This window comes from Carassius auratus, chromosome 1 (assembly GCF_003368295.1).
Source record: "Carassius auratus strain Wakin chromosome 1, ASM336829v1, whole genome shotgun sequence".
In the NCBI taxonomy this organism is placed as follows: Eukaryota; Metazoa; Chordata; class Actinopteri; order Cypriniformes; family Cyprinidae; genus Carassius; species Carassius auratus.
In genome coordinates, this window is record NC_039243.1 from 19,102,138 (window position 1) to 19,246,316 (window position 144,179).

General features: G+C 36.0%; 3 protein-coding genes and 2 long non-coding RNA genes across 18 annotated transcripts; 1 reads left to right on the top strand and 4 right to left on the bottom strand.

Annotated features, from left to right (window-relative positions):
* Window positions 1–5,091: 5,091 nt before the first annotated feature.
* On the bottom strand, window positions 5,092–7,226 carry LOC113097432 (uncharacterized). 2 transcript variants are annotated; one of them, XR_003288887.1, is made up of 3 exons: window positions 7,046–7,226; window positions 5,491–5,618; window positions 5,092–5,424 (listed from the first exon to the last, which is right to left on the bottom strand). It is a non-coding gene; the product is annotated as an uncharacterized LOC113097432 (long non-coding RNA). The 2 variants fall into 2 exon arrangements; XR_003288872.1 differs by lacking the exon at window positions 7,046–7,226 and adding an exon at window positions 6,286–6,714.
* Window positions 5,535–25,475, top strand: LOC113096933 (protein SON-like). 9 transcript variants are annotated; one of them, XM_026262177.1, is made up of 13 exons: window positions 5,535–5,709; window positions 11,449–11,546; window positions 11,626–11,797; window positions 12,123–13,714; window positions 14,609–14,991; window positions 15,069–15,200; window positions 15,580–15,798; window positions 15,883–15,993; window positions 17,298–17,414; window positions 20,566–20,713; window positions 20,794–20,859; window positions 21,091–21,206; window positions 24,929–25,475. In XM_026262177.1, the coding sequence occupies exons 1-13, from the start codon at window positions 5,627–5,629 to the stop codon at window positions 25,085–25,087; spliced, it is 3,396 nt and encodes a 1,131-aa protein (XP_026117962.1). In that variant the 5' UTR covers window positions 5,535–5,626; the 3' UTR covers window positions 25,088–25,475. The 9 variants fall into 9 exon arrangements, 7 of the variants coding, with proteins under 7 accessions (XP_026117962.1, XP_026118034.1, XP_026118211.1 ...); XM_026262249.1 differs by having other exon boundaries at window positions 11,464–11,546; window positions 24,929–25,165; XM_026262426.1 differs by lacking the exons at window positions 20,794–20,859; window positions 21,091–21,206; window positions 24,929–25,475 and adding exons at window positions 18,931–19,043; window positions 19,131–19,218 and having other exon boundaries at window positions 20,566–20,702.
* A 9,200-nt stretch (window positions 25,476–34,675) lies between these two features.
* On the bottom strand, window positions 34,676–42,040 carry LOC113049345 (uncharacterized). Its single transcript, XR_003276620.1, has 3 exons — window positions 41,840–42,040; window positions 40,652–40,713; window positions 34,676–35,133 (listed from the first exon to the last, which is right to left on the bottom strand). It is a non-coding gene; the product is annotated as an uncharacterized LOC113049345 (long non-coding RNA).
* A 1,361-nt stretch (window positions 42,041–43,401) lies between these two features.
* donson (DNA replication fork stabilization factor DONSON) lies at window positions 43,402–51,753 on the bottom strand. The gene is made up of 10 exons (XM_026262789.1): window positions 51,226–51,753; window positions 50,285–50,347; window positions 49,994–50,191; window positions 47,964–48,142; window positions 47,630–47,808; window positions 45,926–46,046; window positions 45,715–45,840; window positions 45,116–45,314; window positions 44,456–44,671; window positions 43,402–43,994 (listed from the first exon to the last, which is right to left on the bottom strand). The coding sequence occupies exons 1-10, from the start codon at window positions 51,631–51,633 to the stop codon at window positions 43,857–43,859; spliced, it is 1,827 nt and encodes a 608-aa protein (XP_026118574.1). The 5' UTR covers window positions 51,634–51,753; the 3' UTR covers window positions 43,402–43,856.
* An 11,297-nt stretch (window positions 51,754–63,050) lies between these two features.
* Window positions 63,051–114,387, bottom strand: LOC113097601 (runt-related transcription factor 1-like). 5 transcript variants are annotated; one of them, XM_026262895.1, is made up of 8 exons: window positions 114,079–114,236; window positions 113,838–113,984; window positions 80,997–81,253; window positions 79,718–79,874; window positions 75,349–75,453; window positions 73,656–73,823; window positions 65,988–66,113; window positions 63,051–65,367 (listed from the first exon to the last, which is right to left on the bottom strand). In XM_026262895.1, the coding sequence occupies exons 1-8, from the start codon at window positions 114,140–114,142 to the stop codon at window positions 64,856–64,858; spliced, it is 1,536 nt and encodes a 511-aa protein (XP_026118680.1). In that variant the 5' UTR covers window positions 114,143–114,236; the 3' UTR covers window positions 63,051–64,855. The 5 variants fall into 5 exon arrangements, with proteins under 5 accessions (XP_026118680.1, XP_026118733.1, XP_026118774.1 ...); XM_026262948.1 differs by lacking the exon at window positions 73,656–73,823 and having other exon boundaries at window positions 114,079–114,238; XM_026262989.1 differs by lacking the exons at window positions 113,838–113,984; window positions 114,079–114,236 and adding an exon at window positions 83,266–83,735.
* Between the last annotated feature and the right edge of the window lie 29,792 nt (window positions 114,388–144,179).

Below are 144,179 nucleotides of genomic sequence, written 5' to 3' on the forward strand. Positions count from 1 at the left end.
AGCTTAACCCTACTGAAAGTCTTTAGGATGCGCTGGAGTCACCTTTACAGAGTGAAGATCTCCGCTAAATATTAATACACTGGATGGAAATAAATGTTATGATGTTGCATAATGTTGTTGAAACATTGCCACTGCCAGTGCACAAACAATCCAAACTAAACATGTTCCCAAAAAAAAGAAAAAAGTGTGAAGTCTAATCCAGCACATTCCAAATAATTTGATGGGGTTTGAGGTAATGACTCTTGTGGCCAATCTTCCACAGTTTGAGCCTGATTAATCTCGTCATTGTCATGGGTACATTATGGTTGTTTAAGAAATGAAAAGCTACACACTGCATCGTTAAAAGTATTGTTGCCAATCATTTGGAAATGTTGTGTTTTTACAAGTTAAAGGAAAACATTGAATGGACAAATGATTTTAGTGTTGCAGCAATTACTGAAGCACTAGTAAAAGCAGCTGATTGCATGTGTTGGTGGCAAAGGCAAGCATATGCTCTTTCTCTCTAACTAAATCTCTAGTAATGTCAAAGTCTGTTGTTCACATTATTCAAACACATCTGTCTCTCCATATTTGTCTGTTTGTGCGAGTGAAGGCATGTGACACTTAAGCACATCACTACACTCGAAAACAAATGCACATGAAAGGACTTACAATGTACTAATACATCACTGAGAACTCATACTTTCATCTTTCATTGACATCTGTTCCTGCACATCAAACACTTCATGTGTTTATGCCTCTTTCAGGATGTTTGTAGATGTGGGAAATCATTTCCTCGCTAAACTAAGCTTTTTTTTATTTTTATTTTTTTATGGAATTTGTTTTTTAGTATTTTTGAACACAGGTTCAAAATACTAATCTCAATTAATCTCTTAGATATATTTTGTGATATCTCTTGGATTTTAGCCAGCATAAAACAACCCTATGAACAACATGGCAGTAAAATCTGAATAGGAAAACACAACATTTTCTTATTGCTTATCTCCTTACTACTGCCTGAATCTAACTCTATTAAATGTTTTCTAAAATCACAGAATAGACTTGACTTCATTCAAAATGAGACTTCCTTCAAAACGAGTGGCCCAGAACTGGATTAAAGACTCGGGCCACAAATGGGCCATAACCGGCCCGAATCTCATCCAGTTAATCAGCCTTAGGTGTCCCTGATCTGGGCCAAAGCTGGTTTTATTATTGGTGCCAATTCTCAGCCTTAAGTAAACCAGAATCCCCAAATCTGAGCCACATCTGAGCCTTATATAGCCCAGACCCAACCCAGACAGCAAGCAGTGTCGGCCCAGATCTGGTCCAACACTATATTGATGTCTGGGAATTTGAATATTTCATAGTATTACCTTGTATATTACTATGATCGCAATTATTAATTTTTGACATGCTTTAATTTAGACACAAACTATGCCAATAAAGTACATTAAACTGAATTAAAAAATCTGACTTAAAACCCACACATCATGTAACTGTGAAATAAAAAAAACATATTGCATTGGTTTTTCTATTCATTTTTATAAAGATAAAATCAACCAATAAAGAGTGAGTGTATAAAGTATACAGTCTATAAGAGAAATGTAATAGATAGACACATGCAACTTAATCATAAGAATTTACAGATGTGACAAAGAGCAGTACCACAGTAGTCCAAATGGCGATGCATTGCAGTTGCAGTCCACTCTCGCAGAATATAATAGTAGTGTGAGGAGCAGGGCACAATTTAATTTTGTTAGATGCTGAAAATACTATCCCGATCCACTGCCTCAAGACGCGCACTTCTCATTCAAAACACGCATCACCGGAAACACGGCATGTCGCAATCTCTGACGAAACTGACATGAGCCAATGAGCGTTTGATATCGCTGCCATAAAACTTCTTAACAGCACATTTTTAAACAGTTACTATAGCTACAGAGTGATGTGACTTACAGCCAAGTATGGTAACCCATACTCAGAATTTGTGCTCTGCATTTAACCTTTCCAAAGTGCACACACACACGCACTGTGAACACACATCTGGAGCAGTGGGCAGCCATTTATGCTGCGGCACTCGGGGAGCAGTTGGGGGTTCTGTGCCTTGCTAAATGGCACCTAAGTCATGGTATTGCCAGCCCAAGACTCGAACCAACAACCTAAGGGTTAGGAGTCAAACTCTCTAACCACTAGGCCACGACTTCCCCGTAAAAAGGAAGGAGATACATATTGCCAATGAATGCGAGAATTTGGATCTGTTCCTCACACCAAGCATCAAATGGATACAGGATTTAAATAAAAATAAAATACTTTCATGATCATTTATGCTTGTGCATGACAGCATACTAATAAAAATTATGTGCCCCCATTCTCTATTATAGATCAGTGTCCCATAGTAAACCAAATAAATATTACATGATAACAGTTGAAAACTCTCTTTCTAGCTTTTCATGTAAGGATTCCAAGATTATTTGTACCAAGAATAACAATATACATTTTAATAAAATTATAATTAAGTGCGGTTTAATGCACTTGACAGATTTACTTAATTTTTAAATGATATGTTTTATTCTGTTTTGACTTGCCATTTCAATACTACACTTCATTAAAATGTATGTGACCATTTAACCATTATCATGCAATATTGTATTTATCTTGTTTATCGGCCCTCATGTTGTTTGCCAGATCCAAACCAGATCCTACATGCCGTCATTGCCACACATGGCCCAGCTCTGGCTGAAAGGGTACATGCCATTGCCGACAGGAGGCAAGCAGTGCCACCTTGAGGCCACATGTGGGCCAAGTCCATTTGCTTTGTGGGAGGTTTGGAACAGCTTTAATTAAATTATGATAGAATTTTCATCTCAAACTATTCATTTAATTGTGAATTGTACTAGCAATTTCTGAGTGAAAATTGTTTTCTACACCAATTTAATTTTCTTTTTTTTTCAGTGTAGAAGAGCAAATTTAATATTTTGCTAAATTAATACTAATATTCAGATTTTTCTTGTGAGAAAAAGACTCCAGTAGTCTCATATGTGACTCCTCTGAAGTTTCGGAGCTCAGTGGCATCACTATATACCCTCAGATTTTGTACATGCTAATGGCAATTACCGTAATTTTACTGTAGTAACAATTGGCTAAATATAGTATGGCATTTTGATGGAAACTGATTTCTATTGTAAAGGTTTGTGTTTTCCTCATTAGTTCAAGTTTCGTGAGCAAGTGTTCTTCTGAATTGTAACCTTTGTTAGTGTTCCCGCTGAGTTGCAGGCAGGGAACAGAACCTTCCAGATGCTCCCTGATTGACATGAACACTGGGATGCTCAAGGAGGAAAAGAGTTTCTGGCTGTAAGTTTGCAAAATAATTAGCATTATTGATTTAAGTAGTGCTTTGCTTTTCCAAACCTCTTAGTATTAAGGACAACATGAAATCAAAACTGCAGGGGAACTTTTGCATGGACAAACATTGCTCACGCTGTTCTTAAGAGAAATCTAGTTTAGCAATGACACTGAATAAATTCTGGGTATTTTATTTTCTTCAGAGTCTACAATCCAGCACCTATTGAGAAGAGGCAGGGAACAGAACCTTCCAGACGCTTCCTGATAGACTTGAACACTGGCATGCTCAAACATGAAGTTTTAACAAGAGTTTCAGGCTGTATGTCTGCTAAGTTATTATTATTAATAATAATAATAATAATAATAATAATAATAATAATAATAATTTAACAAGGTTTTTTTTTTTTTCTGTCTACAATCCTGCAGCTTATGAGGTGAGGATGGGAACTCCTCTGGTGAATCCCAGAACCAGACAACTGCTGCCATCACTAACAGAGCTGCAGAGGAACACGGCTCCATCTGAGTTTTTCAAAACATGATATCAACAAAGTTTTAAGACCTGGAAGTTATTAAAAACATCTACCCTACTTGCTCTTTAGTAGGGTTTTTCCTAAAAATGTTTAATTCTGTCATAATTTCTTAATACACTTAGAAATAAAGGTAGAAAAAGGTAGTTTTCACAGCAGTGCCATAGAACCAATTTGAGTTTCCCAAAACTTTTCAGTGAACAGTACTGAAATAAATCATGTTAATTTATTATTATTATTTATTATTTTTTTATATAATGCAGTGGAAAGATTCCGTGAATGCAAGTACAGTTGATTGCGGTTTCATGCAATAAAAGTGTCATGCAATATTTGGACTGGCCTCACGCTTTATATCTATATTTACACACACACACACACACACACACACACACACACACATATATATATATATATATATATATATATATATATATATATATATATATATATATATATATATATTTACACACACACACACATATATTTATATATATATATATCATTAGTGACATATGGGACATATCACTTCTTGTTATTTGGAGTTTTATGAGAGTTGCTATATGCAACCTGCAGATAAGATGTCAGTGATCAATGACTGTTCAGTTAAATTATATGATAATTTACTGCTGACCTAATCTCAGTCCACAGCTTATTTTTGCACTACTTATGATGTGATAAACAATCCCATTATAATCAACGAAGAGACATAACATTTTAAGTATAATGCCTACTGCATCACATTTGATAAATGAATTTCCAAAGCTCTAAGTTGTGAAAAACCTGTTCAACATGCCTTCTGTTGCCTGACACTCCATAGATTTTAGCAAGTATAAGCCTTTTAGGACAATTGTAAAAACCTTCACTTTCCGACTGTGATTTATGTGCTTTATGAAGTAAAATCTTTACTGATTTTTATCAATTACACAAAATAACTTTTAGTTTGTTAGTAGTAATATTACAAGATGAAGTCCTAGTGGACTGAATCAAAATTAATTTCATCTTACTCACAATATCTGCTTTAGTGGATGAATCGGCAACATCAAAATTAATGTTACTTGGTACAACATTTTATATATGTATATATATATATATATATATATATATATATATATATATATATATATATATATATATATATATACACACACACACAAACACAAACACACACACACAATCCTTATTTTTTTACTTAAAACTTTACAATCTAGTAACATTAAACTTTTTTTTTTCATGTGTCCTCTAAACCATGTTTAGACTTTAGAATAAATGGCCAGATTAAGGCCTAAAAAAAAAAAAAAAAAAAAACAAGACAAATCTTACAGTTTTAAATAAACACAATGTCACTTCTTATTAAGTGGTACAGTATAGTATTATTAGTACAGTATTATTTATAGATAATATTAATAGATTACACTTTGTACAAACATTTGCAAATTAGTTCATAAAAGTTTAATTTAAACAATATATTCCGCTAGAATACTAAAACACAATCAGGGAGAATAGAGTATGGCTCAGAGATGGCACGTGATGGTCTGATGTGATCTCGTTGTTACTTATAACAATGACAATAAAGAACCTGAAATGAAATACAGTATAAGCGAGAGGGATCTTTTGTTAACTATTCAATGCAATAGATTTTTACATTTTGAACGTGCTGCCAGTGGCTTCCCCCGTCGCTGTCATTCGCTGCGGTGCCCGGAGGAAGTAGACGTCACTGAGGCTTTCTGGGATAGGCTACTTGCGGACTCGGAGTCAGACCCAGCAACAATCCTAGTGTGATGGAGACCGAAATAGAGCACATTTTCAGAGATTTTTTAATGAACAAGATTAAAGAAATAGAAGATGAAACTCAAGAAACCAGGTAAAATGTCAGATATTTTACTTGTGCCTTACTAGATCGCTTTTTATCATTATATCAGCTGTAGTTGTATTTGTCTTAGCCGGCTAGCTAAACATTAGCTGTAATAAATATATAGCACCTCTACGTCACCGCACAGAAACACAGTGTTGAAACGTTTTACGATTGTGCTGACACGAGGTAAACACGTATAATCTTACAAAAGTTACCATGGTAAAGTAGGGTTCGACTATACGTTAATCTACGTTAATCGTTTTTATAAGGATTTATGACGTCGTGACTTTTACAGCTCAAAATGGTTCATTCGTCTTTGTGTTCAGACATGCTAACACTACTGCTGTCAAGCAGTGCCAGAAATGTTTGTATTTATGTTATAGACCGTTTCAAAGACGCTGGAACGCTACTGCGCACGTCTGATCCTGAAGCATTTCCGGTAGCGCCATTTTTAAATCTCCGAGCTGTCGAAACAATCGCGTACATTTTAATTCTAACGAAAAGGCAACATTTGCGGTATTTGAAATAATAACACTAATCGGTGATCGGAATTACCCATTTAATGTGACTGAGGCGGAAACTTACAAAGAACAATACAAAGTAGTCTTTCGTACGGCTCTGATTGCTGCTGCGTGCGTGTGCACGAGAGACGGTGTTCTGTCGATGTAACATATTTTTCAGAATATACCGGAAGTTGAGTTTTATAGCGTAGTCTGTCAATTTAGCCTACTTTGTCTGTATTAAAAATAGTTATACAGGGGTATGCTTTTTTGATAGGCCCTGGTTTAATAAAAATACAGTTTATAAAGGGGTATGCTGTTTTGATAGCTCCTGGTTTAATAAAAATACAGTTTATTTATACAGGGGTATGCTTTTTCTGATAGGCCCTGGTTTTATACAAATAAAGTTTATGCAGGGCTATGCAGTTTACCCAGGGGGGCAGGGTTTCATTTTTTTTTGAAGCACCCCTGGGCGCCGCCATTGGCTAGCGGACCGCCACCTGCTGTTAGCATTCCATTGACTCCCATTCATGTTGTCGTCACTTTGACAGCGAATACCTTTACATCTGAGGCATTTAAAGACTCCATTTGTCCAATAATTATGTCTAAAGAAACACGAAAATGTGTAAAAGGCTCCATTACCTTGTATCTTACGTTATGTTCCCATAGAAGCAGTTTTTGTAAAAAATAGGCTAATGATTGCGTCATAACCAGCGACTCTCTGTCGCACAGTAGAGAAATTACTGTATGGACAGGAGGAGAAGCTCGCAGGCAATCTTTTACTGTCTATGAGGCTTTTGGGGGGACATGGAGGTGTAAAGTCAAGGGAGATAATTAATACTTACCAAAATTTGCTCCTGTTCACGCTTGCCTTTTCTTACAAGATTTGGTGGGTGATTCAGATTTCCTTTGGCACAGCGATTAGAAGACTTACAGGTTGCTCACGTGACATCTAAGTCATCAAGCTCAGTTTGAGTCTGCGCATTATGCCCGAATCCCAGGAAGTGCATGCTTCTAATTGACTTCATTTTTCTGATTTGAATCAGAGACAGTTTATAAGAGACATGTCACTTCCTCAATCCTCAACACACACACACACACACACACACACACACACACACACACACACACACACACACACACACACACACACACACACACACACACACACACACACACATATATATATATATATGTATGTAAGGAAAACCCGTAACGGCAAAGATGGCGGTTGTGTGCACATGTCCCGCCCCTCCCGCTGGAAAGCCAATCATCTGCTTTTAACAGTCAAGCCGGCAAACATTTAAGCCTATCGTCTGGGTCCACTGATGTGTGTGCACAGTTGAGGAACCCTTGCGCATGCGTAGTAAAGGTATAACCTGTGGGGAAAAAGGCATTTTAAACCTTATTTTGGGGCAAAGTCATCAAATTTTTTCAGCGATGTTTATCATATTTCACTGCTGTTTCTATACATGCTGTTTTTATGTCCCGGTGACCTGTGAAAGTGCAGTTCTGACTCTCTGCCCATTCATTTAGATAGGAGCTGGTCTTGTTAGTCTGAAATAGCTGCCCGGAGGCGTTGCCAAGATGGCGGCCGAGTGGTACGACTTGCCTGAAAGGACTTTGGTTGAATCCAAAGTCCTGTGTCCATTTCTTTTACTGTCTATGGGTTTACCGCTTGTACTCTTAGGTATGCTGAAATGTTTAAAATATAACGCATGCGCATTAACCAAAGGTATCCCATTCTGATGGAAATAATTTTCCCATGCTCATCAAGGCTGCATTTAATTGATCAAAAATTCACTGTCTGATGTTTTAGTGCACTTCCTGCAAATATGGAAGAATAAATGGCCACTTAAATAAATTTGTCACATGATCAAAGCAGTTTATTTCTTGTTTGCACCATGAAAGGATGATTGCATCAAACATCCAAAATTAAGAAAAGTATGTAAACATAAATATATGATCAAGATTTTTGGTACACATTCTTTTGGGTGTCTAGTATTAATATATGAATTCACATATTCAGTTTTGTTGAGTGTGGTCCTTGAAGGAGTAAACATTTTTTAATTTAAGTTTTTTCAAAAAATAATTATTGATATTTCAAAGGATTCCTAATGACACATAATTTGGATATTTTGGTGTATGAGCAAAAAATTGGGATTAAACAGGTTAATATGCATTAAAATATAATTTATTTCTGTGGTCAAAGCTGAATTTTCAGCATCATTACTCCAGTCTTCAGTGTCACATGATCCTTCAGAAATCATTCTGAAATGCCGATTTATTATCAGTGCTGGAAACTGTTGTGCTGCTTAATATTTCTGATATAATTTTAGGATTTTTGAAGAATAAAAGAACAGCATCTATTTAAAATAGAAATGTTTTGTAACAACATGCATTTCTGTTTAAAAGTCTGGGGTCATTTTTTATTATATATATATATATATATATATGTATGTATATATATATATATATATATATATATATATACACACACACATTTAAATTAATTTAAAAAGAGTGATAATAAAGACATACTGTTAGAAAAGATTTCTATTTTCTGAAAAACCCTGCAGGATTCAGTCAGTCAATCCTGTATAAAGTTACCTATCACAGGTTCCAGAAAAAATATTAAGCAGCACAATTGTTTCCAATACGGACAATAACAAAGTATCAAATCAGCATATTAAAATGATCAATGAAGGATCATGTGACACTTAAGACTGGACTAAAAGCTGATGAAAATTCAGCTTTGAATCACAGAAATCAATATAAAGAATATTAAAACAGAAAACCATTATTTTAAATTGTAATAATATTTCACAAAATAACTGATTTTGTCTGTATTTTTAATCAAATTAATGGAGGCTTGATGAGCATAAGAGACTCCTTTCAAAAACATTAAAAATAGTAATGTGTCCAGAAATTTGACCAGTGCTGCATATACACAAAAGACATCATCTCGCTGTTTCCAGCAAATTTATTAACATGTGATTAATATCAAATGCAGCAGGCTGGCCATGAGCAGCTATAAGTATTACATTGCCATTCATCCTCAGGTTCTCAGACATATCTGTGTGTTCATATAGTCACATGTGGTTTGGCACAGCAGGACAACCAGTTGTCCTTCTTGTCTTCCTGTAGCACTTCCTAAAGTCTCTCCGGTGCTTTCCTAAAAACAAACGTAGAAAAACAGTTATTTAATGCACAATATTTATAAACAATACTATAATTTTTGAATTCATCAGTACATGTTGGAATTAACATTAGTCAAGCATAATGAATGATGAAAAATGTAAACTACTGCAGTTAATGGTTTAACTATTCAACATTCAAGTTTACAGTAACGTATATATTTCTATAACATGTTACCCATATGAATTTATGATTATTAGGATTGCTAGACAACTAATGTGAACTCATATTTAATTCTAGCCCACATTAACGCTTGGCAATAAAACAGAAATAAAAACTTGGCCTTTTTCACACACACACACACACACACAAAAAAGAATCAAACCTATACGCACATGTGTAAACAATGATGAAAGCACAATTTTGCATTATACTTGAGGAGATAACGTAAATAAATATAAAGAATCAAATGGAAAACAAAACAACAACTACATTTCCTTACCTGAATCGAAATGTGCGCTGTAGATTTAAATGCCCTGATATACTTCGAACGAAATTGAAGAACGAACTGATGTCATCTCGAAACAAAATCAGGTTCGAAACAACATCTGACTGCAGCAAAATTTCTGGGGGAGTTTTTCTGGCTCTTAAACACCTTTGAGTTTTTGGGTCTGTGGCGGTTCTGCAGTCGGTGAGTGTGTTCTGAATTTCTTTGACGTGCATTTTTTTATTTTTTTTTTCAAATCCTTTCTCATTCAACGTAGGTCAGACAAGAGAGAACAATATCTCCAGCCTAGTCAATAGCAACATAAATACACTGGAGTGTACAAATATATCCGCACCTGTACGATCGCCTAGCAGAGAGATTTTAAAGATTCAGAGAAAGCATTTAATTCCTAGAAAGTAATTGCAACGAAGCTTGGTGTCGACGACCATGAGTTATGCAAAAAGTGATGCAGAGAAACATCCTAGACAAGTTTTCAAAAGCCATGAAAGGAAAGAGTAAAGATTAAAGGTAGCAAGTACCAAATACATGTGTTTTAAATAAATGTTAAACCATACTGATGCTGTTGTTCTTTCAATAAGCGAATTTAAAGGGTATATATATAAATGAAATGCCAAACTGGCATTTCACTGCTGGAATCCATGTGTGTTTTTTTTTTTTTTTCCGGAAATCTAAACCCTTTATGGTCCGATTATTTATAAATTAATGTTAGTTCCAGGTCAGAGAGAGCACCCATCCACCATGTAATGATGATCTAATTTTAGAAATTTTAAACAGCAGGATTAAATACATTTTCGTAATCCCACTCTGCATCAAGCGCCTGCCACTATTGTTTTGAATACGCTCAAACACTAACCGGAAACATCCAAGGAACAAAGACGTCACTTCTTTGAATCGCCGAATATCCGTTGAAATGGTCTGTATTTAATTTGGAACTATTTTAAAACAACTGTGTCTATTTAAACATTCTTAAATGAGCCCATATTAATTAAAAGACTACTAATATACTATAGATCTTGATGTACTCCTAGTTATTTGTCATCACAACAACATGACATGAAGGCAAACATTTCTGTAAATCTGCCTTAAAGGGATAGTTCACCCAAAATTGAAAATGTTGTCAGTTGTCATCGTTTACACTCAACCCCTAATGACGTTCCAGATCTGTATGAGTTTCTTTCTTCTGTTGACCACAAAACAAGACATTCTGAAGAATTTGGGTAACCAAAAAGTTGGCGGTAGCCACTGACTTCAATAGTATAAAAAAATAAAATAAAATAAAAACCTGGAAGTGAATGGCTAACATCAAATTATTTGTATAAGTTTATTCAAATAAAAATTACTTGACTTGGTTAGTACTTACCATTGTCATTTTGGTTAAGTGTCTGTACATAAAATAAATAATCTATATAAAGAAAAACAATGGTTTAAGTGTGTTAAATTAAAGATTACTTAAAAACACTTTTTTAGTAAACATCGGATCTGCTTTGGTTTCCTAGTATTCCTGAGAGTAAAAGATTACTTTGAATTCTGTTGTACATTGTGGATGACGGACACATGATTGGAACTTCACTCGTGAAATTTTATTTTTAATGAATGATGCAGTGTTTTTCCATTCAGTGTGAAAGATGAGCCACAGTCTGATCCTGTAAAGGAGACCAGAGAAGATGGACACAAGGAAGAACAAATGAACACATTAACAGGTTAGTCAACAATACATCTACATTCTTTATATTTTCTGATATATAATCTGTCGTTAATATGTGTTTGTCTTCATGGCAGATAATGTCGTGCACACTGACCTCCAAGATAATCATGGTCAAGAGGACACCAGCACTAAACACAGAAAAAGTAAAAAGCACAAAAAACACAAAAGTAAAAAGAAGAGAAAGAAACGCAAAGAAGGAAAAGACAGCAGCTCAGACACGGAGTCTGACAAAGAGATTCAAGAAAGGTGCAACACAGTTCTTTGTACTTAACTAAAAAACAAATAATGTTTGTATTAATTACCTTGAATTGAGGATACATTCTGTTTTAAAAGTTTATTTACAAAATGTTAAAACTTAAAATTTGTGTTAGTTTATCGGGTAAAAGTCTTTATTCTTAAATTTTGATCATGTATATCTTCGAGTCAAGCACCACTAAAATGTTTGGGACTATTCAAATGAATTAAAAATGAAAGTAATGAATGTAAGTGGGTTTGATTTTAATTTCATTTTGTCGTTTTTGCTAATCTGCTGTTGTTGTTGTTTTTTTTCTTTAATGGCTTTTGTCTAAAGTGGAAAGAAAAAGAAGAGCAAGAAAAAGAAAAGAAGCAAAGATGCAGACAAACCAAAGAGGTCTGGCTCACGGTCCGAAAGCTCTTCAGCATCTGGTTCTGAATCTGAGTCTGAATCGAAACCTTCTAAAGAAAATACAAAGTCCTCTTCAGCAGATAAGACTTCAAAGTCTGAGCTCAGAGACACATCTGGTGTTGGTAAACCTCAGGAGTTGCCTGACATTATTCCCAAGGTGGAGAATTCGGTCCACAAAAGCACAGAGATGGAAAGGACAGAGGAAAAGAAAAGAAGTTCCTGTAGGACATCTAAAAGTAAAGAGAGATCTAGAGGAAGACGAACCAGATCAAGATCACCCAGACGAAAGTCAGAGCGCAGGTCAAGATCCCCAAAACGAAAACCGTCGACCTCTCGCTCTAGAAATAGCTCAAAAAAGAGGTCTCCTCAACAGAGAGAGAAAAGCAGATCGAGGTCAAAGAGACACAACAATCGGTCCAGATCTCATTCTGTCAGAAGAGGCAGACATTCAAGATCTAGGTCACGCTCCAGATCAAGGTCTGTTGTTATCTCAAGGAAGAACAGAAGGTCCACATCAAAATCTAGGTCTCGCTCACCACAGCATAGACACCATTCAAGGAGTAAGTCTCAGTCCAGAACAAAACCTTCAGAATCAAGGTCCATTTCGAACTCAAGGTCTGATCTAAAACTGGAAACCGAATTGATTACGAAGGATATAGATCCAGCAGTTGACAATAGTAAGAGTTGTGAAACGCAAACAAATGTGTCTCTAAACACAACTGAGAATGGAAAAGATCCAACAGTGACTGTGATATCTGACACCAAGTTATCTGAAACTGCATCGAACGTCTCAAGTTCTGGTTTCAGTCCAGTTGTTGTCAAAGGATCTTGGCGACCAATTCCCTTCTTGGCACAGCCATCTGAGACCACATCTTCACAAAAATGTGTTAAACCTGAGGTGCCTTTGGAAGTGACCAATGTATCTGAAGAACCTTCTGTATTCCCGACTGTTAAGCCAAAAGATTCAGAGGGTGCTGCCAGTCCTGAGAAGAAAGAAACCAATGTTAATCCAAAAACCATTGAAGAAACATCAGTGGTGAAGAACTCAATGTCACCATCCCGATCTCCCAGTCAAAAAATATCTGCAAGTTCCAAAGTAGCTGCACAATCCGGATCAAAGTCATCATCAAAAAAAAAGTCTAGGTCGTCTTCACAGAAGTCTCGCTCACCCTCTGAAAGAAAATCGCACAAGTCTAGACCAATGAGCAAGCACTCAAAATCAAGGTCGCCTAAAAAGAAGAGGTCGAGATCTCATTCACAAGGCCGTCGGAGGAAATCTCGAACTCCAGACAGAAACAGACGTTCAAAATCAAGAAAGAGGTCAAGCTCACGTTCGAGGAGGAGATCCCGATCTGGCTCGCGTCAGAGAAGAGCTTTCGGAAGCCGGACACTAAATCAGCGGGACAGATGGAAACGAGAACCCAGTCGCTCTCCGGTCCTCATTCTCCGTAACAAAAGATCGACGTCCAAAACTCGACGCAGCACCAGCAAGACGCCTCCACGTCTTACAGAACTTGGTATGAAGAAACTTTGAAATTATTTTCATTGCTTGTACAGCAGCACTCTAAAGTCCAATTCAAAGAACACATTTCTATCGTAATATATTTTAAAATATAATTTATCTCTGTGATTTTAATTACTCTTCCATAGTCTTCCATATCACACGATCCTTCATTTTAATATGCTAATATAACAGCATTTATTTGAAATCAGTCAATCATTTATAACATCATGAATCTGATTACTGTCAGTTTTGAAGAATTTAATGCATGATTGGTAAATAAAAAGTATTAATTTCAGTACAAAATGTTAATGTTGAATGTTGAAAACAGTTTTTGCTGCTTTATATTTTAGTAGAAAACTGATACAGAGTTTTGGGGAGAGTATGATTAAAAAATGAATAAATGGACAACAAATTAACACACATTTAGCAAAGATGCATTAAAATGAAAATATCAGTAAATGTCAGTAAATAAATTTATAATTTAACAAAAGATTTCAGTTTCAAATAAACAGATTTTTTAAACTTTCTATGCATATAGGAATCTTTAGAAAATATTAAGCAAAATAAAAGTTTTCAACATTGATAATAAGAACCTTTAATAGCTATACACCGATAACAAATGATGATAACTAAGCAGCAAATCAGCAAATTAGAATGATTTCTGAAGGATTGTGACACTTAAGACTAAAGTAATGATGCTGAAAATTCAAGTTTGAATCACAGAAATAAATTACATTTTAAAATAAATATTTCATTATTGTTTTTATTATATTTTTTTGTTCAAATAAATGCAGCCTTGATGAGCATAAGAGGCTTCTTTTAAAAACATTAGAAATCCCTATTATCCTAAACATTTGTCCAGTAGTGTATGGTGCATTGGTCTTGACTTAATCTTTTTTTTCCCCAGATAAAGAGCAGTTGCTGGAAATAGCGAAGGCTAATGCTGCAGCTATGTGTGCCAAGGCCGGCATGCAAATCCCGGAGAGCCTCAGGCCCAGAGCTGCTCTTCAACTCCCCTTGCCAATCCCAAACTCCACATCCTTGTCTTTATCCTTCCCAATGATGTCAAACATGACTATGAACGCTGCTATGGCTAGTATGAGTGCCGCCACCATGACCGCTGCTTTGTCCAGCATGGGTGCTTTGGCTTTTTTGCCACAAATGGCACCATTACCCACAATCGTCAACAAGCCACCGTCTTCGAACACACAGAATCTCGCCAATATTGAAGAAGCTAAAAAGAAAGTTGCAAAGCAGGCGAACAGCTTCAGTATTAAAGAGCTAACAGAGGTAAGGGTTGTGCATGTGCTTGCACTTTGGTGTTTTAATTGATCTGCATTGAATCAACACTTTATTTAAACTTTCAGAGATGCAAAAAGATAGTAGATAGTAAGGAAGAGATGGCCATCGCAAAACCACATGTGTCAGACGATGAAGAGGATGAAAGGCCATTCGGAGCGTCCCTTAAGGAGCATAAGGGCATCGCGTTCAGTCTCAGTGTAAGTGTCTCTCTTTTTCACATCACGGTTATATCACTGCGCATACTTTTGTTTAGGGATTTGGTTAAATCATATCACAATTCAGAGTGTATTAAACTTGGAACACGCTGTTTGTGTTATAAACATGAATTTTACTCTGGATTATACAGGTTGTTGAGGTAGGCTTTTACTTTTCCTAAGCCTCTTTCCAAATCGTTTGATTTTGGTTCATTCACACTTCCAGAGATTTTCCAGAATCTGTGCCATGATCAACTTGTTTAGTTTTTTTTTATTTATTTAGACAATATATAGAATATAATTATAATATGGCCTGAATTTTTATATTATTGTGTCCCTATTTTGCAGTAACCGTGTTCCCATACGCCCCCTTTTCCTTCAGAACACCTCAATAAAGCCATCCATCCGAACCGATGTGACGTTTGCTAAGGAGTTCCCAGTGTCTTCCGGCTCGCAACACAGGAATAAAGAGCCTGATGGTGCATATGGTGAATGGGTATCAGTCAAAAAGAAAACAGAAAAGCCATCTGCTTCAGGTTCTTCTGGGACTGAGAAAACTACCAAGGACAATGATAGTGTCTTTCCTGAAGCACCTTCTCAGGTAAGTGTTTAACTTTTAAAAATCCAATTCATCTCAAATAAGTCTTGTGTTCCACTCGTATAAGCTCTTGTCTTTTGTCTCTAGCCTGTGGACATCACGTCGGCTGTCAGTGAGAGAGCGGTTGCCCAGAAGAGACTGGCCGAAAACCCTTTTGACATCAATGCCATGTGCATGCTGAATAAGGCTCAAGAGCAAGTACGTTTCCTCTTTTAGACATTGGGTTTTTAGAAAGGCATCATGGTCCTTAAATCAAGTTTTAATGAAATGCTTCACTGAAAAATCTAATTTTAAGCTACTAGTATTAATGTAACATTATTGTTATTGTATTGTATTTGTATTTATTTATTTGATGTTGGAAATAAAACAGAAATAAAATAAAATGTAAATATTAGGTGAAAAACGTGAAGTACTAAGTATTAAAACTTCTAAAACTTGAAGTTGTTTTACTGAAACTAAAAAAAAAAATGTAAATCTTTAAAAATGAATCAAAATGACAAAAGCTCATAATGAAATTGCATAAACTTAACCTTAAATCAAAATGAAAACTGAAAATATAAAAATAAAGGCTCTTTGAAAAAAAAAACCCTAAATATAATAGTATTCAAATAAAATTACATGTAAAATTAAATTTATTTTACTAAAATCAGAAAATATAAAAAATTAACGGTTATTCAAACTGTAAGTGATATAACTACTACTTTCTTTGTTTGCCTCTTTAAGAAGAATCACTTTATGTATTCCTCAATTTTAAGTCGCTTTGGATAAAAGCGTCTAAAAATAAATAAATAAAAGCGTTTTCATCATATTCAAACTTAAAATCAGCAGGCTTTTATTTTGGTGGGTATATGCGCTTCTGGATTTAGCACCGCTGCTGATTAGAGAGCATAAATGGATGATATTCTGCATTGTGCTTTGAAAACGGCATGGCATAGCCTAAATGTATAATTTCAGGTTGAAAATAAAACTTTTATAGTACAGTTTGTGAATTTTTTTGTTTGTTTTTTGTCGTGCATGCGGACCTGCAAACCACTTATGTGCACTCCGGCTATAATGGTAATTAACAATAATAGAAAATATAAATCTTAGATGAAAAACTTAAATTAAAATTGACATTAAAAAAAGTGCTGACATACTAAAATGACTAAAACTGAAATAAAAATAAAGGTATATTAAAAAATAAAAGAGAAAATATGGAAAAGTTACAAAATAAAAATGACAAAAGCACATAAAATTGTTTAAACTTCCAGTTAAAATTGGGGAATATATAAATAAAAACTAATTTGAATATTAATAAATATTCAAATATTGTATTAGTATAAATAATACTAAAATAACACAGAAGAGTGGTGCTCTCAGATCAATTTCACATGTTTTGTCACATTTCCCCCACAACAGTGCAGAACATATGAACTGCATGAATTCTGCACTAGCCTAGATTTGAGACTTTATTCCATATTTCCTGATTTTTCTAGCTCACATCTGGTTATTAATGTTCGCAGGTTGATGCATGGGCCCAATCCAACACGATTCCAGGCCTCTTCACAGGCTCAACAGGAGCTCAAGTGCTCTCCTCTGATGAGCTCTCTAACAGCGGCCCGCAAGCGTGGATTAAGAAGGTAAAGCCATGAGTCGACGGCATCACTCATACAATGATGTCACACATATATTGTGCTCGATGGTTTGTGTTTTGCATCGCACATGTGTGTTAAATTTCCTAGAATCAAAGTACACGTCATTTCCTCATGCACATTGGCAAAGTACAGTCAGACCCTTTTGACTTGTGCTTAATTTAGATTTACACTCTTCTGGCCCATGGAGGGTAAAATAGATCCTGGAATGCTCAAAATACCCATCATCCCCTCTTATAATATTTCATATACGGAAGAATTGTCATCTGTAATGACTTTGCCAATTGGTGTACCCAACTTCGTTATTCAGACCGCACTCCGGTCAGTCGCACCATGATAATCTGTTTTTTAATGTAATAAGCATTGATTTGGGACCGAAGATGGCGTCAAGGTATCCATGGAAATGGTCTTGCCAAAAGACAGCCCAGAGCAGTGTTTACTGACGTCATTATGCTTTATCAGCTGGAAGAAAGAGTAAGTGCAAATATTTGCTCGTATCACAATGTTTTGAGGTTCTCTGATTAAACCCGCCAGCAGTTGTACGGGTATACCACTTGTGCACAGTCATGCAGATATTTTAGATCTGAAATTCTGTCATAGTAGATGCATTGATGGATAGGCAGTGCATCTCATAATACTCCCCTAAAAGTGTCTTTTGAGAGAGGGGAGGAAGGAAGGAAGAGGATGTGAAGTAGGTTTCTCCGCCCCTCCTCTGAATGACCAATGATTAAAGACATTCACATCAGGATTCAAATTTGGATTGGAAGAGCCATTTTTGGAAAATAGCCAATGTATGCACACCTGTGACCACACTTTTGCGCCATGAACAGCCTACAGTTAGATTAGTGACCTGTAGTAATGTACACTATTGTTCAAAAAGTTGGGGTCGGGTTTGAAAGAAATCTGTTCTGCTCGGCAAGGAATATTTATTTGAACAAAATTACAGTAGAAATTGCGTCACTTTTGATCAAATGAATGTGTCCTTGCTGAATAAAATATTAATTACTGACCCCAAATATTGAACAGTATGAAGCTATTCATTGAAAATTTGTGTATTATCGTATTGATGTTCATGTTACTTTATTAAAACAATCAATCTCTTGCAGTTGTATGTTATACTTATTCTAAGAGTTTTAAATGTACACAACACAAACCTTTCGATCAAAATGTACAAGTGTGATTTTAGCAGAGAGACTCATTTTCCTGAAGACTTTGGATGCTGACCGCTGTGTAATGCAAACCTTTACATTTAAGACCCGATAATCCCAGTTTTTATTTAGACTCGGGATGCTAACTAAATGCTAGCAAAATAGCTGGTCTATATTAAGAGAGACCAAAGCATTCACACAACCAAATATGTCTCAGGGCAGTGTTTCCAAAATGGCCAACTTTGACTCGATACGAGTCTCAATGAATCCTGGGATATGTTTGGAGCGCTCTCTTGACTTAAGAGCGAAATGTTCAAATCATACCAAAGCTTTTTTTTTTTTTTTCTGGTTTTTAGTCTAAAAATTACTTCTGCGTCAAAAGGGCCTGGTCGTGCACTAACCGCAGTCAAAACAATGTTTGCTCCTCTTGGGATCTGGCATCCAGTGGGTACAAAGTTGAAGCTCAATGGTGGGTTTGGGACACGGATGGACGAGGGGTGGGGGCTCACAGTTTGACCTGTGAACTCTCACCCCTCTGTATGGAAACTTGTTGCAGGGTCAGTCCTTGTAGCTGCCTTGTTGCCATGGTCACAGTCAGGCCCCTTCTGTTCACGTCAGATGCTCGGCCGATGATGGGGGCCTAGGTACGTACGTCCTCCAGCACCCTTCCTTCTATTCATGTGGATTTGTGTGTGAATTGATTTATTTCTGCCATGTCCTCCTGTTTGTTTACAGTGAACCGACTCAGAGCCTGAGATCTGTTGAGGATGGTATTATAGATGCTTTGTGCTATGTAAAAATTACACTGCCACTCAAAAGTTTGGAATCATGTTTGATGTTTTTGAAAGTCTTTGCTCACCAAGGCTGCATTTGTTTCATCAAAAAATACAGTAAAATTGTGAATTGTGAACCGTTTTCTATTTGAATGTATATATTTTATTCCTATGATGCAAAGTTGAATTTTCAGCATCATTACTCCAGTTTTCAGTGTCACCTCATCTTTGAAAAATCACTTTAATATGCTAATTTGCTGATTAAGAAACATTTCTGATTATTATCAATTTTTAAAACAGTTGTGCTGCTTCATATTTTTTTGTGGAAACCATGATACATTTTATTTTTCAAAATGGTTTGATGAATGGAAAGTTCAAAAGAACAGCATTTATGTGAAATAGAAACCCTTTGAAACAACATACAGTTTTAGATTCTGTTTTCCCTTAATAATAACAACCTTAATTTAAAAACTGCAGGTTGTGTTTACTTGTGTTATCTTTGACTAATATTTAAATTTGTTTGACGATCTGAAACATTAAAGTGTGAAAAACATGCAAAAAAAAAGCAACCAGGAAGGGGGCTAACACTTTTTCACACCACTGGAAATGTCTTCACTGTCAATTTTAATCAGTTTGCTGTGTCCATAAGATTTTTTTTTTTTATTTCATAAAAATATAAAGCAGCAAGATTGTTCTCAACATTAATATCACATTATATAAATGTTTCTTGAGCAGCAAATCAGCAAAGAATGATCTCTGAAGGATCACGTGACTACAGGGAATTCAACTTTGCCTCACAGAAATAAATTAAATGTTTAATTATATTAAAATAGAGAACGATCTTTATTGTAAGCAATTTTTACTGTATTATTTATCAAATAAATGCAGCACTGGTGAGCAGAAATGACTTCTTTCAAAAACATTTTCAAAAATTTAAATTATTCCAAACTTTGACCAATAGTGTTACATTATATATAATATATACTTATTTAATTATTTAGACCTGCTCCAGGTGAGAAATAAAGGATTCTACATGTAAACATTTCACACATTCTTAAACCACAAACTCACAAGGCTATTATATCTTATATTTTAATTTAAACACAGCTCCAGTTGCAGTGACGTGACCTTGTTGCTCTAAATGTGAGCGTATCATTCACTGCTTCCCGTTTCCCTTCGTTTGCCTCTCTCTGTCTGAATCTGTCCCATTCCATTCAGGACCAGTTCCTGCGAGCGGCGCCGGTCTCAGGTGGGATGGGGGAGTTATTGATGAGGAAGATGGGATGGCATTCAGGGGAGGGTTTGGGGAAGCACAGAGAAGGAACAGTGGAGCCCATCATTATTGACTTCAAAACGGACCGCAAGGGTAAGAAGAGGCTGTCCAGAAATCATTGAGTCATATCATCGTGACTGAGATCATAGTGCTGGATGCTTCTGTACATACAGGACTTGTAGCAGAAGGAGAAAAAACCCAGAAATCTGGCAACATTGTCGTGATGAAGGATCTTCTAGGTGGGTGTTTGGTACATCATTTTTTAGAAAATCATGTTCAAATGAGAGTATAAAATATGACCATCAGTCTTCTAAGGAATGTTTTTTCCAGAACCTGTCTTTACATGGCTTTACGTGGTTAAATCGGATGTTGAAGACGGAGGGAAATAACTGCTTGATAATCCTAAACCCTCTTGCAAATGTACAATTCATCAGGTTTATAGGAATTTGGGAATTATGTTTGTTCTGCAGGGAAGCATCCGGTATCCGCTCTTATGGAAATGTGCAATAAGAAGAAGTGGCCACAGCCAGAGTTTGTGCTGGTTCACCACAGCGGACCCGACCATCGCAAGAACTTTCTCTTCAAGGTTTGTGCTTAGTTTTAAAATGTTTATTTTAAATATAATTCTTATACTATTTTGCAGTAAAATAATGTAAAACACATTAAATGTAAAACCAGTAGTTTCAAATAAGTTGTGAATTTAGACATCACAATAATATAACTGAAACTAGGGCGGCATAATATTGATGAATAATAATAATAAAAGACATTGCAAAATTTAGTTTTTCTGTGATCTGAAAAAAAATCATTCTATGATTCAATCTGCATAGAAAATTATTTAAAAAATTACTTTACTACTGAAGACTATTTTGAGGCTTTTTGGGGCTGAACGGATAAGAAGAACTTGAAAAAGTTGTGTGTTCATACAGCTCAAACTATTTTCAGTAACCATAAAGTGAACTTAATCAAAGTCCCTTTAAGGTAAATCATTTCACTCTGCGGCCATCTTTGAAACGACAAAAACGGTCTCATAAATGTTGTTTCTTTTGCTCAAATATTGTTAAAAAAGCGTATTTTTCAGGTTATATCAGCCAATGCACATGCACAGTCCTAAGCAGACGTCTCGGATCACTGACTGTTTCTATAGAAACCGGGACTTCTAACGGTAGCTGCATTGATGCACTGTCTTTACCGAGAAGCGATTGGCTCTTCTACTCAGAAGGCGGGGCTTCATTTGATAAAGTTGCCATATTGCGCATTGTAATTTCCCCATGCAAAACTATTCAAGGGACATGTCTTGGTTATTCTATAGTCTTTGACTTAATCTCTGGTCAAGTTAATGCATTATTATCGTGTTAACGCATTAATTGATTTTACGCCAACAAATATTTTATCGCACATTAATGCAGTTTTTTTTTTATTATTATGAAAGTCCGTTGCTCACTGGTTCTGACTACACATAGAGACAAATCATGGGTCACAGGAGGGGATGCTCCCGATCAAATTATGTAAGCTGAGCATCAACATTCACAAATCATTGTCCATTGTTATTTTTAACAGAAAAGAATGAGCAAACGAGCTCCTAATCATGGCTTTATAAGTTGGAAATAAGATGTTTCCGTTAGGGGTGACCCTGAATAGTCGACGAATCTATGCTTTGATTCGAGGAGCCTTATTCGACTACCAATCTAACAGTCGAATATTCACGTGGTGTTATTGATTATGCCATTTTGACTATATGGGGGAGCTCAAGTGTCTGATTTAGGGGTGTAACGATTCACTCGTTTTCTCGATGCATCGATTACAAACCCTGTCGATTCATATGCATCGATCTTGAAACATGATTTTTGAATCGTGAATCGCCCGATCTTGAACAGCAATCGATTCAAAATGCTAAGAATCGAATGAATCGCGATTTGTATAGCGATTCAATGCTTTCAAAATGTATACACATTAAATTACTACACGCACAAATTAATGGAGACCTTGAAGAGTGTTCGTGAATCGTGCCTCTTATCTGTCCTTCACGCGCTCCACTGTTTACCGCCTGATGAGACTTGCTCTCGCGCTCCGTTCGTCTCTGACGCAGCTGACGTGTGATCTATAGGACTCGTGGCCAGTGCCGGAGCCGTCGACAGCTGTATTTATTGAATGGAATGAAAAAAAAATGAAGAAATGTAAGTGTCTAAATCATACGCACAGATCCATTGAATTATAAATGTTTTTAAACAATGCAGATGAACCGAATATACGAAGGAAACTTTTAAAATTAACCACAGCATTAACCTTGAAATAAGAGCGCGAGATTTATCTGATAATCAGATGCATGAAAGTAGTGTTTGTTTCATTAGCAAACAACACATCTGGCGCGTTTTCTCTCAGAATCATTCGCTGATGGAGAGGAAAAGTTAAATAGAGATGAAGACGTTTTCACAATGAAAGAGAAGCGATCTCGCTCTCATAGACGTGGCAGGCTATAACTGCAGCTAAACTGAATAAAAGCAGAATGAACTGATGAAAAAAAAAAAAACCCACAAACAATTTATGAATGATGCATTGCTAATTGAGATTTATTACAGTACAGAAACTATAAAGTATATTTTCTACCTTATTCTGTGCAGAAAATTTTAATAATTGCTAATTAAATGTAGCCTAGTATATAAAATATATATTATTATTATTATTATTATTATTATTATTATTATAAATGCTACATACATAAAATGATTGTATTTGATATTTCTGTCACTTCTGAAATTATGGCTACGCCCCTGGTGTGACAAAATGTTAGCTTATACATAATACTCTTTAAGCTCTTTTTTAAAAACTTGGCTTACATACATTTTTACATATGCCATGTCGCATCATTAAACTAGCATTTAACAATGGACAAAAGGTTTTTTGTTTTTTTTTTACCTATGGTTCTCTAAGCATAAATGCTACTGTAATTTGCCCCCTGACTAAGCATTTAAAGAATTTAGTAGAAGCATTTAAATAATCCCGTGAATGCACTTAAAGAATGCAGAATCTAATCGTTTTAATCGAATCGAATCAAATTTAATTGTGAATCGAAACGAATTGAATCGTTCTAAATTTGCTAAAATCGTTCTTGAATCGAATCGAAAGCCTATGAATCGTAATCGAATTGAATCGCTGCCTCTCCAAAGATTCAAAGCCCTAGTCTGATTTCATATAGAACTACCGGTTTTCTCCCAATAAGTTAATATACAGCCTATTATGATAAAGCTGTAAGAATCTGAAAAGAAAGAAGCTTTAAATTAATATTTTAAAGTGTGTGAATAAATGCAGCTGAATGTCTGACTTGACTCTTGTTAATGTATGTTGCCCCACCCCCAAACATATGATAGTCGATCAGTCGAATATCTGCAAAATTCAACACAGTGGAGGAATGTTTATTTATTTTTTATTTTATTTTTTATTAACGCAGTAACAAACGTCCCATTTACAATATATTGCTTTACAGATCTATCGATTTGTAAAAACTAGTACGAAGTCGCCGTTAGATAGCGTTAGAAATATTAATGCAATCATGCAGCATGTATCAGAAGATCTGGACTCTGGTGCGGTTAGCGCTCACACTCACTGATCTGTATATAACTGAACCACGGTCTGGCCCACCTCTTCCAACTGAGTCAGGTACTTCTAAACAGAACGATCACACTAGTCAAATGAACCGGGGGTTGGGGGTCGATCGTTCAGGTCTCTAATAGGAAGATGTCTGTTAGAATGTTATGATCAAGGCTCTGGACTCTGAACATAACTTGTTTTTCTATAACAAACTATAAAATATTTTCTATAAAAATGTTAATGTCCTGGCAGTGACAAATTGCTTGTTTTATATTTAATTTAATTACATAAATGTTATAAGTTGAGGTTTAGGCTACAATAAATATTTTAAATGCTACTATGTAAAAGGAAGCACCTTATTTCTTTAAAGTGTTTGCAAACCAAATGTTATTACACTTTTGTTCATATAGCAGTAGGCCTACTTTTAAATGTAAAAAGTGCACAATACACTTTTGAATACATTATTAGTTTTGTGCGTAACAATGCAAATAATTGCAATTAATCACAATTTTTAAAGATTATTGTTGCCCAGCAACAAATTTTTATTTTAATTAAAATAAAAATTTAATAAAATTATTTATATGGGTTTTTATATCTTATTTATATCTTGACTGAAAGTATTAAATACTGGTTTCACTAAATAATAGCTTTGAATCAGAGATTGTGCATTCAGCCCCAAATACATAGTTTTGTGTCAGTCAGATGTGTTTGTGTGAACAGGTGGTGGTGAACGGATGTGAATATCAGCCTCAGACTGCCAGTTCCAATAAGAAACATGCCAAGGCGGTGGCAGCCACAGTCGCACTGCAGGCCATGGGAGAGGTGGCAGGCGACGGTGTTCATACAGGCCCTGTGTTCACAGCAGCCACCAGCACATGATGCCAGCGCACAACACGCTCAGACACATTTGTTTGATTTAATTTCTCATGTTGTCCATTAAAGCAGTATCATCTTTCTGACATCTTTATTTTTTTTAACCTTGTCCCACTTGATTTGGTAAACTAATGGCCTTGATGACTATGTAGTCAACTGAGTTTAGCTCATGAAGATTTGTGTTTGATGCATTTGATCGAAGGGCTCCATTGTTTTAAACTTGTGTCAGCTCTTGTAAATGCGTCACGCATGCTCTATAACTCTTTTATCTTTATAAAGCCTTAAAGATTTACCTGCCCCCAGTCCATTGCATCTACGTCTTGTGTTCTGTTGCTGGCAGAGAACATGTTTTTGTGATGAAGCAGAATAAATGGAAAATCATTTCACAGGAAAATGATGTTCTTTATTGTGTACAGTTCGTTTCACAAATACACTTAACAAAAATTACAAATTAAAAAGTAGTTAAGTAGCTTTGTAAAGAATACATAAAACTTATTTTAGGTCATCGTTTCAAGAATTAAATTCTTAAAGCATCATACAAACTGCAATAATAATAATAATAATAAACAAAATCTGCATATTCTTACTTTTCAGTTTGGGCAATATCATTATAGTTTTTATTCTTAAATCAGGAGCAAATACTGGTTTCAAATTTCCTTTAAATTAAGAAAAAATAAATAAAAATCTAATCCCATTAGACATTAGCCCATCTTTAGACCATTCCACTGTAATACAGAGAAGAAGTTTTTACAGTGTAATTACAAGGTTCAGTTAATTTATTTCTATATTCTAGTATTTGAGTTTTTTTTTTTTTTTTTTTTTATAATTGCTTTAATGGAGATCAGCTGGGAGTTGCATTTTCAATCTTTGTGCCTTAATGCAATTCATTGTGCTTCCTAGACATTTACATTTAAAGAAAATATTGATTTATTGTTTCTTTCAATTTTCTTTACTTGGTTTTAAATTTACATTTATAAAACCTGCAGAAACCTTGGTAAAGTCACAATGATTTTAACAAACAATCTCCAGGTAATTGTGTATATATATATATATATATATGTGTGTGTGTGTGTGTGTGTGTGTGTGTGTGTGTGTGTGTATGTAACACGTTTTATATCAGGCAAGTGTTAGTTTTTCTGAAATTGTTAATAATGCAGGGTTTCTGTAAATGTTCCAAAATAAATTAAACTTTTTCAGAAGTTTTAAATTAATATGAATAGATGAAGATATAGTATATTTCTAGAATATATAGAATTATAAAATTTGTGTAACATTTTAAAGTATTAATATTGAATACTGTAAATAAACAGTAGTACTCCACAGATAAAACAAGGTGTGTACAGTAGTCAACATTTGAAGTGGATCAAAACCTTTCATCAAAGTTGTCCTACAATCAGAATAATACATGTTCTTGTTTTATAGGACAACTACTTTGATCCACTTCAGATGTTGACCGTTTTATATATATATATATATATATATATATATATATATATACACACACACACACACACACACACACACACACACACACACACACACATACATACATATATATAGTTGAACCTACTAGTACATTTTTACAGCTCACAAAATTATCTGTTTGCTTGGAAATGTCTGAAACTTTAACATCTTCATTACATTACTTTTCATGTGGTGACTCAGATTCTTCCAAATACCAGCAATTAACCCAAAACAAATGCAGTAAGAAGAAGACCTCCACTGATAAGACCAATGCGGATCCAGGGAATCTCAACCAAGAGGAACTTGAGAGGATCACGCTGACCTGAGAGGGAACATCTCACATTAAAAATGAATAACAGAAACTGTTCATGCTGAAAGGTCATCTCGGCCTATTGTTTTCATTAAAGTGTGGCCTTTGATCTTTTTACAGACTTTTCTTTGAGCTCTGAAATAGAAAAGCTTATTCCACTGCTCTGTGGAATAATTAATTCTGATTGTTCAGTCGTGGCATACTCTATAACAATTGGTTAAAGCTAATAACACGGGCTCATCCAGGTAACAGAACTCGGCTCTATCTTGCTATGAACAGTTTTTCTTGGTGGAAGTTTTGCATTTGATTAGCTAATACAATTTTTAAATTTGTATTATGTTTACAATTATTTAATTATGTCATCCTGCGGACTCGCTCTTGTATCGCAGCTCAAACTTTTTTATATTTAAAACTTTTATTGCCATAATTATTTATGTGTTGTGTAATAAGTGCTATGACTGCATTGCATTCCCTTAAATGTCTGTTTGGTTTAAACTCACCGCTTGGTAGCAACTGCTGTCTTCATGGAAGCTTTGTGTTTAAATATTTCACCTCAAATTAATATTTTGTGTAAAATCATTTACTTATAAGTCAAGCATCCGTAATAAGCTGAAATCCCCTCCCCCAAATAATTACCCCATCACATCATCACACAGGGCGAACGCTAACAGAATTATAACCTGGGCTCTGAACGCTGTTGAGATCATCTTAGGGACATACCCTCCCTTGTTTTGAGAACAACCTTACAGTCACTGGTGCCAAAATCCATGCAGGAGTCATTGACCGAAAGGCGTGACGTGCTTCACTGAAGCATGCTAGCAAAAGTACCATCTTGTAAGAGAGCATTTTTAATAGGGTTGATTGTAACTTTAGACAAGACAAAAACTTTAGAACCAAAGCTAGATCCCAAGTGGGGATAGTGGGTGAGTGAGAGAGGTTCATCCGTCTCGCCTCCCATAGAAATTTGACCACCAGATCATTCCAGCCAACTGGCCATCTGTCAATCTCCTTATGGAATGCTAATGTAGCGGTCACGTAATCCTTGAGAGTGGAAGGTGCGTGTAGAAATAGAAGGAGCTCCTGCTTCAGCAATATTCAGCACGTGCTGAGGGAGTGGAGTAACTAGCGTGGAGTGGCCAGACGTGCAGATTCCATTGCTCCAGATTGAGATGCCAGATTGAGCTTCTTTCTTGAGATAGGAGGTCCTTCCTTAACTGGACTGTCCAGGGTGACCCTGTCAGCAGTTCAAGCAAGTCTGGAAACCAGGGATGCGTAGACCATTTTGGCGCGACCAGCTTCCTTCTCTTCCCTGATCTTGCACAGAACTTGATGGAAACACATATTTGCCTGCTCTCTGCCAGTGGTGGGCGCATCCAATCCCAGGGTGAATTGTTTCATTAGGGGGAAAAAAATCCATTAGGGTGTTTGAAGGGGGCGTTGAGGAGGACCATCTTCTTTGAATACTTAATGTCAGTAGTGTCAGCCAGAGGTGGCAGTTTAGCACAACAAGGCTACCTATCATGCGGCCAGCGGATTGGGCTGTTGATTTAGCTCATTCAAGATTTCTGGATATGGGCTTCTTTCATATTTGCAGCACTGCCATCGTGTGGAGGACAGAAGCTTGGTCACCCACTATGTAGGTTTTCCCAGCTATGTTGGTGGTAGTGCGGCACACATTGTTGGGCTGCACGACTACACTTGACTTTCAGTATTTCTGGGCAGATGTGCAGCCACCGATTTCTCCACAGAGGGAAGATTAAAATATTCCTGTGCATCATCACCATCAACAGTATTTAGTGCTGTTCCAGAAATGTGGGCACAAGCCGAATACTGGGCATGCCACATCATAGATACTTCTGCGTGCAGTTCAGGAAAAAAAGGGGGCTGGTCTTTAGAAGGCACGAGTGCGAGGGCAGCCAGGCTATAGTTACCACTATATATGTATACGCACACACAGACACACACACTTGCAATTACTTCCGACAGTGAAATTGATTGTTTTGTATCAAACTATCATATGTTATCAGACTTGGAATATAGTGCATGAGTTTATTACATATAATTTATAAATAGCTCCTTAAAATGCATAAATGTGTCCCATTATTTAATATATACAGTCAAAAAGAAACAAACATTAATACTTACCAGAATTAGAGTCTGTCTCTATGACTGACATATCCATTGTCACTAGAAGTAGAGTTGAATGAGAGAGACACTAAAACAATTAAATAATAATATAAAATTGTAAAAGCACATAACAATTTCTAAAACTTTCAAATTAAGATGAAAACGGAACAAAAACTATAAAAAAGTTAAAACTATAATAGTATCTCAATGACACTAAAACTGGTTCATAAACTACATTTATAAATGACCCCACTGAATATACAAGTATCTTTAGTCAAACAAAAACAAACTTAACACTTACTAGAATCAGTGCTTCTCTCTGGGACTGACATAGCAGTCTTCACTGGAAGTAGAGTTGAAAGAAAATCATATGCAACCAAGATTAAACAGCATCCACTTTACATTAAAATAATCAGACACTGAAAACCATTTATTTAATGCTAATCAGGATATGCGAGGAGGTCGCTGTTAGTGTTTGTGGTCTTTGTGGCCCTGATCAGCATCAGTATAGTACCTTCGGCTCTTTCAGCATATGTTAGTGTTGGCAGAGAGCTGATGGTTTGAGTCTGTTGCCAGCATATGTGTGATTTGGCACAGAGTTGCTGATTTCGGTTGCTTCAGCGCTTGCTTCAGTCTCAACACTCACAACAGACGTCAAAACTGGCACGCTTGTGTGAGTATGAGAGGCCGTGCTGGAGCTGGAGAGAGACTCTGTGCTGCTTGTCACATCTGAGAACACACCTAAGAATGAGAATGAAAGAGAGAGAGAGAGATACATGACAACACTGGCTTTTAACGGGCCGGTGAACCTCACAAAACTCGTCAATAGCCTGTCCAGGTCATATTTTACACCAAAATCAAGACAAATTTTAATTATTATCTTCATGACAATTTAACACATTTGCTTCTAACTATATTATTAACACAAAGCAAAAATTCTAATTTCTATTACTGTTATACAAAGACTATTTAAATTGTCCATTATATCAAATTTGTTGCATCTTAAGCATCTAATGTTATTTCATGCTGATTGAAATTACAACTGTATATTTTATGTATAAAACTTACAATAAAAATAATTGTTGTAAAAATGAAAAAAATAATAATATAAATAAATAAATTATATATATATATATATATATATATATATATATATATATATATATATATATATATATATATATGACCCCACTGAATGCATAAATGTGTCTCCGTGTTTATTAATAGTCAAACAGAAACAAACTCAATACTTACTAGAATCAGTGCCTGTCTGACATATCTGTCAACACTAGAAGTAGTATTAAAAGAGAGAAACACAGACTAAAATTAATAAAACTACTAAATAATAATAAACAAACATAATATTGTACAAAAAAAACTATATTTAAGTGGCTTATCACAATTATTGTCCAATCAAAATAAAAAAATAAAATAAAACACAATGCAAAAATAATAATTTTCATTACTGTAAAAAACAAAAAAAATTATTTAGTAAGTACAGTAATGGCCAAAATTTTTGGCAGTGACATAAATTTTGTGCTTTGCAAAGTTTGCTGCTTAAGCTGTTGTGGTGTTCATTTACGTTGTTTCTAGATTATTATGTAGAGAGATCAGATGCATTTTAAACAACTGCCAAAAGCTTCATTGGCCCCAAAAAATGAACTTTTCACAAAAAATACATAAATAAATAAAAGACCAGCTAACATTAATTAACTAATCATATGAACAGCACATGTGAAAGTGTGAACGAGTACAAGTCAGGGAAAATCACTATTATACTAAATAGACTGTAAAAACAGACTGATTGCTATAAAAGGAGGGAAGAAGCACTTCCAATCATTGTGTTCTTGTTAGCAATGATTACCTTCAAAGAAACACGTGCAGCCATCATCGCTTTGCATCAAAATGGCCTCACATGCAAAGAAATTTCTACAAAGAATATTGCACATGAATGAACCATTTACCGGTCCATCAAGAACTTCAAGGAGAGAGGTTTGACTGCAGTGAAGAAGTATTCAGTACGTCCCAGAGTGTCCAGATAGCACCAGGACCGTCTCCTCCTGAGAAGTCAGCTATGGTATCATGTCACCTCCAGTGCAGAGCTTGCTCGGAAATGGCAGCAGGTTGGTATGAGAGCGTCTGCACGCACAATGAGGCAAAGACTTTTGGACAATGCCCTGGTGTCAAGAAGGGCAGCAAAGAAGCCACTTCTCTCCAAGAAAACATCAAGTACAGACTGAAATTCTGCTGGAAGGATTGGACAGCAGAAGACTGGTGCAAACTTATTTTCCCTGATGAAGCTCTCTTCCGACTGTTTGAGACATCTGGTAAATCGATTGTTCAGAGAAGAAAATGTATATGCTACCATAAGTCCTGTGACGTGCTAAAAGTCAAATATCCTGAGACTATCCATGTGTTGGGTTGCTTTTCAACCAAGAGAGTGTGCTCTCTCATAATTCTGCCCCAAAACACTGCCATGAATAAACAATAGTATCAAAATGTCCTGCAAGAGCTTCTTCCAATGACCAATTTGGTGATGATCTGTCCATTTTTCAGCATGATGGAGCTCCATGTCACAAAGCAAGAGTGATAAAGAAGTGGCTCAAAGGTCATTACATTGAACTTTTGGATCCATGGACAGGCAACTCCCCTGATCTCAATCCCATAGAGAACCTGTGGTCAGTCCTCAAAGGTGAGTGGACAAGCAGAAGCCCACAAATTGGGATCATCTCAGCGAAATAATAATAATGTGTTGCATTTATATAGAGCTTTTCTAGACACTTGAAGCACATGATATAGGGGGGATCTCCTCAACCAGTGAGGCTTCCACCTGAATGATACGATGGCAGCCATAGTACCCCAGAACACCCACCACACACCAGATGTCTCTCAGTTTTGTTACCGTTCTGTGTCCATCATCTGCTATATCCACCACTCAATCAAGCCACCCTTCTTTAAAACATGACATTATTATATCACGTCACTGCATATGTGTCAGCTCTCATGTTGAGCCATTTCATCCGCAACCATTAAAGTAGTCTTTCTACAGTGACTCATTTGGCACACATTATTCTCTTTCTATGAAACCTGTAAACTGCATCCACCGATTGTAGCTCTATAATGACCATAGCACTTTAGCAATAGTGAGAAGGCACTGCGTCTCATTCCATCTTGGGAAATCATAATTACATGCATAACCCAAGACATTCCCTTTCTAGGGAACTAGTGCTGCATCATCTAATGGACACTTTGGGGAATGAAATGCCAACTATGCCATGCAGAGGTGCATGCCAGTCCAACCGGTGAGAGATCAAGGAGGTGACAGATATACCTCTATCTTTACACAGAAAAGCTTGGATACAAAAGACACCTGAATAGATGATCTAGAAAACCTCTAGACAGGAGTAGAGAGATCAAAGTGATCACTACTAAAAGCCCAAGTAAGGGTTAGCTGCTAGGCTAGAACATAGCTATCCTCAGATAGCTATATTCTTAGGGTCTTATGGAAGGCTTGTAGACCAAGAAACAATACATGGATAGCTTCAGATAGCCATCAAGTAAGACCTTCAAAACTGCCCAGACCACAAAGAATGGGCTGTGTACTTACAAACCTAAGAGGGGAGACAGCACTGTCAGGCAATGGCTCAAGGAGACTGCTACCTACTATGCAGGGGACCAAACTATATGACCGAAACCCTGACGAGCTCAATCACTTTTATGCTCGTTTTGATCAAAATAATAAGGATATCTCCCTAAAAGCTGAGCATCAACCCAGTGAAATGCCTCTCACACTCTCCACCTCAGATGTTAACTCCTCTCAGTGTAAGGTGAATGCATGGAGGGCAGGTGGCCCTAATGGAACACCTGGTCGTGTGCTTAAAGCCTGTGCGTAGCAGCTGGCTGAGGTCTTCACAGACATTTTCAACCTGTCCCTGGCCCAGGCAACTGTCCACATTAGTTTCAAAACCTCCACCATTGTGCCAGTTCTGAAACACTCCACTGCCTCGGCCCTTAATGACTTCCGTCCTGTCGCACTCACCCCCATCATTGCCAAGTGCTTCGAAAGGCTTGTTGCATCCCATTTAAAATCCTGTCTCCCTGCTACACTAGACCCATTACAATTTGCCTATCGCCATCGAGTCGCCATCAGTTTTATCAAGGACAACTGGGAGATAGTTCGCTATCTCAGACTTGACTACAGAAGCAAACTGAAATTGAGCGGAAATATGGCGGATAATGACCGTCAGGCTAACTCACACCATTGGTGCATCCGAAATCGTGTACTGTCTTAGTAGGTACTAAATTACATTTTTTTGTTACTTTACGAACGTTAAAAAGGTAATTTCTGAATAGTATGAATATGGGTATGAATGAAATTCCAACATACTACATCTGCCATGTTGTTACTGTCACATGACCTACCAGTGGCAGGTGTGTCGCTTCACCGCCATTCATGAATCCTCTCCCTCTCTTGGGATAGGAAAGTGTCCATCTAATGCGCACTTCAGGCTGAAGGAGTATGCCATCCGGGTACTTTTACCTTACTGTTTTTCTAATACAATGAATTTTTACATACTCCCCTCACATACTTTTACTTCAAATTATTTTGTATTTTGCCACCTATATAGGTTAGTGTGTGTCTTATGTAGTTACATAGAAACATTGATTTTCAAAAATAAGCATAACTGTTTCAAAATTCACGTTTTCGGTATGGGTGTGTGCAGTTTATGTTGTAAAACAAAACCTCAGAGTATTGTAAAGTTTGATCATTACAGGCTTTACTTCACTCAGAAAAATTCCAGGTTCTGACTTCATGCATGCAACACTCTATTCAGGTAATACTATTCAGTCTTATCTAATTGATCAGCTTATGTTAAATGTTTGAACACATTACATACCCCAAACAGTGAGTGTGTACGTCTCTGGGAACCCGCTCTGCAGTGCCTCATAATCTCTGTTCTTGTAACGGCATTGATAAACACCCTGGTCAAAAACACTTACTGATGTGATGCTCAATGAGAAGATACCACGACTGATGTCATATATATATATATTATTACTCCAGTATAAAGTGTCACATTATCCTTAAGAAATCATTATAATATGCTATCTAATATTTATTATTAGAATGATCAATGTTGGCAGCTGTGCTGCCAAATATTTTTTTAGAAACTGCAATATTTTTTTCAGTATTATTCCATGACTAAAATAACAGCATTTATTCAAAGTATGAATATTTTCTAGCAATATAAATCTTTGCTATCACTTATAAATTATAACACATCCTTGCTGAATAAAACTTAATTTCTTTAAAAAAAAAAAAAAACTATGTACTGACCCCAAGCTTTGAACGGCAGTGTGTATTGTTAGCAAATATTTATAATTTAAATGAATGCTCTTCTTTCTTAAAAATTGAGAATCCTAAAAAAAAAAAAAAAAAAAACATTAACCAGTTTTCAGCACTTGATAAAAAATCAGCATATTAGAGTAATATCTGATGGATCATGTGACACTGAAGACTGGAGTTATGCTGCTGAAAATTCATCTTTGCATCACAGTAATAAATCAGATTTTAATATTATTACACATTTGTTGACCACTAATCTATATAATGATGGTTGCTCAATATTTGTGGCAGTTATGAACCTGTTATTTTTGGCCTGAGGTGGGGAAATATGATTTCTTGAAAGTTCAGAAGTACCTTTTTGGAAATTAAACAATAAAGATTCATTAAGGCCCTGTTTTCTGAGATTTATTTATTTATTGTAACATTTACAACTAGTAATTGACAACTATGAAATGTAAGTAACTGTGATACTTACTCAACACCTGTAGTAATACAGAGCAAATGGGTTTTTTTTTTTTTTTCCTCCCAGAGACATTCATATATATCTCTATCATTCAGCATCACATCTGACAGAATGAGGGTTAAGTCCTCAGATTCTGTAGGATCACTGATGAAGTTCACCCGGTCTTCAAACCCTCTCCCGACCATGAGAACATCTCCACGCAGAGAGATGATATTTGCCCATCGCCTCCCAGTGAAAGTGCAGCTCCTCTACAGGTAATCCTGAACCATTGCAGGACAAGATCACACTTTCTCCTAGATATGCGTGGACCTCTGACATCTGAAGGTAGAAACCTAGACAGACTGGATGAGAAAATGCATTAATGCTGATAAAGCTGATTAAACATGGAAGAGAAATAATTTTAAAAATGTCTTTGAAACAAAAAACAAAAAAAAAACAAAAAAAAAAGCATGTTGAATTGTACTAAGAGAAAAAAATAATCCATTGCATTATAATTGCTTGTATTTTAATGTCTTATATTTTCAGGGCTTGCATTTTGAGGATCTGAAATTCAATTTATTGAATGTTATTCAGTTGTTTATTTCAATTCAAAACATTTCACAAATATTTTCATAATTAAAAATTCAATAATCCATATTCACCTCGCAGATTTCACTTCCAGAGAAATATTAAATCTAGGGCTGCACAATAAATCGAAATGAAATCGAAATTGCAATTAGGCAGAAGCTGCAACTGTCATGCATATCTTTCAGTGAAGCAGGGTTCTGTGATCAGTAGTAAATCTCCATCCAAAGGCCAGAGGGCACTCTCGAGCTGAAACTCCAAATACACCCTGTAGAAGAAATTCAGGAAATGCCTATAGCGGTTGCTGAATAAACAGAAGATTTAAATGTTTCCATTGATTCAGCGTGGCTAATAAACACACAACTACGGGAGTATATGGTTTATCTGAGTTATTATATATATATTATATATATATATATTATATATATATAATACTGTGCTAATCGACATAGCCTTTATCACTGCTTAGAATACTATGACATATGTTGGGTGCCTTATTCTGTTTAAGAAGCCACATCATCTCACAGAAGGATATATTTCAAACATTCGGCGGACATTATGAAGTGAGTTTAGGGTAAAACAGGTTATTAAATGTGGTATTTTCACATGCTTTGAAATGGAGCAGCATTTACTACACAGAGCCTTGGTTCCATGAGAAGCTACGCAAACAGCTTTCATTGTTGAAAATGATTTCTTCGATTTCATAATAATACGAACTCTATCATCTTTTTGCTTAGCTAGTCAGATTACTGTTCTGCGTCTATTTAAAAATATAATTTACAGTGGTTAAAACTGACTTATAGGTAAGCCTTAGTTACTGCTTAGTTACTTAGTTACTGCTGTGAACTCAGACAAACAAACACTCCAGTTACTAATGTAACCTCGGTTCCCTGAGTTGGGTCACTGTAGCCATACAGATCCAGTCTGTATGAAGATCAGATGGTCACTGTAGCCACCCATATCAAGTCTGTATCCAGTCCAGATGTTGAGTCAGCATCTAGAGATGTCCTCTACAGCCCGGAATGTCAGCAGAGACCACGTCAACTAAATGCACCCCAGAGACAGATCCCCTGCAAAGACCTCATCACCTCGATGACCATCGCCACAAGACTACGGGAACCAGACGAGTCCTCTGCACCTGTGTTGCAGCTTGGAATTAAGCTACAAATCTGGGCAGAGGAGAACTGGCCCCTCATCTGAGCCTGGTTTCTCCCAAGGATTTTGTATAAAGTGCTATACAAATAATATGACTTGACTTAATGCTAATGAGAAACTCCTGTTTCTCTGTTACTTGTTAACATCTGTGTAGCTGCACAAACCAGTGGCACTTGATCCCACCATAAGGGCAGTTATGACCACTATATAAGTCTGCTTGGAGTGCCGTTCCCTTATTTTAGAGAACGGAGGTTACATTAATAACTGGAGTGTTCCCAATCAAACTGGAACTCCCACTGAGTCACTTGACTCTAATGGGGAATGCATCCAACAGCTCTGTGCAGCTCCGCGCTATGAGCAGAAGCAGAACTAAGACTGCTGTACAAGCCCAACTCTGGAGCACTCATTAGAGGGCCCGTTATGCCTGTGCTACAGAAGACACAGTTGTAAATTTGAGGTCTACTTAACTAAGCCCTTCTGCTCAAAGGGGGAATGGGTCGACTCAAGCAGAAAAGATATGCGCCTGCATAGCAGGGACATCCAAATGATATCCAGATGATCTAATAAAGGTAGACAGCGATGACCAGCCAGCAGCCACACAAATCTCCTCGACAGAAATCCTACTGGACCACAGACAGGAGGTAGAATGGGCCCTCACACCTATAGGGCATTTCAAGCCAACTACGGAATAAGCCAGAGCTATAACATCTACTATCCAGCGAGTCTCTGCTTTGTAACTGACAGCCCCTTTGAGCAGCTTCCAAAGCAAACAAAGAGCTACGCTGATTGTTTAAAAACCTAGAGTGCTCAACATACACCCTCAGTGTCCAAACAAGAAACAGCAAGTTGGGACCCTGCTCACCATTCTCTGTAGGGAGAGCTAAAGGGAGTGAGAGCACCTTAGATATGTAACCTCTTCAAAGCTGTAGAAAGACTTTACAGTCATTAGGCATGACAGTGCTTGAAAGTCACCTACTTTTGACCGATGCCAAGGCCAAAAGCAGAGCAGTTTTAAATGACATGGGCTGCAATTCAGCCTTTTGAAGCAGCTCAAAGAGAGGGCCCTTGACGGTCCTCAGGACTATATACAAGCCCCATGTCAGCACAGTTCTATGGTGAGGTGGATTCAGTCTCCGAGCTCCCCTTAGAAATGTAATGACCGAGTAATTTCTGCTGATTGGGCGGCCAGCCACGAGAGAATGATTCACCATGATGGCTGCCACATAAAGCTTGAGTGTGGAAGGATTACAGACCTTATCCAGCTTCGTATCCAGACTTCATGCGATGCACCAGTCTCAGACGACTGGCCATTTAAGCGAATAAACTCAACTTGTAGACAGAGCTCTAGCCTCTAGAATGGTATTAGTGACTCTCACAGAGAGCAGGCTAGAATCCCATTGAGGAGCCAAACATGAAGGCTCCACAGCTGTGGCCAGGGATGCCAAATCTTGCCCTTCACTTGCAAGAGAAGGTCTCTCCTCAGTCGTTGTGACAGGGCTGCAGAAAGCAGCTGAAACAGTTCTGGGAACCAAGTTTGGTTTTTCCAGAGTGGGGCCATTAGGACGAAAGAGCACGTTGTTTAGCAGAGTAAGGGAAGGGAAGGTATACAAACTGCAGACAGACTGCAATAATTTCAAGGCAGTTGATAAGTAGGCATCACTTGTGGATTGACCAGCCATACGCAGAGTAGCCCTAGATGGAGGCATCTCTCATGACTACTTTCCTTCTGGAATTCATTCCCAACTGAATGCCTGATAAGAACAGGTGAGGGGTTGTCCAGGAGGCCACAGATCTGATACAGCGATTGATTACCCTGATATAATACTGGCCCAGGCACTAGCCGTTGGACCAATATGAGTTTTGACCCCATATTGGAGGGGCCGCATGTTTAGCAGGCCCAGGGGAATCACAGAGGGGATGGCATACATGAGGCCAAGCAACCTCTGAAAGATCCTGAGGGCACGCGTAGTCCCTAACTTAAATGATGTCCCAACTTGCTGAATGTTCATGGAGCATTCCGGCATAATCCAGGTTCGCATCTGAACTGAGTTTATAACTGTTCCCGAAAAGGACACTCACTGTCTGGGAGTCAGTCAATTCTTGGCTGAGTTGATTCTCAGGCCAAAATTCTCCAGATGTCTGAGCAACAATGACCTGTGAGCAATAAGTTCCCATTCTGATCCGGCTAGCACTAGTCAGTCGTTGAGGTAGTTCAAGATACTGATTCCCATCTGTCTCAGAGGGTAAAGAACCGCGTCCATGCACTTTGTAAAATCAAGGGCAAGGGGCCAGGGACAGTCCGAATGGTATGACTGTTTACTGATAGGCCATTCCTTCAAATGCAAATCTCAAGAAAGGTCTGTGAAGGGGGGCTCTTTGAATGTAAATGTATAGATCTTTAAGATCAGATATCAGACAGAAAAAAGTCATATTTGACATACTTGCAGTGGATCTGTTTCAAAGTTGACATTCTGTATGGCTGTTGCATGAGAGTAAATTCAGAATTATGAGAATTGGTCTGAGCCCGCCATCTTTCTTAGTAATTGTAGTTTGTTATAGAGATGGAGATGTTTGTATCTTTCAGAATGGCTCGTACTTTTTATTAGCCAACATGGAGAGCCCGCAAACACACGAAGCAAGTACATTCACCCGCCTTTCCCAGGGGGCACCTCAACACAGGGAAATACCATATATGAACATAGCTTCCTTAAACCTAACTGATGGATGACATATCATCAGCTATCTACAGTAATGAGGAAGTAGCAGCTGTAAAAAAAAATAAAAAAGACTTTTCATTAAAGGGACTATTTAAATGGCACCTTTTGCAAGCAGTGTGTGTATTTCAGGGATGAAGTATTTGAACTTTGTTGTCCTGTACCAACGTCTGAACCACATCTCTGAAACGAGGCAGCCTGTGAGTGAGCTGGGGCGAGTAACATCGTTCTATGATTTTTAGAATCCAGCTTGACATGCCTGGGAGAGATTTCCAAGTCAAAAGCCAATGGCAAGCGACTGCATTTTTACTAATGGCAGTTTGCCATGCATGGAAGAGGAAACTGACATTTGTGATTCCAGGGAAAGGAGAAATGCTTTTTTTTAATATGTGGATCCACTATCATTTGCTGGGGCAAAAACTAAGCTTGTAGGTTGTGCCTGGCTAAGAACCTCCAAAGCTCAGATTTATTAAAGAGGTGGGGAATAATCGCAAGCATTCTCATCAATCTGGTTTAAAAAGATCAAACCACTCATTAGACAAGCCGTGTTGATCCTAATATGTAAAACACACCAGAGAATCAGAGTAATGTGCACATTCTCCACTTAATAACCCTCACAAGGTCTCTGGGGTCAGTATGACCCCAATCAACTTTTTTTCCCTTAGTTAAAAAAGAGAAAAGTTTCCTTAGTTTTCCTTCATCTCAGTGGAATAAGATTTTGTGACTTTTTTACATTATCTGTCTGTATTCCCATATAAAACTGGGCTTGTTTTGGTTGTTCTGAAGGTATGTAAAACATTTTTGTTTTTTTTTTGCCACAATCTCCGCCTATGTTTATAATGGATGCCATCTTATTGGGAAAAAAAGCCCTCCCTACACTTACCATAACCCTACCGATGCTTTATTTTCAACATTTTTATGATTTTCTTCATTTTTTTTTTTAAATAAATGCTTTTCTGATGTGATTTGCAATTTGTAAAGGGAGAATTTTTTTTATTATTATTTAACATTTTTTATGTGACAGGACAACAGGGTATGGACTTTTTCACTGAAGGAAGCTTTATTATGGTTATGTAAACATATTTTAGCCCGAAGCGCTGATCTGAAGTTAAAATGCCTTGATGGATTTGTTTTTCACAAACATGCAACTATTGGCCTCATAATATGTCAATTGATTGACTGGATTCGTGATGGATGAACTTGTGGATTATTGTGCTGTTTGTATCAGCTCTCAGTCTGACTACACCAATTCACGGCAGAGAATCCACTGGTGAGTAAGTGATGTAACACTAGATGTAGATGCAAAATGTATTTACCTCTAGGATGGCATGAGGATGATGAAATTTTCAGAAAACTTTCACTTTTGGGTGAACTACTCCTTTAATATCAGCAAATATACAGATACTAAACAGAAGAAACAACTTACCTTTGAGGTCTAGAATAAAAAATGAATATAGTTCCAAGAATATGCATTTCCTCTCAGAAAACCTATTTAAAAAATAAAAATATATATTATTTAAGGGTTATTAAATAGTAGGTATTGTTATTTAAAACCTAATGGACTGTATTGTAAGCAGCCAGAATGATCATCCAATAATCGGCTACTTGAGCCCCGCCTCCATCACGCCCACAAACGCTTATGAAGCTTTATTTAATAATGCTCATGCGTCACACTGAGCCTGCAACCAAACCCGCATTAAACTTTTAAATTATGACATTTAATTGTTATACACAATACAGCAATAGTTAGTTGTTTGTCTAAAGCACGTGAGATTCAGAAATTATTTTAGTATTTTTATGCTATTAATATTTAGAATTTGCTTATTTTTATAATTTCATTTTTTTTTAAGTTTAAGTATTTTATATGCATTTATAACTTCCATTTTTATTTTTTTTTATCAGTTTATCTTGAATTTTAATTTAATTGTCAGTCATTTTAGTACTTTGACTTAAATTATTCTATTTTTAATTGATATTTAATTAGTCATAATGTTAATGTTGTTTTATAAAAAACAACTTAATCTATTTTATTGTTAAACTTATTTCAGTTTATTTCCCAGATAAGATTTTTTGTTGATTAATTTTACTGTAATTTAACAATTATGACATTGGTTGTCACCGAAACAAAAAATCGAACTTGTATTTGCCTATTGATGTTGGAACGGACGAGGAAAACACTGGATGGATATGTTATATTTTATGTATGTACATCATGTCTGATGACAATTAAAACTAAATTGAGAAAAGAAAAACTAAACAACTTGAAAAATAATAATAATAATGCATTAATAGATTATTTTACATAAGACATTGGACTATTTGTAGTACAGTGTATTTTATTATATAGATTATTGTTTTAATTAAAACTTTAATTTCTACTTGTAAGTTGCTTAATTTTGTGCTTTTCTTTGCAGTCATTTCAGTGCTTCATGATTTATTAGTCAGAATTTGATCAATACTAAGCCTTCAGCATTGAAATGAAATGTTTCTCCAATATTGTTAATCGTATCATGACATTTCCAGCTGAAACCATAACTGTACCGCAGTAAATCCACAGTATCTTTTGTAATAACTGAAGTGCATGATATGATGAGGAAATTAATGGAGTACTTACCAAGTGTTGAGTTGTTCAATCAGAGAGTGGTTTAGTTTGCTGCATTCATTCAGTGTGTTTTAAGCCATTCTTGTCTCATCTTCAATCACAAAAGAAGTTCGGTGCACTTCAGAGTGAGGTTACATGCTGAACAGAGAGAACATGAATCCAGCAGCTCTGTACGTGAGTGTCATGCTGCACAGATGCTGCTTTATGTTTAAGGCCTGGGGTGACATGGGTGTTAAAATATGACCTGACGCAACATCCCAATCATATCACAATGCAACAGTGCCATTACCATTGCAATATTGCATTATTGACTTAATAAATTTGCGAAGAAAAGGATTGTTTCTGTCCCTAATGCATGTTTTGTCCAACTCTGTCTATGAGTATTTTTAATGTATAAGCACGGGCTGTGAAATATTAGACGACACAGGCACCAGGATCATCTTCTGAATGATGGAATTTCTTGGCTTGACTTAAAGTATTTACAATCTCCAATCACCCTTCAACACTTCTGGCAGAAACTCAAACTCTATTTTAAGACTTATCTGACTCACACGAGGACAATAACACGGAGGTGTTTGTGAAAACAATTGCATAAATATTTATATTTTAATCTTTCGGTGATCAGATCAAATAAAATGCACGGTCAGATAAATTAAAATCCATTATAATATTTGGGTGAACTAACCCTTTTAAAGGCTGAATCGCTCAAAAAAAGTAAACTTTATTCCACAAAAATGCACTGTTATTTATAATTTTTAAAATTATAAATATTTTCATATTACCAAATAATTAGGGACGTGTACTTTAAATAATTTCAAAATTAATGCAAAACTCATTTCACTCTTCTTTTTTTTCTCCAATTTGTATATATGTAAAAAAAAAGAAAAGAAAAAAAAAAAAAAGAAAAAAAAATTAATTAAAATGGTCTTCAAGGCCTTAAAATAATCTGTAAATAACTCTTAATGCACACACACAGGGTATAGAAAGTAAACATCCCCCTTTAAAATTATCATATTTTGTTGCTTTGGAGCCTGAAATGAAGATGAATATTTTTCTTTTAGTTTTATCTAGGTGTACTTAGACACTTAAAAGTTGGAAAAAGGACCCCCAAGCCCTCCTAAAAATTACTTGTAAACTTAACCAGGTGGAGCTAATCACCTTCTCAAACACACAAAGCCATTTAACTTTCATCTGTGGTCATTTTGATTAGCGGAGCATGAAAAGAGTTTCCTGGAGCATTCCAGTCCTTTGCAGTAAATCATGGAGGTGGTAATATCTTGTTATGGGGAGTTTCTCTGCAGCAGGGTTGTTGTAGCACATGCGGAATGAGACCTGGTATTTTCTGGTATTATTTGCACCTAAATCAATATTTAATGTCCGTTAATTTATTTATAAAATAGCCATGTATGGACAAGCAGGCTAATGTAGTTCACCGGTCCTTATCACTAAAACAGACGGCAAATGGTTATCCTTCAATTATTTCCCTGCCAGACACATTGAAACACCCACTTTAAACACATTTGTTTTGCACTTTCACAATCATCTTTCACACTATTATGAGAGACAAAGCAGAAAAAAAATCAACTAATTTAATATGATAAATTCATGCAAATCTGATAAATACACCACCACAGAGGATTTTAACAGTCAGGAATATAATCATGAAAGGTTTTAACAGTTTTGCACATATATGTATACACACACACACACACATTTCTCAAGGAAGGAATATTTGGTTTCTCATCTAGAGACGTTGATTAAAAATTAAGCTTTAAATCACACATAGCCTAAAAACATTACAGTACAACTGAAAAAAAAAAAAACTCTAAACCCCTAATGTTTCCATACAAAACTAAAAGCTACACACTATACTAGCACAATCTCTATGATCAAGTGAGTTCAGCAGCGCTCATGGAAGCTGGTTCATCTACTGTAATGAAGCCTGATATGCCAGAGATATTAATAGGCCTGGCCTGTCATGTCTCTATAAATGTTTTCCCAGTGGCCGAGGGGAAAGGAGAGCCGGAGCTCAGGACTTCCAGCTGTACGAATAGTCTCTCATGTGCAGCTGTCTGAGTGCACTCTTTCCCAGCATGCTCGGCACTGCCAGCTGCTGAATGGAGCTCTGCTGTAGGCCGCACCTGCTGAGATCCTGTACCACGGCCTCCTACAAAAAAGACCAAATGAGAGCATGACATTTTCTGTCTACACAGACCTAATATAAAGGACGTCGAGAGAAAAATCAATCATAAATAACATGCAATACTGAGAAAAAAACGTGTTATTGAGCAGAGCAGGGCTTCTAAATGGGGGATTTGTCCAGGTTTAGTTTATTTAACATAAATTAATATAGATTTTAATAATATTATCAATTTTGTATGAAAAAAAAAATATATTATTAAAACTATATAAAAACAATACTAAAATAATTGAACGTTAAAACTAATTACAATAAAAATTGCAGTTTAATCAATACATATATATATATATATATACATATATATCAATATCTATATATATCTATATCTATATATTTTGAAACTGAGTAAATCCTACTCCAATCTTTTGGTTTTTTTGAGTGTAAATGCTGTGTCACAGAGCTAAAACACTGCATGTGATGAAACGCACCAGTTTTTGAGGTTCAGAGGTCTGGCTGACGGGAACATTGAGGACAGCTGTGGGTTCATGGGTGTAGAGACCCACAGAAAACTCTCCTTTCTGAGCGGGTTTCAGGAGCTGCGTCAGCGCGTGTAGCGTGTGGGGCATGATGGGTCCCGTCACCTCCAGACTGCACACGTCCTGATAGCCCATTCTCACCCGAGTCTTCACATTCACAGTACGAGCCTGAAACGTGCACAGAAGAGACACACAGACAAAACATTTTCATTAGAAAAATGACTAGAATCAGTAATAAAATAAACTTTATTAATACGATTGATCAAAATCAAATAACTGAAAAATAAAATACAAAAGTACAATAAATAGAATAAAAAATATAAAAGTATAATAAAATAAAATGAAAAGATAAAGATAAATAAAATTAATAAAATAAAAAAAATGGAAAAATGAAATATAATGCAATAAAATGTAAACAAAATAAGTAAAAAATTAATATAAATATAAAATATAACAAATAAAATACAATTAATAAAATGAAACCAAATAAAATTTTTTTAATAAATATTAAATATGGGAATGCATCAGTCTAAATCAACTAAAGACCTTTCAACACTGAGAATGGGACAAATCTAGAACATGAGGCTGGGACATGAACAAGAGGTCTGGTACCTTGAGCGTGTGCAGTGTGGCCCCTCTGAAGGCTGTAGGGGCCAGCAGTGTTGGAGGAAGTCCTGCCTGAGAACCGGCTCCAGCCACCAAACTCTTACAGTTAATGAGGAAGTTGAGCAGCGTGAAGGTGTTCGAACCCTCCACCAACACCACAGACTCTGGTCTGTGGTCCAAACGCACCTCTCTGTGCTCCTTACGCCTGGGGCATGAGTTAAGGAACTATATCATGCAAATTTGAGCATTCAGGTTTAATATAACACCTTATGAAAACACATGACGTCATATTCCATGAAGGGTTGTTATACTTAACTAAAACTAAACACTAACAAATTTATAACTAAATAAAATAAATATAAAATAATATATATATTAACTATAAAATAATAAAATAAAAGTTAATGGAGGAAAAAAATAATAAAATTTGATGCCAAACATTTCAATTCTTTTATTTGGTTTAACTTAAAAATAAAATACAATTACAAAATACAAACTATAAAAACACCATGTGCCGATATTTTAATGTTACAAACAAATTTCATATTTCATGGCTAAAGAAAGCATTGTATAAATGTGTGGCTCGAGCTGATTGTAAAGGATACAGTTTAATGGAAATGGCATCTGGTTGCTTGATCTTGTCTTGGACGCCCATCTCCTTCAGCCAGGAAAATCCACCATCATCATCATCATCATCCTCCTCCTCCTCATTTTCACTGTGCTCACTTAATCTGTAAAAAGCAAAGATGACAAATGCTTTGAGCAGTACTGAAAGCAGAATCGACTCCCATCAGCTGTCAGAGGTCATGTACTCACACATCGCCGCTGGTCGCTTCCTCGCCATCGGTCTCTCGGTGAACACTCTCACCCAGCTGAGATGAAGCAAGCTCTTTGCTCTTCCTCCTCTCCTCCAGCAGAGGGAGGGAGAACTCTATCCCTGAACACAACAAACACAAGTACAAACACTGATATAGTTCATAAAACAATAAAACATCCTTTCAGCTTGTGTATTTCAGCACTGAAAAAAAAAAAAAAAAAACATTCAAACAATGTGTTTTCCTAATAGGGATACAAGAAACATTTTCAGGCAAAACAACTGAATTCATCAGAATATATAAATTCTTATATGTTTGTGTGTATATAAAATCTTTAATCAGATTATTGTGCTGATATACCAGCAAAAATATATATTGAATGATGTGTTCTTAGTCTTTCCTTTCTGTAATAGAGCAGCAGTCCAGACAAAAGCTATAAGAGCTTAATTAAATGCCAGATAAAGCTTACCAAAAGACCAATGATAACATACATACATAAGCATATATATATATCAACTGTATACCAATCAACTGTATGCAAAAAATGTACTGTGTTAAGCATATATATATATATATATATATATATATATATATATATATATATATATATATATATATATATATATATATATATATATATATATGCTTAACACAGTACATTTTTTGCATACAGTTGATTGGTAATGAACATGATGCAAGGCAACATATCATCATATGATATAGAAGCAAATGCAATATCACACAAGTGCTGTTTTTGTCCAAAAACACGAGTGCAAATGTGATACTGATTTTATACAACAGTTCCATAAAATAAAAAAGGTTAATAGTGTGTTATATTTTAGGCACAATATTGTGCTGGAAGTTTGTGTTTCTTAAAGTATCTTTTCATTTTAAAAATAATTTAATATTTCCATATTCATATAAAATCTATTAAATTGATTTTTCACCCAAAAATGCTAATTTTATCAACAGTTATTATTCTTCCGTCACATTGTTTCAAACCTGTATGACTTACTTTCTCAAACCAAAACCAAACAGTTTTGGTTAGCACTACAGGAAACAAATACTGAGACATTTCTTTTATTTGTTTTCTTTTTTATTATTATTAATTAATTAATTTTGTGTTTTTAAATTAAATATTTATTTTTAAAGCTACTTTTTAAAATGCTATTTAATGCTTTTCTCATTTAACACAATAATGGATTTAATTGATCTTCATGGGGTAATCTTTCATATTTGATGTGCAATTAATTTGTGATTAATTACATTAATTGCCACATTAAAAATGTTCTCTCTTGACAGTCCTAATTACAATATAAACATAATTCACTGACTGCGAGCCTATAGAATGTGTAAGTGCATCGTGTTTTGACTTTGAATGTGCAGCGCTCACGTTTATTCAATCACCTTTGGACATTTAATAATAACATTAGGTTGTTTCACCATTCCCTGATCAGTCTCCAAATTTGAGACCTCTTTAAGAGACATTTGTTATTTGTCTTAAAATAAGATTTTTTTTTTTATGGCCTTAAATTTCATAAAACTGAACTTAGACCTTTTGGACTGGTACAAACTTAGAACTTAAACTGAGACTTAAGGACACACAGGAAAGGTTTTTTTAATTATTATTTTTTTAAATGATTTTTTTATTTGAGCTATTTTTAGTCACTAATGCTTGTATATCTCTCACTGCAGGAACTCTTACCTTCGGCCTTCATGGCCTCTCGCAGACCTCTAGTGGTGGGGGACAGCAGTGCACTGATGCCTTTAGCACCGCTCAGACCGGCCGCCCTGAACAGCACTGTGAATTGATACGAGCACAGGTAGAAATATGGACACAGTCGGGTCTTCAGGAGACTGTACAGAGATGTCAGACTCACAGACCTACAACACACAAGAAGGCAGTCAACAACACATTCAGTTGCATCTAGTATAACAGTTTTTTCCAAAGGCTAAATATTTTCAAATGGCAGCATCTAGAGGGCTGATGATTATATTCATGCATGCGGCAGACACTTAAACTAATTTGGCTCTCGTACCAGTCACTCATCAGATTCTGCTGCAGTGTTGCATCCTGGGCCCATGGCATGCACTTGCCGGAGAACTTGCGCTCTGCACCAATCCGTGGGAAGAGGGAGAGCCAGGGTAGCGACGGGTGCTGCCAGTACTGGAGACACTGCTGAAAACCACATCGCAGCTCCGCACAGCCCCTGGGGTCCTGCAACATACACCAAAACAACATGAATACACATTTAACAGATTAGCATTATTTCAGCTTACTGGAACGTAACTGTGTACTCCTGAAAAACTCTAATTATTATATTTTATTCAAAAAAACATAAACAAATACGTATTGAAAATCACAATAAAAACTATATGAAACAACACAAAATATTTTAAAAGAAATTATAAATATATAAATTTATTTAAATATAAATAGATAAATATATTTAAATATAAATAGATAAATATATTTACAATTTTTGGCTAAATGACTAAATGTAAATTTAAAAGAAAACTACATTAACAATATAATATTAGGTTTAAAACACTAAAATTTAATCCAACAGAAATGTCGCAACACATAAGTGTGAGAAAACATGCTTTTAACACTATTGCATTGTCTGTTCCAGACCGTTTGATATACTGAGCATTTATAGACTTTTAACCCAAATCGCCCATGTTGTTTAGAGAGTATGACACAGTATTGTCCATTAAATAAGTGAAACTGTTAGCCAATCATAGCAGTAGGTGTTTACTTGTGGGTAGGGATGGGTATCGTTTACATCTTATCGATACCGATACTGTTAGAGATACTTTTTGGTGCAAAAAGATAAGAAGTTGTTGAAAATTTCTAGTTATTTTATAACTATAAAATCTTATTAAACAAGTGAGCTTAAACTTAACATTTAGAAAACTGTTTTAAGTCAAATAAATGTTGTATCATACACTAAAATTGCATCAATAATTGATTAGACAATAATATTAAACTAGTTTAATATTTAATGTATAATTTAATCAAATAAAATGTAAATATAAAAAAAAACTCTAAATACTAAATATTTTAAAAGAATACTACAAATGAGAGGAAATAAATTAAATCATAAACTGTATGGGTGCTCCGATCACGATCGGCCCGATCGTTAATGCGCATCTCGTCAGTAAAGCCGATTCTCTAATCAGCGGTTAATTCCATCAGGTGCGTGATTTCACATAGAGCAGCTGTTACTACACAGAGCCGTTGTTAACTGAGAAGATGCACCAAAAAACGCTGAAAATTAACGTGATTTGCGCATCTTCTCTATTAACAACGGCTCTCTGTAGTAACAGCTACTCTATGTGAAATCACGCACCTGATGGAATTAACCGCTGATTAGAGAACCGGCTTTACTGACGAGATGCGCATAACGATCGGCCGATCGTGATCGGAGCACCCCTAATAAACTGTATACAAAAATAATGAAAATAAGTATTTAATATATAAAGTAATAAAGATGTCATATTTAAAGCTGCATTAGGTAACTTTTGTAAAAATATATTTTTTACATATTTGTTAAACCTGTCATTATATCCTGACAGTAGAATATGAGACAGATAATCTGTGAAAAAATCAAGCTCCTCTGGCTCCTCCCAGTGGTCCTATTTGCAGAAATTCATCCGCTCCCGTTAAGAAACAACCAATCAGAGCTGCGGTCCATAACTTTGTATTCAAAATGTATATAATAAGCGAGTACACCATGAATCCATTTCCAAACCGTGTTTTTAGCCTGTCCTGAATCACTAGGGTGCACCTATAATAAGTGTTTATATTCGGACTACTTTAGATTGCTTCGGGGGTACCACAGCGGAGTAACCCAGTACCGTTGTGATTCTTCATAGACATAAACAGAGAGAAGTAGTTCCGGCTACAATGTCCTTCCGCAAGACGCAAGCAGTTCTGTTTATTAACCGCTAGAGCGTCAAAAGTTCCCTACTGCAGCTTTAATATAAACAAACTGTAAATAATTTATTGGTAGGCTGGCTTCTAGTATTAGTTTGAAAATATCTGAAGACAAGAGTGTGTCCTTACTTGTATACTAGCAGGTAAGCTGGTGAACTCGGCCCTGCAGTGAGAGCTCAAGCCCTGCGCCTCCTCCTGTGCCTTCAGATGTTCAGCCCAGGAGAACGACTGAGGAGACGTGAACAACAGACGCGTTTTGAGAGACCAATCAGCTGGGAACTCCAGACACACTTCAGCTGGAGCCGCATCACAAACCGCCGCTGGACTCTAGAGACAAACACACGTCAGTGAAGCTAATGAACACACAGAAACCATGACAGAGCAATCATGAGTAACTATGAGCCGTCATCAGACAGACACCTTCAGCACTGGAGGGGACAGATCCTCAAACAGATCATCATCTTCAGAGAGAGAAACAGGCGTCTGCAGAAAGATCAGAATAAAGTGAGCACATGAGCATCAGGAAATATGCCAAAAACATTCACAGAATAAGGGGAATTAGAACGATATTCATTTTTACAAGAACAATAACCAGTGATTATAATATTTACATTAAAGTACAGTAAAGCTCTGATCTAGAAAATTGCTTGCTGACATGACCTGAAGTGAAATCAGAAATTAAAACTTTAACATACAGACTAAATTATGAATAACTGAGTTAATGATAACATTATTATGAGTAAATATCAATCACGTCACTACTACTCCATGAGCCCACTATAAAACTAGAAAAAAACAGTATCAAATCACAAAACCAAACTACATAAAACTGTATACAAAATATCTTAATCAAAGTATAAATCAATTACACATTTTAATATTTTATACAAAAAATAGAATTATTAAATGTTTATAAATATAATAAACAGTGAAAAAAGTTTTAAATAAGTGACAGAATTATTAAAATATATATATTTTACTTTTACTGAATCTTGCCACAACCCCAATATTTTTACCACAGTCCATGATTTTCACAAAAAAACAATACTTCAACAGAAAAATACAAATATTATTTTATATTAAACAATAAAATAGCTTTAATAATAAAATAATGACGTGAAAAGAAAATATTTGATAAAAAAAATACAAAAGCAAAACTATAAATAAGAACTTAGAATTACTAAAACTAATTTACTTTAACACTCTAAAACTATATAAAACGTAAAAGAAACCTTGAATATAACATTTTATAAAGAAAAATCATAAAAAAACATTAATGATAATAAAACTATAATATATAAATTTAACAAAAATATATTTAAGCTACCAAATATTTACAGTTGACTGTAATGTAACGTTACCTCTATGTGGTGGTGTTGTTGGTCAGTATTGAACAGCTCTTCTCTCATTGACACTCCAGAGTTCGGAAGTTCTTCTCTACATTTCGCGTCCAAACCCGTAATTGCTGCTGCCGCCTTTTTACCGTCCTGCGCGCCGCTGTGTCCGTCGATATGTGATAAAGCTCTTTTCTTTGGACTGTTGTACGTGTTTTCAATGTTCGCGAATGGATTTCTGCGCTTCACGCCGCCGCTCGCCCGGCCCGGTGCGCTCAACAGCGGGCCCGGTGAGAACGGACGGACTCCGTCCACTGACACCACTGGACTCGACGTTATCCGTCCGGGACCTTCGCTCCGCGCGCGCTTCCGTCTCATCCGGAGAACATCGGATGGTTTTTTAAAGCTGGGAGAGTAGCAGCCTAACTCCGACATTGTGAACGTTTCAGCCGGATATCGCTGCGTTACGCGGGAACTGTGGTAGTTTATTGACTTGTTTTGTTCGGAACGCAACACTCAAAATTTCGCGCGGAACGGAATTACGTCAGGACGTTGCGTGATGACGCAAATAAGTTCTTTGACGTTGTGGTAAAACACCCGACAAATGTAAAGTCTCTACTGTTAAGAAAAAAGAAAAGAAAATATAAAATATTGCCTTTATTGTAAACCATTGCAAATATCTAACAAATAAATAGTCCATAAATATTCTATGTATTCTGGTAGATTGCCTAGGTACATTGTGGTCTTTTATGATAGTAATAAAACACTATACAGATCCAGTCACTGCTGTTTCATATTGTTTCCTTGTTTTTCTAATATTAATAGCTACATCGCTACATTTATATAGGCATATTTACATTTACATTTATTCTATAAGCAGATGCTTTTATCCAAAGCGACTTACAAATGAGGACAGTGGAAGCAATCAAAAACAACAAAAAGAGCAATGATATACAGTGTTGAGTACTCGAGACTCGGACTCGGTCTTGGACTCGGTCTCGAGACCGTATTTTAATGGTCTCGGTCTTGTCATGGACTCGTGTGCATTTTGACTCGGTATTGACTCGGACTCGAACATATTAGGAATCGGACTTATGCCCGAGTCCACTCGAGTCCCAATCAAAATATTTCATGATTATTACTGTATGTTAATGTTTATTTAAATTGATGTATGATTGACACATCCAATGACTGGTGATTTTCTTTTGACGTGAGACGTTAGACCAGCAACACACTGCGTGGCGTGTCTGTTTTTAATTCGGCTCCCATGTTAACAGGTTAGATCTTGCAGACTGCCTGCGTGAGACGCGCGGAAAACCCGTGCATGCTAGAAATAGAACCGACGCCTATTTTTCACGCGACACGCGTGCATGTTGGAAGCGTTTCCAGGCAAAATATACTAGGAAAATATGTTTATATGTCATTTTGTACACAAATACATATTAATTCATGACATTTGGATATTTGAAAGTCTATAGGTTGACATAAATTCAGATATAAATGTAATTTAAAAAATAAATTAATAATGATCGATTGTCAAATATTGCACCTGTCAAACATACTCTATTTTGCCGTCAATACTGTTGACGGTGTCCTATCAGTAGGTGTGTAAAAAAAAAAAAAAAAAAAAAGTTGATATTGTTGTCATGAAGACAAGAGCCTGGTTTTTTGGCGGCCTCCCTCTATGTCACCTACAGCCGCAGCAGCGCGCCAAGCGCCGCGTGCAGGCACGCTTCTGGTGTGTAAAGACACAGAAAACGCGAAGCAGCCACCACGTTTCTGGCACGCAGCAGAGACGCCACGCAGCCAGTGTGTCACCGGCCTTAAGTTACCCTCCTGCCATCCGCCTGTAGTGATCCCGCCTTCCAGGAAGCCACATTGCTACATTATTTCTCTCAACTGTGTTATTTTTACAAAGTAGGACAAAATGGTCACAGAAAAAAAAACAAATATTGTTTAATTAAATTATATAATTAATACAGACACAGACTGACTGTCTCAACACTAAACATCTCCCCCCCAAAAATGTCTGACAGAATGCATTGAACTTATGCATTTGATCCAGCTTTCTTCCCCTGGCACATACACACTTTTGCATGAAATTTTCCTGGACAGTCAGTCGGCTCTTGTGTGTATGCCCTCCGTAACTAATAAAAACTTTGACTAGTGTGTATTTTACCCTGCATTAAAACGCACCATCCAGTGAAATTAGCATTAGATTATCCATTGCTGTTACAGAAAGTGATAAAATGGTAACTGTTGTCAGTCCCCGCTTCCTCTGCACCAGTAGAGAGAGTTTTTAGTCGGGGTGGATTGATCATGAGACCACATCGTGCTTGGTTGGGTAGCAGGATGGTCTCCTCACTTATTTTTTTGAAAAGTAATTATGCCCATCTGTATTCTTCACAACATCTAAAGTGCACATAATCCAAGACATTGTAAGGATATTAGCAGTCATTAGTTAAGCTTCAAGGTTAAAAGTTATGTAAAAGCTGTTACAGTTGAACATTTACAGGTATAGTGGTACAGTAATGTTACTTGTACTAGAAGTGTTATGTAGAATTACAATATAGAGTCGTACAGTAATGTTATGTGTACTAGAAAGGTTATATGGATGTGTATAGTGGTACAACGGTGTTATGTGAAAATGAGCACTTAATATTGACAAGTAACACTTCATAATACTAATAAAATGACCTGTGTGGCCCTTTTAACCTTTATTGTTTCCACCAAACATTTGACATACTCTTGAAGATTTCTTTAGGTCTTGTCTCAGACCCAATCTCTCTGGTCTCGGTCTTGACTCGGACTCGACCCTTTCTGAACTCGGTCTTGACTTGGACTCGACCCTTTCTGGACTCGGTCTTGACTCGGACTCGACCCTTTCTGGACTCGGTCTTGACTCGGACTCGACCCTCTCTGGACTCTATCTGGACTCGGACTCGAATGAGCTGGTCTTGACTACAACACTGTTGATATATATGTGCTATAACAAGTGTCAGTTAGCTTAACACGGTACACATAGCAATGGCTTTTAAATAATATAATAACAAGTATATATATATATATATATATATATATATATATATATATATATATATATATATTAGAAATAATATATATATATATATATATATATATAATAAATATATATATATTATATATATATTATATATATATATTATATATATATATAGAACCGAATACATATATACACACACACACACACACACACACACACACACACAGAACACACACACACACAAATAATTGCATAATAAATTAAAAGAAAACCGCATACATACATATATATATTTTAAAGAATAGAATTAGAATAGTGAGTGCTAAAGTTAGAGAGTCAAATAAAGATGGAAGAGACGTGTTTAGGCCGATTCTTGAAAATGGCTAAGGACTCGGCTGCTTGGATTGAGTTGGGGAGGTCATTCCACCAGGAGGGAACATTTAATTTAAAAGTCCGTAAAAGTGACTTTGTGCTTCTTTGGGTTGGCACAATCAAGCGACGTTCACTTGCAGAACGCAAGCTTCTAGAGGCACATAACTCTGAAGTAATACATTTAGGTAAACGGGTGCGGAGTCAGTGGTAGTTTTGTAGGCAAATATCAATGCCTTGAATTTTATGCGAGCAGCTATTGGAAGCCAGTGCAAATTGATAAACAGAGGTGTGACGTGAATTATTTTTGGCTCATTAAAAATTAATCTTGCTGCCGCGTTCTGAATTAATTGTAAAGGTTTGATAGAATTGGCTGGAAGACCTGCCAAGAGATCATTGCAATAGTCCAGCCTGGACAGAACAAGAGCTTGAACAAGGAGTTGTGCAGCATGTTCCGAAAGAAAGGGCTTGATCTTCTTGATGTTGAATAAAGCAAATCTGCAGGATCGGACAGTTTTAGCAATGTGGTCTGAGAAAATCAGCTGATCATCAATCATAACTCCAAGGCTTCTAGCTGTTTTTGAAGGAGATATGGTTGAGGTGCCTAACTTGATGGTGAAATAGTGATGGAACGATGGGTTTGCTGGAACCACAAGCAGTTCTGTCTTGACAAGGTTGAGTTGAAGGTGATGGTCCATCGTCCAGCAAGAAATGTCTGTTAGACAAACTGAGATGCGAGTAGCTACCATCGGATCATCAGGATGGAATGAGAGGTAGAGCTGAGGACACCTCACCTCTCTAAGATACTTTGAAGGACCTATCTGATAGACTCAAACCATTGAAGTGTGGTTCCTGAGATGCCCTTTGCCAGTAGGGTTGATAGGAGGATCTGGTGATTAACCGTGTCAAAAGCAGCGGACAGATCAAGCAGGATAAGTACTTTGGAGAAGATTTGGATTCTGCTCTTGCCAGTCTCAGAGCTTCAACAACAGAGAGCAAGGCCGTCTCAGTTGAATGTCCACTTCTGAAGCCAGATTGGTTGCTGTAAAGGAGGTTGTTCAGTGTGAGGAATGCAGAGACTTGGTTGAACACAGCTCTTTCAAGTGTTTTAAAAATGAAAGGAAGAAGGGAAACTGGTCTGTAGTTCTCTAAAAGAGATGGGTAGAGGTTGGGTTTCTCAAGTAGTGGAGTTATACAAGCCTGTCTTAATGATGAGGGAAAAACACCAGTGTGGAGGGATGTGTTGATGATTTGAGTGAGTGCAGGTACAACTGCAGGAGAAATGGCTTGAAGGAGATGAGATGGAATAGGATCAAGCGGGCAAGCAGTAGGGTGATTAGAAAGGATGAGTTTGGAGAGTGAAGAGAAGGATGTAAACGAGTGTATGTTTGTTGGTGATATGAGCTTGAATGATTATATATAATATATATATTTGCTCTAGAATTCGTTTTAAATGTCTATTGTCCAAAAAGCTTTTTTAGGTCTACGAAGACTTTAGATTTTGTGAATAGTATATATATAATATAGTTAAATATTATATGCTGTTTTATACTGGCAAACAAATTTGTATTTTATTGTGCATCATTGTTTTTGCCAGTAATATTGCCAGTAAACTTTGTTTATAAAATCTAAAATAAATGAAAGCTGATATTTGTATAGTTTATTCACTCAGAATTCAGGCAAAGCTTCCTCTGTCACTCCTGTCTAGATGTCAGCATCTAGATTAATGGGACAATGTTGCTTCATGTCACAATTAATTGCCGCTATTCATCATTTGCATGAGTGATTAATGATGATGTGAAGTGTCAGGAGCTGAATATTCTGGGTATGGATGAGTTGTCAGAGGTTCTGGCTCTTCAGATCGATCTGCTGCTGATCAGCAATGATGACACACGTGATGAATGGCCACCTGACCCTGAGCTAAATTTGGGCATTTTTATAAAAATATAGAGATTAGAATTGGGTTTTAAAGAATCTATTTACTTGAAAACAAAATAAGCTTTGCCAAAAGTTAAAAAGCCTCTCTATTTGATGTGAATGAGCCCAGTAATCTCCTCTTTCAGATCTCAATAATGTCTCAAACTCTGCCCAGACTTGATCAAGATGCCAAAGTCTCTGATCAAAAGTCAGAAATCTCAAAATTAATGCAAACATTTCCGAGCTGCTCCATATTAATTTAATAGCTTGTGTACTAGACAACGATTTATTTGTTCTCCAAGGGAATTGTAGGAGAAGCATATGAGAAATTCTTCATGAAACTTCTTACATGTGCTGTTCATGAAATAACAACTTCTTCTATCTGATTTCAACACTTTACCATGTACGGCCACAATTTTTCTTCATATTCACAACATAAACACTGTATTTGTGTTAAAATGATTTGCTTGCAATAGCATAACATGATACCTCTTTGATGAACGATGGGAACATGCAGATTTTGTTATAATGCCAGTATGTATTTTAAAACAAAAAAGTAACTTTTAACAGTGCACAAATAGTTTTCAAGCCCCAAATAAGCATTTATTAATTTAAAGTCTTTTTTTTTTCTTTTTTTTTTTTTTGCATAAACAGAATGTTCATATTTATTTATTGTTTCAACTGACAATAGTTAATATTTAATATTTGCTCTTAATTAAATACATTTAACACCTAAAAATTGCTCTGTATATGCAAACTCCTTTATTGCTTTGTTCTTTTTATCTGAACTTAGTTTTACTGTTTCACAAAACTTATTGTTCACAAAATATTCTGTTAGTTAAATATTAATTTATTGTAAAATAAATAAAACTTTAGCAAGTAGCCTAACCATTAGATAGCAAAAAAAAAAAAAAAAAAAAAAAGCCTTATGGATATTTTATTAATCTTTTAATGGTGTATATATATATATATATATATATATATATATATATATATATATATATATATATATATATATATATATATATATATATGCAAAGATATTTGCAACTGGTATTGTTTTTTGATATTATTTTAAGTTTTTGAAAAAAATATTATTATTTAAATATTTAATTACTTAAAAAAAAAACTGTGACATATTAGTATGTTACAGTAATTAACATATTAACATATTGTGATCTAGATGGCTGCAAATATATTTTCTGTTTTTGTACAGTGGAATACCTTAATCATGTAGAATTGAAGCACAAAAGCAGCAGACAGGCTCTGGTTTCAATTTCACAGCATATTCAGCCGAGTATTTCTCTCACGGACAGACAGACAGCCAGTGGTGTGTGTGTTTGTGGGTGTTTCTGTCATGCTGCTCACCCTCTGCTCTTTTTATAAAGGCGATCTGATTTTATAGGCCTTGGCCAGACTCCTAGACCACAATTATAGCCAAGGCCCGGCTGACAGCGTCCTGGGACAGGTCTGCCTTTATTTAGCCTCTGTGTCTGTATGTGTTTAAATCTGGCCAGAAAGAGGGAAGTACAAATTGAGGGGAAGGAATACTGTAAACGAGAGAGAGAGAGAGAGAGAGAGAGAGAGAGAGAGAGAGAGAGAGAGAGAGAGAGAGAGAGAGAGAGAGAGCAGTTTATCCGTTGTATCTGCAGGCTGCTGGCAGGTCGAGGCTCGTCTCCGTGTAAATTCTTCCTGGGTTGAGAATAGTATACACAGACAACTGAACATGAAAGACAGGCACATGCTCATTAGCCCCACAGACAGACCAACGGTTATCTGGTCAAACGTTTTTAACATATTATGTACACACTTCTCTGACTGACATTTTTTAAATATTACTGCTTGTTTAAAGGAACTTTCGAGAGAAACTTTCTCATGATGTTTGCAAAAGTGAAAAAAAAAGAATGTTTGCTTTATGTTTGCATAATTAAGAAAGAACTTTATTAAAATGTAAAAAAAAAAAAGTTCAGAGAACATTCAGAAATAAAGTTTTCAGAACTTAATGGGAGCAAAACCTTAAAGGGACAATAAGTAGGAATTACTCCAATCTAGTGGTGAAATTGTATTTTGCATTCAAACTAATTTTGCTCTCCAGCGCCTCGCTTTTTCAAATGCGCGTTGCATCTACGGTAGGCGATATGTACCAAAAAGCTTTGACAGGATGTCTTCTAATAGCACTTCGTCGAGTTTTCCTTCAGGTGAACAGGTGTGTTATTTCAAACAAACTGCAACATGACAACTAACAAACGAATGTTACAGTATGAATTACTGACTGTGGAAAACATGAAATATTGTAATTAGTAGTTATGTCTTCTTTATTCGTTATATTTTCTGAATTATATGCATTGTTAGATATAAAAAAAATATTATAATATAGATTGTAACACTGACTTACCTGTCGAGAAGAAAACTGGCCACTTCAGAGTCTCTTTTGAAATCTTTATCCAGCGTGAGCTCTTTCCACCTAGAAAAAGCTTCCCCGACATTAACTCTTGTTTTCTGTAATCTACGGTCACGTTTCCTTTTACGTTCTATTTTTTACTGTTTTAGCGACTATGTTTTCTTCTCCTGTGGCGCGGCATATGTATGGTCCATAATAAGAATGCAATCCAGACTTTTAAACTTGCCGGTGCAGTTTCAAGCGCCTCTCACTGCTCTGCACCTGCGTTTCTGGCACTGACTGAAAACGCGCTGTGGAAACGCGTTGGCTTAGTACTTTTTGTCCCTCTCTGCTATTATAGTTTTGCAAGATGGCGGAACTACATGGAAGCCTCCGTCGACCTACCCGTCCCATGTATATAAAGATAATAAATTCTTCATTTACAAGGATTAGTTTAAACATTGGCATAGGTATTTGTACACCATTGAGGGCATATTTATGAATAAAAATATTGATTTTAGATAATAAAATACCTAAAAAGTTACTTATTGTCCCTTTAAGGCTGGTTCACACGGCAGGATAATTAGGCCGATTTTAGCCCCGATTCACCCCTTCCGACAATCTTAGGATGCTCCGATTATCGTAAAATAATCTGATCAAATATTCCTGCCGTGTGTGGTGTGTTAAGACTGCTCTCCTCTGCTCGGAAGAACGTCAGGACCGCTCCGATCTCAAATCGGGGATATCCAACATGTTGGATTAATTTGGCCCGATTTCTTCTCGTGTGTGGTGTCCCCCGAGAACAAACAATCACGCAGCCTGTGGACTGTGGCGTGTAGCCAATCAGAAAGCGAGGTGACGAGGCGGTGAGGAAGTACCGGGAAACAAAATCAAAACAGCCGGCGTACATAATATAACAAATATAACAAATACAAATAAAGTCGATGGGCATAACTACATCCACAACTGCAGTCCACCAGAGTACATGGAAACGAATATATGAACGTTTATTTCAACGGTTATTAATCTGTGTAGTACGTAACAACATTTCTATGAGATAAAACAACAACTTTCCTCCATATCATGATGTAGCAAGTATAGTCCATGCTCGCGTTGTCTCCACCTCTTTGACCATCGCCTTTTCTTGTTTTTCTTATGTTATTTTTCTGTTAAAAACAAAGCACAAACTATGGCCACTGCATCCTCTTCGTCCGCCACATAGACAGTAAAAGAAATGGACACAGCGACCCCATTGGAACTCAATTGAGACAAATGAAGCCCATTTTTAGCGTTTTTTTAGCACTTCCGTTTCTGACGCGCAGACTCAAACGAAGCTTGACGACGTCAGCAACCTGTCTGACAGATGTAAATCTTCTAAGTGGCTGTGCGTGCAAACTGCCATCGTTAATCTTGCAGAGACGGCGAGCTTGAGCGGGGAGTTCTTTGTCGTGAGTGAGCAGGAGTAAGTATTCTGATTAATTATTTTGTATAGTATTTTAAAATGTAACGCCAGTACGCCATATTAAGTTAATTGCCTGCGAGCTTCTCCTCCTGTCTGTACGGTAATGCGACAGAGAGACGAGTGGTTATGACGCAATCGTTAGCCTATTTTTTACAAAAACTGTTTATACGGGGCCATAATTTAACATAGAAGGTAATGGAGCCCTTTATACATTGTCGTGTATCTTTAGAAATAAATAATGGACAAACGGAGTCTTTAAACGCCTCAGATGTAAAGTTATTCGCTGTCAAAGTGACGCCAAAATGAATAGGAGTCAATGGGATGCTAACGCAAGTGAAGTTCTGCTAAAAGATGGCAGCCCCCACCCGACTTCAACTTTCGGTCGAGTTCCTTGCCCCCTGGTCCGCCATGATTTTTTACTCTGAAGTCACGTTTGATCTCGAGGGATTTTGCGAGATTTCCCGTCTGACCTGGGAATGCTCGGGAGTCAAATCGGTTCGTGTGTGATATGTTGATATTGCCGTGTGGCTGCACACCACACACTGAACGACCAAAACTGTTAGACCCGTGATTTTTTATCGCCGTGTGTGGGGTCTCTCAGGTTTGGAAAATCGGCCGACAATTTTAAAATCGTCCCGTGTGAACCTGGCCTTAGGCCCCGATCACAGAGAATGTGTTTTTCAAGTTAGCATAAACAATAGAGACTAATTTTAAAAAGGTGCCTCTCACTGCAAAAAATAAATAAATAAAAAATAAAAACCTTCCGTGTTATCGGGACCTTAGAATGTATTTTTTTGTTGGATCTTTTAAAATGTTGTCAAAATGTTCAAAGGGGGTGCAATGCTCGTTTTCACTCAATATCCTGTTAATCCAAAAAGTCTTTAGTTTTATTATATTTATAAGAGAAAGATAGTCTGTACCATTTTTTCCCGGAAAAACACGAGCGGCTGGAGGCATGGCATGTGGGCGGAGCTAAAGAATCACGAGCGCGAGCAAGCTTGTGCGCAGCAACGGCTACAGCAGGACGTCTCTATGTATTATGTATTGAAACTGTATATATACTGTATATCGTTTTTTTTTTTTTTTAAGCTGTACATGTGGAAAGTGCAGTTTGATGACAACATCGCATGTTGTTTACTTGATGTGCTTACGCGCCGATAGTTAGCAACACAGAGATATTTGAAGCAGTTTACTCACCGTCTGCGGTTCCAACACACGATCTTGACCCTTTTTCGTTGGGACTGCATTATCCTTAAGAAATAAACAATACGCAAATCCGGTGTCAAACTGGGCCTTGTTTGTAAAACAAGCATCTTCGAAATGCAGGGAACAAACAAAAACACTTGCACAACTCCTTTGATGCTCAGTAAAAATAAACTCCATCCACTGGTCCCTTAATGCCGTTTTTTTTTTTTTTTTTTGGTCTGCTGTGCTTTGGTGACATTTCGCTCTCGCTCTGATCAGTGAATGTCTCTGCTCTCAGTGCTCTGCTATACGGGAGCGCGTGCTCTTCCGGGAGAAGTGCCCTTAGGACCCATATAAGGAAATTCCGCTCCATCTAACGTCACACAGAGCCATACTCGAAAACTTTCCGAAACTTGTGACAAAACGGAAGGAGTATTTTTGGAACGTACAACAAACGTACAACATAATTTTTTAAACTTTGTCCATGTTTAGCATGGGAATCCAACTCCGTAACAGTGTAAAAAACTCAGTATGCATGAAATAGCATTTCACCCCCCCTTTAACACACAAAAAAATTTATACATTTATCATGAAATGTTATTTATTTATTCGTAACACGTTTTTGTTAGACTTAGAGGTTTGTAGTTTTTAGAAAATGTTAAATGTTACTGGTTTCAGGGAACATCAAAAAGTAACGTTCCCAGAATGTTTGCTAATGTTCGCATTATCTAGAATTTATTATTATTATTATTTTATTATTATTATAATTAGCTGGCTTATTTCCTCGTACTCTGTATATCTCTGCACATTTGACCACTCGTTACTCATAATCGACAAATCATATTTAGTAATATTATCGATTTAACTGCACTGATGCATTTGAATGAAAACAAAACCTAAATTAATATGACTTGACTCACAGGGTTATTATAACTACAACAATAAATAAATAAATAAAACATGAAACAACTTTTGTTCATAATAATATATAAAATACACTTAACCTATGTTATTGCAGTTGGTTTTCATTTTCATGATCCTGGTGTACTAAAATAAGTTGAATATAAATTATTATATACAAAACTATCTATATGAGACTAAAATATCACAGTTGTCTTGTTACCTTATTATATTTTGCTATTACTATTCATATCTTTTCATTATTTTTTTGTATCTTAATGTTCCATTTTTGCTTCCTATTTATTTATACTTAATGCCCAGACAAAGTAGCTGGCCGGGTTTACTGTGTATGTGACAAATACAAATGTTGACTTTTGACTGAGTGGTCATAAGTGTTTCTGTCTGACAGCTGGTTGAAAAATAAGAGGGAAATTAATTTGACAACTGGATTTTGATTTTTAAAAAAAATCCCTGTAGGACAATGTGCATTGATCAATCATCACAGTCTTATCTGAGCCAATTTTGATTTCATGTTGGCCTTAGAACAATAATTTTGAGTACTTCGATATCAAATCCATCTTTGTCTCTGCTGAAACAGTTCAGAAAAGAATAATAAATAATAAAAACTAGATTTTAATACTTTCTTAGGGAAACTGGAGTATTGCTTGCCTGTACAATACAGTTGTAGTGGTCTATATAAGACGTAAAAGTACTATGGACCGGGTGCTATGCTAATTGGACAGCTGCATTAAATACAGTACACGTACTTTGGAGCATGTGAAGTCCATGTTATACCACTGTAACAATAATACTATGATACCATCATTTTAGGAGATTCGAAACTCTGCAGGATGAACACAAATAAACACAGTACATGTGGTATAGAAATAAGCCGTTTCTTCACAACAAAGCGTTATATTTTCCAAAGAAATGTTGAAAAGGGACAAAAAGGGAAAAAAAAAATTAAGCTGCATTTGAAAAGGTTGAGAACCGTGTCGAGTGTGTGAAGTGAACAAACTACCATTAACTGCCAGAGTCATTTACAATCTATTTACACAAGAAAATCAGGTCCATGATTCTCCCATCTTCCATCCAGCTGACCATCAAACCGTGACGTGAGAGCATCAGTTGGAAAGCTTTCATTAGCAGAGACCATGCGGAGAGGACGACTGTTAAAGGCAGTGACCGGGCAAAGGCTCGTAAACCTGGAAATGTAAAGAGTCAAAAGTCTGTTGAAGCTCTTAAGAGTGTATCGCTGCCAGCAGAGGCTTCGCTTTGTTCACCTTGGCTTCGGGAACGACAATAGAGGGGGAGAGAAATGGCAGGCTGGGAACTTATTGGGCATTTGTTGATCTATTCACACAATTCGTGAACAGACTGCATTTGGATTCTATACCGTAGACCAATTTAAAAGTATTAGATCCAAAACAGACTCTACACAAGTTCAACACAAACTCTTCCAGCAACACAAGCTTCATTTCATGCATTTTTTACATTCAGAAATGTGTCAGAATACGAGGGCGATATCGCAAATGGACATGAGCGTATAATCATCTTCTTCTATGGTCAGCTGGAGTTACGGTGAAGTTTGAAGAGAATTGAGCAAATTTAGTGAATATTCAGTTACCATTCAGATAAACTTCAGATTGTTTGCTGATATTATTTTTATTACGTATCTAGTAACTAAACCAATATTAGACTTATTTATACAGTATATCATTATTTTAAAGTATGGCAAATATCACTATATTCCTGAAAAAATATTTTGCGTGTTTTTATCATTTACTTGAAAGGAATTCTATATATAGAGATCCACTAATATGATATTAATTGTTTTTATTAAGTGCCTGATAACTTAACCAATACTTAAAAGATGTAATTTTATTTATAGCATATTTTGATATTAATTATTCGTATTATGTGTCTGATAACTGATTACTGAACTATTGTCAAAAGCAGAAATAAAACCATAAGCAATCATTAGAGTACAATAAAAAAAATCTAAACACAAAATTCATTACTAGTATCTTATTTATTAATAAACATTTTGCATAAACCATATGCATATTGTTCTATTCTTTAGCAATATGCATTTGTTAACACTAGAGTTGTGTTAAATTGCTTGCATCACGTGGGCTAAACCCTCACATCTGCATCTGAATACTTGCGTAGAGTCTGTTTCTGACCTTGAGTTCTGTTTGACATGAAACCGGGTGGAGCTGATCAACAATTTTGCACAGTGATGATGAGAAGAACAACAATAATAACAACAACAGCAATAATATTATTAATAATAATAATACAAACTATCCACAGCTTTAAAACAAACATATGAGTCTCATGCTGATCTGTGAAAAACATAAGTCTGTCCATGGAGTCATTCAGCTGCCCTCGTCCTACTAGTCAACGACTGCTTTAAACGTCAATACGGCCTCCAGACGGCTTCCACTGACATGCTGGTTGGTGAACTGCTGTGGCTTCCCTCTGCCTCCACCACCTCGCTCTGATTGGGCAGAGAGGGGTGCAAGAGGGCAGAGCCTGTGGAGGCGTTGGTGCAAGGCGGTAAGATGCGCGGCGGCGAGCGCTCGCCCCCTCCTCCTCCGCCTGGCATCATAGAGAACTGGTAAGAGCCGGCAGCACTGCTGTAGTACAAGTGATATGGGGACGAGCCGGCCTGGAAGGGTCCGGCCTGAGCCTGGGAGGAGCCAGCAGGGTATGCTGGGGGTAAGTATGTGTGGTAGCGGCCCGCTGGGCTGGCCATGGCTGACATGCCAATGCCGATGGCGTTGGTGACGGGGGTGGGTGTGTACGTGAACGCTCCGGTTGGGTACGGAACCCGTGGGTCCGAGAAACGGCCGTCTGGGAGGGAGGGGAGCGATGGGAAGGAACGCTCCAGACTGACACGAGGGTCAGTGAACGCCGTCAGATCTGGACCTACAGGAGCACAAAACATTTGTTTAGTTATACAGTTAAAAATGGGCTAAATGAGTCACTAGTTATCATCCAGTACAAGTACAGAGATGTGAAATCAGTGTGGAGCAGCTCAGACCATCGGATGCGAAATGATTTAATTTTTACTGAGCTCATATTGAGTTTTGATTATAGAGTTTTGAGCACAGTTTAAGACACTGTTGAGATCTGAAACACTAAAGGAGATGTGTGTGTGTGTGTGTGTGTGTGTGTGTGTGTGTGTGTGTGTGTGTGTGTGTGTGTGAGAGAGATTTCTGTTGTCTTTTTCTGTGCAGAAACATCTCCAAAAGTCTTCACGTGTTATGTGTTTATTGTAGTTGCTAAATCTTGTGTGCAAAATGGGGCTATTATTGTTAAATACAAGTATTAAAAACCTTTAGATAGACAGACAGATAGATAGATAGATAGATAGATAGATAGATAGATAGATAGATAGATAGACAGACAGACAGACAGACAGGCAGATAGATAGATAGATAGATAGATAGATAGATAGATAGATAGATAGATAGATAGATAGATAGATAGATAGATAGATAGATAGATAGATAGATAGATAGATAGATAGATAGATAGAAACTCACAGTGTAAAGCGCTGCGGCTGGGTGAGATGGGTGTAGTGGGGTGAACCGCTGGGGTGGAGATGGGACCCAGGTAAGGGTACGGCTGCTCGTACGACCAGGATGGAGACGTTTGCATCTGCCTAGAATCTAAAACCAAAAAAATAAATAAAAATAATAATAAATAAAATATTCATATTTAATGAATTACTTTATGACTGCTCTACTTCACCAGCAAAAACAAGAAATACACACAAAAAAAAAAAAAAAAATACAGAAATATTATTAATGGTTAATGTGTACACAGAGATAAACACACACAAACACACACAAACACACGGTTTAATTTTTACAGTTTTTTGGTCCAGCTCACTAAACTCACATGCACACATCCTTTAAACAGTGGTACACTGATGGTATCAGATGATAATATGTGACCCTGGACCACAAAACCAGTCTTAAGTGTTTTTTTTTTTTTTTTTTTTTTTTTTACTGAGATTTATACATCACCTGAAAGCTGAATAAATAAGCCTTCCATTGAAGTATGGTTTATTATGATCGGACAATATTTGGCCGAGATACAACTATTTGAAAAACTGGAATCTGAGGGTGCAAAAAAATAAACAATAAAGTGTTGATATAATTTTGTAGGAAATTTACAAAATATCTTCATGGAACATGATCCTAATATTCTAATGATTTTCGATAATTTTGACCCATACAATGTTTTTTTTGCTATTGCTAAAAATATACCCCAGCGACTTAAGACTTAAGAAGTGTTGTGGTCCAGGGTCACATATACTAAACAATTGCCAATTCAACAATTGTGTTCCTGTAGCTCAGTTGGTAGAGCATTGTGCTATCAAGCGCAAGATTGGGGGTTTGATTCTCTGGGAACACATGATAGGTAAAAATTGATAGCCTGAATGCACTGTAATTCGCTTTGGATAAAATTGTCTGCTAAATGCATAAATTTAATTTAATTAAATTTTAATCACTGGCATTGAAAAGTATGCTGTCGGTAGGATTTTTTATGTTTTAGAAAGAAGTCTCTTCTGCTTACCAAGGCTGCATTTAATCCAAAATACACAAAAATTTTAACCTTTCAAAATTACTGTTTGCTATGTGAATATATTGTAAAATGTAATTTATTCATGTGATCAAAGCTGAATTTTCAGCATCATTACTCCAGTCTCCCGTGTCACACGATCCTTCAGGTATCAGTCTAATATTCTGATTTGCTGAAGAAACATTTCTGATTATTATTAATGTTTAAAACAGTTGTGCTGCTTCATTTTTTTTTTTTTTTTTTGAGGAAACTGTGATACATTAATTTTTTTTTTATCAATTTAATGCATTCTTGCTGAATAAAAGTATTAGGGTGCATTCACACCTGTCTTCTTTGGTTTGATTAAATCGAACTCAGGTTCATTTCCCACCTTGGTGTGGATCTTTTGGGCAGGTGTGAATACACTCGAGACCCAGCTGAAGAGGTGGTCTCAGCCCGGTTCCAAACAAACTGGTACGCCTGAGAATTTCTGTCCAATGAATGAATGACCTTTAGCACAAGTGTGGCTTTGTGTACAATTTCTGATTCACTTGCAAAAAGAGCAGTGTGAAAGTGAACCACACCAAAAAAATCTACATTGTATTTGGTCCAGACCAAAGCAAGTGAACTAGCAGACTTTCCTGGAGTGAAAACACCCTTAATTTCTTTCCAAAACTTAAGTGTATGTAAAATCAGTAGAATATTAAATATGGGTCTCTATTCAAGACAAACACGGGGACACTGAATAATGGAGCGAGAAGAGCAGGAGGAGGAGAAGACATTCTCTTAGTAATGAGTCTCTCTCTCTCTCTCTCCCTCCCCATGGTCTAATAAATGCTCGCCGATTGCCTGCAGACTTCCAGACTGAAGGGGAGGGAGAGCCATCAGAGAGGAAGCAAATTATGCACAGTGGCCAAAAAGTGCGCGGTCCGTTTCAAGTGCAGCCAGAGCGGGGCCCGCTGCCAGGCCCCCCAGAAACCCCCTCTTTTCCTGCCTCCCTCCCCAGGCTCAGGGCTTGTGATCTGGAGCAGGAGTCACACATGGCTGGGTGGGTGGCTGGAGGCGGATTCGAGCATCCGGTGCGACCGGGAGTCATTTTTTTACTAGGCTTTAACACACATACACACAGCTACCAAAAATTTAGATGGGAGAAATACACACCGAATAAAATTATACTTAGGAATCAGTGCTGTTGTTATTAGCTAATACTAAGACTAATTAAATTTTTTTAAATAAACTAACTGAAATTAAGCTTAAATTAAAACTGACATAATGCAAAAATACTATTTCTGATTAAATTAGATACAATTTTAAACTTAAAAATAAACAAAAATTTGAAAATATAAATGTCTTGGCTACTGAAATGAAATATGAAATAAGAAGCTGAAGTACTAAAATTACAACATGCTTCACAACCCAACAATTAATCCTCAACAATTAATCCAAAATGCGGCTGCAAGATTATTTTTAATGAGCCAAAAAGAATAAACCTCACACCTCTGTTTAATTTGCACTGGCTTCCAATAGCTGCTCACATAAAATTCAAGGCATTAATGTTTGCCTACAAAACCACCACTGGCTCTGCACCCCTTTACCTAAATGTATTACTTCAGACTTATGTGCCTCTAGAAGCTTGCGTTCTGCAAGCAAATGACACATTATTCTGCAATCCCAAAGAGGCAAAGAATCACTTTCACTGACTTTTTTTCAGTTAACTGTTCCCTCAAGAATCGATTGGATAAATGACTTAGTGACTGACTTAAGAGAGTGGTTTGCCGTCACCTACTGGTAATTTTAGTTTCACATTTAAAATTATCACTATTTTTATCTATACGTTTTATTTCTATATAGCCGTTTTTATATTTAAAACATTAATCTCATAACATGATTTATGCAATTTGTAAGTGCAGTGTAAATGCATGTACAAGTGCTAGAAGAAGAAAAAAGTGTATAGAGACCTGGATTAAGCTTAAACTTGTCTTGACTTTATTTATTTTTAAGCCACTTACTCAATGGAAATGTGTGTTTGTGTGTGTGTGTGTGTGTGTGCTCTTGTTTTTGTGACATATAGGGACACAACTTTATATAATTACATGGGTATGACACAGGTATTACAAGGAGAGGGTGACTTATGAGGACATAACCCATGTCCCCATTTTTCAAAATGCTTATAAATCATACAGAATGAGTTTTTTGAGAAAGTAAAAATGCACAAAGATTCCTGTGAGGGTTAGGGTTAGGTTTAGGGTTGGTGTAGGGCCATAAAATATACAGTTTGTACAGTATAAAAACCATAACACCTATGGGATGTCCCCACTAAGCCATGGATATCACTCTAAAAACTCTCCTTGGGAGCAGCTCTACTAAACTATTGCTGTCTTTAATGGAAAAATTAAGCGTATAAGGGTTTGGTGAATAAATAATGACAGAATAATAATTTATAGATGAGAAGAGTTGACTTGGGAAAGTGTTTCTGTAGGGACTCTTGGTATGGAAACACGTCTTTTAGAAGTGGGTTTGAAATCGTTTTCTTGAGAAGAATTCATTGTGATCCTCTGAGGTTTGATTTGCGGGAATGATCAAAGTCGTGAACGTCGTTACCAAAGTCTCAGTTATCAGACTGCAGACAATTCTAGCTTCCAAAATCCCCTTCAGCAGAACCATTTGCTCCATTTCATCAGCTTTCGGAAAACTATTGGGAGAAATCAAAGCGATTGAGGACATTTGAGAAGCTTAAGTTGAAGCATTAAATTTGCTAAAGTTTAAACTTCAACTAAAACTGATTACACACACACTGTATATATATAAAAAAAAAAACCTGAAATAAAAATTCATATGAATCTTTTTAAATAAACAAACAAAAATAAGATTCTAAAATACAAAAAAAAATACCCTTTATATTATTAAAACATATCCAATTTTCCAACAGACTTTTGTCCTAACTTCCCTAATCTGCACACACTTTTGGTTAACCCAGAAACCTCCACAAACAAGAGTTACAAATGTACATGAATGCGTTTCCTCAAATCTGCATGCAGCAGAGCTCATCCAAACACGTCGGCACACAAACAAACATGGATACATCGGGCCCATGAAAGCAGCTGCTTCTGATTTTCATGGTATGAAAAGAGAAGTAGCAAAGAAAGAGAGAGAAAAAGAGAGCTCTTGAATGACTTAATAACAGTTTCCGCTGGCCATAATCCCGCTGCTATTTTTGGCCGGTAGATCAGAGAGAAGCACGAGGCAGGAAACATACAGTCCGGCCCGGTTCAGTCCTTTCATCACTCCATCCAGCCGTTCAGCTCAATTCCACTGCAACATTTATCACTCAGGGCTTGTCAAGTTTGTCTGATATTTCTTAGAAAAATTCAATTATTATTATTTTTTTAAATAAGACGTTTAAATGGAAACGTCTGTGTTTTAGGACATCTATATTTTGATCAGTAAACAGCTCTACCATCCAGACCAGCACTAGCTAACATCATTTTGGTTTAAAACCAATTAGTCTAATTTAATCACCTTATTTCCATAAATAAAACAGAATAGCACTAGATTTGGTTGCGCTTTGAATGAGGGATTTTCACACAAGCCTGCTTCCTCTCAAACGCGTCTCACTTCCTCTTTTCTGCATTCTGCTTCCCCCTCATTACGCATTTGCATCTTTCTGTGATTCTCTCTCTCACACACCTTTCTCCCATCTGCACCCACGAAAGGGAAGAGAAACTAAGAGGATCTCAGTGTTTCGGAGCGGGAGGTCTGTGTTTTCAGATTGGGAAATGTTTTTAACCACGCATGAAAAGCAGAAGTGCTGCTTGGGCCGAACTTAGAGCTTTAATCAGTTGATTTCTCAGAAGATGAGTCTGAATATATACACTGCTGTTTAAAAGATCGAAAGAAATTCATATTTCTATTCAGCAGAGATGCATTAAATAAGTTTAAAAAGTGACAGTAAAATGTTCATAATGTACTAAAAGATTTCTATTAAATAAAAAACTCTCCTTTTTAACTTTCTATTCATCAAAGAATCCTGAAAAATAAAACGTATCAAGGTTTCCACAAAAATATGAAGCAGCACAACTGTTTTCAGCATTGATGATAATCAGAAATGTTTCTTGAGCAGCAAATCAGCATATTAGAATGATCACATGCAGGAGTAATGGTGTTGAAAATGAAGCTTTGCATCACATGGATAAATTACATCTTAACATATATTTTAAAATATATGACAGTCATTTTGAATTGTAATATTATCTACTATTTTTTTGTGTGTTTTTGTTCAAACAAATGAACCCTTGGTGAGAAGAAAAAAATATTCTTTCAGCAACCCTGTTTTATTATTTTAATTATAATTTGGGGAAACTCAAAACTACTGCACTCCATCTAACTGGTTTCAATATAAAAACACATTGTGTGTTGAATGCTGCCTATTCATAACTGAAGGTGTAATCATATTACTCAAAATATTTAATAAATGAATGTGCATCACACAAGGCATAACACATTTGATTGCCATAAATATGCAGGAATATTGCATATGCTGTAATGCTCAAAAGAAACAATGAAAGAGCAAAGAAACATTTGTGGCCCCCCAAGGCTTTTGATGATTGTAAACTTTCCCTTCCACTGCATGTGTGTGTGTGTGTGTTTGTGTGTGTGTGTGGCAGCACGCTCTGGCATGCTTGTCTAAGCTTCAATCAAAGGAGGCCTTGTTCACTGTATTTGTTATGTCTGAACGTCTGATGATGTGTGATGTGTCCCCGCTTCCCCCCATCACCTGCCAGGAACAAGAAGAACCAAAAACAACGTGCCATACACACACACACACACACACACACACACACATGCACGCACACGCACACGCACACACACTTCCTTTCACTATGCCTGAACTATTACAGACTAATGCAAAAGCAAAACACAGGAGTGTTTGCAGCACATTCTGATTAATTTTATTAAATGTTTCTATTCCAGAAAAGCAATTAATATGATTTTATTACTGAAATTAATGAGGTCATTGATACTTAGAATTATGTACAGTGGGTGTAATAGGGCTGAATGACTGCAAATAGACTAGCCTAGACTAGAATAGAGGATTATATATTTTATAACTGCTTGTCATGTGAACATTTAACTGGCATTAGACAACTATGAATATGCAAATGTTGTTAAATGACTGAAATATTAATACATATTAAATATGAAATTTGAATAAATATATTTATAAATATTATAAAAAATGTTAGGGGGAAAAGTAAATGTAAAGGTAAATATTTAAATACAACAAAAGTAAATGCAAAAATATTTTAAGTCTAGGGGGTTCAGCTGATTAAAAACATATATATATAACATATTAAACATATAGACATATATAATTAGGAAAAAAACTTAGCCAGGAAATTACAAAAGTTTGGGAATCCCTGGAATAGGAATAAAAACTGAAATGAAGAACAATCCTCTACAGCAAAAAAGTAGATTAGATTAGATTAGATTATAATAGAATAGAGTAGAGTAGAGTAGAATAGAATATGATACACTAGAATATAACTAACAATCAAGTCTAGCCTCAGTAGAAGAGCACAATAAATAATCAAATAGACAAAACAGAAGGGAATATTATGGAATTGAATAAAATTAAAGGGTTGTTTCACCAAAAAAATAAAAATTAGCCTATAAATCACTCACCTTGAAGTCATCCTATGTGTATATGACTTTCTTCTTTTATACGAATCCAGTCAGAGTTACAAAAAAAAAACTGTCTTTGACCTTTCAAGCTGTTGGATGACTCCATCGGTCCGTAAGAAGTTTAATAAAAATCACATCCATAAAAATGTGTCTCACATGGCTCCGGGGGGTGAAGAAACGCCTTCTGTAGCGAATCAATATGTTTTTGTAAGAAAAATTTCCATATTCAAAACGAAATAATCACATTAATCTAGCTTGCGCTCAATTTGTTGAAACAGATACAGTTCCAGGGTCAGTGCTGCACATGCGCCGGTGTGTCTTTTGAAAACCAACGTTTGTTAACAGGAGCAAAGTTGCTTTGTTCGAAATCCTCGTTTTTTTTCTTCTAATTCATAACCATTGTTCGGTTTTGATCTCTTCACTGCATTTCATCGTGCGTCACTTCTGAGCGGCAAAAGCACAAAGCTGACCTCATACTTCATTCCCCCGGAACTGTTCGTTTACAACTGTGAGCACAAGCTACATTAGCTAGTTTTACAAAACACATCGATTCGCTACAGAAGGACTTTGTTCGCCCCCCGGAGCTGTGTGAGACACTTTTTTTAATGGATGAGCTTTTTATTAAACTTCTCATGGACCGATGGAGTGCAACACCCACTGAGTTGCATCCAACAGCCGGAAAGATCAAAGACAATTTTTTTAAATAACTCCTACTGAATTTGTCTGAAAGTAGAAAGTCATATACACCTAGGATGACTTCAGGGTGAGTAACTTATGGCTTAATTTTCATTTTTGTCTAAAGTAACCCTTTAACAAACAGGTCTACCCTCAGTAGAAGAGATCTAGAATAGAATAGGGCAGAACAGAATGGAACTGAATAGAGTTCCCAACAGCACTGCCCTTGTGTGTCATCACTGATGTAGATGTGCGTAAGGTACAGAGTGTTTTTGAGTCTAACTCACCGGAAATCTGGCTGTGGGCGGGACTGCTGAAGGGGGGAGTGCTGAGGGCGGGACGGGGGTTGGGGGCAGGGCCGTGGTGTGGACTGCACCGCATGGCACTTCGCCTCAATTGCTCAGAGAAAGCTAACGCGCCTGGCTTTACTGCTTCATCGGGCTTCTGTCGGTGGCCTGGACACACACACACACACACATACAGAATGTAGATGAGAAATAACGATTTAGGTACTGACTGTCCATTAACACAATCAAAGCCACTTAAAGACACACACAACATATACACTATGATCTGACCACACACACACACTTCTGTACACCTCGCTTCCTACTAATGATGTTGAATGAGCTTGTCATTGCACCAGTAGGGGATGCTGTGGTGTCTAATGTGTGTGTATGTTTGTGTGTGTGTGTGTGTGTGTGTCCCTCTGACCTCACACATAGAGAGCACAGTGGGATTAATGATCACAGGCGATGAGAGAAAAAGGCAAACGGAAAGGAACAGAAAAGACGCGGCCGCAGCTGTGTGAAACCATCAGCCGCACTCATCTGCATAGTCATCGGCGCGCACGCGAGGAGAGGAAGTCCTGCTGAAATCAGAGAGCATTTCTAAGCGCTTTGAAGACGAGGCCAGCGCATCCCGCCAGACAGACCCAGAATATGCGGGGTGGCGCCGACCAATGGATTCCCGACCGGAATAACGGACCAACGGGGAATAGACCCACCACAGCCACCAACACGAAAGAACAGCGTGATATGCACTCATATAAAGACATGCTATTAAAACACACATACACACACACACACACACACACACAAACATTGTACACTAGTCTGACTGACAGATCCTAGACTAAAACCAACATGATTCAGAAATACACCAATAATATGCAATACCAATTCAAGTATTTAGGCAGGATATACACTTTTGAACTCGATATTAATGACAACCCTGGTCCTTTAGTCATGATAAACTTAGTAATAATAATAATAATGAAAACCTAATACACAATGAATATTATTATAAAGTTATTATAATAATTACTAAATTATTAACAAACTAAAAAATCTACTTCAAATTAAAGGTAAAATACAATCATATATCAGTAATAACAATAAATACATATTTAAAGTTATAATAATTACTACATTATTATTAATGACGTTAATACTAATATATTATTATTATTGTTATTATTATTATAACAAGGGGTAGCCTACAGTACACATGCTAAAACCATTCAGTACCATAGGATTTGCATCAGATATCATCACTTTAGTATGTACTGGTTAGTAAGGGGCATATAAAAAGTTTCCTGTGAACCAACATAAAAATCAGACTTAAATCTCACCTGTTACTTGTTAAACTGACTAAAAACACAGTAGAGACAAAATGAAACCCCATCCAGCCACCAAGAGCCAAACCACACCAAACACAGACAAGCCTACAGCTTTAGTTTGCTGTTTTACACTAACCAAATGAGAATGAGAACTAACTAAAAACACTAGTTGGCAATTCCTATACCACATATCTGGGCCCAAATAGTATTGTAATGCTTAAAAGTGTCTGAAGGTCACATGACTGATATATATATATATATATATATATATATATATATATATATATATATATATATATATATATATATATATATATATATATATAAATACATTTATATTTGGATGTGTCGTCACTCACGTCGGGGTTCGCGGGGTCCGTCTACAGTAATCTTGATGGCTCGCTGGTATGTTGCCACCTGAGGAGGGTTTGTGAAGACCGTGATGGTGAGAGTGAAACTCTTCCCTGAAAAATACAGTCAAAACAAACAGGTTAGAAATTCAGCATTTGCAGAAGATATTTAGCACTTCTTCACAGGATATATTTGTGAGGAGTACATATTTAAAGGAGTGTGCGACTGTAAAACTGCGAGTGAGTGTTATTCTGGATGAAGACATTTGTGGCTGATCTATCACGAAGATGGCTGCCATCATAAGTGGCCATGTCACAATAAAACCCCCACAAACAGATGCAAAAGGGAATTTAAAGTCGCCTTTGTTGTGTCCATAAACAGAAACTGAGTTCAGACAGTGCAGCGGAGACACGGGCCAAACAGCACGTCATGTGACCACATCCCCAAATAAACAGATGACACATGGACCATCTCGCAAAGACATAGAGGGAGAGAAAGAGAGAGTATGAAATAATACAGTGAGATATCGAGAGGAGCTGAGACACAAAGACGGACAGCTTTCACATGAACTGACACCAGCACACATGCTTACCAATAAAAACAACCAAAGAGATGAATGGCATAAAATCTGAAAGTAGGAAAGTAAAGTCTTTTTAGGATGTTGAAGAATTTATTTATTATTATTATTATTATTATTATTATTATTATTATTATTATTATTATTATTATTATTATGTACTACCTTTGATTTATAGTAATTTTATTTAAATCATTATATTTCAGTTATGAGATTGATCACTTAATGAAATTCTGACCATACAAAAAAAAAAAAAAAAGCTAAGTAAAACATTAGGATACATTACAGAACATTATAAACATTCTTAACTTTCCCCATAAAACTTCATTTTTGGATGAAATACTTTCATGAGATTTACCCAAGGAATTTTTTACAAAACCAATAGGGTTGTGCTGATTGTAAGAATAAGAGATTTATTCATCATGTAGCTTCACTGATTGTAACAGGAGTGTTTTATAAAGTGCATAAACTCATGCTAGTCAGTGATGATGTTCTTTGATAATGTTAATGTTTTTTGCAACGTAAGCATTAGTAACTTGAAATGTTTCTGTTAAATTGTTATCATGTTTAATACTAATTCAGTCATATTGGAAATATTTTATGACATATACTATATACATATACCATATACTGCTTGACTAAAAATATATAATATGTAGTTAATAGATTATTATAAATAAGGATAGTTCTGGTCCTTGATTCTGATTGGTTGAACTGCGTTCAAAGCTGTTGTAAATTACAAACAAACGCCTTTGTTTACGTCTGTGTGTTTTTTGGCAACCACTTTGTTGGAACCACAACTGTTTCTGAGGAACAGTTTCTGAGGAACTACACTGTTTGGTGGAAGAATACTGTTTTTATTTATATAATTACACTTTATTTGCTCTGTTTTATTCTATGAAATCTTACTACGTACATGGAATAACCGTGAAGCCGTGGTTTACAGTGAATTTATAACAGCTAAGGGGCTTTGATAGGCATTATGCTTCTTTGGACTTACTGCTTTATACTAACACTAGGCTGCTTTTGGCCTTACCCTGGAGTTGGGTCACTCTCTGGCTATGAAAATATGTCAATAATTTCATAAATTAAAATATTGTGAATAATATATGGGGGAAAATATCGCCCAATACTATTTCACCAATACATTTTTGTTATTAGGTGGCCAAACAGTTGTGCTGCTTCTTTTTTTCGTGGAAACCATGATGCATTATATTAAGATTTATTGATGAATAGAAAGTTAAAAACAGCGTTTATTTGAAATTTAATGTGTTAATGTGTTATTGTTGAAAGTATTGTTTTAAATAATAAAAAAATATATATAAAATTTACACATTTGTTTTTAGTGTTTTGAGGCGTCTTTTGTATAATTGCCATTTAGTTGTTACTGGTGCCAAATGATGAACTTCGTGAAACAAATCCTCAACATACTGCTCCAAAATAGTCTTGAAAATAAAACAGACTCCACTAAAAATCAGTGATTATATTTATTCAATCTGGTTGCTCCTGCTATAGCCAACAAACTCACGCAAATTATAATGAGATGCATGATTTTATTTTGTCTGACATAAGTGAGACATGCATGTGTGCCAAATGACATACTGAATTTGACTACAAGGATAATGGGAACTGGGGTTTGTACCCACAATTCCTGATGTCTTCACCTGTCACTCATCGCTATGGCGATGAGATGGACCCCAGGGAGGTGGCCGCTTTCGTGGCAACAGCAGGTTTGAGTTACACAGCACTAAATGGGCCTAAGTGCTCCAGCCAAAGCAAGGTACAGTAACACGCACACGCGTTAGTCGTTATTCAGCCAGAAAAACAGAGCTGGGAAAAACTCCAAGCTGTTCCCCAAAATCTGACAAACTATGAGGTCTGACCACACACATTTGCACAGATGTGACACGCACACACAAACACGGCTGCGCCAGGGATCAGGTGCTATTCTGAGCGCAGTCGCTGTGACAACACCGATCCACTTCTGTCTGCCATGACCTCACACACAAACAACACAAAGAATCACATCCAGAAAAAAAAAAAAAAAAACACACTTAAAGCGCTGTAATACTGCACTAATAATTTATGACAAAATATTCAGAACATTCAGTTTAAAAAAAAAGTACCATGGTATTTTCATGGTACATCATATCACGGCACCATTTCCAAAAAAACTACTCAAAAACTGGTAGTATGTAGTATGGTAGACATGTAAATACACTGGTATATCAGTATGTTAATCATACTATAGTACCATAGTTTTTATATGAAATCTTAAAAAATAGAAATGCAAATCACTGACTCATCTCTTCCTGTCTAACACACTCATTACAAGACCTTTTTGCACTAACACACACAGACTGTGGTTCAGTGGTTTAGCGTCTGGATGGGAGACATTCTGTCTGAGAGACTCACTGCCCAAACAGGGAGGAAGTGCAGAGCGTTTCTCAAGGGAATGTCCCTACATAGTGTGTGCATGTGTGAAGTGGGAGAATTTGTTTATAATTTGTTTATATGTTTCTGTTTTGTAAAGTACTGTGCAGTGTGTGCGCACGAACAAGTCAAACTCACAAAGCAAGAAACTTTATAAATGTGTGCATATAAATGTGCCTGAAAACATCAAGTTATTCATGATGCTGCAAAACAATGACAGATGGACAAAAAAGCCATACAGATCTAGTCTTTGCTTTCTTGTCTACATGTCTACATAATACAGAGTAGCAAGAGTGTGTGTAGATATGCATAGTTTACATTTCTCTCTTACCTAACACGGTCTTGCTGTTTCTTCTCGACTTGCACTCTTTTCCGGCACTAAACCTAATCACTTCCATGGCAGCAGAGTGCAGCTGCTCTCACACTCACAAACACGCTTGGATAAAAAACAGTCTGTGAGGATGTGCATGTCTGAAATTCACTGAAAAGCAAGACTTTCATGCAGGAAAAATGGACAAATATGTTTCGTTTAACAATTCTGACTAAACATTTATTTTTTTCTTTGTAAACAATCTAAATTTTCAATTTCAATGCGTGCATTCTGCACTCAAAGCATGCAAGCACACCTGCTGCAAACATCAACTTATTTGCCTCTATTATGCTGCGTTCAAATGATGACACAGACAAAAGAGAGAAGGACAAAGGAGAGTGTATGCTTTCATATATTTATCGCAGGTCTGGACATGTAGGTTAAAAGCAGTGGTGTTTGTGCTGAGGACTATATCTGCGAAATCACATCGGGCCTTGAATAGAGCCCTGCGGGACCCCTAGTTTTCCCAGAAGCCAGTCATTCTGTTGACTAACTACTCTGTCATTACAGAAGCTGGACGATTCATACATCACAAATACCGTAAGAAGCTACTCCTAATTTTCTCACAAGTCACATTTTTTCTGCTTTAAATATCTAAAATACAAGCCACAAAAACGGCATTGCTGTGCTCTGCTACCACAATGAAGTGGTTCAACAATCAGATGGTGGTACAAAAGGGCTGGATGGCTAGCAAGTATACATAAAGCCTTGTGTTTTAAGTATGTAAGATCTGCAGTATTTGACTGAACTGACTGCCTGCCACAGGAAGTGGAAGTGACAGGTAATGGTCTGTGCTGATGTGTTTGAACACAATATCAAAACACATGGGAAAACATACACATTTAACCAAGCATGTGCACACACGCAGATGATGGCTTTAAAATATCTGTGTCACGGCTCATCGGTGAGCCTGATCTGTGTTTCCTTTTCTCAAACGTGTGTATGTCTAGGTGAGAAGAAGTGAATTGTATATTTTTAAGCATTATATGCATTTTACCTCGTCCGCTGCGGCCAACAAAACGCAGATCATTAAAACGGGCCACTTGGTTCTTGATGGCAGCTGTGGCATTCCGAAGTTCGGCAGAGTAATTCTCATCATTGCCGGCCATCACGGTGACTAGCGTGCCATCAGGGATGTCACCAAGGGCAACTACCTGTCAACCAATGAATGAGGAGAATATGTTAGATACGTTTAAACCTTTCAAAACTGTGTTTTAAAAACAAACCAAAAATACAATATATGACAATTATAACACTAAGCCACAACTGTCAATACAGGATGAATAGTAAAGAATTATAATAAATAAATATAAATCTAAAATTATTATGTAAGATTAAAATAATTAAAATAATTGTTTTTGTAAGAAGTCTCTTGTATTCACCAAGGCTGCATTTATTTGATAAAATATACAGTAAAAAGGTTGTGAAATATTTTAGCAATTTAAAATAACTGTTTTTTTTTGTTTTTGTTTTTTATGTTAATATGTAATTTATTCATGTGATGCAAAGCTGAATTTTCAGCATCATTACTCCAGTTCTCAGTGTCACATTACCCTTCAAAAAAATATATATTTTTCAGGATTCTTTGATGAATAGAAAGAACAGCATTAATTTGAAATAGAAATCTTTTGTAACATTATAAATGTCTTGTCACTTTTGATCAATTAAATGCATCCTTGCTGAATAAAATAAAACAACTGAACATTATTTAAATGCATCTATATATTTTCTGTAACTTCACTTTCATTAAACTTATACTCTTATTTAAATACTTAATTACTAGGCAAAATCATTGAGCTGAGGGTGAAAATGAAAACCAAACAACATTCAAATCCTTTTTACTCTCAGCGTTGCATTCACTTGCACAATATCTCCACATCTAAACTAAAAGAGCAGGTTATTTGCATATTAACTGTAAATGTCATCACATTCTTCTGCTCTTTGTTTCAGAGTGCACACATGCCTCACAGCACTACACTCTAGATTTGGCAAGACTGTGTGGTTTGCACTTTTGCCATGATTTGACAAATATGAAAGGTGATGATGAAAGATGATGATGAAAGATGTAGCAGTCACCCGTGACGACAGGAGATTAATAACAATTACTGATGCTTCCCGCCAAATCATTAGCTTAATTAAGGATGTGTATTAAAGTCAAATGTGAGATTGTAGGATTTTTAAATGTCCTTGAGCCTGAGGAAAAACGACTTCTTCATATTGCCCAATATGAACCATTAGTTGTAACTGAAAGACAACAGCAGTCTGTGGTCAGCTACCTTGAAGGCAATGGGCAGCGTCTTGTTGCAGCGCCAGTGTGTTGGCAGGACAGAACAGAGGAAATTGGGGCTGTCGGTGCGCACCAGCTCTCCAGGGTGGTCGGAAAGTACCTCCACCATGCTTCGGTCAGCCATGCGGAGTTTGCCCACCAGGGCGGCACCGCTGTTCTCCTGAGCCCCTAGGGGCAACCCCTCATTCATCTTCCCCGAGCTCAGGGTTGTTGAGGGAGGCGTGAAGCGTCGCCCAGGCACAGGTTCTGAAATACAAACATGCATAAGGCTTTTTACTAAACGTAAAAAAATAAATACATCATTATCAAAAAAAAATGTGTATATTTTAAACAGCCCCAATTCTAAAGTGAAACAACATTCAATGCTTTTAACGATAGACCACATGTGCACCAAGATGCTGCTTTGCTCTGCACTTGAAAAGCAATAAGACACTTTCTGCCATGTATAACAGTGGTTTTACTTTGAGTCGGGACACAAAATGACTTCTTAACCCTAGTAAAATAACACTAATGCACAAAATATCACTTGTGGAAAGATTGAGTATGAGATGTTGCATTGCTCAGAACTGTATTTCCAGGCATAAAAATCATTTCTAGTATAACTGATTGCTTATTAAACATTGGTATCTTAAATAAAGGCAATAAGACACTTCCAGGCTTATATTATAGATATTATTTTTTTCTTTTTACTTAACCATAGTAAAATCACCTCATTGCACAGCTTTTCATGCCTGTGGTCATTATTCCCTCATTTACATCCTATTTTCCCGCAGAAAATCTCAATTTTATTTAGCTCTGCTCAGTGTATGCGTTTTTAGTTTATTTTTTCATGCAAACTGTAATTAAAAAAATAAATAAAAAAAAAACTTTTTCCAAGCAACTTCTGGTGCCCATGCAACAGTGCCTCACAGGCATATAAAAGCATTAAAACCATCAGATAGCACTGCGACCCACAGTCATTCAGCCAACCACAATTGATGCCACATGAGTGTGGTTACCCACGTTACAGTGCTGTGCACAGAGAGCCACTGCGTTCTCTCCAAACCCATCGCCCAATATAAACACAGACACAGTCACTACATCAGGCTAAAACTGGAGTTTGTTGACGACTGTTTGGGGTGAATGAGATAAGGTGTAGAAAACAGAGAGAGAGATGCATTTGCAGACAGAAAGCACAAAACACAGCACAAATTCGGGAAGCCATACACGTACAGACATAGGCCAATCATATGAGACTTTCCAAATAATGAAAATGGAAAGACTTATTATGGCACAGTATATGGGATGAAAACTAGATTCTTAAATATTAGATTTTTTGGTGTGAAGACAAGCTCATAAAAATATAATCTTTATATTGAAGTTATTTTCAAACATTTTGTACTCACATTCTGACCTAATGAAAGTAATTTTCATAATCATAGATTCAATTTAACCTGAATATAAATATATATATATATATATATATATATATATATATATATATATATATATATATATATAATTAATAATGCTGACACAGTCATGAGGGTTTATGTAGGTCTTCTCTGTTGCTTCTCTCTCTCTCTCTCTCTCTCTCTCTCTCTCTCACACACACACACACACACACACACACACACTCACACACACACGCAGACACACACTTGACAACATAATGATTTCCATAATTTTGGTGACAATACACTGACTTTAAATCACTTGGATTATTTATTTAAAAAGGTTATTATTTTTTATTTTTTTACACTCTTTGGGACAGTAACAATACTCAAACTCTCTGACTATAAATATCAAAATTACTTAATTCAGATATTTTAAAACAAGTTCATCATGGAAGATATGTTTATATATATATATATATATATATATATATATATATATATATATATATATATATATATATATATATATATATATATATATCCCTCTCATATTCAATATTATTTTTAAGCTCTATTCTTTTCAATGACTCCAATTCCATTCGTTTTTCATGAACTTATCTCTTTTTTTTATTTTGCTGATTCATTTCTCATATTAATGCAATTTCGTTCCAAGTTTTGCATTCTTAGCAAAGTGAACTTGAGTTGAGACGGAGAGTCTGCAGTATTTTTGTCTATGGGAATGTCACATTTCCGTCATGGTTTAAGTTAAGTTTAAATGTATCAGTTATTATCAACATCTATGAACATGCAGGCATTATGAAATGTACGCGTAAAAATAGACTCGTGAAACCGCCGTTACGCAGAGCTGAGAAACGCTCTTACCGTATTTGGCGTCCCAAAGAAAAACCATTTGGTATCTTTTGAACACCCTTTCAGTCAGGATCAAGATTCAGGGCTCCGGACAAGCAGCTGATTCGGACGCGCGCGGATCAAGGGTACGAGCTCGAGGGCGACGTGGAAGGTTCGCGCGTCTTACTATCCGTTTGGTGATGTTGAAACCCTGCTTTTCAGTCTGAGCTGAACTGTAAACAGTTTATGTAGATGTTGTTCCTCTTTCAGCAGGAGTCATCAGAGAGGATGGTCTAGCGCTTGGGTATCCTTGAGAAAGTGCGCGTAAAGTCGCGCACCTGACGCCAACGCTGTCAGTCTTTAACTGTCTAAAAAGTGCATCAGTCTATTCTATAAAACGGTAAACCTTTGGGAGAAAGTATTCTTCCCGAATACAGAACGCGCGGTCGCAAAGAGAATGATAATGTGTTGTGAATGAATCTCCCGGCAGCGACGCGCTTTTACTGGAAATGGGCAGCGCAGGAACGCCAGCCAGGAGAGCTCATTTGCATACGCCTCCCCTCTGAACGTTCTCATTGGTCAGCGATGACAGACCTCGACGGGCTCGACCAATCAGAAGACCGTCCGAATCGGGGGAAAAAATGGATCTGAACAGTCAATGGAATTCCTGGCGCGTGGCTCGACGCGCGCACTCGTCAAATGGTTGATTTATTGTTGAATTGACCGGATTTAAGTTACTTATCAAATGACAGATAAAATGTAGAATGAACAACAATCGAACAGTTTGTTTAATTAGATTATATTCTAATCATTATGTCCTTTACATTATTTCAAGAAATCATGTAAACAATATTTAAAAAGTTTAGAGAACAGATATAATGGATTGGGGGGAAATGTAAGCACCAGCAGATGTTGTTTTCGGTTTTTTTCAGAAGAAACAAGAAGAAAAGTTACAAAACACCAACCTTATGCGATGTGATGCTAACAAAGCATGCAAGCAAAGAATCTGCTGACACAAATAAATTCTGTCAAGAAAAAAAAATAAAAATAAAAAAAATAAAAATAAAATATGAATTCCGGTGAAAAGTCAAAACATCTAAATAAGTACTATCTAGAATTATTTATTCTAAAAAGAATGAAATAGACACACAAAAAGAGGATATATAAAAGAAACAATGCCTGATGGAAAGTAACTTCGTAATGATCTAAAATAATCTGTTTTGTAGCCAAAAGGGGGCAGCAGACGATCTACATGGGCCATATGGAGTCTGTTAGGTCCTGATACAGAATGCATGAAGTGGAAATGGCAAGTAACACAGAGATGTTTCGTCATATTTTAGTGAAATGAACAGAATGTGAATTAATCTGAAAGATCCTGCCTTCACAAAAGACTGACAGTTATTTAAAGAAAGTGTGGTACCTGAAATGAGGGGATTTTTATTGTATATATTTACCACACGTGTGGTAAATAACAATAGTAAATAATTATAAACATGGGATGGGATGCCTAAACAGAACACGTCTAGCTAATAACAGTACATGTAAATACTGCAGTCAATACAGCCAAGAATCACATTTGATGCCAAATTCAGAACTTTTACATCCACCATTATCAGAAACAAATCTACAGATGTGCCTGCACTTGATGAAAGGACATGTTAACTAGAGCAACATCTGACGGATTCTTCAAACGGATTGTAAAGCTGCAAATGCTGCAAATTCCCAAGATAAAGTTGCATTAGTCATATCTAACAGAGTCCGAGTCAATCATAACAATAACACAGAGAACTAAAAGACCTTGTTCTCTTCTGGTTACAGATAGGGCATGATTCATTTGGTAAAATGTAAAGACCTGCTTTATGAGGTCTGTGTTATTCCCGTCTCATCTTCCTTGTTGTTTGTACTGAACGTGTAACACAAAAACAAAATGCAAATTCTGATATCAGTCACAGTAATGCAAACTCAGCCTCCGTACAAGCCATGGTTATTACACTAAGTATGCCTGAGTCAGTCTTTTTCGTTTTGCTCGGAAATTTGTCTTACTGTAAACAAATGTAATGCATTTCGGTTCAACTGAAAATAAAGTTGCTTCTTTCCTGAGTTTAAATGTCAAAACGGATCTTTGCAGATTGATATAGTGTAGGACAAAAAAAGATGCATTTATAAAAACATTCAATGCAATTTTCAATTAAACTTTTCAATCTATAAATAGTCACGTTTGTAGCTGTGATGTGCATGTGTTTAAAACCTACAGAGTAAATTTATATATATATATATATATATATATATATATATATATATATATATATATATGTGTGTGTGTGTGTGTGTGTGTGTGTGTGTGTGTGTGTGTGCGTGCAACTTACAGACTAAAATACTACTTAGTCATAACATTTTAATATACTGTATATTCTTATTCCAAGGCATAATTATATTAATATTATTTAGAACATAATACTTAATAATACCTAATATGATAGTTTTGTAAAAGTGCAACATTTTATTCAGTGCCTGAATAAAATTAATATAAATAATAATTTTGGATCAGTATAGTCCAAGCCACCAAAGCAGAGATAACGTCTGAATCTGAAAGCAAAGATCAATTCCAGGGAAAATAATATAACCTGCACGCCAATCATAAATGATTTTCTAGCACAAAGGCACCGCAGGTCTTAGATGTGCAGGCTCTCGGTCTTGTGTTTTACTGATTTAGAGTAATCTGAGCTCTGAAAGTTGAGCAATCAATAGCGCTTGTAGTCGGCTATAAAATATATTGACAAGAGTTGTAGGGTTACAAATATCTGATCACGTTTGGTCGAGTCATGGAGGATGAACACGCTGAATAAAATAGAACTGTATACAAGAACAGCAAACAATATGATGCAGTCAGTTTCTTCCTTTAAAAAATATTTCCTCTAACTTAAAGCAATAATTATAATTTGGCCTTCAGAAACAAAATCCACGAGGCAACTGCAGTGGAGTAGCCAAAGGTTTCAAGAAGAAGAAAAAAACATGCTAATATGATCTATCTATAAGACTATCATCATTAATGTCAGCATATTTGTATTTGGTTAACACTAAGCATTAAGCAAATGAGAGAATTTAAAATTCTTATGAAAAGAAAAACAAAGGCCTGATAGTGCACAAGCACACACAATGAAGGTACAAGAAGTCGTTGTTCCCTATTTCAACAGTTCCTCTTTCACATTCTAAAGTGATAAAACAAGAGAAACTACTAACAATAAAAAAAAAAAAAAAAAAAACAACGGATGATGTGATTCATGGAGAACGAAAGTGAGACACATATGACAGAAGCTGACAAACTAGAAGAGTTTTGTTTTACCAAATAGTGTGTTGCTGCTTCGGCTCCTTCTCATGAAGTACATGGCCCATGAGAGCGGTCCGGGTGTTTTGAAGGGACCTGAATTCATTTCGAGCAGTTCTGATTCAATCCAGTGTTCAAGATATGGATTCCCTCCTTCACCTCGCTGCATTTATACCCTCGTGTCTCCCATCACCCTGCTCCATATTACACAAAATACAGATTAAGAGAAGAGGTGACGGAGGAAAAGTTGACATGCAGTCAACACTAATATATCCCATCAGGAACCATGGCCTCAGGAGACAGGTCCGTCTCACTGCCCCAGGGCACTTCTAACCTGCTAATTTCATTTAGCCACTGATTTTCCCCTCCTGTCTCATGCTTTCTCCATCTTGATGCATTGAAAATGGGAATACCGCATAAGAGAGCAGGTGAAGTGTGTGAAGAAGAGCTTGTGAATATAAATAATATAACCTGCACGCCAATCATAAATGATTTTCTAGCACAAAGTCACTGCAGGTCAAAAAAAAAAAAAAAAAAAAAAATATATATATATATATATATATATATATATATATATATATATATATATATATATATATATATATATAAATATTTTTTTATAAATACATGTATATTGAATTACCCTAAATTAATCAAACCTGGCAGGAAACACTTTTATAAACTAACAAAAACAGGTATTTTAAATTCTAATAATATTTCACATTATTTCTTTTTTTTTATTTAAGTTTATTATTGCTTTTTATCTATTTAAAAAAACATATAAACATGGTAATAAGGACCATAGTTTTACCTGTTGTGACCTAATAGTAAACTCTGAATTCTAGGCAAGAACAATAGTAAATTTCATTAGGGTTATCAAAGTATAATTTAACAGGGGTCTTTCTCTTTAAATGTTTAGATCTAATTAATTGTAATTGAACTAAATGTTAATTCAATAAGAGCCTGATTAAAAATAAATATCAGTGTATTATATAAATCAGGTGTTAACTATTTTCAAATGTCAAATTTCTTAAAGGGATAGTTCACACAAACATTTAAATATTCATCATTTACACATCATCATGTCTTTCCAAACCTGAATGAATTTCTTTCTTCTGTGGAACATTAACTAAGATCATTTGAGACATTCAAGAAATGTCTGCCCATTATAGTATAGAAATCAAGGGTAACCAAAATGGTTTCAAGGTAAAATTCTACAAAATATCTCCTTTTGTGTTTCGACAGAAGAAAGTAAGTCATACAGGTTTGGAACGACATGAGGGTGAGGAAACCATGACAGATTTTCATAGCAGTACATTTTCTGCATCCTAGCTCAAAATCAGTGCTTTACTGTCAAGTGCATTACTATGTGACAAAAATGCATTATTAATTTTGCTTTAATTGCCGTGAATTCAGTAATCTCTATCATTATTTGTTTCTGTGCTGTTTCATATATTAATTTATTTGCTCCATTTTAAGGCCCTATAACCTAGTAAATCATTCATGGGGGAACTCATGGGTCCGGATGGGCTGGATTTGTCCAGGACCGAATTTTAACCCCAGAACAGCCCTGATGGTGCCTATGTCTATTTTGGTCTCCATATGAAAGCTGGCATCAGAGATTTCAGACTTACACTGGCAAAGACCACAGCTCGTGTTTCAAAGGGTTTGGAGGACTTTGGATGTCTGGGTGGGTAGCAGGAAAAAGTTGGTAAGCCACAGTAAGTTTGTTCGGGTCATAACATTACGACTGGGGTGTATTTGACAGGTCCTGTCACCGCTAATACCACATAGATGGATGTGGAAAGACGCAACACAGACCACATGGTTTTCTAGCGAACTCTCAAAAAATGCACATCTATACAGTCTTACACTTTCATTTATCACATGCACACAACGGAAGACAGAACAGATTTAGATGTCATTTTCTCTACTGCCCGCAGGCAGTCTGTCCCCTGTGGGCCCCAGAGATGGGCCACCCTGGGGCCAGCAGTCCTGGGCACACAGGATCAATAATCGCTTCCTGGGGCCCGACAATCAATGCTGCCAAAACTACTGAGCAAACCAATCAGGAGCTGAATATCAGCTCAAAGTCAATCACATTTATGTAAAATAAATAATAATAATAAAATTAAAAAAAGGAGGCGGGAGTGGGTTTCTCTATTCATAAACAAAAGGCGGGAAAATTACTACTAATTTAAAAATGTAATGTTATTTTGCAAGCTATATTAATAATATATTATTAATTGCATGTACCCTATTGTCCAAGAGGAAAATTGCTCATAGGTTGCACCTTCACTGCTTTGAGGAATTAATGGAGGGCTTAGTTAAGTATTTGACTCCGATGTTTCTCCTAAAAATACTTTTGTGAAAAAAAAACAAAAAAAAAACAACCCTCTAAAGATTCACTATAGTCATCATCCGGTAAGAGTAAGAGCGACACAATGAATGAGGATCAGATCAGATCACTGGATGAGAAATGAATAGCATCACAAGAATGTGTTCTACTTTCTTCAGATGTATAAGTCTTTCCTTTTTCACCGTGTTGCTCCCTAATTTTTGTATGTTTTATCAAATCGTCTTTGAGCATTTCTCCTTTCAGTCCGTCATTTCGCCTCTGTACTGTATGGGGAGGTTAGTTAAGGGAGAGAGAGGGGAAAATAACTCAGCTTTTGTCCTCTTTAATAATTCATGCAGCTGTATTGTGTGGATGCCGTTAACTGCTGCTTAAAAAGTAATTAATTGATTTTCTGACATATCGTTTAGCAGCACAGCCAAGTGATAGAGAAAGCACTTTGCCCCCCCTCTCTCTCTCTCTCTCTCTCTCTCTCTCTCTCTCTCTCACACACACACACACACACACACACACACAACCTAGTAAGCTGCTTAACTAGACAGTATTTTAAGACATAGTAAGCAACGCTTCTTACAAGAAGGCCAAAAATACAGCACCAGTAACAGATTTGCAAGTAGAATTCATACTCAGGAATAATTATTTAAATGCTACATGTGTGTGTATAAAATTTAAATGTGAATTTAAATAATACATTAAAAGCCTCTTCAAATACCAAAAAGAATTTAAATAAAAAATAGTTTTTGTTGTTGTTGTTTTTATTATTGAATTATTAGAATTTCATTTCCTAAAGTTAAAGTCTGTTGGACTCAACTGTGATTCACCATGTAATTGCTATTTACATGAAGTAACTAGTTGCTGCTGATGTAGTGTGTTCTACTTACACGGTTCCACGCCGCTCAGAATGTTGCCTTACAGCAGACAGCAGGACAATATGTTAGAGCAGAAGTACCAAACTCAAAGTACAGAGACTAACACATGGACTATGTGATGCACTATAACACTATATCTGTGTGTGGATGTGGACTGGACAGGCACAGATGTCCTTCGGTCAGGGCCACACTCACACACACTTCATCCAGCTGTATTGACATTGCTGCCGATCAGAGCGTTCCCATATGGGGACTCGATCTGAGGTCACCACAGTCTAAGGCACTGATTTTCCCATGGTCCTCTAGTCTTGTCCATGAGCACTACTGAGTTGATCCCTTGCCAGTGAACACCTGCCTCAGATCAATTGTGTTTGCAGCATAGCTTTAAACCAAAGCGCTGTAAGAGCTCATAGAGGGGCTGTCCTGCCCCTTAAGAGGAAAACAACGGAACATGGAATGATCCCGCTGTGAGTTTCAATCTACCTCCATCACGGCTCCCAGAGGCCTCGTATACTGTAACGAGAATCCGACAGCCGCACATTCTAATGGGCTACACACACTGCATTTGGGAAAGAAACTGCGCACAATCAACTACATTAATATCAAACAACTAAATTAAATACTTACAAAGGATTAAAGCAGAATATAAACACACACAGTGCATTTAAAATGGCTTGCAAACCTGATATTGCCAAAGTGACTTGCTGCATAGATTAATTCTGTATCAAAGCTTTAAACTGTGATGTTGCTTGCAACTTTAAAATACTCTAAATACGGTATATATAACATAAACGCTGAATGATTATGCTATATGCATGAATAATAATTCATCGGGCTTGTTGAGGAGAAGTATGCAATTAGAAAGCAATATAACAAACCTAAGGGTGCTCTGAAAACAGTAAGAATCAACCTATCAACCAGCCAAAACACCCTACACCATTGATACTAAAATGATACAACTACATAACAACCACCCAAAACACCCTAGCAACTACATAGCAATGACCCTTAACACCCCAGTGACCACTAGCAACCAAGCAAAACACCCTAGCGAGCATCCAGAACACCCTAGCATGGTGGTGAGTGGGGAAATGTCAAAGCGTTGAGGACGTGTCAGTGCACTGCAGCCCGGGCTGGAGGGTCACCATTTGAAGTGAATTATTCAGAAGCCCCTCAGAGACATACAACAAGAACTTCCTCTAAAATTCACTGATTGATTTTCTGACACACAGGATGATGGTGTGGTAGCAGGACGCTGAGAAGAAATAACCAAAGCGCTAGAACAAGAAGAAGAAGAAGTTAAACACTGGATTTTTACAGGCTTTTGACGCTAGGTTTATGCTCTCAGTACAGACATTTACTAGACTAGACAGTTTCAACAGATATTAGCAGAGGAGGTCTCACACTAGATCACTAGGAGAGGCTTCAAACTTCAACTTGAAGCTCCTCTGAAGGCAAGACATTTACAGTCCGGCCTCTGGTGGTTTCGACTGTCCTGTAAGAGTCTGAGGTGCGCACTCAGCCCGGTTCGGCCTGCTGCTGCTGCCTGGAGCGCTGTGTGTGGGCGGAGGCTGAGAGACGACTAGAGATCCGCCTCGGGCACTATTTAGTGCAGTTTGAATGGATGAGTAGACATATTGCAGCTGAAGATGAAAACACACACACACACACTACTGCACATGAGTGTTGCTGCGAGTTAAACTGACGTTCGCCGGCGTCAATGTTTGATAGGGACTTCCATAAAATGCAACCATAAAGTCTCGTTAGCCGCAGGTCATCTATCCTAAATACATTTGAAACTTTCCGTCATGTATAAATCTAAAGTAGAGTGATAAATATATTCAGCTGGAATCAGTTATACAGTACGATTTCAGAATAATACCATTATTGGTCATTAATGTTTATATTTATTTCGAAGCAGCAGAGAAGATTTGATTAATTGAATATTTTCTAAAATTACCTTGATTAAGGGATTCCAGTAATACCCGTAGATCCCAGCAATACTGATGTCCATAATTCAGAGGTTTCCTGTAAAACTACTCCAAAAATGGATTTCACATGCACACGCTGACTTAATGTTTCTATATCTGAGAAAGGCACCATGCAATGCTTTTCAAATACAATGTTATTAACCTTGAGTTCAATCCAATCGGCAGACTAGACGGTTTGTCTCTACTCGCCTGCTTTAAGCTCAATGAGAAGCAAATTTAACAACATTTACAAGACATTGTTTAAGTAAATATGGAAGGAAACTGAATTAACAGAACGTTTAGGACTAGAAGCAGCAGAGCCTGTGATGAGCCGCTGACTTTGGTACAGGACGCGAGGATGTGGCAGGACCGAGAGCCGGAGATGCGTAAGGAAATGAGAAGCAGGAGTTTGATAACAGAGACAGACACTCAAAGACTGCTCACCATCGCATTACAGCCTGAGAATAGATGAAAATACACTTGTTAGAAGTTACTTAAGTAGAAAATATATGAAACATATTTTCAACCTATACAGTATATAAAAATATTACAATATATAATATTTAGTTTTCAGTAATAAATAATTAGAATTTTAAAGATGCTTATTTCAAAAACATTATTTTTTTTTAAATAAAACTAAATTACATAATGATTATATTATATTATATTATATTATATTATATTATATTATATTATATTATATTATATTATATTATATTATATTATATTATATTATATTATATTATATTATATTATATTATAAAATACACAATGACTGTTCAAAAGATTGGGGTCAGTAAGAAAGAATATATACTTTTATTCAACAAGGATGCATTAAATTGATAAAAAGTGACAGTAAAGACAGTTATAATGTTGCAAAAGATTTCTATTTCAAATAATTGCTGTTCTTTCTATTTATCGGAGAATCCTGAAAAAAATTAAATTTATCACAGTTTCTAGATAAATATGAAGTAATGTTTTCTTGAGCAGAAAATCGTCATATTAGAATGGTTTCTGAGGGACCATGTGAAACTGAAGACTGCAGTAATGATGCTGAAAATTTTCTAATATTTTTTCTTAATATTACAGTTTTTACTGTATTTTTGATCAAATAAATGTAGCCTGGATGAGCAGAAGAGAATAAAAAAATTATAATTATGGTAGTGTAAATGGTTATGTCTATTTGTATTGCTAAGCAGAACAAATTTGATGAAAAAAAAACTGACCATAGATACCAAAAACCTATGAAATACAACAGGTATAAAATTAAATATGAAAACCATTAAGATTTATAACTTTCCCTGCTGAAATGACCAAGGCTGGTATGAATTTCTAAACTGTTTCTATACTGTTTTGATACAGAAATGGCTGGTGAACCAGAAAACATCATGTGTGAAGCTGTTCAGTGAACGTTTTTATGGTAAAGCAAAATAGCATTGCAAAGGCAATATTCACTGATCCCACGCTCACATTCTTACTTACAGTTGAGAAATGCATGTAGTGGTGTGACATCTGTCTCCAAATGAATCATGTAGACACAACTTAAACCCTGTGAAAACTGCTATTGTTCCACACAACACAAAGCCTCTAATTAAACCCGACTGATTCACTCAAAGTGCCTCCCTTCATCCACTGCACACATTTCCTTGTATATCCGTCCTGTGTTTTACTGCAGACATTTCTTTGTTTACTCACTTAAACCGTATTCTGAATCCGAGCTCCGGGATTCACCAACAGATTATGAGCTCAGAGAAAGACAACTGTGTCACCTCTGTGTTGTTGGGTTGTGGCGAGCCTGTGATTATGTAGCGTGGACCGCAGAGCCACAGTGACAAACAAAACAGCTTTGTTTGAGCAGAAGGTCGGCCTGACCAACGCTGGCGGTTAATGCTGGATGAGTTGTGGTCAGCGGCAGCAGATGGGCGCTTTAGACAGTGCCTCAGAGCTCAGACCTCAAACACACACAAAAACACTCACCAGTTTCTCCTGGTCCACCAGAAGCTCTCAAACACTAGTACATTATATATGTAGTATATATATATATATATATATATATATATATATATATATATATATATATATATATATATATCTTTTTTTTTTTTTTTTTTTTTTTTTTTTGGTCTCTTCTGCTCAACCAAGGCTGCATTTATTTGATCAGAAATGCAATATGTAGACCAGACAAGTATGGCATGTTTGAAAGGGCTGCCAGAAGAAAGGATCTTCTTTCTAAAAAGAACATGGCAGAATAGCTTAGGTTTGCAAAAGTTGTGACGGAACAAACTTTAAAACTTCTAGAACAATGTCCTTTGAACAGATGAGACAGAACTGGACATGTTTGGCCATAATGCACAGGAGCATGTTTGGTGAAAACCTAAAGAGTGTTTCAGCACAAACACATCATACCAGAAGTCACACATGCTGGAGGAGGACTGATGATTTTGGGCTTGTCTTGTCAATGAGTCTACCATCAACTCCTCTGTATATCAAAGTATTTTAGAATCAAATCTGAGGTCATCCATCTGACAGCTAAAGTTGGGCCAAAACTGGGTCATGCAACTGGACAATGATCCCAAGCACTCCAGCAGATCGACAACAGAACGGCTGAAAAGAAAAGAATCAAGGGTTCGCAGCAGTCCAGCCAAAGTCCAGAGCTCATCCTGACTGAAATGCTGTGGCGAGAGCTGTGCATGAACAAATGCCCAAAAACTTCAATAAACTTGAGAAATGCTGTAAAGAAAAGAAAAGAGTTTGTTTTTGGATGAGAGCATTTTCCTTTTTATTTCTTTTTTTCTTTTTTTTTCTTTTTTACACTCTCAAACAATGTGACCCGAGACTCAACTAGTTTTTGCAGTTCTCCTGCTGTTATATTTGGCCACTCACTATCTTCCTCACCTTGCTTTAAGACAATATAGACACATTTTCTTCCAGGCAGATTTGTAACATTTTCCATTGACTGTTATTTAATTTTTTTCATTGTGATGGATGATGGTGATGTTGTTTCCTCATATTTATGATCATGTGAAATAGGAAGGCATAGCTAAATAATTTAAGGTTTCTAGTCACCCTCAATTGCTAAAACATGTAAATATGAATGGGAATAAACGTTAGCGATATTTGACTCATAATAAGTTTTAGGGGTGTCAATAATTGTGGCAAATGTGAATTTGAGAAAAAAAAAAACAATCGATAATAATTGTTTTTCAATTATTATTTTCTTTTATTTACTTTATGTTCATTTCGAGTTTCTCTATGGTGTGTGTGTTGGATGGTAACCAGAACTCTTGTTAAGAAAGCCGTCCTCCACATCAAGGCCAAAAAGTTTGGTGTGGTCAGTCCAGCTTTTCTCCCTCTAGGAGCGTGAGAAAAAAAAAAAAAAAAAAAAAAAAGTCATTAGTCACCTACAAAATCAATGAATAACTCATAGTCCTGGGACCAAAGTCACTTTCAGTCCTCCTCCAGTAGCATTGCTCATCGCTCTCTCCTCCACTTAAACTATTATGCGGATGAGGGCCTCCCAAATTACCCAGAAAAACATTCCAGGAAACGGGATCGTCGCGTAAAAATCCACAGATAAATAAATTAGCAATGGACACACAGAAAGCTCCTAAACGAGCAGTGAGGAACGTTGCAAATGGCAAAGTCATTAACCACATCGCAGAAGTATGGTGGAGGTCCACTTGGGGACGGATCCCATCGGGCTTGTGGTGCTTCGGATGGCCCATTATCAAAGTCTAGGAGGGTTTCTGTGGTGTGGCAGAGTGGCTCTGACCATGTGCTGCTCCATGCCAGTATCGACCATTATATTGGCAATTCCTGTTGTGGTCTCACTGCTTTGGGGCAGCAGTGATGGGACAGTGTGGCATGAAGTGGCCACAAGCATTGCGAATGACCGCAAGCTTCTGAAACGTCGTTCACCATCACCGTCAGCGCTTAACTGCAGCTAATGTAATCAAATGGACTAGGCCAAATGTGACAGGTGACTACTTATTAGAGTACACACTTTAATCAGACAGGACTGATATGAAGTTACTCAGAAACTTCTGTTGTTAGGCAACATATCTTCAGCATGACAAATGAATGAATATACATTTTTCATGAATATACATTTAATTACCGTAATATACATTTTCAGCATTTTCCTTAAAAAAATTATACATAGATCTCCTTTGAGAAACACTGTTTTAGAAATGAGATACAAACAACGCAAACCTATTTTTAACGAGTATTTTGTCTTGTTTTGCAGTTCAAATTAATCAGATACGTTCACTTGAGAAGCTACACTGCAAAAAATATTAGGACATAAAAGGACTTTAAAAGAAAGTGTCTATCTTGCAATGTTTTTTTATTTTTTATTTTTTTACTTCTTTAAGTTTAAATGTAAATTTAAGTAGATATAAAAGTAATTTAAGTAATAATTTTGTCACATGCTTTTGTCACTTTATTTTATTTCTATTTATTTTATATTCAGCTTTAATTTATTTTTATTTCAATTTTAATTTTAGTAATTTTAGTAACGTGGGTTGCCAAGGGGTCATTTCTCATTTTCATTTACATTTTTTAATGTAATAATACTTATTTAATTTAACGTTTTATAGTTATGTTTTAATAGTTTTAGTTTACAATAATTGCACTGCTGCAGTAAAAATATACATAGGTGATAGATACAATACAATATGTTAGAAGAGATAATATACTTTAAGTCTTACTTCTGCCACAGAATAAAAAAAAAAGGTTGTGATTTCACCTTGCAATTGACTTTTTTTTTTCTTTGAATTCTGACTTTATTTCTCATAATTGTTTTTTTTTTTTCTTTAATTCGACCAGTGAATAAAAAAAAAAAAAAAAAAAACTTTTTATCTAACAATTCTGACTTTTGTTAGATAAAAAGCTTCAACAATATACAGTGTCGCTTGAATAAATGTATCTTTCAGCAGCGGATTTTTGTATAGCATGTCATCAATTCTGGAGAAGCATTCTGTTGGTAACAAAGGATATTTTAGCATGTAGAGAGTTGCAGTTTCCCTGAATGTTGCTTGTGATGCCTCGTGGCATTAGATCAGGGGAATGTGGGAAGTTGGTATGCCATCAGTGATTGCATCTGGCCTCACCACCAGACATCCACCAGCACATCAGAAACTCACCAACAGATGCTGCGACAGGAAAAGTGCTGACCACACTTAGGCAAAGACGCAGGTGGAGAGACAGGTTTAGAAAAAGAAAGAAATGTGGAGTTGGTACTACTTCCTCTCATGCGTTTAGCCTCGGGCTGCGCAAAGGCCGTTGCAGTTGTTCCTCGCTTCTGATGACAGCGAACAGTAGACTATTGTCTTTGCACATCCAGCCTAAACATCTCAGCAGTCAGACAGATCATTTGTGTCTATAAAACATCAGACAAACCGTTTGTCAAAGAGCGATTAGTGCTCTCAGTTACAGTCTTCAAAGAAACAAAGAGGCTCCTGTCAAGAGCCATGTTGCAATCAATGGCAACACCCTCCTATCCTCAGCCAGTCTATTCAAGCTTTATGAGACACTGATCAATATTTGTAAGCTGCTGCTGCCAGTTTCTGGCCCGGCGTCTCTACTGGATCATTGAAGAGTGTATCAGTGAACCGGCTGCGTGGATCTACAGCCTGACAGATTCTTTATTGACTGCTCTCATGAAGAAAAGGCCTTGTACTGACAAACCTACGACACAGCTCGGGTCACATGATCTAGAGTATTTCAGATTCAAACAGGGCATTCAGAGGGGAAAAAATGTAGGGTGGGGCTCAATTTTGTACTTCAGCAATGTTATTTACACAATTATATTAATACATTACATACACATATTTGAACTTTTATATTTAATATTAATTATTTATTACATTACATACACAGTTTTCAAACTTTTATATTTTTTTATTAATTATTATTATTAATTATTATTATTATTATTATTATTTTTTTTTTTTTTTTTTTTTTTTTTACAAATTAAATTATTACATTTTTATAAAAAAAAAAAATAAAGAATGAAGAAGAGGTAGAGGCAAAGTCTTAACATTATAAAAGTTTACAAAGGAAACAAAGGATTAACGATGATAATATACAATAAAACCTGTACAACATATTTTTTCCATCTGGAAAAAAAAAGTTTAATTTAATTAAAAATATTAAATTTAAGTAAAAAATTTAAGTATAAAAATAAAATAAAAAATAAAAATTAAGTATATATATATATGTGTCCTGAACTCATTCCTTCCTCTCTTTCCCTGGTTTTGGGTCTTTCCTGTAAAATTAAGACAGAAAGGCTGCAACACCCCACCCCCCAAAATTGAAAGTAAAATAAAAATAATCATTTTCACTGGTTTTAGATGGACAATGCTGTGCTAAAACCAGTATAAACGGTCTCAAATTGGCAAATTTCACAGAAAAGTGTCAAGGTTCCAATGGTCACCAGCTGATCCAGTTTAGCATGTATAGGCTTTTTTTTTTTTTCTTAGCAAGAACGGACATTGTAGAGAAATGAAAATAATAGGAAATGAAGAGGGTTTATTAGAGATCCTCTTCCTGTGCTGCGGATGTTGTGTGGAGCAGCGCAGAAAGCAGATCAAACGGGCCGGCGGGACTCTCAGATCCTGGGCCAGTTTGCCACATGGTCCAGGCTCCTTCAAGCCATGGGTGGAGTCCAGAAGTGGAGGGGGCGGGGCATCAGAAGCCAGTCTGTAATTCACTCCCATAGATTTCAGAGATTGTGAGGACAGATCGCACAGACAGTCTGCATTACTGTCTCAAGACTACTGGAAAGAAACAGCACAAAGGTCATTTATTTATTCTGCACAGAGATTGGTTTAAATGGAGAACAAATGGAAAGTATCCTGCTTCTCAGATGTTTCCTCCTGAGGAAAAAGACCCAACGATATAATTTGTGTCTCCTTTCATAAGAAATCTCAATAATGTCCCAAACTGTTCCAAAGCCTGCAATCAAAAGATTTCTCAGGTTTCAGAAAGATTTTTCTTTTCAGATTTTAAATCTCCTTCAAATATTTCTCATAATTTCTCCCAAGACAAAATTGTTGAACTTATGCTGTAATAATAATTAGTGGTATTTCGGCCGACATTTGGCATTTTTCAAGTATCGGCATTGGCCGATAAGTTTTCTGCTCACATTCTCCCTCTTCATTGTTTACTGACATCGTTTAACAGCTCTTCCTAATACAGATAGAAGTCTGTCTAGCAATCAGTTAGAATGGTTAAACAAAGGAATTAATGTACTATACAAAAATACTGTGTACTTATTATAGTAATTACAATAACAATGTAATAACTAGGCACTAACCCTAAACCTACCCCTAAACCTAACCCTACCCCATGTAGTTACCTTGTATTACCAGAACTTTCTTAGATAAATACACTGTAAGCACACTATAAGTACATGTTAGTATTCGTACTGTAAAATAAAGTGCAACCAAATTACCTATCCAGTGAAAAGTAAAGTAAAGGATTACTGCTCATTTTAAGGCAATTTAATTACAGTTACTTATAAAGTACTTGGGTTACATACAGTAAATAATTTCAACAGCTCTAAAATCACCATGGAATTTTAAATCTAAATTTACGTCTAAAGATAAAATTTAATTTGAGCATAAATTTAAACTTTGCAATATTCAAATATTCAAATGCAAATAATACTTTGGCAATGGGGTAAGAGAATCAGAGATAGATAGAAAAAGCTTATCAGTGTACAGCCACTTTTAACATACAAAAACTAATGAATACTACTGATATTAGAGTTCCTGTGTGTCTATTGTTCATCATATCATCATATTTGTAGTAATTTGTCTTTGTAGGCTCCTTTCCTATGTTCCTTATAGTACTTATGTCCATAAACACTGAAAAAGTTCATGCAAGTCAATTTCCACACGGCCGTGTTTAAGCATTAGCGCTAAACGGAGCGAGACAAGGTGGCATGACTATGGCTTTCTTCCTCGGCCAGACGGCGACCAGAGGAGAGTCTGTCCGGCTGTGTGCTGTATCACTGATGCTGTGACTAAACATAGACAACTGCTTTGCTGCTCGCTGCCTTCTCCTCTGACTAAGCATAGCTCACCATGTACACACACACACACGGGCGCCCGGACGACTGTGCTGGAAACAGGTGATCCTAACTGGGCCCAGGACACTAGCCAAGAGCCGCTGAGTCACACGAACATAATTACTGCAGCAGACGTGCATCGTAAAGTTCGCGGATGGCATTCTCGCAGCAGCACATACAGACTGCCTCATGTGTGCTTTAAAAGGAGACATGCAAGATGGAACTATTTGTGTGTTAAAGTGAGTCATCTTTCTGAAGAATTGATTTCAGTGGTCCAAGAGAAAGAGACAGACGGACAGATATTATATAAATAAATAAGTTTGAGGTGACCGCAGTCAAATACTGCACAGTATCGAGGAATCTAATGTACAGGCCAGAAAAGAGGAGGCAGAAATGTGAGAATATATGTAAATTAGTTCTGAATTGTAGAAATGTCCAAATGTCCAAAAACCATATAGAACCACATTGCATGTCCAAAAGCCATATTAGTACCATGGTAACAATGGTACCTATCCCAAAACCATAGTAGCACCACATACAAAACAACCATATTACAGCTATCTGACCATCACTGTACAATGTATCACCCAGGGCCATGGCTAGGGCTTGCGCAGCCCCAGTGCAGGTTGTACCAGTGGGCCTTATTTGAAATAGTGTAAATAGCACAAATAAATGGAACATAGATGCAAATTAAACTATGTTTAATTTTTTTAAGGCGTTCAAGTTCAAAAACAGAATAATCAAATGTAAAATATCATTGCATAGTCATTCCTGTTTAAACTAAATCCAGATCAATTCTTGTTAAAACTACAAAGTAATTCAGTCAGGCGCAGTAAGTTATTTTCTGTCTTTAATTTTCTTGGTTTCCGCATCCATGGGCCCCTATAATTGTCACCGGTTTCCACCCCACTAGCGATAGTCCTGGTACCACTACAGGTTTTGTGAGGGCTTAATATTGCAACTGTGAAAATACTGAAAAACAGCTTCCTGTGAAGCTGATACTGCAGAGGAAGGAAGCTGCAGCTGTAAGGCCACCGTTAGGAACTCTCAGACTGTCTAACTGAAAGGGTCTTTGTGACATCTCATGACACACACACAGGCCCAATAACTGATGCTGCAAAGGATGTACCATCAGGAAGTCTCCCCCCATCCAATGACTGGCCTGTCAATCATTTAACAGAAAAAAAGAGAAGCATGCATGCAAACCCCGTCGTTTCAGATTCAGTCTGAATGTTGCCATTTACATGAACTTTAACCAATGAAATTAGTTTTGTGGTCTTTTTTTATTTTGGAAATGACTAGCAATTTCCAAAGCTGAGACTTATGAAAGCTGGTCATCAACCGAAATTATTGCTTAGAGGTTTAATTTCAAAAAAAGATAATTATTGATTATAAATATGATTCACTCAGTACGTATCAATTTAAATCAAGCTCAAATTCAAAATAACCTATCTGATCTATTATTTGTGTGTACAGTAAATTAATTTTTTAATTCCATTTCAGTTTCTGAATTTGAATTTGAGGTAGCAAAGAGGATGCTTAATTGCTCTGCAGAATTAAATTGGAATGTTCCCACAGTTTTCACTAAATATATAATATATACTAATCACTTTATTTATTTACTTATTTAAATATTAGGACAAAATGTAATGTTTATGGAACTTTCTTAATAATTTATTTCTTATTCTTATCCGTGTTTGTTCTTATTTATTAATAGTTATATACATTCTCATAACGTTAAAAGAAAACGTCATCGGAACAACATTCTCAGCACAGATAGACCCCAAGTGGTGGACCCTTTTGGCCTCTCCAAGATAAATGACCCTTTTTGCATGACATTTTTTCTTTCAATCTTAATTAAACAAGTATCAACCACTGCATTTAAGATCTAACTGTAATTCAAATTCCGTAAGAGAGCATCCACGTCTTTCGGTCCAGTAACTTTTTTTTCCCTGGACCTGCCTTCATTGGTTGACAGAAGGGTAACAATTGTGTTTGCTCTTATCTCAAGAAATGTTTGTTACTGCAGTGAAATTAAACCACTATTAAAACATCTCAATGCAGCCTAGCCAGTAGCCCTTCATTAAGCTTTACAGCAAGCAAGCTAATCTGCTTTTGGCATAAAATAGTGTCATGCAACATGAGAAATCCCACCAAAATTAAAAATACCCCTAAAATTTAATGCTCTGTATGAGTTCTTAAACTAGCCTATAATTCACACATTTTATCACACAAACAAGAGTGCTATTTCCCGAATATCAGTACAAACATGATATGTATTTTATAGAACAGTTCAATAACTGACCTTTTTAGACGGAACATTGAAAATTTGGACAGTCTTAGCTCTCTTTAGCTAACAAAAAATAGTTTTGCAGAACAGTTGCTTCTCCCACCAGAATGGTGTTTCATTCTTAAATGATTCACCGTTTTTGAACAAATCTAATGAATCAATGATTCAATTACCCATTCGTAAGTCACTTGTGGTCACTTGCTTCATTCATCAACGAATCAACTAATGTTTTAGGCAAAAAGTAAAAGTATAAAAAAACAAAAAATAAAAGTAGTAAAACATTTAAGAAATGTTTTTGTAAACTTTTAAATAACGTTCTAATTACAACAAGAAACTGGAAATTAAACCTTTCAGAAACCTTTTAAAAACATGTTCCCACAATCAATATAACCAAATTTTTTTTTTTTTTTTTTTTTTTTTTTTTTTTGTGTGTGTGTGTGGAGTTAGGTGGTGTGCCCAAAGTGTGAATCCTTATAAGGTTAAAAAAAAAACCTAACGATTTCTAACACCATGTTGCCGATGCAACATCATGACGTATATCAGCCGTCGGCATTTATTCATAAATAAAAAAATCTTGTTTTTGTGAATGTTAAAGAAAATATTTAGGGGAATGTTTAATTTTATTGTTTTGCAAACATTATGAGAACGCTATGAGAATGTGACAATCCATTTTGAACGAATGTCCTACTAAAATGTGTTAAACAAATGTTCCATAAACAATGTATCATTTTTTTTAAAACATTCTGAGAACTTTAAGTTTGAATGAGCATTCTATTAACATTATTGGAAGAATGTTTGTTCATAACTTTGAGAGAACCTTGCCAGAACAATCTGAGAATGTTCCCTATTAGCTGGGTCTGTACGCAGTAGAAGTTGAGGCAATGACTAATGTAGTTCTGTTTGTACTGCAGGTATATTTCTACATGACTATCTTTGCCTGAATGAGATCTCTGGTTAGGGTACTTTGCATGTGGGTACGGAAGTGTGGCTAGCCAGGTAGCCACAGTCACCGCTGCGTTACCACAGATAGGCTTCTGTTATTGATTCCACACATTTACAAATGCTCAACAAAGAAACTTCAAGAACACACAAACCCAGTTGTAAACAGACCCACACACACAAAGCATGCAGCCTTTCTAATGAAATGAACATTTACTTGATGTTAACAGTAAAAGCAACAATGCTGCAAACTTAAGCACAGTTTTTACAGTAGTGCGACTCACTCAGGTGTTTACTGTTTTTTTAGCAGTGTACAGTAGCACTTGTTTTTTGTCATTTCTCTGATCACAAATGCAGACATGGTTTTATGTTTACGCAGCGCGATATGCAACGCAACACGTAAAAAGACAGTATAAGTCATTATAATCAGTAATTTTGTTCCCACTGGATTCAATAACTGCCTCGTTTGTAATGGGCTTTATTGTTTTTGTCCTATCCCGAATCACAACGCACATCAAAGGCCAATCAAAGCACACCTTCGCTTTTCGGAACGATGAGCCTTGTAAAAGCTGACACGTTTCAGAAGGCAGGGCTAGAGGAGAAACAATAATGTATATTATGTGGAAAATATTGTGTTTTTGAAACTTAAACTGCATAAACACATTTCATTACACCAAATACACCAAATAATGTGCTTTTTAGCAACATCATATGTCCCCTTTAAATTAACAGGGAAAAAAAATAAAATAATGAATGAATAAATGAGTTGTACTCTCAACCTGTTAATTTTGATCATTTTGATTTGAACATTAAAATAAATAAGATTATTAAAATGAATAAAATTATAAGTAAATACATTTTATTTTTGATCAATAAAGTTCAATCAAAACAATAAAAAATAAAAATTAAAAAATAAAAACTAAGCAGGTTCAGTAAAAGTTAACAAACAAATAAATATATAAATAACGTGTACTTTTTATTAGCAGCTTGTGTTGTTAAGTGTAGCTTGACTGTAGTTCAGCTACTTTCAATTACAAAAGATCGTAGCTTGTAGGTTGAAAGCAGCTTCATGAACACTCGATATTAAACCCACATGATGAGGATATTTGCAGTTTAGAGTTGCACTAGGGTTTTGCACATATCCTGTGCACACGAAACAGACGGAGAGAGAGGGACGTGCTCCTCACGCACCTTGCAAAAGCTGCTTCTTCCTGTCAGAGCCTTGAATTGAGCCTTATTCCGCTTTCTCAAACGACATGCAGGGCTTTAGGTGTTAAAACAGAGACTCGGGCTCACAGCGATACAGTTATTTTCAACAACATGTCTCCCTCATAGCAAGAAGCTGTCGACTTACAGGAAAAGTGGGTGAGGGGAGGGCAATAGTGAAGGAGAACTGAAGAACTCAAGAGTTCCCGACCTCTTATCTGCACTAACAAAACCTCTCTGTGGTTTCTGTACATACACAACGAAGCTGAGGGCGCTGCTTTCTTTTCCCTTCACATGTGAGTTATGAAACATTGGGCCCACTCATACTATTTGATCTTCGTTTGGGCTCCAAAAGTGATTTTGATCATGAAATCTACATTATGACAAAGGGAATGGCTGTGATTCAGTATGAAACTTGAGCAGATCGATGGCTGACCAATCAGCGGTTGATTTAATATGATGTGGTCAGCGAATCAATGTCTGCTCTCAAAATAATTATTGAAATGAAATGAAACTGGTGGGTGCGTTCACACCAAAAACAAATGTTCTTGGAGAAATACACTTCAAACCACCAGAGTCAGACTTGTTTTTTTGTGTCGTTTTTACGTAAAAAATTACACAATATTGATAGTACAATCTAGTACAGCAGTAAAACAAACATTACTCTCACTTTATATATTACTACACTATATATATATATATATATATATATATATATATATATATATATATATATATATATATATATATACATATATACTGTAGGTGCGCTTGCTTAGCACTTTGTTGTGATAAATAGTAAAGTGTTTTAAGGCGCTAGCAAAAGGCAGTGTAAAGAAATACTCTGAGAGAAGCAGTCAATCAGCGGAAGTTAAAAACAAATTGTAAGTGTATTTATTTCTTGTCTCAGTGTTTAGCACAGTTGGTGTTGCTATACGAAACACTTGTTTTGTTTACCGTCTTTAGATGCGCTGAAGTTGCATTTGGTCTCGTAATGTATCGCATACCTTGTCCATGTCGTGCGATTGCTTAGCCCTTTGTTGTGAACAGTAAAGTGTCTTCAGCTGAATTCAATTTCTGTTTTGTCAAAAGGGAATAAAAAAGGTTTTGCGGCAGTCGTCGTGTCAAGACCGAAGCGTGTATACACCATTGACTCTACCGTGCAACTCCACCATGCAGGGACACTGGCAAAGGAATGCTTTTGACACCTTGCTTCACTTGTTTCAGTTTTTATGAACTCTTACTATAACTCACAAACCACACATCACACACTATAGGCAGCACAATACTAAGAACACGTGCACTTTGCTTGTGTCTGGTAATACACGACTTTCTTTTTCTATCAGTTTCTGGAATTGTCAGTGTGCAGTAAACAAAGCAGATTTAATTACATATATTACTTGTCATTCATGACTAAGGCAATGTCCACAAGTACACGGGTAATTTTTTTAACGTTTATATATGTTTTTCCTTCTTCCATTAAAAAAAAAAAAATCTCCGTCCACATGCAAATGCAAAATCATGTTATGAAGCACTGTCAAGAGCATGCCAAGCCAACAGGTGGCAATATAATCTCAACCGTAAAGACATGCTGGCCAATCAGAAGCTGAAAAAGTTTCCAGTAGGCAGAGATAACACCACATGCCCCGACTTCACAAGCCAAAATCTCTAGTTTCGCTGTCTACACAATAACACTGCAACAAGAGTTTCAAATTCAAAACCTTCACCCTGGCAATACATTTTTTTAAAAATGTTTGGTTTCAGTGACCTGGTGCTGTGTGGACGAACGGCCAAACTGCATAGAAAAAGCTGCATTCGTGTGGACAGGGCCTAAACCTCATGGCCCTGACAGAGACATGGTTCAAACCAGAGGACACTGCTACTCCTGCAGCACTCTCTAATCATTTCTAATTTTTCCAAACTCCCCATCTGACTGGACTCAACTCTACCTTTCTTTCCATCCTGATGATCAGAGGATAGCTGCAAGAAATAGACATTTCTTGCTGGATGAAGACCATCACTTTCAACTCAACCTTGCCAAGACTGAACTTGTTCCATCAAACCCATCGTTTCATCACAATTTCAACATCCAGTAAAGCACATCAACTATAACTCCTTTAAAAACAGCCAGAAACCTTGGAGTTACGATTGAGGATCAGCTGACTTTCTCAGACCACATTGCTAAAATTGCCTGTTCATGCAGATTTGCTCTATTCAACATTCAGAAGATCAGGGCCTTTCATTTGGAACATGCTGCACAACTCTTTGTTCAAGCTCTTGTTCTGTCCAGGCTGGACTATTGCAATGATGTCTTGGCAGGTCTTCCAGCCAATTCTATCAAACCTTTACAATTAATCCAGAACGCGGTTGCAAGATTAATTTTTAATGAGCCGAAAAGAATGCATGTCACACCTCTGTTTATCAGTTTGCACTGGCTACCAATAGCTGCTCGCATAAAATTCAAGGTATTGATGTTTGCCTACAAAACCACCACTGGCTCTGCACCCATTTACCTAAATGCATTAGTTCAGACTTATGTGCCTCTAGAAGTTTGCGTTCTGCAAGTGAACGTTGCTTTATTCTGTCATCCCAAATAAGCACAAAATCACTTTCACAGACTTTTAAATTAAATGTTCCCTCCTGGTGAAATTACATCCACACCTCAATCTGAGCCATCTTCAAGAATCTCTCCCACCTTTATTTGACCCTCTAACTCGAAAACGTTGTATTCTAATTCTATTCTTAAAAAAGCATGCTCCTTTTAGACTTGCACTCTATTTATTTACTAAAAGCTTGTTTTAAGAAAAAAAAAAGAAACCAGCACTAGCTTCTCTAATCTCTTTGTATTCTAACTATTTGTTTTCTTTTTTATTTATCATAAAATTAGAAAAGGCAAAAAGGGCCTCTAACACTAGCTTGCTCTATTATTTTCCTATTCTATCTTTTTTTCTATTTTTTATTTATTTATTATATGATTCAAAAAATCTTCTTACGTGTACTGTGTTTAAGCTAACTGAGACTTGTTATAGCACTTGCATATCATTGCTCTTTTGTTGATTTTGATTGCTTCCATTGTCCTCATTTGTAAGTTGCTTTGGATAAAAGTGTCTGCTAAATGACTAAATGTAAATTCTACTAAAATAACAATGATAGACTGGTAGATGTATTGTCTAATATTAAGGAAAATATCTGTAATGAAGTTAGTAAATATGACAACAGTGTCATTGTTCAGATCAAGTGAAGTCAGTTTAGAGCTGGTTCAGTTCAAAGTTCAAATCAACAACTGTGATTTTCATAATTGCTTTTTTTTTTTTTACTATATTCACAATTTCTCAACAGCATTTCCCAGAGACGTTCGATAGATTTTTGGCTGTGTTAACAATTTCAAACGCCTGTCTCAAACATGACCACAAGCTTCAAGCCTGTTTTGACCATCGACTCAGTCCGTCCACCGGTTTTAGCCATCTTTATCTCCTTTCCTGGAGCTGTGCATTGGTGACGCCACTCAATACATTCCCATCGTGGTTCTGTCCGACGCTGGGCTCAATAGCGACCAGCCTGCCTGCCTGTCTACCAGACACTGGGCTCAATATTACCAGGGCCAAACTCTCCCAGCAGCTGCTCCATGTAAAGAGAGCAGGGTCAGAAAATCCATTTCAGCACAGCGACACACCGGGGGGACGGAAACTCAATATAAGCCAAGTGAGAGACGACTCCTCACGCATGATGCTCTGATATTGAGACATCAGCATTTCATATCAGAACAGGGCTCTTTAACACATATCAGATATTATAGAGTCAGAACACCCCCCCCCCCCCCAAAAAAAATGCATAAAAATATTTAGAAGGCTTAACATTCCTCATTTATGTTTAGTTTAAGTTGAGTATTAAATAAATTAAATTAAATCAATGAAAATATATCAATAACAGGGCTCTTCAAAACGTATCAAATATATAAAAGCTATTTTCCAAGTAAACATTTCTGTTCAGTTTAAGTTGAAGTACTAAATCTATAAATTATTAATTAATTGGTATGCACAGTGGTTTTTCAAGCCGGATACACATACGTAAGATGACGAACATGGGGTGTGTTTATTGCATTAAAAAAAAAAAAAATGTATGTTTTTCGACAGGCCTAATAAATATGTAAGCAATAAGTTACGAGAGGCCGTGACCAATCAGAATCGAGGAATGAAACATACCGTTTTATAAATGGACATATTTCTAAATAAATAAACAAATAAATATTTTGTTTACCATGATTTATTTCTGATAACAATTTCTCAAACATGACAAAAACCTATTATTGCAGAGGTACATTATGAGTTTAGTTTGGGTTGCTTTGCGTGTAAAACAGTTAATTTACTACAGGTGACCACATTCTCACAACTCTGATACAGCCATCACTCCCATCCACACCTTCTGCTAAACTCTTGAGATTCATCCCAGTGACCAAAGGGACACAGGGGAGTGGGGACAGGAATTTATTACCCCATGCTAGTCCCTCTCTGAATCTGCATGGACCAGGCAAAGCGACTTCCTTCGCCTGTGGATGTAGATAACCAGAATCAACGGTGGCTAGGCAGGAGGCCTAGGCTGCAGGTCCACAGGACAGTGACCAGCCTCGAGAACAGCCTCGACAACACCATAAATCTATCTCTGTCGACACTCTGACCCACAGGAGGACAAAAGCAACCTTGTAAAACCTTCAGCTACAGTGAAACACTCAAGAGATATATGGAAAGAAACGATGCCCAGTGTGACATGGCATGGAGCACGATCAGGAGAAGGAAACAGGAAACAAGGGTGAAATTGGGGTGAAAGTGGCTTCATTTGAAGATAAGAAGTTGAAAAACACTTCTTCATCATCCTTCATAGATGTGTCACAGTCTACTAAAGTTAACCATACGAACCCCATAGAGTTATAGAGAAAGATGGCACAAGTTTCATAAGTCATGCACTACTAGGTTATATCAAGCTGCATCAATCTATAATCTACAGTATACTCCATTAAAGTAGAAATGCATTGTCTATCAAAGGAAGACCTAAACAAACTTTAATTCAAATGCAATAACTTGCTCTGCCTCTAAAAAAAACTTTTCTTTTCTGTTGACGTCACCAGAAAGAAAATTGTAAACAAAACGAGAGTAAATTTTATGAAGAATATATAGTTTAATTTTATAATGTTGGTTTGATAAAGTTGAACATGGTTTCAAAGTATATCCAAATAACTAAAAAAGTACTAAATAAAAGTAGTGATTCTACTACTAACCTCAAGTAAAGGTATAATATTACAAAAGCGCAAGTTTTTTAGTTTTTTTTTTTTTTTAAGTAAAAAGTAAGTTTTGCATACTTTTACAACCTGGAGAAAATTAGACTATTCAAACAAAATCTACTAAATTAGTATCTTTTTTCAAATTTTGGGGAAGTGTGATTTATTTCAAAGAATTTCAAAGAATTAGTTCGTCTCAAATAAATAGTTAAAATAAGCAAATAATAAAAAAAAAAACATCAAAGCAAACTTCCCTTATATAGGAAAACAAAACCTGACTTGAAAATTAATACAAAAAAGGAACTCTCCATGAGAACTGTAAGCACAAGTGCGAATAGTGATTCCGATAGAGAGGTTGTGTGTGTGTGTACTAGATTTACACACAAACCATCTGATAAACCGTTCCCACAGATAGATAGAGGGTAATCCTCACACATGACTGTCAGTTAGTGTGCTGCTAGTAAAGAGGAGAAATGTGACTAGACGAGACCAGAAAGACCTAAAATGTGCATGTGCACATATGTTAAAACTTCAACTTTGCATATGCATAGTTTTTCCTTGATAAAAGGAAATGCAAATGAGCTGTATGCAACCAACATTCTCATTTGATATGTATATGCAAATGTGCATCAGCCAACACGATTGTCGATTCACTTGCACAAAAACATGCTTACAATGTGACAATGTTCAGACAGCCTGTCCAGTTGAGATAATCAGGGAAACATACTTGTGAGGCAGGCTATGTACTGTGCAACATCATAAATGAGATGTTTATATAATGTTTAACAGCTATTAGTGGGCAGAGCTGCTTTTTGTTGAGTATGATGAGTAGTCGACTGCCAATGTTATTGTAGGGAAAATACTAAACTACAGTGCTGGATATGTCCAAAATAAGTGAAGATGAGAAAGAACTTGTTACTAAGAGGTGAAAAGTGGAGATTAAATGTTAAGTTGCCAATCAACAGTGCGATTTTCCACATTCTATAGGGTCAATCAAATTCTAAATAAAAATAGAAATGGATCCTCGGAAGTGAATGGATGCTGTTGGAATGAGAGTCCAAAAAGCTGATAAAAACATCACAATAAGCCACAAGCACTCCAATCCATCAATTAATGTCTTGTGTAGCCAAAAGCTGTGTGTTTGTAAGAAACAAACCAATCAATAAAATGTTTTTAGCTTCAAACTGTTGCCCCTAACTGAAATATGAGTGCATAATCAATTATCTTCTGAATCAGGAGAGAAATATGCACAGATCAAGCACTGTTAACAAGGCAAAACAGCTCTGAATAAATATGTGGGTGGATTTTGATGTGAGAGGACAACAAGGGATGGACTTTTTTGACTGGAGGAAGCTTTATTTTGGATTATGGACTTGTATTTTTTGGTCAGAAGCAACGATTTGAAGTTAAACTGTTCATGATGGATTTGTTTCTTACAAACACACAACCTTTCACTTCACAAAACATGAATTGATGAACTGGAATCGATGTTTGGGGTAAACTAATCCTTACAAAATGGGCTAAAACATCATGGCATCACATTTTAAAACAATGTACGCATTGAGCTGCACACACAGACACTTTCAGTTCAGTAACCCTACATCATCAGTAGAATAAAGGTTGTTTTTTAAGTTTCTTGTCGCCTTTGCCTCGTCTTCAAGATGTTACATCGAGGCTGTTCACATGTGCTCAAGAACAAACATGCATCGGGTGCGACTGATAAACTTCCTGTGTTAACTGAAAGCACCCGCATACATGTAGATGTGTATGAGAAAGAGATAGTCAGGAAACTGAAATGCGACTTTTTCAAGAAGCAACTGTGAAAAAAGCAAGCAGACCTCATAACCTTGTTAACATCACCTTTAGAAATGATCTCACGGCAGGAGCCGCAATAAAATGCATGTTTAAAACAGAAGTGACTTATAAAGAGTCAATCTGCTCAGCAGAATATTTCTGTGTGATGATCCACTCACACCAGCTAAATGAGTCAGTTTAACCATTACAGGGTAATTTCCATTCACCCTTAATTCACAGTCATTTCAGTTTGAGGGGGAAAAAAACTAAAGCATTACCTTTGGGCCTCAGCTGAGAACTCACACACCGACAGGCATTAAAATCAGCACTTCAGAAACTACAGAGACTTTAATAGGGAGGGAAAGTCCAGGACTGTAAGGACATGCCACTGCTGCCTAAAAAAGAAGCTCTCTCTCTCTCTCTTATAAAAATAATAATAAAAAAACAGAACTGAGATTTAGCTCAAGATTTGACTTCTTCCTCATATGATGAAGAAGACTTTCATTTGTTAGCACAAATAATTTTATAATGCTATTATTTTTAGTTCATTTTTCAAAAAAAAATAAATAATGCAATGCCTTGAGCGCTTACAGAACATACAGTTAGTCAGTTTCTCACAGAACGAAGAAGCTCTAAAGTTGTTAACAGTAATCATTTTATTACAGTTAGGGCTTGCATAGACTAGACCAAAGAGTTTGCAAGTACGACATTAATTTTAGGATTACAAAATTGCGTGTAGCTGTTACTTTCTATGACCTTATCTATGTTGAATGTAAAATTAAAATATGTAATGTAAGTTAATAATTAGGGGTGTGCCTGAAGCCAAATTCCTTATTCGGAATGGCACGGATAATGGCTTCAAAAATGAATAGCAGACAAATAAATTCAGAATAATTCTGCCTGTTTACTATAAGAATGTGAGTATGAAGCTGACACAGTCTGGAGTTTTTTAGATTACAGTTGAGTCAGTGGATCAGCGCAATATTATACACAGACCTCTAAAGTCACGAGTGTAAAGTGAATGAATGTAAACTTTATGAGTGAAAAGAGCGCAAATCAAACACAACGTTGCTGTTGTCTCTCCGTACATCTCTCAGAAATCAGAGCTTTGCTCTGAGTAATTTGCTCTTTGCAAGAGTAATATCACCTATAATAATACATCATACACCTTCTATTATTTGTATATGTTTAAAAGGCAATGCTTTAAACCTTAGGCTACGATATGATATGAATGAATGGAATAAGCACAGCGCGCTCACCAATCAAACAGCCGCACTTCGCGTCTCAGTCTCTCAAAAACCAGACCAGTTCTCTCTCAAGAGTAGGCTATTAATCAGCTTCGATACGGATACATTTTCTACTTGTCATACATGTTTGCATCTTTATCTTTTGCTGGTTTGCGCGGCACACACACATTTGTTTAGTAAAGTTCACCAAACATTTAGACTCGCTTAAGCGTTCTGCGTAATGAAAATGTGCGCATTGAATTGATTCAGTTGTGTTCAAATGTAACAAAAGTAAACGTTTGTCATGACATCTCTCTGCAGGCATGATAAATATTATTTTAGAAATGAATAATTATTTTAGTTTACCATTACAAGTGAGTATTCCTTCAGAACATTCAGTTAGGATTGAACTTGATTAAAGAAAGGCTCAAATTCTTCAGCAAAAATCATTTTTAATACAGCATCATGCAACAAGTTTCTCAAGAAATCAGTAAAACAGCCAATGCATACCTACATAAGGCATGTTCTACTGAATCACTACATCGATTCAAATGTTGACCTGCCCATTTTCCTACACAAACGCATTTCAAAGTCAACTCACCACTGAAGTTACATAACTCAATGCCGAAGAACATCTTTCCAGACCTCAAACTATTGAGGGTTCATCATTCATTTTGACTTAAGTGATTACAGTGATGATATTCTAAAAAAAATTGCAACAGCACTGCTGATAGTTACACACTACAAGACCCGCCATAAAAAAACAACAAACTAACTCTAAAACTCAAGGTCTGCCACAATGCAAGAACCAAAAAGTTCAAACTCATACTATATGCATTAAAACTTTAATGCAGGTTCCTTTCTCTAGCCATTTTAATAAGTATACATCCAAAAAGACATTCAGTATATGATAATATGCAAGTTAAGCAACAGGTTAGTCTCACTGTGCAACAAACCAACTATAAAACCCAAAGTTTGGCCCAGTACAATAATTGGAAAAATAGTAATGCAGCTCTCTTTCTGTAGTTGTGTTGATAAGGAAACATCCAAAAAAGACAAGCAGGAGTCCACCATGCATTGGCTGGTTGAATGAGGTTAAACAGTGAAGTACTCACTAACCCACAGACCTGTGGTTTTCAGATTCAGCCACAAGATTTCAGTACTCCACTGACACTGCAAACCAGCACTTCAGTGTCGTCACTTTGCTCAAACGTTGCATCGATGCGCGTTGAATTGAGATAAGAGCTTGGTTGCAAATCGTAGAAAATTGCCGCGGATACTCACCCCTGGAGAAGCAAGACTGGTAGGACGGGAAACTTTCGAAGATGCTGTTCGAGGCCATTGTGGTCGGCTGCTGCTTCTCCTCTTCGTCCGAATCCAATGCTTCTAACTTGATCTGCTCCCGAATTTTGAAGGGCTCCCGGCTTTGCCCTGCAAAGGGGAAAAATACACCCATGATGACATGCTAGAGGTTAAGCTCAAACGCCCTCCACGTTCCACCCCCTAAAACGGACCCCAAACACACCCTGAAACCCATGGTCGCCTTGCACCGGTCCAGCCAGGCGGTTCTGTCCTTGGATTCTGTGCATGGTTCACAGACACGGGAGATTGTGATCGGCAGTCAGCCTGTGGTTGACTGATGCTTACCCTTGTGCAAAAGAGCCAGAGCGCAAACTAGTCGCTGTGGTTTTTTTCGGGCGATTTGGCTGATTCACACGCTGACATCAACACGTATTCTCCCTCCCCCTCTCACTCTTGAGTCCCTCGTCTATCTTTATCTCGCTGTTTTCTAGTGCCTAGAGAGCCGTGACCGGTGGCAGACTTGGTTTGTGGTTGTGGCGGCCCACAGAAAGCTTCTCCCTTAGTCTGACAACAAGTTTAACCGTTCCCTACAAGTGGGGGAAAAAAAGCATCCAAGCACCATTGGGCTGTTTAGGTCACATGTTCTAGCTAATTTAATTCTGGGGGCTTTTTTGCACAGGTTTTGTTCTGCATTATCTGGCATTCGGGCCAGTCTATCAAACCTCCACCTGTCCACATTTGCTTGAAAAGGAGGAAATAGATGTGGTCTGTTTCAATTGTAAGAGTGTGTGAGTGGAACAGAGGGGGGTTGAAAGTGAGTAGGTGAGAACACAGCAGCGTTTAGCGTCGATGCATGTGTGTGTGTCAAAGTTTGTGTACTAGAGTGAAGCAAGTCATGCTGCATAAGTTAAAGTATGCAAATCTGTCTCTAACAGAGGATACAATTAGTCCTGTGTCTCAGACGCCATAAAGGCGCTGCAGATCGACAAAATTTACATGGTGCCTTTTGTATCTGCCTCATCTGCTCATTTCTGCAAGACAAACAGAAAATAAAAGACAGTATTTACTCACAATAATCTCGTACATTGTGTGGTCAAAATATTTCAGTGTTCCAAATTATGTATAAAAATATCACATAGAATTTACAGACTTTTAAGCCATCATAAATAAACATGATTATTTTTAGTAAACAATGTGCTAAAAAGACATTTAAACCATCATAAATGTCATTAGCTTGATATTTTGTTGTCTAATGCAATAACATTCATATATTTTCAAGTGAAACTCAAGTGTGCAAATAATGTTAGGAGCTAAATATTTACACTTTTAACATCTGACATTCAATTATATTTAAAATTTTAATAAATATATTTATGTATTGACATAGACTTGTCCAAAATACCAAACCAAATGGAAAACAAAAGGAGAGAAAAGAAATGAAAAACGGTCTGAGAAAATTTCTAGCATATTTTCTTTGAAGATACCATTGTGTTGACATCTTGATGTCTTATGCAGCGACATTCATATTGGGTGTTACTCAAGTAAAACTTTCACTCTTAGCAATGTAAGTGAAAAGGTCATATTTGAAGGCAGATATTCAAGAAGTTACTTTAATAAACAATTCATAAACAATTCCCTTGGTAATATGTATTATCAGGCTGTAAATAATTGCATTATCTGCTTCAAATTAGGGTTGGGGGATGTCTACAAATTTGCTTTCGGATGATGTCTACATCGAAACATCGCGATGGACGATGACATTGGCGCAGGGTGAGGGGTAGGAGTTGATGGACTTAGGGGGTGTGCCCACAGTGTGAATCCTTTAAAAGGAAAACAACTAACAGTACCTCACACCGTGTCTACACCGGATGCGAGCGGCGCGGCGGGACAAAATACTATAGAACTACTGAGCTATAATAGAGATTCATTATAGATCGGTCAATATAACTCAGTATAATCAGTGATGGAGTCTACACTGGATTTGGTGCTGCATTACACCACAAATCCCTCAAAGTAAACTACTGCCACATTCTATTTATGACGTGCTGACACTAATTTCAAATGATTTTCAGTGGTCGCTTTGTCGCGTACAGTGTAGACAGTCTTTAGCAGAGTACGAGCGATCACAAATCTCAAAAGTGATAGTGAAACTAAAAAGCAATCGTGCATTCAAAAAAGAAGAGTGTGTGGTGTGGGGGGTACAACACTGTGATGTCTATCAGCCATCTGCGATGGACGATGGCATCGTATATTGACCCAATCCTACTTCAAATCGTAGACTTCATTATGCATTTTGCTAATTGTTTAAATCTTCTGTAAATTAATCTACTGATTCTCTGTGAATGACAATGTAAGAGTGTTATCCAGCAATTAACTCCATAATATCCACATTTTATTGACATGAAAATTCAATAATATTTAACTGTGCAAAATATTTTTCTTGTGCAAATCGACTGCATTACCTAGATTAAATCAAACATCATGCGTTTTGCATGTCGGGTTTCGCCATAATTGCAGGTTTCTTTGCATTCTCACCTGCCCTTAATGAAGGCATTGCATAACAAGTCCAAGACTGGGTCATGATATCACACAAGACTACTGTCCTTCTCGCAACCGATTAGGACGTTTCATCTTGTGTAAAGAACACCATGTTCACATTACATAAACGGCCCCATGCAACCCCTCAAGCCTCTATTATCTGGGAGCCACACACCTGCATCCACCTCCAGCATAGACGCCCCAAATTGGCACATGTGCACCTGCACCACGCCTCCAGCACATGCCAAACACACCCACACCTGTATCCTGACTCTCCTCTCATCCGTTTGGACAGGAGGTTTGGGAGTGGTGAGCAGTGCTTTAGGTGGTATGGACATGGCTTGAATTGAGGTGGGGGTATGGGGGAATGGCACCCCCCTGGTGAATTTTCTTTTTTCAAAAAGCATCCCCCCAACCTATCCCATTTATATTAATAATGATGTGTATTATGTAAAATTTAACGTGGAAATGAAATGTAAAAATTCTCTCCTTATTATAATTCTCAAACTATATGACAGAGATTTACCAATTGACCAGAACTCAGTACTATAACAAGCTGCGTACAAGCTGAAGCAAGGTATCTATATATTTTTTTTACGCAAAATGGTTCAAGCGCAACTTTTGAAGTTTGTTAAAAAGAAGACAACAGAAGGTGCTTTTTCCTTGATTAGAATTTAAAGATATTTCGCTGACATAATGTCATTGTAGTGTATAGGTGAATGTGAGGGACTGAGGAGAGCTGACTTTAAGGAGTATGTCATTGACATAACAAACAAAAAAGCATCACTGCGCGATGAAGCCCATTCCTTTTAATTCAAGCAATGAAAGAAGAAATACCCATGAATAAGTTTTTATGTTTTTTATTTTCTGTGCACAAGCAATGTATTTTTTGAATATCAGCACATGTGCACGAGCAAAATAAGCTAATAATAATATACAACAGTGTAGAGTAACACAGTGTTTCATTCTTTGAATTAATCTCTTTTTGAATTAATCATGTGAGCCAGTGATTCAACGGTCCATTCGTCTGTTTAGTTTCTAATTGAATCAGCCATTTTGAACGAATTGTTTGATTTGAATGGTTCAGAAAATCATTTATCAAAACTGTGAACTTTTTTTTTCATCTTTATTTATCCATGATAGTCCTAAACCAGCCAAAGTGCCAGCACAAAAACGCATTTAGCAAAATATTGTTAATATTTACCAAAATTCCTCCATGTCAGGCCCAAGAAAAAAAAAAAAAGGTTAAAAATCAGTGGGTTTTGCAGATGATATTTGGTTAAATAATGCAATAATAAGAGATTTACAGACTGATTTCATTAGAAAACATTTTGGGCCAGATTTACTAAACAGGGTAAATTATCTTAAGACCGCAATCCAATAAACCAGTGACAAAAATGGAAATTTGCACTGATCTCCTGAGACTTAGCAAATTAAAGAGCACAAAACAGTCAGATCATTTCCATAATGACCAACACAATCTACCAAGAGCAGTGTAAACATGTGCGTAAACTATAATTACACATGCATTAATGGGTTTTTTAGATATTGAATAAAGGTACGAATCTCAGTAAACTGACTTCTACAAACCTTAATAAATCATGTTGCATAATTTATTTAAACACTCTCCTTCTATAAATTTTGTATATGAAAGGAAAACTCGTACAAATGCACATGCAATAAAGTCAGCTGCAAAAATAACTTTCAACTAACTTTCCATTGGTAATTTTTCACTGCATGTATTTAATAAATCCTGATAGTAGTTTGGTAAGGCTGAAAGGGGATTTGCGCTGGTGCTAGCAGTTAGTACATCTAATACCAGACCTAGAACCAATACAGGGGTCTGAAGAACATGAATTATGATGTCAAGAACTGAAACTGGTTCTTGTTTAGGGGACAGATTTATGTTTTACTAATTAATTGATATGACCATACTTGCACAGTAAATTGTTTGCATTAAGAATTGCAAAGTATTACAAGTTTTCTGAAAATGTGTTTAAATGTGCACATGAGGCATTATCAAAATAAATGTACACTAATTTACTACTTGTTTCATTTTGTTGACATATTAAAGTTAAAGGTTTTTACAGAGGGGATTTTGTTTTACAAAGGGCCTAATCTTACCTTTGACTCGCCCTGAGTGAGCTGTCATCAGTTCGCCATTGCTTCGACACCGGAGCAGATGTAGACAAGAATGTCTCCTAAGCAATTGAGGTGTTTTGTTTTTGGATGTAATAATGAACATAGCAGTCATCATTTACTCTTGACATCTAAGCCGCTTAGGATGCAGTGGGTTATATTTGTTTCTGAAGGGAGTGCACCCTTGATGGTCTGTGTATCTTTTGGTAATTTGATTTAAGAAACGTAAAAAAAAAATGTAGCTGGATGTTTTTTTTTTTTTTTTTTTTTATGGGTAAAAAAAATATGCTTTAATATTTGTTTGGGTGGCGCTAAAACGCCCCTTTCATCCCTTCTGTACTGCACCTATAGGCGGCAACTGCGAGCTCAGTTCATATTCAACAGGAGTAAATAAGGAGCAGTAAAATGGCATTTGAATTTTACTTGAGCCTATGCGATCTACAACTACATGGAATAAAATTTGTTACTTTTTTTTACATAACACAATTTCATGGGAAAAACCCAACCCCACATAAATATATTTATAATAATATTTATAATAAAATACTATAATAATTATTTATAATATATCTTTACTCAAGTTTTCACCATAATTAGTCTACTGTAATTCTTAAATCCAAACTCCAGGCTATAGTGTAAAATTATTACCGTATTTTTCGGACTGTAAGTCGCACCTGAATGTAAGTCGCATCAGTCCAAAAATTTGTCATGACGAGGAAAAAAAAAACATATATAAGTCGCACTGGACTATAAGTCTTATTTATTTAGAACCAAGAACCAAGAGAAAACATTACCGTCTACAGTCGCGAGAGGGCGCTCTGTACTGCTCAGTGTAGACTATAGGAACAATGAGCAGCATCTCTGGCGGCTGAAGATGGTAATGTTTTCTCTTGGTTCATGTCAAATTAATTTTGATAAATAAGTCATGCCTGACTCTGTATGAAAAAATGTGCGACTTATAGTCAGGAAAAAAAGGTAACTGAGTTCACGAATTCCATAGATGATGACCATATGAATAGAGTGTGGGTGTGACCACATTAAAGATAATGAGTTCAGACTGGAAACACTGCACCTCTCATTGGTTTTGATTTAGATTGTTTCTTTTAAAAGCAGACATGTCAAGCTCTCTATGGATCTGTGATGGTTCTATGTCTGTGATGCATGAGCCTGGTTCATTTCTGATGTGTTTCAGAAAGAAGTTCAAGTTAGGTTCTCTATTTTACAACAGAGTTTTGTAACATTTTCTTGTCACTGAGGGTGTCTTACGACCAAAACAGATTGGTTTCGAGAGTAGACCTATCGGGAGTAGACCCCAATGCCGCTGCCAAGCGCCGCCATTTGTGCCATTTAGAATTTCAGCCGCCAGCAGCCAATAATTTCCTAAGGCAAATTGAGCCGCCATCTGATGAAGTTTGGCTCATCCGGCTAGAATTATTTGCATCAAATAATAATTCTATCACATAGAGACATACACACACGAAATATATAAACAATACACGAGATCTATTTTCCCACTGGTTTCATAACACCACAGTCTTGTGCTCGTTCCTACGATACACAGACTCACAGTGAATTGACGACCAAATTAAAATTGCTCATTTTCCGTACAGAAGAAGCAATGCATTTTTTTCTCGCACTGAGGTGAAATGGCGGATAGAAGCAAGCAAGGAAATTTTGATCTCACTTCACACATACTTTCCTAATTCCTACTTACTTTTTTTTTTTTTTTTTAACTTAGGCCTACCCAGACTTTTGTTAAATCTTCAGGGCACGGTTGCACAAACACCTGAATCAAAGATTGATGTTTTGAACCAAATAATCTGGAACGGAGAGATGTATAGCACTGAATGTGATATTACTGCAGTTACAAACCACCGTTTCCACATTGCTAATTCACGATGCATGCTTCAGTGTACATTGCAGTGAAATGTGCAAAACTTTGTCCAAAATAATACTGATAACAGTGTGTGCTTATATAAAGGCGAGACACGGCAGGCAAAAACATTGTTTTTTTTTTGGTCAATTTTGAGATTTTTGGATATTTGTCTTCAATAACATGTCTTCTTTCAGACTTTTGGTGAAAAAAAGTCTGAAATACACTTTTAGGTCTTTATTTTACTACACTTCGTCTTTTTGTGTCTTTTTTTGCAGAGATCTTCTCCGTGATCTCTGCCGTCACCCTCTCATCACATGCACCGTTAGGAAGCTCTCTCTTCTGTACAATCCTGTTGGATCCAAATATGGTCATTTCCTTTTTATCAGCAAACAATTGTGAAAGTAAAAAGACTGAATGAGCGATATCATTGGCTGATGATAAATCTTTAAAAGCCTGTTTTCTCAAAATGACCTTTCTCTCATACTCCAAGTCCGAAATCTCCACTTCAGTTCTACCTAGTTATATTATGAAGACATTTACAGAGGAATTTTATAAATATATTATTCCTAGCCTGATATATATAACATTTTATTCCAAAAAACATGGTGAAAATTATTTTTTAAGGCTATTGACACAGTATATTCTGATTTACAGGATAACAAAAGTGGATATCCATAAATCCCTCTGTAATTTTTACCCCATCTAATATATGAACACAATGAAAAAATATTTTTAACCTGGCTTTATCCAATACTCGGATTTCGTTTTTTTAAATATATGCAAATTAGCAGATATTTAATTAGATATTGCCTAATTTGCATTGTGAAATGCATTGTAGCAGCCATTTAGGTTTTGGCTGAGCCGGCTAGTCAGCCAATAACTTCATCAGTCAGCCATTATTCTCAAAACAAATGGCTTCGGGCTGTAATCGGGATGGTGCGTGCGAATCAGGATCTGTCGACGGAGAAGTGCAGTAGCCTACGCTCTACAAGATATAGCTTCAGTTGCTGTTGTTTGTAATAGCAAATGAAAACGTTATCTGTGAGGTTTGTCTTAAATAGAATAGAATAAAATGAGTAGGCTATCATATTCCATGTTGTTGTAAATCACATACAGTAAAATTCAAATGCCATTGAATAAAGTAATTTCTGTTTTGTTAATAACATGCAGCAGCCATGAAACTATGTTATTTATTTATTTATTTTATCTGGTAAGCAGTGCTAGCAAATAATCTGCAGGATCAATAAACCCGGCTCACCTGCCGCTTCTCTCTTGTTGAAAATAAACTGAGCCTGTGTCCGCCCACACATTCAAAACAAATATTAAAGCATAATCCAATGTTTTACCCATAAACAAAAATACGAAAAATCCAGCCAAATTGTGGTTTTCCGTTTCTAAAAATAAAATAAAAAAATTGAAATCAAACCATTTCTCATTTCTCTTTATTTATTTTTAATTCTAAAATCAAATGACCAAAAGATTCACGGACCCCCAATCGATGTCAAACATTATGTTCCTGTGAATCATTTGTGATCCAGCCTCACCAACAGAATGAATATAAGGAGTTTTTTTTTTTTTTTTTATGAATCTTTGCAAATCGCCTAATAATGTGCCAATTAGCAAGTTTCATGATGAATGTGGCTACAGTACCTCAGAGAGTGGCTCAGAAGAGAGGGGTCAGCAGAGCTCATTAACATTTAAAGGAAAACACTTAAAAAACGACTTGTTTTGAAAAGAGCTGTTTTTGACAGGGTAAAAAGCGTGAATACTGTAATAATTATAATAAGAGCACACAATTTATTAAACTTGGCTTTTGCTTCTTATGCTGTAAATATAACATTTAAAACAAAGATCCCTATTTGAGTTGATTTTGTAGAGTTGCGGCTGAATTTTGAATATAGCAAGCCACTTCATTCAATCATAATCATAATTGATCACTGTTTACGTTAATAATTATTACAACAATTACTACTTTGCCACTTCAGAGTACTTGTGCACATTCCTAGTATTATATATTATGTGTTATACTGTATTGTAATGCTTAATAATTTAAATAACCCAATAATATCATTAAACATTCCATACCTATAGGGATTTAATCAAGATGGAAATAATTCTTACTTTAAGAGGTGATTATCAATGATTTTTAAGAACGTTCTTTTCAGGAATTCTTTTTTGTCTTTTGTCTTTAAAACATCCCACAAAAAATGTTGGTAAACTAAATATTATATAAAGAGGAAATAAAGAATCTTTAAAATGCTGGTTGTTCATGGAACCTAAAATTCAGGGAACTTCAACTAAAAAAAAACATGTATCAGAACATGTAGCAGAACTATGAGTGGTGAGTAAAGGGCTATCTCTTTTTTTTCTGATATCTGGGACACACAGCTGTCCTACACACGTCTCCTGCTGTGTTCCCACGGCAACACATCATGCTGCATCCTGCATAGCAACATCCCTGAGAAAAACACTTCACTGACCAAAGACATTCCTGCATGTCCATCCATGGAGAACTCAAAACACAGACCAGAAAGAGACAAAATTGAAAGAGTAAATAAGTCTTAAATGGAACACAACATACTAAACTTCTAAACTCAATCATGCTTGCATGCAGTTGTCACTAATGTACTTTGATAATACTGTGGGTATTAAATATATATATATATATATATATATATATATATATATATATATATATATATATATATATATATATATATATATATATATATACACTATTTCAGTCTTCAAAATTTCATGTTTAATTCAATGTGTTGCTCGTAAATTTTTTTGATTAAAGATATAAATGAGGTTTTTAAAAATTCATACACTATTTTTTGGGGCACATTACAGTAAAGAGAAAATAATTTATTCATTCCTTATTCCTTTCTCTACAAAAAAAAAAAAAAAAGTAAAAAAAAACAAAACGTTTTTTAAGTAAAGGATATTCCTCACTACTTTTATGCCTGTGGTTTATCATAAAGTGGACATACAGTAACACACACATTTTCTGCCAATCTCATGTTAATCTTGAGGACCTATAGAGTAGTATTGCATCCTTCATTTCTCTGAAGAGTCTTTAGTTTTTTCAGATTTATAAAAGACAGATACAGCTTTACGCTTCTCTCCAAAAACAGTCGAGCTCCTGGAGGTGTGTCATGGGCGGAGCTAAAGAGTCAAGAGTCAAGAGCACACTACGTTTCTGCATAGCGATTGTCTGCAAGCTGTGACAAATAAAACAGGGACAAAACACTTACTGACTTAAATTAACAATGGCTAATGAATGAACAAATGAAGCCCGTTGATGGGCTGGTCTTGCGGTTGATGTGTGCGCACTCTTGTCATGCAGGGCCATTCTTGGAAAAAAGTTACACGAACCCTGAAGGAGTGTATTTGGCACAGAAATACTCCGTCAAACAATATATATATTTCTTCCTTTGGTCATGTAAATAAGTCAGAATCCATTGGAATAGCATTAGACCTCCCGCTCAAGAGATAAAAACAGGGACTTTCCTTTCATATTTCATTCTGTAGATCGTGTCTGGGGATAAATAATTTTTTTAAATCTCTGATTAAAGATAATGCATATAATAATGAGTCACTGCAGGCCAGGAGTTCAGCAACTGGAGGAGAGGAAAGGAGAAAATGACAGTTATGTTTGCATGTGCGTAAGCCTCAGTGTTACAGACAATTCAGCAAACGTTTCTATTTGCTCCCCATGTTAATATCAGTGCCATTTAGGAGAAACAAGTCATTAGAAAGACATCAAAAGAGGTTCTTCTCACCTTCAGGGGAGGGAATGAGGCAGTGAGGGAAGAGGAAAGTTAGGCACGTATGTAGAGATCCTCCAAACACCTGCTGACATTCCCACTGCTGGAGGAGGATGAGTCAGGACACAAACAGCATCCCAGACAGACAGAACAGCAAACTGTGAGAATTCCCCTCCCGAATGACCTCTGTTCCTGTCAGTCCAACACCCGCATTCTACTCATAAACCTCCCACTACACTTTCACATGATGCAGACTAACAATTTGGAAAAGGAGCCTATTTTCAAAAATAGTGAAGTGTTCCTCTAATGTAAAATTATTATTATTATTATTATTATTATTATTATTTATTAATGACTTAAGTAATTGACAAATGTTTAAATACTATGTTTCTGCCACAGGATAAAATAAATAAATAAATGCAACATTTTATCTCATAATTCAAACTTTTTGTCCTAGCAATTCTGATAATATGATATGAAGATATGAAACTCAGAATTGAGAGAAAAAGTCGCAGTAGATAAAGTCGCAAATCTGAGAAGAAAAGCCCAAATTGTGAAATATAAACTCACTAATGCAAGAAAAAGTCAGAAAAATGAGACAAAAAAACACAACTACATTTGTATTTTTAGGCGAAAAAAATTAAATTGCAATATAAAGTAAGTTTTATGAAAAAAAAGTGAGTTTTAAAATTTTAATTGAAATTCGGAATAAAAAAAAGGCTGAATTATAAAATAATAATACACGATGAAGTTGAAGTCCTTTTAATATTTTTTTATTTCATGGCAGAAATGGCTTTCATATTACAGATTTAAATTTTCTTGGCCAAATTCGATTTCAAATCTTTTTGTTAGTGTGATTTTTGCAGATTCCGATTTTTTATACAAACAAAAATCTACTTTTCTTCAATGCAAAGTTTTATTTTCATTAAATAAATAAATAAAGTAAAAAGTCAGTATTAAAATAAGAACAAATTAAAAAATATATTTTCTTTGTTCTCTTTCTCAACAATTTAACGTTCCAAAACTGACTGTGTTTAACTGGATACCCACTAAAACAGGCATTTGAATGTTTTAGTGCAGTTAACCACTAATATAGATCAGTGGTGGTGCACACAATTTTGGTGTGAGCATTAAACCTGCGGGAATGACTAAAATAATACTCAATACAAGCACTAATTAATTGGAGCATGAATGTGTGGTTGACGTTATCACCTGTGCCACTAGTAACAAAACGGATCAGCTCGAAAATGGAAAGAAGTGAGACTGGTCGGCCAGTCACCAATCTAGGCCGATCATGAGGAAAATCAACCGATTCCGATCCCTGTTCGATCATTTGGTGCATCTATACTTTCATACTTTTGGGTCAGTGTATGTATGTGTTTGTCTTTAGAGCTGCAGGAGGTCGATTCTGTGACCAATCACCTTAAGCTTAAGCCAGGTTCACATCTGGTTGAGATCCTCGGTCGGTTCCGATGTTCCGATTATCTTGTTAGTCCGGGCATACACTGTACGATTTCAGCAGCGTTTTTGTTAAATACCAACTCATTGTACGAACAAATCAATGTGATGTCAAGCCAAAGCTCAGGATTTATGTGCTCACACTATACAGTCCATTCATCGAGATGCAACTTGACTGCTCTATATAAAAATAAACATGCATATTAAAAGATGCACAACAAAGCTGACTCTAAAAAAAGAGTTGTAAGAGTTAGTATTGCCGGAGCTGCTGTAAAAGACCGTTGTATAATAGATAGAGGATACTCCTTGTGGAAGTTTTGCAATAACAAGACTGTCTGGATAATGTGTCGAAAACATACCACAACTGTAAGGACAAAGAGAAGCGCTGGGGTGAAAAAGGCCTCACTTTTGGACTAGCACGCTAGCTAACATATGAAAAACATAAGTTGCTGAAACGTCAATGATGATCTACTGTGTGAGATCATGTGAGGTGCTCCCTCTGGCATTATAATCTTGAGATTGTCTTGTAGTGTGTGATGCACCACGATTTTCAAATCTTGCAGTGTGTGCATGTTTAAGATTTTACCAGATTTTCAGATTCCAGATTCAACCAGATTTCCTAATCGGTTACAATTTTAAAACTCCTATAGTCTTAGCTGGGCTATAATAAGATGAGCAACAAGTGAGGGTGTGTTCGAGCAAACATGACAATGAAAGATTAAAGTCAGAGAAACAGTGAATGTCTTTCTGTATGCAAGTACTAAGGTAATGTTTATAACTGTACGTTGTCTGGCAGTCAGCCCAGCTGCCAGTGAAACATGAAACCAGGTGAAGAAACAGAAGAAAGCAGAAAGCCTGCACTTTGTGTTCGTAACAAAGACAACGGCAGCACTTTGATCCCAAAACACTCCATGAGTCACTGAGACCCCCGGGACACAACAGCATTTCTGGCCATTGACCCATTAACATATAATCATCAAGCGCACACATGCGTCTCTCACCCACACAGTTCAGTTCATTCCTGAAAGGAAGGATGATATCATTATTTGAGGCGTTTAACCCAGACGGGGTTGTGAAAGCAGGCATTCTCCGCTACAAGAACACAATACATCTGACATCAAAACACTCCTAATGAAAGCTTTCTTTTGTATTAGAGAGAGTATGTGGGTGAATCTCATTAAACCTGTCGAGAACATGTCCAGGCTTTATTTACAGCAAAATTAATAATTACTTAAAAACATATATAAATTGTATTTATAATTTTTTTATTAATTATAATAAAATAATATATACCCATTTAAAATAATAATATTTATTTTTATTTACTTATTTATTTGCATACAGAAAAAAAAATCTATATTTGCAAGAAAAAAATTGCATAATGCACACAAATTATGCAAAACGAGCACATTACCTTTAAAGCAAAAAGACAAAATATAATAAACTATCTATAAACAAATAAATGAATTAACACATTTAGAATATTAATATTAAAATATTAACACATTTATAATTATGTATATATATATATATATATATATATATATATATATATATATATATATATATATATATATATATATATATATATATATATAAATTGTATGTATATATATATATATATATATATATATATATATATATATATATATATATATATATATATATATATATATATATATATATATATACACAATCATCCTTGGTAAATATGATCAAATAAGGATGTGAAAATTAATCAGCATTATTAATCTTTTTTATCTTTTATTTAAAACAATTCACAAAATGTATACTTTCATTGGATAATAAGAATTTAAAATGGGGGGAAATATCATTATGAAATAAAGTTTTTTTCTCAAATACTAGTTGGACACAGTTATTGGCACCCCTAGAAATCCTTATGAGTAAAATATCTCTGAAGTATATTCCCATTCATATTCCAAATTTTGAGCACTCCAGCATGATTATAAACATGACATTATCCAGTCATGGCTACCTGTTTCACAGAAATATAAAGAGGAGGGAAAACAAAGCCCAAATGCCCTTAATCATCCATCACAATGAGAAAAACAAAGAATATATTTCTGATGTGCAGCAAAATATAATTGAGCTTCACAAATTAGTGAAGTGGCTATAAGAAAAGAGCCAGAGCAGTGAAAATTCCCATTTCCACCATCAGGGCAATAATTAGGAATTTCCAATCAACATAAAATATTATGAAACTGCCTGGAAGAGGATGTGTGTCTATATCGTCCTAATGCACGGTGAGAAGGAGAGTTTGAGTAGCTAAAGACCCTCCAAGGATCACAGCTGGAGAATTTCAGAAAATAGTTGAGTCTCGGGTTCAGAAATCTTAAAAAAAAAAGTCAAACAGCACCTACATCAACACATGTTGTTTGGGAGGGTTACAAGAAAAATTCTCCTAGCCTCATCCTAAAACAAACTAAAGGATATTCAGTTATCAGACATGACTGGAACTTCAAATAGGACTGGCTTCTACGAGCTGTTTAGCAGCAAACACTCAAGATGGTTTTTGTAAACACAGAGAAAAAAGTACCCCATGTGTACAATGAAATATACAGCTGTATTTTTGATGTTGTGGGCTTATATTTCTGCTGGAGGTCCTGAACATCTTGTTTAGATACATGGCATCATGGATTCTATCAAATACCAACAGATACAAAATCAGTAAGTGACTGACTCTGTTAGAAATCTTATAATGGGCCATGTTTGGATCTTGGATCAGAAACTGCAGTATTTGAAAAGAAAATAAGGTGATAAGTGGTTTTAATATGTAAGTGTGATGGCTGATGGCACTGAAAGCTGATTCAGGGGTAGAAGAAGTTTCATTTTGATGATAAAATTAAGAAGCCAAATGTTTTTCTTCAGAATAACTGATGAATCAGTCAGAATGAGACCAGGAACATGGATAAGTAAATACAGTCACGTTCATTAAATGCAAGTTAAATAGGTTCTCTGTTTCTACTGAGGTCTGCACATTTCCATCTGTGTACATCTCAGATACTGAATCATTTTGATAAATTATATTCATTTCTGAATCGATTCATAAAAAAACAATATTTGTTGCAATGAATCTGAGTTTTATTTTAAAACCACTTATGTTTTTTATGAATCGATTCAGAAATAAATATAATTTATCGAAATGGTTCAGTATCTGAGATGTACACAGATGGAAATGTGCAGACCTCAGTACCCCCTGCATTTAATTAACGTGACTGTATTTACTTATCCATGTTCCTGGTCTCATTCTGACTGATTCATCAGTTATTCTGAAGAAAAACATTTGGCTTCTTAATTTTATCATCAAAATGAAACTTCTCTACCCCTGAATCAGCTTTCAGTGCCATCAGCCATCACACTTACATATTAAAACCACTTATCACCTTATTTTCTTTTCAAATACTGCAGTTTCTGTCTGAAGTATGTCACATTATGAAAGTTAAACTTTATCCTCACATTTCAGAACAACAGAGCTCTTTATGACATGAGGCCACTCTGAATGGCACACACACACACACATACACAAATACCTCCACTACGCTGTCATGCTTGCCATGACAAACACAGCACAGACGTTGTGTGATATGCATTTTATCTGTCTAACGTCTGCTGGATGATGTCGGCGATGAGCAATCATTGGGCCACGCTGAAGCAGATGTGTGTGATGAGACAACACTTAACAGGGCTGGCATTTGGCTTAAAGAAAGACCAGCGACTGTCTCTCAAATCTCTGCAATGGTCACATGCTGGTGTTTTGAAACTGAACCAAGGCCTTGAAAACACAGATGACAGTTTGTATGTGTTCGTCACAAAGGGTGTTTTGACTGTGATTATGGCTGTAAGAATGTAGTTAACGTCTGTTTGACGTTGTGTGTTAGATCACCAATTGAGAGTGCGCTCGAGTTTCTCTGAGTGTACGTGAGGGACGATGCTAAATCGAGACGCTCACAGACAGATGTGAATGCTTTCACACACATTTCTCATCATTCCAGTAAATGTACTTGGCAGATGACTCACCCCACACTCCCTACAACACACACACACACACACACACACACAGAGGAAACATTTGCTTAACCTTCAATATAGGAGAGACTTGATCAACTGGTCTGAGTTAGTCCTACTTTACAAAAAAAGTGCCAAAGAGTACCATGGTATTACCATTGTTTCATGAACACGCACCACAGTAACACAACATTATTGTAGGATGCAACCAGATATACAAATGTAAAAGTTGATGAATCATTAATCATTAGAAACTTGCTGTATATTTTGCTGATTAACTACTATTGATGAAATTACTGTTCAAAAGTTTGGGGATGATACTGCGTTTAACTGTTTTTGAAAAAGTCTCTGTTTCTCATCAAGGCTGCATTTGTTTGATCAAAAATACAGAAATAAAAAGGCAATGTTGTGAAATAGGTTTACAATTTAAAATAACAATTTAAAAAATAAAAACATTTGAAATATAGTCTACGTTACAAATGTCAAAGGTTCCAACATTTGATTCATTTATATTGATTTATTATTACTAATATATGAAATATTTATTAAAACGTGGTTGTCATGGAAGCTTGTTTCTGTTCATGCGATAAAAAACGTAAAAGTTAATCGCGACTTATCACCTTTCAGTTTTTTTTCTTACAATTCTGACTTGTCAGATATAAACTCAGCACTGAGAAATACAATTCTGAATCGTGACAAACTCAGAATTGCAGAAAAGTCAAATTTATGAGATATTAACTCACAATTCCAAAAGTGTTTTTAAGGAATAAAAGTATTCATTAAAAAAATAATGACACTTATAAAAACACTTTTGAGCTGTTGGGTATAATGTATTTTTGTTAATAATTTTTATTGATTGCTTTTACTGATGTAACTGTTATGAAAGCTTGTTTCGCCACAGGATGATACAATTACAAAGGTAAAGGTGACACTTTATCTAACAATTCGGATATAATCTCAGAATTTCACGATATAAATGCAGAATTGTGAAATATAAACTCACAATTGCGTGAAAAATAAAAAGTCATAGTTGTGAGATAAAATTTGCTTTATATATATATATATATATATATATATATATATTTCCGCATGGCAAAAAGAAACATGCTTCTATAAGTTGTCTATGTGCTACAAAAGAAAAACGATTTTTACATTTCTCAAAAAAAAAAAAAAAGCAGACTTGCTGTGTGGTTGCTACAGGATGTTGCTGCTTACCTAAAACAATAGTGTCATGTTTCTATGACATCAGGGATGAGCTGCGGTGAGACATGTGATTCAATTTACCATCTCATATCTATATCCCTATCTTTACTTCAATATGATTTAAAAAGTAAATAAATAACTTCAAAAAGCCTCCAATTTACTCGCAACTTATGAGCTAATGAGACCAACAATCTCTGAGAAATGCATTGTGCATCTCAATTAAACTGAATTTATCTTTATGATCAATTCACACCCACCACATCTTCTGCTCACCGCTGCGTACAGAGCTACTACTGCTGACAGTAATTAATGGACTGAGCTTTATTGATGGCGTTTAATCTGCTAATTAGTCGAGTATAGGAGGTAAACGGCGTGACAGAGGGTTCTGACCCCTCGTTTGCATGTCAGCCCATCAGAGCCTTAAAATCACTGTGGGCAGCTTTAAACAGCCATGCATGAATTACTGCAATTGCACACAGCGCTTACACACAACATCATAATACAATTTACATTTGACAAGATGGAAACTTAAAAAAAAATGTTTTATTGCTCAAATGATGCCATTATGACCCAGAGAAGATTTTCTTTTCCCTAAAAATACTAGTTGCAATCAAATTTCATTGGACTACAACTTATTTATTTTGCTCACACATGGTAACAACTTTCAAATCCAAAGAGATTTTCTTTATCAAAGTTGAGACTCTGTCATAAAATATATAATTTGACTATTTTGTTAATTCGTATTTTTTTATTTTGCAGTGCCCTGTCATACAGTATGTTTCCATACATGATTTACCAGTTTAAAAAAAGGGAAAGATCACAGTTTTTACCTCCATTGTTAATAGACTTCCTAACGTGTCCTTTTCCCCTAATAAACACTATAAATTGGCCAATAATGATTTACAAATCCTGCGGTTTACCATATTCTGCGTTAGCTGTCATAAAAGAATTGTATAACAACAGATTAGTCAGTTTTACTGCAGTGGGCGGGTGTGTTGATCCAATGCTGTTCAGCGGGTGATTGGTTTAAAGCCTAAAACTGATAAAGATAATGTATCTGGTAGACCCTTCGGGGGCCGTCTGATCATCACTTCCCTGTTAGGAGTAAAACGTTAGTGAACCCTAATAGTCCCACTGAGAGGATCTGAACAAATCCCAAATGTCACTATAAAACACTATTGCTTAGTTTATACTTTATTCATGCCACTTTCCACAATAAGCTACAAAACAGAGGCTGAAACCATCATGTTATAAGGAAATGCTTATGTTAGTATTAAACAAATGTATTTAGTTGATCAATTATTTGATCATTTATTTTTAAAAGTAACTCTTTTGCATGCTAAATGATGAAAATTTGGGGATTTGGCAAATAAAATAATAGTTTTTGCTTGTTTGTCTATTTCTTAACTATGAATAAATGAACTGAACAAAAATTCTATAGACTGTGTCAATTGAACATGATTACAATGATTAACAGATTCTGTCAATTATGATTACATTTTTTGGAAACAGTCAACCGAGACAAGTTGTGGGACAGGCCAAAATCTACATTTTTATACTGTAAAGTTAATCTTAAATAAACATATGAATAAATAAACAAATCATAAAATAAAATGACATGTTTAATGTCACAACAACAATAAAATAAACAAATAAAATAAAACAAAAACAAATTAATTATTTAATTAATAAAATTACATTTAAAACATTCTCAACAGTACATGAGTACTGACAATTTGAGATTACAGGTGAATGACAAATCAAATAAATATATTAATTTTATTTTTTTGTTTTCACAAAAAAAAAAAAACATGAATAAATAAAAAAATAAAATAAAAATAATAGCTTTTAAAAGTTCACAACAACAACAAAATATAAGCATTAAGTTAATATTAAACAGATGAATAAACAAAATGCATAACATATATACTTAATACTTAATAAATAACATATAAATAAATTGAATAAATTAAATTACATTTAAAAGTTCTCACAACAACAACAAAAAGATGATTTTTTTATTTATTTATGTATTTATTTTAATGATGAGCCAGAAGTGTGCCCTATCTGCAGAATTTTACATCTTTTCATAAAGCACAAAACACACACACCCACATTAAAAAAGCAAAATGTTTAAGAAAATTCTCTGAGCCTGACGGTTTATTTCTTCCTCTTGGGCTGATCCACAAGGGGCCAATTATCCGCTTTCCCCTCATCAAACCCCTGACCCCACGCACGCACCCGGAGAAACAAACAAATACTCTCCATATGCTGTCATCACCTTAATAAGCAATAAACAGGACAAAGTGGACAAGTTCATATTAGTGTTAGTCACAATTTCAATGATAATCAACAGAAGCTGTGCGTTTTAGCTTATTTAAAATTAGATGCATCACGAGGAATGATAATCGCACCCCTCGACCTCCAGCCATTAGAGCCCCGGTTCAGTGGTTTAGATGGTGACAGAGGTCACTGCCCTTGACATCTGGAGCCTCTGGCCTGGTTGTAGGTGTTAAAGACCCCACACACACGACATACATTTGACTCTTAAAGTAAAACCACCAGAATATTAACAAGTGTTGGGGTTTTCCTCATAAAGACAGTTAGATTTTAGCAGAGGTCATGTCTGTGTCAAAACAGTTGTTAAGTTGTGAAACAGGAAGTTAACAACTAGTGACTAGAGCTTCAGAGGTCACTATAAGCTCCTAAGCCCTGATTTTCTGACTAATAGAAGCAGTTTAACAGTGTTTTGTTGACTGACAGCATCAATTTTACCATGTAAATTATATATATATATATATATATATATATATATATATATATATATATATATATATATATATATATATATATATATATATATATATATTGATTTATGTTTTTAAAGAAGGCTGTATTATACGGAGCCCCGCACATGACATGCAAGAAAAAAATAAATTGCACGCACAATCTACTAATCCATTCCCTCAATGTACTAAAACGTGCACACGATTGCTATTGCGTTCCCTCAAATTACTATTGCGTTCCCTTGATTTGCTAAATCTTGCACACAATTTAGCAAATCGAGGGAACGAATTAGTAAATTGTGCGCAAAATTTATAAATCGAGTGAACAAAATAGTAAATCAAGGGAACGCAATAGTAATCGTGTGCACGTTTTAGTACATTGAGGGAATGAATTAGTAAATTGTGCACACCATTTTGCCGACTATTTTTTCCTGCATGTGATGTGCGGGGCTCTGTAGTTATATTTGATAAAAAATGTAAAAATTTAAAAATGCATTTTCAGCATCATTACTCCAGTGCTTGAGAAACAATTATTATATGCTGATTTGCTGCTCAAGAAACATTTCTGATTATTATCAATGTTGAAAACAGTTGTGCTGCTTCATATTTTTGTGGAAACCATGATATAGTTAATTTTCAGGATTCTTTGATGTATAGAAAGTTTTAAATTTGAAATGTCTTTACTGTAACTTTTGATCAATCTCAAATCTTTGCACATACAACGGTATAAATTATATATTTATTTTGGAAGTAAAGTTAGGCTATAAATAAAACAAAGATTATTGGAGGAAATATTATTTTATTAAGTGTCCAACCCCCCCCTCCCCTTTTTTTGGGGGGGGGGGGGGGGGTAGAGCTGAAAAGGGCGTGTCCAGATTCAAATTAATGTAATTCTGGAATGGTTTGGAATATGAACCTAATTTTGCACTCGTTTTTAAAAACACACTTGGAAGTTTCTTGTACATGTGAATGAAGTTTAATAAAATTTAAAACAAAAAAGTTATAGTTGTTTAAGTTTGTTGTAATAAAAAAAATAATTTAATATGTATGTATCATCTTTCTGTAACAAAAGCCAACTTATTGGTGTTTTTTTTGTTTATGTTTTTTTGCTAAATTTTCTTGTCACAAATTAAAGGGGGGGTGAAATGCTCGTTTTCACTCAATATCCTTTTAATCTTGAGTACCTATAGAATAGTACTGCATCCTTCATAACTCCTAAAAAGTCTTTAGTTTTATTATATTCATAAGAGAAAGATAGTCTGTACCGATTTTCCCTGGAAAAACACGAGTTGCTGGAGGCGTGACGTGTGGGCGGAGCTAAAGAATCACGAGCGCCAGTAGGCTTTTGCGAGCGCGTCTGGAAGCTGTGACACCGTGAGGACAAAACCAACCAAAACAAACCATGGCTAACAGTCAGATTCAGCGTATATTTATGATCCAGAATCAGATCCAGAGGCTGAAATTTAACAAGAGCAGCATCAGCAACAACGTCTCTATGTGGTATGTACTGAAACTGTATATATTTGCTTAGCGGTTTTGGAAAATGACTAAGTTCCACTTTGTCGTCTTTTTTTTTTTATAAGCTGTAACGTTACAAGTGGAAAGTGCAGTTTGATGCACCGATAGCTAAGTTAATAACACAGAGATATTTGAAGCAGTTTTACTCACCGCCTGCGGTTCCAACACACGATCGTGACCCCTTTTCGTTGGGACTGCATTATCCTTAAGAAATAAACGATGTGCAAACCCGGCGTCAAACTGTACCTTGTTTGTAAAACAAGCATCTTCGAAATGCAGGGGAACAAACACAAACACTTGCACAACTCCGTTGATGTTCTGTAAAAATAAACTCCATCCACTGGTCCCTTAATGCTGTTTCTCTTTTGGTAATCTGTGCAGGGTTGTCTTGCCCTGCCAACCAAAAACACACTTCTTTTGTGACATTTCGCGACGCTCTCGCTCTGATCAGTGAATGTCTGTTGTGCTCTCATTGCTCTGCTATACGGGAGCGCGCGCTCTTCCAGCAGAAGTGCCTTAGGACCCATATAAGGAAATTCTGCTCCATCTAACGTCACACAGAACCATACTCGAAAAAAACTTTCCGAAACTTGTGACAAACCAGATGGAGTATTTTTGGAACAGAAATACTCCTTCAAACTTACAACTTAATTTTTGAAACTTTGTCCATGTTTAGCATGGGAATCCAACTCTTTAACAGTGTAAAAAACTCAGTACGCATGAAATAGCATTTCACCCCCCCTTTAATGAATTACTGTCACTACATAATTTTAAATATAAAACACTGGTCAAATATAAAAAAAAATACAATCTCTAAGGTCTCCAATGATATATAGTTTGTCAAGATTAGTTTAGGTTTAGTATAGAATATTACGGTTTTAAATATGTAATGGCTTTGGGCCCACAGTGGGCCAGTGACACTTAAGGGGTTTTAAGTTGTCCTACTTCAAATCTTCTCATTAGTTGCTGTTTCTTTGCTATTTCTTGGTGAAAATTATTTTACACTAAACTCTGCAGTAATTTTACTCAGTTCCCTTGATATAATGTGTGCGTCGGTGGGTGAGTAACAGTGAGGTATAAATGCACGGTTTTCTCTTTTTGAACCACCTGTTTTATCTCTCGCCTACTTTCTCCTATTCTAACTCTCTCTCTCTCTCTCTCTCTAGATCAAAGATGTTAATTACTGAGTGCCTTGCTCTAACACACTCACACAAATACAGTGAACAGGCCAGCCGTGACACTTGATCATGCACATGGTAATTACAGCACGCCTCAAACTACTGACACATGATCACCACGCTGTCAAAGGCGGCCTAATTACAGCTCACACTCGCACACACACTCACAGACAATGGCACAAACACCAGCTATAGGTTCATTACAGACAGCCGTGCCTCCAAGCATGCTGTAATGCGAGCTAATGAAGCAGTTAGCAGGTGTGTGAGATCGTGTTCGCGGAGACGGAAGCTTTGCATCAGTCAGACAGCTGACATCACTGAGACCTGGTCATAAACGAGGGGAACAAGTATGTTCAGAATGTAATACTGGCGTATTGCTTACTGCAACATCTATGGATGTCACTTCAGGTACTGGTGCTTTTAAGTGTTTATTTCTAACAGGTTTTAAATGTAAAATTTCTTCAAGAGGTTCAGTCTTTCAAACTTTTTACACTTTTTCAAGAGTATATCAATCTTAAAATACTAATCCATCATAAACGTTATATTTTTTTTTTCCCCCTAAGAGTTTAAATGGTAACGGTTAAGATTAGGGAACACATATTCACTATTAACTAAAAGTTTTCCTCAGAATACCAATATGCTGCTAAGGCCTCGCAATATCACTAGCTCGATCAACTTCCCGATGATATAAAATATAAAATAAACACAGTCGGTTATGTCTTATGTGAACTTAAACATTGGAGAACGATATTTCAAGGGTATCATTATTCTTAAGGTCTTAACAGGGAAAGAAGCCTAGAAATACCTGCTGCTGACTGTCATTAATGTTAATCAAAGAACAAAACACAACTTTCAACAAAGATTAATCTATATTTCACTTATACATTGAATACTATACACTGTTATTTTACAGTTAATAATACAATTTATATGCCTGAAAACTAAGTAGACCTTATTTTATTTGTAACTTAGTTAGATTTTATTTATCTATGCTTATTTGATCTTATTTTATTACTGTGAGTTTACTTGTCTTTAAAAAATGTTTGCTGCATCGTCAGAGTTGGCATGTGGCTTTATGAGACACTTGCACTTAACATTATGAAAATCAAGTTCAAATGGAGTTTTTGACCAGCAAATGACGGAGATCTGTCTTTTGTCTGCAAGTGAATCGCATTATATGCTTTCATCAATTTACAGGTTTAACATCTATTGTAGCTAAATGGGCGCATAGTTTTTTTAGTTTTTTTTAAATAAATTTGGCCATAATCTCATGATATAGACAAAGAAGCACTATACGCACAGGATATTTAAAATGTAGCCTACAAATAGCCTATATTGGTTCAAACTAGACTCTGCTCTTCAAACAAACACACACACACACACAAAAACACACACACACAAAACATTAGACTCTACAGACATAGGGCCCTATTTTAACGATCTAAACGCAAAATGTAAAGCGCACGGCACAGGTGCACTCCGAGCGTGCTATTTTAACGATGGAAAAATGGTTGGCTCGCCCGGGTGCATGGTCTAAACGGGTTGTCCCTATTCACTTAAGGAGTAAAGGGTGTTTTTTTGGACGTAACGTGCAATAAAACAGTCTCATCTTCCATTCCCTTTAAGAGCCAGTTGCGCTCGTGCCATGACGGAATTGCTATTTATACGTCAGAATTTGGCAAGTGCAAAAACAGAACGCGTCTCCAAGATGAAATGGAGACAATAGTTATACTGTAAACATATGAAATGCACACAGATTTCATGTGAAAAATATTGAAAAACTTTTACACAAGGATTGATTTTGGGCAGTTTTAAGCATGCACCTCAAATATTTCACAAAGTATCGTGTGAAACCAGATGTGTCATACATCAAGACTTCAGATGGTGGCATGCTACACTGTCTCTTTACATCTAGCATCAGCAGCATGTAGACAACACACTTGTCTGCTCACATAAGAAGCGTGCCGCTCCACAGCACAAGCACAGATCTACTGTATATTGTTGCTGCTTGCCACATGCAGAACTACTAAGAAAGACTGTTACTTTGCATTTGTAATCCTATTTTAGGTACTGTAAATCAACTTCCTGCTGAGAAAAGCCACAGAAAGAGTGTATTTCAGAAACTTCAGTCTACATTAACTTAGATTAAACTTAATGACAACTCTGGTCTGAAAAATAAAAGGCTGTTGGAAGGAGGAAAGATAAAACAGATGGAATAAAATGGAGTCAAAGAGATGCACCTTAATTTGAATGTTAACTTTGACAGAAAAGATGCTTTGTGCTGCCCAACAGAGATCATTTTCATAAGAGAACGAACCATGGATTGATGCATTTACTGGTACCATGAATTACCCAGAAGTCATCAGGATGCACCACATATGTGTGAAAAAGGTCTGCTTTTACAAATCAACTTTCACATACACACACACACACGCACACACACGCACACACACACACACACACACGCACGCACGCACACACACACACACACATATATATGCATAACCCAAGTCTTGTTTGACTTGAGTAAAAAGTGGAAAAACTGAACTACCAGAACATTCATCAACCATATCATGAGTTTTATTTGAAGCAATTAAGTAAAGTTTATGAAATAATTAGTACTTATTACTTTTGGCCAGACAGCATTTCTAAAATATTTTCTGATTTTGTCATCAGTAACTTGTTAGAATTGTTTCACTAATGTATATTAGTATTATGTTAGTTTTAATTTTATACCATTTATAATTTTTATTATTTGTGATATTAATTTTAAGAGATTCAATCTTAAAATATGAGATTTTCGAAATGCAACTTTTTTGAAGAGTTTGTATTTTACATTACTTAGTATTATAGTATTTTATATATATTTTGAATTAACTTATATTTTTAGTTTCAATTTAAATTTTTGTTTTAGTCATTTTCATGTTTAGTTTTTTTTTTGTTTTTTTTTAACATATCTGTTTAGATTTTAATTTCAGTTGTAATTTTACAAAATTTAGTTCTTTAAACTTTTACCAACTAAAATTTTATTTTAGTTAGTTTTAAATTTATAATATTCATTTATATTTTCAATATGAATTTAATTAACGCCAATCTAAATTCTATTTATATTTTTTAAAGTGTTTGTATTTAATATAACATAGTATTTTAGTATTTATTAATATTTTGAACTAACTTAAAATTTTTGTTTTCAATTTTATAAACCTTTTTTGTCATTTTTATTAGTTTTTTATTGTTTTTATTTTTTTAAGCTTCAGTTATAGTTTAAGTACTTTTACTACTTTCTGTATTTTAGCCAATGCTTAAGTTTTCTTAAAGTTTTTCAACTAATATTTATTTTATTGGTTTTATTTTTATGGAAAAATAAAGTGATGTTTAAAAGTTTTAGTGAACTATAACAGCAATCTTTTACTACAGATTGTTCTCCTCTAAACAGCATTTCAAAGCAAAACAAACTGTTAACGTCTGGCTACATTAATAGTGTGAGAGCCAGTGGATGATGAGAATTCGAGAAGACAAAGTGAAAAGTGGAGAGAGCTGTACGTGTCTTTCGTCTCCACTTTGCTTCATAATTGATAAGTAAAGTTGGTGCCTTATCTAGGCTAAACCATGAGTTTACAAATGAACTCAATGGAGGGATGACGGGAGGACGCTTATCTCAGATCAGACGTTGGTGAACTGGAAGAGGAGGTGTGTGGGACGGTCGATCTAGTCTGAGATCTGCAGGCCGCCGGCAGTGTGTTCGAAAGCACTGGCTTGTGGTGGAAGTGGTTGCCCATGATGGCAAAGAGGACAAAGGCGAACAATAACAGTGTCTGTGGCTGTTTTACTATGATGAAACACGTGATTGCACAACACACACACAGCGGTCCTGACCACAAGTTCCCATGAAGCTCAGCCACAGAGAGATATCTTTCAAATATCAATGTAAAACAAATCATAACAACCGCCCTATTAAAAGTTATCTTTGTTTCAATACCTGCCTAGTGAACGGCCTACATAGGCAGCTGTCAGGGAAACATACACTGGACAGACCGGTAAGTTTTCCAAAATACCTAACGGAACCGAATGAAATCCCAGGCAGCAGAGCAGAGGATATAATGGAGATGGGAGATGAATGGTGAGTAGCCACACTCACACACACACTGTTAAACAGTTACTGAGAGATACTTAACACTTTCCTGCTGTCTTGTAGGAAGATCACCGGAAAATCGGAAGGTGGAGAAGAGTAAGAGACTTGAAACAGGGGAAAAGAGAGGATCAAGGAGGTAAGTATTCTTCAGGGAGAGTGAATTAAAATCTTAAATTCAGTTGCTGCATTAAATTGTATAATCAATCTTGCTGTACAAGTCATTTTAACTTAAATTATAATGACGCAATTTTAAAAATCTAGTTGAATTTTGTAACTTAAAATAAAGTTAACATTTTTTTTTTTTTTAAACAAATGGAAAAAACGTTACCATTTTTTATAACTCAAAATAAATTACAGTTATAATTTAATTATAAATTAAATTACAATCACACACACACACACACACACACACACACACACACACACACACACACACACACACATATATATATATATATATATATATATATATATATATATATATATATATATATAAAGCAGGCAAATGTATTGCAAATAAATGTAGCATAAAATATTGTCTTAATCTTTAATTAAATGAAACAATGTGAGCCTAACACTTTGCAGTTCTGCATGAAACCACTGCTTAAGAGACAACCATAAACAGTACAGGTTTGCTCCATTTGGATTGCTACATTTAAACATAAAAAAACAAACATATGCATATTTGTCAATCATACATGAATGGAACAGGATGAAAACATGTAAGAAACAGGTCAGTTTTTTGTACCATAATAGTAATACTGTATTTTTTTTTCCATGGTAGCATGTAAAAACATGGTAAATCAATATGGTAACTGAACATTACAGTGGTACATAACCACTAACCATTATTACCTATTGCTGTGGTCTAAAAATTCAAGCCATGTGTAAGGCATTTTCTTCTTATATCATAATCAATGGCCAGAGCAGACTGATCTCAGATCAGTTTTAGTGCTGATTTCCTGTAGATGTTCTGCAGCAGACTGACCTGGGATCAGCTGTAGGGCATGTGATGCAGGATGGGGTTGTTTTGCATAGGAGCGGCTCCTGATATGAGCCTGCTGGAAAGAGGAACTCAGTTATTTCACCATAACTGAAAACAGAAGTTAGCAGAGACATATATGAAAAAAAGAGTATGACACCAACAATGCATGTTAAAGGTGAAGAATGTTAATACACTTCCTGTCCTGTTTAATATGCAGAATAAAGTCTAAGCCAACGCTGGAATAAAAACACGGCTTCTGTTTGTTGGAGCATCTTCACTAGAGAAACTTCAGGCCTAAAGGTCAGATTCCTTCACTCCAAAAACTATAGTATAGTGGATCATTAACTATTTCAATCTGTTTCATTTTATTTAAATAATCATATTTTCAAAATGCATTAATTCTAATTTCTTAGAAGCATAAGTCTGCTCATAAAATACATTTATTCCATTAAAAAATATATATATATATATATATATATAAACATAATTCAAATATGGCTAGCTGTGAAACAAGCAATATTTAGTGAGTTAAAATGTATGAGATTGATTTATTGATGGTGAATATATAAACCTATTTTTATATGCATTTGAGTTCATATAATAAGTACAATTACAGAAATCAATATTTAAAACTGATCTGGGGAAAGCTTTCACATGGCTTGAATTGTTAGAGACGGCAGACCACAGCAGTGAGTAATAATGGTCAGTGGTTATGTTTATGGCCACGGTCATAACTACAACACACAATTGAATTGGAATTTTTATTTTTGTTAATTCAGCATAAAATAACCACAATGAATGTATGACCTTCCCATAAACCATAACATGTAACATTTACCCAATAGATGAGTTGTAACAGAGCTAATATTTTAGTAAATGAGTTCTCCAATGAAACTAAGTCAAACTGTTAATTGCGGTTATGAACAACAAACTAATCTAATTATAAGTGAAGTGATTCTTTATCAACGATACAGTGACATCATATTACAAGGAGGACCAAACGTGGTATTATAACCTGTACAAAATATATGCAATGAAGAACTTGTGAACTTGAAAATATTTCCAGAAATATCAACCTGTTACTCATGTAGGGGGCATAAACAGAGTATAAGAGCATCATCAACACTCGTAAAGGCAGTGTTTCACATTTACAAATTCAGCTGGAAGTCATTGCTCAGAAACTATGAACCAGCATTTGACTCAATTAAGCAATTCTCCGTTTTGATGCCTAAGGGACAAATTATGGCTTTTTATGATATAATGAGCTCTGGAAAATTTCAAACAGACCCTAGGATCATGTCAGTCATACTCAAGATTATATATTTCATCTGCTTCGACTCACAGCTGAGGAGGAACAAGAACCTTCTGGGTTTGGAGCGCCATCTATGGGCAGTACATCAAACAACAGTGTGACCTCATGCTAAAACTGCATATATGTGTATAATTTGTTAATTAAATGTTACTTGTTATATTTACAAATACTATTTACATAATATATTGAATACTTTTTTATAAAGGTCTTCTATTGATATGTCACTTGCATAATAATTTGTAATACAGTGTGTAGTACCTAATCTTCTGTAAATATATTTTATATTTAGAATTAAAATAAGAAATTATATATATATATATATATATATATATATATATATATATATATATATATATATATATATATATATATATATATATATATTCTATGTTATGGGGAACAATGTACAGTGCCAATAAAATATTAAAAAGTTTGAATGTATAGAACGTGAGTCACTTTAAACTCAGAAAGCTGGATGGATGCAATTTGTTCCCTTTTACAGAAAACAACAGGTTGTAAAATCTATGAGAAAACAAAATGCAATAATTACTACTGCGGTTTAACATCAAATTAAGAGCAGAGCCTTTAAAAATACTACCGCTAGTTTGCATAACACAATGGAGTCTGTTCTCAGCGCTATGCTCTTCAGGCTTTAGGCCTGTTGTTGATTAGTTGGCTTTTGAGCTGCTGGTAACTGTCCTATGACTCACACGATGCTATTAGTTCCCCTGGTTTGGAGAAATCACATGGTGTCCACCTCATCTGCTGTAAATAACCATACAGAACTACACCACGAATATGAGAGCATTTGTGGTCCCGGACAAAAGAAAAAAATCACCAACAACGTCTCCTGTTCTTCCTAGATGGGACTGTAGAGAAAACAAATCGAGGATCTCCAGAGAAAACACAATCCTAGAAATCTCAAATGATTTCAACAATGTCTCAAACTGGGCTCAGCATTGTTCAAAATACTAAACTTTGTGCTCAAAGGTCAGGCATCTCAACATTAACTGAAACATTTCTCATCAAATGACCAGCTGGTTGAAAGATGACCTGCTCCACATTCATTTTACAGCTCTAGACTATTACTGGAAGACATGTTTTATGAAACATTTGAAACAAAGTGGATTTTTAAATGCAACTGGAATCAGAAGTTGACAAAAGTGTTTTGAAGGATCAAAATCTGAGAAATAACTCTTTTAAATGTGAGTTTGTGTGTATGTGTGGATATGTGATGGGTGTAAAAATAAAAAGCAAGGAAGCAAGAAAGAAAAACTCCACTGGCTCACACAAAGGGGACTTCATTAATGACTCTCTTAGCATTCAATGGTCTCTTTGTTTATTACTTACCATTTACCGTTACCATTAAACAACAGGAAGTATCTGTGTGTGAGGAACGGCTA

Coding starts and splice junctions, on each gene's coding strand:
- LOC113096933 (XM_026262177.1), top strand. CDS start 5,627: ATGGAGACCGAAATAGAGCACATTTTCAGAGATTTTTTAATGAACAAG. Junction 15,994..17,297: donor TGAATAAGGCTCAAGAGCAA/GTACGTTTCCTC, acceptor TAATGTTCGCAG/GTTGATGCATGGGCCCAATC. Junction 20,860..21,090: donor CGTGATGAAGGATCTTCTAG/GTGGGTGTTTGG, acceptor TTTGTTCTGCAG/GGAAGCATCCGGTATCCGCT.
- donson (XM_026262789.1), bottom strand. CDS start 51,633: ATGTCGGAGTTAGGCTGCTACTCTCCCAGCTTTAAAAAACCATCCGAT. Junction 50,348..51,225: donor AACAACACCACCACATAGAG/GTAACGTTACAT, acceptor ATCTTTCTGCAG/ACGCCTGTTTCTCTCTCTGA. Junction 50,192..50,284: donor TGTCCCCTCCAGTGCTGAAG/GTGTCTGTCTGA, acceptor GTTTGTCTCTAG/AGTCCAGCGGCGGTTTGTGA.
- LOC113097601 (XM_026262895.1), bottom strand. CDS start 114,142: ATGCACAGAATCCAAGGACAGAACCGCCTGGCTGGACCGGTGCAAGGC. Junction 81,254..113,837: donor CCAGTCTTGCTTCTCCAGGG/GTGAGTATCCGC, acceptor TTTGTATTTCAG/AACCTGTGCCTGGGCGACGC. Junction 75,454..79,717: donor TGTTGGCCGCAGCGGACGAG/GTAAAATGCATA, acceptor TGTATTTTTCAG/GGAAGAGTTTCACTCTCACC.